This window comes from Odontesthes bonariensis, chromosome 15 (genome assembly GCF_027942865.1).
Source record: "Odontesthes bonariensis isolate fOdoBon6 chromosome 15, fOdoBon6.hap1, whole genome shotgun sequence".
NCBI lineage: Eukaryota > Metazoa > Chordata > Actinopteri > Atheriniformes > Atherinopsidae > Odontesthes > Odontesthes bonariensis.
Genome location: NC_134520.1, coordinates 955,713 through 1,099,891, shown reverse-complemented (window position 1 = coordinate 1,099,891; position 144,179 = coordinate 955,713). Strand labels below are relative to the sequence as shown.

General features: G+C 44.6%; 2 protein-coding genes and 1 pseudogene across 3 annotated transcripts; 1 reads left to right on the top strand and 2 right to left on the bottom strand.

Moving 5' to 3' along the window:
• Positions 1-33,816: 33,816 nt before the first annotated feature.
• On the bottom strand, positions 33,817-90,630 carry b4galt6 (UDP-Gal:betaGlcNAc beta 1,4- galactosyltransferase, polypeptide 6). 2 transcript variants are annotated; one of them, XM_075484580.1, is made up of 9 exons: positions 89,925-90,630; positions 76,814-76,930; positions 64,629-64,742; positions 64,367-64,491; positions 62,561-62,677; positions 49,958-50,145; positions 49,232-49,354; positions 41,170-41,271; positions 33,817-36,469 (listed from the first exon to the last, which is right to left on the bottom strand). In XM_075484580.1, the coding sequence occupies exons 1-9, from the start codon at positions 90,037-90,039 to the stop codon at positions 36,322-36,324; spliced, it is 1,149 nt and encodes a 382-aa protein (XP_075340695.1). In that variant the 5' UTR covers positions 90,040-90,630; the 3' UTR covers positions 33,817-36,321. The 2 variants fall into 2 exon arrangements, with proteins under 2 accessions (XP_075340695.1, XP_075340696.1); XM_075484581.1 differs by lacking the exon at positions 76,814-76,930.
• Positions 90,631-95,945: 5,315 nt separating this feature from the next.
• On the top strand, positions 95,946-97,516 carry LOC142400698 (uncharacterized; annotated as a pseudogene).
• Positions 97,517-117,409: 19,893 nt separating this feature from the next.
• LOC142400023 (desmoglein-2.1-like) lies at positions 117,410-142,235 on the bottom strand. Its single transcript, XM_075484582.1, has 14 exons — positions 142,026-142,235; positions 137,759-137,887; positions 136,904-137,059; positions 135,704-135,845; positions 135,257-135,414; positions 134,105-134,239; positions 133,682-133,867; positions 128,705-129,180; positions 128,463-128,605; positions 125,041-125,262; positions 124,523-124,765; positions 120,568-120,698; positions 119,786-120,058; positions 117,410-119,455 (listed from the first exon to the last, which is right to left on the bottom strand). The coding sequence occupies exons 1-14, from the start codon at positions 142,068-142,070 to the stop codon at positions 118,379-118,381; spliced, it is 3,516 nt and encodes a 1,171-aa protein (XP_075340697.1). The 5' UTR covers positions 142,071-142,235; the 3' UTR covers positions 117,410-118,378.
• Positions 142,236-144,179: the final 1,944 nt, after the last annotated feature.

The following is a 144,179-nucleotide window of genomic DNA, read 5'->3' as shown; positions in this document are numbered from 1 at the left end:
TGCCAATAAATCTGCACGCTCCCTAAACACGCGCTCCCTCCGTAGCGCACGGTTTTCCAGATCCTCAAGCAATGCAAGATGGGCCATGTTGCGTTCTGAATGGCATGTCCTACGTGTGCCTTTTATACCCATATCAATTAAACTAGGCTGATTATTGTCAGGTCTTCTGGTGAAACAATTATTGTTACACTCTGAATGAAATGCAATGAATGCCAGGTAGGTCTAATGCACCGTGCTTTGGAATTGCATAGGCTACACGGACCCAAATGCCGTCAGACATACTGTAATGCAACAATTGAATGAACATTGTAATATTCCCCTGTGCAGCGATCAACACCATTTGCAGTTTCGTAATTCTACCACTAGGCAATGTGCGTAAGCATGGTCAAAGCTGTGCGTAGATTTAGGCACATTTCTAAGTTCAAGTACATGTTCATAAATCCCACACTTTGCTCAGGAATGATCGCACGCACGCTTTACGCACAGATCTGTTCCTAAGAACGCTTGATAAATGAGGGCCCTGGACTTTCTCAAGGGATCGCTGCAGGCCCACTTTCTCCATGTGGTAGGACCCTCCAACCTCATTGCTCTAAAACATAAAAAGCAGGAGATTTTGATGAGCATAACATTGACTAGTATAAAATTGTCCTTACTACGAAAGAAGAGTGTGTTTTCTATACTAGGCAGGACTCACATAGAGGGATAATACATCTGAAATGTACCTGTACAAGTTGTACGTCGATAACTGCTGTTTTACGGAGCTCTATTGTTGAGTAGGTGCCGTACTTTGCGCAATGCCCTGGGGTGTCGGCACGCCCGTCACCACCACACACGATGGGTTCCCCTTCTGCCTGTAGCAGACACAGCATGCCAAACTGTTGCTCGCCCCAAAGTCGCTTCACAGCTTTGAAAAGCACCTGGGGCCTCATGTACAAAGACTTGGTGGATTTCCTACTGAAACATGGCGTACGCTCAAACCAAAATGCCCTCCAACGTCGGATGTACGAATCTGTGCGCACGCATGTATCCAAGCACATTTCGTTTGTACATCCCAATCAACGTGGAATTGAGCGCACGTCGGAGCACCCGACTCCTCCCTGTCCACGCCCCTACTTAAATACGCAAATCACATTTAAATGAGCTCTGAACCTGCGATTCCCCTCTGTGTACGATCAAAAAATAAAGAAAAAAGAATTAATAAGTCGGGAAAAAAGAACTTCACGGAAAGCGAGATGTCGGTGCTACTTTCTGAAGTGAAGGCCTGCTAAAATGTGTTCTTTGGCACGCTGTCCTCCGGCATAAGCAGCAAATGCAAGAGGAGTGGGTGGGAGAGCCTGAGGCTGTCAATGCTGGGGGGTCTGAGAAGCCTCACAAGCAGAGGGGAAGAAGAAGTGGTCCCACATTAAGGTGGAGGTGAAGCGGAGACTGGCTGCCCACCACTGCAGTGTGGCCAAAACAGGCGGGTGGGGGGGGTGACCGACTCTGTTTTGAGAGTCGGCGCAACAATGGGTGACACTGCTCTCTCATGGGGTGGTGGGAGCTCATGTGGGTGACTCTGATTATCCTGAAGTCTAAGAATAAAACCAATTTATAACACCCCCAAGCTAAATACCCATGTTTTTGTGTAACTCACAACAACGTGTTCATACAGTAACGTGCAGAAGTGCGCCGGGGAAAAGGTGAGGCTGATTGAGACATTTCACACTTAACTCACAGGGTTATTAATATATGCCCACAGAGACGATCAGGGGCTTGTTAGAAAGATCTTAAACTGAAGTTTAACCAGCAAAAAACAGCAAGAAACTAACTTTAACCACCGACTAATATATATAATATAATAATGATGCTGTGAAGACGGGATAGAAACTGGGGGTGCACATACTCAATGCGCGTCACGGGAATAATATTAGGACCATTACAAGAATAAAGTTACTCACCAAGAAGCCAACCATCGCGCACAGTGCCGCCTTGTAGTCTGTTCCCAACATGCTGTTACTCAGAATGTATGAATCGTGCGTTGAACCAGGCCACCTCGCCACAATGTTGGTTAATTGCATTTACGCATCACATATGAATGAAAATGTTTCCTGTTAACATACAAATTCATCATGTGATTGCGCTTTTATAGCAATGTGTGCGCAGTCGACAGCTCCGATTACAAAATCGGCTCTCGCTTCAAATTGAGCTTTAATGTTGGCCTGTTGGGGATTTGATATACGTGGCTGAGATGCGGATAATTCTGTCCCACACGGCTGGCATGGCTCGGCTGGCACAGTCCCAATCGGTTGGCGACCTGCCCCTGGAATGCTCCGGTTGGAACCCCAGTGTGCACATCACCTGTGGGCACAGGCAGCGCATGCCTCCTCGCTGTGTTGCGCTCCAACGCCGGCCGCAGCTTTGCGCACAGTTCCAGGAGGATTTCCCTCAAAACGGCTAATGAGTAATCAGTCGCCATCATATGCCAGCTAATACTCTCTGTTGTAGTGAACACACGCTCTCTTCGAATTGCACCATTTGCAAAGTCTTCTAATACTGCTAAAGCAGCCATTGTTTTTAATGGTATGCATTGCACTACTTTGCGCATGCTTTTATATCCACTCGTGTAAATGGAGACACATGGGTGTATTAATTGTTTATCAGTATTAATTGTTCATGTGTCTCAAATGTGCACATCACTGTCTGAGGACTAATTGTTTTCACATTTATTTATTATAACAGTTTCCCAACATCACCTTAGGTGTCGCCAAAGAATCAACAGCTGCAGAAACGTGCGTACGCCAGCCCTGAAGTTGGCGTGAGGCACCGCACATTTCCACGGTCTTTTCGTTCTTGATACTTCTGATCGTTGACGTGAAAAGGTGCGTACGCCACTATTTTGTGCGTACGCACGCTTTGTACATGAGGCCCCTGGTCTTGATGTCTGAAGTACGATCTTTCCGACATCACAGCAACGCCCAATCATGATAGGACACGCAGCACCTTGGTGACAGTGGCCCCACTGAAGAGAATGGCAGCGGACAACAACACATTCCCAGCTGCTGTTCTGCCAAAGAAAGGTTGACTGTTCCAAAGTCCTTGGTTCCCACATCTCCCGCACCGGATGGTGACCTGCAACAGTGTTCCGACTTCTTTACACTGCCAGGACAGTGACCTGCTCCCACAAAGTCCACAGCTGCACCATGTTGAGAACAGCTTCACCAGGCATTCCCAGAACACGAGAAAAACTCTACCTGCTGGCGGCTCAGGTGGCGGCACTGGTGGAGTATTGTGTTCAGTGACAGGACTCTCCTCATCTGAATCAGAGGACGGCAGCTTGTAGTCAGGATCATCTGTCGTCGACATGTTGTCATCTGAGTCCAACAACTCATCCTCTTGTGGCTCTGTGTTGTGAAAGCGAAAGCAGTCATCCTTAGTCTGAGTCCCAACAGTGACCATTGATGTTGTAGCCTGCACACCTGGGTAAAAAAACAATGTTTAGTATATAGGAATCAGTGTCATCTTGAAGGAAATCTTCATTCAATACACACAACTTTTTGTGAAGGTGAAGGTTGCTCGCACTAGTAAATGTGTAGATTGTCAAATAGTCTTTTCCTAAGAGAGATAGTTTTTCCAACATTCTTGTGTAGATGTGAAAATAGATGTTTGACGTAGAAAATGATTGTCATTAGTGATGTATGTACACAAGATGCATTGCTGAAAAGACCAGAGGTCCGTTTCACGTAGCAGGTTTAGTGAAAACTCTGAGTTGGTTAACCCTGAAATGAAGGAAACTCTGAGTTTTCCGTTTCACAAAGGGAGGTAACTCAACCCCGAGAAAGAGTTGTAACTCTAGCCTGTTTCACAGAGAGAGGTAACTTAACCTCACGGTCAGTTACCGTAGTAACAGACTCGCTGAACCTAACCTGGTCGGGACCAGGTTTTACTCAAAAAACCTGGAGTTTCTCTCTGTTTCCGCCCTCTTTCAGCCACACACGCCATTTGATTTCCTCATTCATTCAGTCAGCAGAGCGAGTTCTTCTACTACGGATTCAGCGGTAGATAATGGATGGATGGATGATATAGATGTGTGTGAAAACAGCATTATGTTGGGAATAAAATAACTGCACAGTCAAATAGCCACTTAATATTTACTTTACAGTGTAAAACATGATCAAAATGAGGTACCTCCATGCCGAGGTCTCACCTGTTTGAACAATGTTTTTATATTTCATCTTAAACTGCTAAGTGCGCTTCTCCCCCGCGAGATTGCACCTAAATGAAATAAATGAATGGGCTACCACTCAAGCAGTTTCCCTGTAATATTATTGGGATTGCAAAGGACTACATTTAAACTTACACTTTTGCTGCTGCAACGGTGTTGCACTTATTTCTAAAAACGTATTGAAACTCGCCGTATGAGCGCATTAAGATTTCCAATTCGAGGTTGGTGAAAAACGTAGCCTCTCCTCTTCCCCGTTGCCATGGTGACTCGTCGAATCGGGGCTCCATTGATGCTGGCTTTTTAAAGTTGTGGTGCACGCGCTAAACTCAAGGTGAACCTACTCAGAGTTGATTAACCTCACTCAAATCAGCGTTTCTGGAACCGAAAACTCAAAGTTTTCTATCTCAGAGTAGATCAACTCAGAGGTCAGGAATAGACTCAGAGTTGGTTGAACCTGCTTTGTGAAATGGACCCCAGTTTCCCCGGACATCTGTTTGGCTAAAATATGTACATAAATGATAAAATACCTTTAGTCCGTCCCCTTCCTTTGAACTGCATAGCCACCGTCCTTGTTGGTGGCCTCAGACACACTTGAACGGAAAAGTCACTGTGCTTCTATTGAATTCACCTGAATAAATAAGTAAGTAAATAAATAAATAAATAAATATGTGTGTATACATATGTGTGTGTGTGTAAAAGTTAAAGTTAAAAAAAAAGAAACAGTTTCCTTCCAACACAGGTAACCTATCTGAGTAAAAAGTAGACCAGTGTATTTGTCTTACAATCAGCTGATTCTGCACTGGTTGAATTGAGTTTGTGGTGGGTCCTTGTTAGGTTTTTAGTGTTTTTCAGTAATGACAGTCCATCTATCTCATTAGGTACAATGGAGTAAATGGTGTAACGGTTAAATCTTTGGTCAGTAACTTAGTTGACCTGCACGGTTTACCAAAACTCACATCAGTAGATGGGTCCCTGTCAGCAGGAAAGTCATCTCTTTCCTCTTCAGCAACATACTCAGACTGGCATTCCTGTAGTACCTGAAACATAAATAAATAAATCACAAGATTTAGCGTGAGTTGGAGGAAAAAAACGCTACCGCAAACCTAAAATAAACATGGCTGCGGTTTGTTCTTGCACACAGAAAAGAAGTTTCACATTAACATGACATTACATAACAGCTGCTATTGCATGTTCTGTTTGGGTGTCTGACAACAGTAAAGTACCAACTTGTAATTGCATGACAAACTTTGAATGCAGTAGGCTTCTGCTGCGTTTTAGTCACGAACGCAAATCAAATCAAACTTTATTTATATAGCAGCACAAAGTGCTTTACATAATGGACTATTTTGCCTTCTGCTGCATATTTCAAACAAATAGTATTGCGCTGTGCACACTGTACGGTGTGTACTGAACAGAAATGTAGAAAGGAGACTTGACTTTTTGCTAACACTTGCTAGCACTTAGCACTAGTAGCCAGCTGAGCTGAAGTGTTCAGAGCTAGCACCAACTTCAACGATGAACCACCACAAGCTGTTTACACAGTGACAAACACGCATTCCTTTGGATTTCCTTTCCCTTCCATTATTAAAATATAGTCCAAAATAAGATGGTACATACCTCCAATCTCTGCCTTTTCTCGAGAGCATGAGACTTGCTGCGCTTGACGTCGCCATTCGCCCCCTGGGCTAACCTCGAGCTTGTCCCTCGAGGAAATATGCTCGGAACCGAATTGGGCAGCAAAACCTTCTTCAGACGAACATTGACACCAAGCTGCTCCTTCAGAACGGGGATCGAGTCGTAGCACTCCTCTTCAAAATGCGCTGAGCAAAGTACTGACGACGAGCTTGGCTTCCATACTGTTCCTTTCGGACCAGCTCTTGTCCTACAAACTTGCTGCGTCCAGAGTTCGCACAAAGCCGGGTTTTTCGGAAACCGATGAAGTGTTAAACCTGTCTCCCTGGTGTTAGAACAATATGCTGCAACACATCGCTCGGGCATGTTCTCAACAAAAATATTTAAAATAATAGATAGATGCTACAACTGCGAGTCCGACATTCTGTGACTAGAAATGATCGATCAAGGGTGGCAGCAGGTGCAATCAGAAGGCGTTCCGGAGCATACTTCATTTTTATGTTGGAACATTGGCGGGACACTGGCCTGTGGATTTCAGTGGCGTGCGTTCAAATTTCGAAAATAACAGAGAACCGGGCATATTTATCCCAAAAATGTATTTCAACTCGAAAATAATAGTCATTTCGGACTAAATAAAAAAAAGTTGTCTCCAGGTGTCATGAGGTCTTTAATGGAACGGCTCCCATCTACTTGAATGCTCTTGCAAAGGCTTATGTCACAACTCGGTCACTCGTCACAGGATTGTCGTCTAGCAGTGCCTACACCACACTGAAGACAACCCAGACTCTTTTCATGTGTCCAGAACAGGGGCGTCCCTGAATATCTTCAAGAAACTCTTGAAGACCCAGCTCTTCAGAGAGCATCTCCTATCCTAGCACTTACCCAGTACTTCCCTACCCCCTCTACAGCACTTTATCTTTCTGTACTTCCCTCTATGTCTGCACTCTATCTCTACACTGTCACCATGTCACCTCTGACAGAGCCTGACTAATGGTTTCCTTCTATGTAGCCTATTGTTAGCTTTGATGTTAGCTGTAATATTATATATTTTTTCAATTGTAAGTCGCATTGGATAAAAGCGTCTGCTAAATGCATAAACAAGAGCCTAGCAAGCACAATTAATGAAGATAATTGGCTGTGACGATGAGTCTTCGGTCTGGCAAACAATATCAGGCTGTTTCTTAGCACCCACACCTTCAATGAATCGCAGACAAAGTCCCTCCTGTGGATCCTGATATTCCCATTCTACTGCTCCTGGGGGGAGATTTCTTGTGGGTGTACAAGTTCAGAGAAAATATCAATGGATCTCACAGTGCTCCCTTGACCCAACAACTAGACTTAGGATGGGTAATTGTAAGTGATGCCTGTGTGGGGCATTTTGAAAACACGTGCGAAAAAACGATGATGATCCTGCATTTTCAGTCGATGATCAAGCCTTTTTTGATATTATGGAAAAAAAGGTATATCAAGAGGAAGGGAACAGCTGGGTTGCACAATTAACAGTGGACCAGCTCTATACCCTACGCAGGATCCTGGAGGGTGCATGGGAGTTCGCCCAACCGGTCTACATGTGTTTTGTGGACTTGGAGAAGGCGTTCGACCGTGTCCCTCGGGGACTCTTGTGGGGGGTGCTCCGGGAGTATGGAGTGCCGGACTCCTTGATATGGGCTGTTCGGTCTCTGTATGACCGGTGTCAGAGTTTGGTCCGCATTGCCGGCAGTAAGTCGGACATGTTTCCTGTGAGGGTTGGACTCCGTCAGGGCTGCCCTTTGTCACCGATTTTGTTCATAATTTTTATGGACAGAATTTCTAGGCGAATTTCAGGGGTCCGTTTTTGGCGACCTCAGAATCGGGTCTCTACTCTTTGCGGATGATGTGGTTCTGTTAGTGTCGTCGGTCCGTGATCTTCAGCTCTCACTGGAGCGGTTCGCAGCTGAGTGTGAAGCGGCTGGGATGAGAATCAGCACCTCCAAATCTGAGACCATGGTCCTCGGCCGGAAAAGGGTGGAATGCTCTCTCCGGGTCGGGAATGAGATCCTTCCCCAAGTGGAGGAGTTGAAGTATCTGACCTGAATAATACTCTTCTTAGAGCTCTGTTGAATTTACAGCTGATGTGGAGCAAATCTTCTATTGTTTTATCATAAAGGAAGAATGGAACTATTTGGAAACAGACCTTCATCAGCTGTAGTTGTTTATTTCATGACACGTGCTACATCTGAAGGTGAAAGAGATTATGGCTTTTTAAGTCAAGCAGTTCAAACATTTCTACGTTGATGACATACTTGCATCTGCTCCCAACCACGAACAAGCTGTTGACATCTTGTAAAAAGATGTGTGCTGATCTAAAACTACACAAAATAGCATCCAACAACCACAAGGTCATGGAAGCCTCCCACTGATGAACTGACCAAAGACATAAAAGTTTTGGTTCTGAGAGTGGAGTCTTCCTCCTTCAATGCAGCTTGGGAGTCTTATGGCACCTGAAGGTTTACAGTTTTGCATTTCAAATGTCTCATGAGGACAGAAGCATTTTAGCCACTGTTAACAGTTTGTATGAGTCTTTGGGCTTTGCTAAACCTAAAACAATGCAGGGGTGAGAGTTATTCTTCATTAAATATTTAAACTGAGATGGAGATGGAGATCTTTAAAACTTCCTAAACATCTGCGGATACCATGGCGCTATGTACCATTTTCACTGTCCTCTGGGAAAGAGTAATGCATATTTTCAATTGCATCTACAATGGCAGTTTGAGCTGTAGCTTATTTAAAAGCCATCAGCAATAAAGGTTTTATCATGGGCAAATCAAAACTAACCCCAAAGCCAGCTCACACTTCCCACTCTGGGTACTGGTCTCAACCCTGGGTTGTCATGTTTTTGTATGACTAATGAATTCGTCCATATTTCTAGAAATGAGAGCTGCTCCTTCCAAAGTGGGATGGATGCCGTCTCTCCTTCATTTCTTAAGTCTTATTTAGATGTATGAGACATGCAATAATTCAATTTTTTCAAAAATTAACAGCAATAACTCCTTCGAAGTTGGTTTATGTCATCGTCTAAACCATTAGCCACAGCTAAACAAAAAGCAAATACGTAAACCATGAGGCATTATTTCTGAGATACTTAGTTACATTTCCTTCAAGCATTGTAAATTTCAAATTAAAAGTCACTTGTTAAATGAAGAACTTTCAAACAATGGGGCACTGATTAAAAATGCCATGGTTGTGTTTTGGGGAAGTTTTGCACTTGCTGGTGATGTAAGAAACCCTAACATATGCTCTCAAGCACATAAAAAAGGGATTTTTTTCACAGTATGTTACCTATAATATGAAATGCTGAGGAATTATATTAAAACTATGACTAGAGCCAAATACAACAGCATTTTAACATAGATACAGCAGGAACAGATAATGGCAACAAACTTCTAGTTGTACACTTTCAGTTGTTTTTAGCTGCCTGTGTCTTCTGAGGGTCCAGAAATGTACAACTTTATTCCTGTTGGAAATGATGGAAAAAAAATACAAATTTTCTTCTTACATGAAATATACTGAGGAACTGGATTTTTTTTTTCTTGAAGACAAAGTGGGGGAACAAAAAGATTACTTTGTACCTCACTGGGGATGCAGATTCTCCACTTGCACCACTGATCATACTCTTATCTTTATGAGGACAACACATTTTAGTCTTTTCAGAAGGGCTTGTCAGTACCTCCCTAAGACCACCCATGATACATAATTGTCTATCCTAAACTAAAGGAAAATGCCAAAATATCATTACAACAACAGAAGCTATTAAAACTGGATGCTTACAAGTACAGATCAATCTAAATGCACAGCCAACAGTCGCCAGGCAGCGTCTGACTGGAGCCAGCATGTCAGACAAAGGCCGCCTGGATATCAATCTCACTCTAATGTGGGAGATAAAGAGTGGTGTGTGTGTCCGTGTGTATAAGACCTAAAACATTTATGCGAAAAGATACTATAGATGGCATCAAACATCCATCAGTGAACCTGTAAGATACATTCCTCATCAGCAAGCATGCTACTCAGTAAATTGGACAGTTAACCAGCCAGTCAATCCACACAGCTTGTCTGAACAACAGCATAAGACCTGCTATGTGATCATGACAATGAAGAACAACAGAAAAACAACAAAGTATGGGTACAACATTTAATTGTATAAATAAGTCATAATATTACATTTCAGAATGGAATGTAATATATAATGCATATGTAATGTCATGTTCCATTTCTATTAATGCCACCTGAAAGAAGCACAGGTAGTAATTTTGCAATGTAAATCAGTCAAACTAAGCAACAGAGATTAAGAAACAAGCAACAGATTATGTTTGTAAGGAATTTACTTACATTTAGTCATGTTGCAGCAATGTCTGAGGTGATGAATGGATCACCTGGGGTCCGTTTTTAGTCCCTGTGGCCATCAGGCTGTACAACAACTCTCAGTGATGGCACTTCTGAATTTCTTTGCTACTCGTATGGTCACTTTCTATTTTTAAATTGTCTGTAGTTGTATAAACATTTTTATTGCTTTCCTGTTATGTTTTGCTACTGGATGCTTGAAATTCCTTCGGGATCAATAAAGTATCTGTGTGTCTGTCTATCGTCCTTATGTATTCCCAGTTGACAGTAAAAGAACAACCTCCTACTTGGACCGCCAGATGAGGAAGACGGATCTGGAAATTGAAGTACTGGAGCACAAGTTAAAGGTGGATGCATGGTCACATGTGAATAATGTTAATTATATTAACTATTGGAACATTAACTGAAATTGCTCTTGTATTTGTAGGAAATAAAGAAGACCAAATGAAATTTGTATTCTCTCTTTATTTTACTGCTGTGGTGGTGGTGATGGTGACTTAAACTCTAAAGTGATTATTGCATAATGTCTCTGACTGCTCTGCTGTCCTGGTTAGCTGGCAGGTGGATGGGGTCATCATCAGATCTTCCATCTGTATGGCAGGGTGTTGCTCTCCTCTAATAGTGGCGATACTATGAAGAACAACACATGCCACAGTTATATCACAGGCCCTCTCAGGGGTCACCCTCACGTGACGTAGGCACTGAAACGGGCTTTCAACAGGCCTATGGTCATCCCGGGCCCTTGTCCTGCAGTGAGCCTGGTTGTTCTGTTGGGGGCTGCTGACCCCTGACCCCTGGCCAGGGGTCAGCAGCCTAGGTTGGCATGGGTAACCCCTGTCACCCAGCAAAAGGCCATCAAACTCTCCTGTGATGCATAGTGGATACATTGGAGTGTATTAAAGGAGGGAGCCGAATTAATTGTATTGTGTAAATCTTCAGGCTGCTGACCACGTAGCAATCTGCTGCTCAGGTTCTTGAGTCATAAACAGAGCCAGGCCACCTGGCCTCCACATTTGAAATGATGTTTGCAGCATCACAAATGATCCGGACAGTGCAGAGAATGAGAGATGTTGGAACTCTGATGCAGTCTTTAACATCTTGAAACCGTAGTCAGTCTACATGTACCTGCACATTTATGCTGTGAATGGACTTCCTGTTCACATAATCAGCTTCATTATGTGAGGGAGACGTGATGGGGATGTGTGTGAAATGTCTGCATATTAACTAAGATAATTCACCACATATTGGTCCCTCACCAGCCGACCACTGTCGTCATCAGACAAGACTGCAGGGTTGTCCCAGTCCATAGCTGGGGGCCCTCTCCTTCCATGGCTGGTGGGCTGCATGGCCCTGTGATGGGCTGTGGCCCCTGTGATGGGCCCTGTGATGGGCTGTGGCCCCTGTGATGGCCCCTGTGATGGGCCCTGTGATGGGCTGTGGCCCCTGTGATTCAAATTCAAATTCAAAAATACTTTATTTATCCCAGAGGGAAATTAAATGTTGATGTAACTCAATTAAATCAAGGAGTTATTATAGATGCTGATGGCTGTGGGCAGAAAAGATTTCCTGTAGCGGTCCGTTTTGCATCCAAACTGAAGAAGCCTTTGACTGAAGAGACTCTGTTTTCCGATAACAGTCTCATGGAGAGGATGTTCAGGGTTGTCCATAATTCTCTTGATTTTATGCAAAATCCTTCTTTGCATTATTGTCTCCAGAGGTTCCACAGTCGTCCCCAGAACAGAACCAGCCTTCCTTATCAGGTTGTTGAGTCTTTTTAGGTCCCTGATTCTGATACTGCTGCCCCAACAGATGACGCAAGAGGAAATGACGCTCTCAACAACAGACTTGTAGAATATCTGCAACATCTTGTTGCAAACCTTGAAGGACCTTAGCTTCCTCAAGAAGTACAGTCTGCTCTGTCCTTTCTTGTAGATGGCTTCACTGTTGTGTCTCCAGTCCAGTCTGTTGTCCACATGAACACCAAGGTATTTCTATTCCTCAACCACCTCCACTTCTTCTCCCATGATGGAAACAGGGTTTGATCTGACCCTGTTTCTCCTGAAATCTACAATCATCTCCTTTGTTTTGTTAACATTCAAGATGAGATGATTGTTCCCACACCATGCCACAAAGCGGTCCACCAGCTCTCTGTACTCAGCTTCATGTCCATCTCTGATACACCCGACAACTGCAGAGTCATCTGAATATTTCTGTAGATGACAGGAGTCTGACTTGTACTGGAAGTCTGAAGTGTACAGAGTGAAAAGGAATGGTGAGAGTACAGTCCCCTGTGGTGCTCCTGTGCTGCTGATCACCTGGTTAGACACACAATTCTTCAGTCTGACAAACTGTGGTCTGTTTGTCAGGTAGTCATTAATCCAGGTGATTGTTGAGGCCTCCACCTGAGTCTTCTGGAGTTTCAGACGAAGCAGATCAGGCTGAATTGTGTTAAATGCACTGGAGAAATCAAAGAACATGATCCTCACAGTGCTGCCTGCTTTGTCCAGATGACAGTGGGTTTGTTGAAGCAGGTGTATGATAGCATCTTCAACTCCAACTCCATGGCGATAAGCAAACTGCAGGGGGTCCTGATATGTGCTGGTTTGCTTACACAGGTGGGTCAACAGGAGTCTCTCCAGGACCTTCATGATGTGGGATGTCAGGGCAACAGGTCTGTAGTCATTGATGACTGAAGGATGAGTTTTCTTTGGTACCGGAACCAGACAGGATGTCTTCCACAACAGTGGTACCTTCTCTTGGGTCAAGCTAAGGTTGAAAAGGTGTTGCAGAATCCCACAGAGCTGCTCTGCACAGGCCTTCAGGACTCAGGGGCTGACACCATTTGGACCTGCAGCCTTGTTCCGGTTCAGTCTCTCCAACTGCCTCTTCACCTGACTTCTAGAAACAGAAAAGTGGGAGGGGGAGGCAAAGGGGACAGCGGTATCTCCTGATTGGGTTGAAGACAAACTAGTGGAAGCAGAAGAATCCATGACTGAGGTGGAGGTGGAGATGTTACAGGAAAGCTGTGGGTCAGAGGAGGGTGGGATGTCTCTTTGGCTGGGAACAGGAGGGGAGGATGGTGAGCTTGTTCCTGAACTGAACCTGTTGAAGAATGTGTTCAGCTCATTTGCTCTGTCCAGACTTCCATCCATCCGATCCTCCCTCTGCTTGAGGCCTGTGATCTTCTTCATTCCTGACCACACATCTCTGATATTGTTCCTCTGCAGTTTACTCTCAAGCTTCTTTCTATACACCTCCTTGCTCTCTCTGATCTTGACTTTGAGCTGCTTCTGTATACGCCTCAGTAACTCCCTGTCTCGCTCCCTAAAGGCTCTTTTTTTCTTGTTCAATAGTTCCTTTAGCTCACTGGTGATCCAGGGTTTGTTATTAGGGAAGCATCTCACTGTTCTGGTGGGGATGGTGTTGTCCACACAGAAGTTTATATAGTCAATCACACACTCAGTCATGGCATTAATGTCCTCTCCATGTGGCTTAGAAAGAAAAATCCAATCGGTTGCATCAAAACAACCCTGTAAGGCTTCTTCAGCTTCCTGTGACCACTTTCTAACAGTCCTTTTTGTGACAGGTAGTCTCTGGACAAGGGGTTTATATGCTGAACAGAGAAAAACAAGGTTGTGATCTGATTTACCCAGGGGAGGTCTTGATTTGGAAATGTATGAATCCTTGACATTTGTGTAAAACAAATCCAATGTCTTGTTTTCTCTGGTAGAGCAGCTGACAAACTGCTGAAAAGTTGGCAGTGTAGCAGAGAGTGAGGCATGATTAAAATCACCAGATATTGCCACAAAAGAATTGGGGTGTTGTGTCTGTATCTTAGCAACAACGGAACTGATGACATCACATGCAGTGTCGGCAACAGCTGAGGGTGGAATGTAAACAGCCACCAAAACAACACTGGTGAACTCTCTTGGCAAATGATATGGACGAAAACTTACTGCCAATAGTTCAATGTCAGGACTGCAGAGACGACTCTTAACAGTAACATGTCCTGGGTGACACCATCTGTTGTTGACAAGCACTGCCAATCCACCCCCTTTCCTTTTCCTGCTACTCTTTAAATCTAAATGATGGGCTGTGTGGCCCCTGTGATGGGCCCTGTGATGGGCTGCGTGGCCCCTGTGATGGACTGTGGCCCCTGTGATGGGCTGCATGGCCCCTGTGATGGGCTGTGGCCCCTGTGATGGGCTGGGGTCCCTGTGATGGGCCCTGTGATGGGCTGCGTGGCCCCTGTGATGGGCCCTGTGATGGGCTGTGGCCCCTGTGATGGGCTGTGTGAACCCTGTGATGGGCCCTGTGATGGGCTGTGGCCCCTGTGATGGGCCCTGTGATGGGCTGTGTGAACCCTGTGTTGGGCCCTGTGATGTGCTGCGTGGCCCTGTGATGGGCTGTGGCCTCTGTGATGGGCTGCGTGGCCCTGTGATGGGCCCTGTGGTGGGCTGTGTGGCCCCTGTGATGGGCCCTGTGATGGGCTGCGTGGCCTTGTGATGGGCCCTGTGATGGGCTGTGGCCCTGTGATGGGCTGTGTGGCCCTGTGATGGGCTGTGTGGCCCCTGTGATGGCACCTGTGATGGGCTGCGTGGCCCCTGTGATGGGCTGCGTGGCCCTGTGATGGGCTGTGGCCCCTGTGATGGGCCGTGTGATGGGCTGTGGCCTCTGTGATGGGCTGTGTGGCCCCTGTGATGGGCCCTGTGATGGGCTGTGTGGCCCCTGTGATGGCACCTGTGTTGGGCTGCGTGGCCTTGTGATGGCAGCGTGGCCCCTGTGATGGGCCGTGTGATGGGCTGTGTGGCCCAGTGATGGGCTGTGTGGCCCCTGTGATGGACTGCGTGGCCCTGTGATGGCTGCGTGGCCCCTGTGATAGAATATGTGGCCCTGTGATGGGCTAAGTGGCCCTGTGATGGCTGCGTGGCCACTGTGATGGAATGTGGCCCCTGTGATGGGCCCTGTGATGGACTGTGTGGCCCCTGTGATGGGCTAAGTGGCCCCTGTGATGGGCTGTGGCTCCTGTGATGGGCCCTGTGATGGGCTCTGTGATGGACTGTGTGGCCCCTGTGATGGGCTAAGTGGCCCCTGTGATGGGCTGTGGCTCCTGTGATGGGCCCTGTGATGGGCTGCGTGGCCCCCGTGATGGGCCCTGTGATGGGCTGTGGCCCCAGTGCTGGGCCCTGTGATGGGCTGCGTGGCCCCTGTGATGAGCTATGTGGCCCTGTGATGGGCCCTGTGATGGGCTGTGGCCCCTGTGATGGGCCGTGTGGCCCTGTGATGGGCTGTGGCCCTGTGATGGGCTGTGTGGCCCCTGTGATGGCACCTGTGATGGGCTGCGTGGCCCCTGTGAGGGCTGCGTGGCCCTGTGATGGGCTGTGGCCCCTGTGATGGGCCGTGTGATGGGCTGTGGCCTCTGTGATGGGCTGTGTGGCCCCTGTGATGGGCCCTGTGATGGGCTGTGTGGCCCCTGTGATGGCACCTGTGTTGGGCTGCGTGGCCCTGTGATGGCAGCGTGGCCCCTGTGATGGGCCGTGTGATGGGCTGTGTGGCCCAGTGATGGGCTGTGTGGCCCCTGTGATGGCCCCTGTGATGGACTGCGTGGCCCTGTGATGGCTGCGTGGCCCCTGTGATGGAATGTGGCCCCTGTGATGGACTGTGTGGCCCCTGTGATGGGCTAAGTGGCCCCTGTGATGGGCTGTGGCTCCTGTGATGGGCCCTGTGATGGGCTGCGTGGCCCCCGTGATGGGCCCTGTGATGGGCTGTGGCCCCAGTGCTGGGCCCTGTGATGGGCTGCGTGGCCCCTGTGATGAGCTATGTGGCCCTGTGATGGGCCCTGTGATGGGCTGGGGTCCCTGTGATGGGCTGCATGGTCCCTGTGATGGGCTGCGTGGCCCTGTGATGGGCTGTGGCCCCAGTGATGGGCCCTGTGATGGGCTGTGGGCCCTGTGACGGCTGTGTGGCCCCTGTGATGGGCTGCGTGGCCCTGTGATGGGCTTTGTGATGGGCTGTGGCCCCTGTGATGGGCCCTGTGATGGGCTAGGGTCCCTGTGATGGGCTGCATGGCCCTGTGATGGGCTGCGTGGCCCTGTGATGGGCTGTGGCCCCTGTGATGGGCTGTGTGGCCCCTGTGATGGCCCCTGTGATGGGCTGCATGGCCCTGTGATGGCTAAGTGGCCCTGTGATGGCTGCGTGGCCCCTGTGATGGAATGTGGCCACTGTGATGGGCCCTGTGATGGGCTGCGTGGCCCTTTGATGGGCTGTGGCCCCTGTGATGGACTGTGTGGCCCCTGTGATGGGCTAAGTGGCCCCTGTGATGGGCTGCGTGGCCATTTGATGGGCTGTGGCCCCTGTGATGGGCTGTGGTCGCTGTGTGGCCCCTGTGATGGCCCCTGTGATGGGCTGCATGGCCCTGTGATGCCTGCATGGCCCCTGTGATGGGCTGCGTCGCCCTTTGATGGAATGTGGCCCCTGTGATGGGTTGCGTGACCCTGTGATGGCTGCGTGGCCCCTGTGATGGGCTTTGGCCCATTGTGATGGGCCCTTTGATGGGCCGTGTGGCCCTGTGATGGGCCCTTTGAAGGGCCCTGTGATGGGCCCTGTGATGGGCTCTGTGATGGGCTGTGTGTTCCCTGTGATGGGCTGTGGCCCCTTTGATGGGCCCTGTGATGGGCTGCGTGGCCCCTGTGATGGGCTGCGTGGCCCTGTGATGGCTGTGTTACCCCTGTGATGGGCCCTGTGATGGGCTGTGTGGCCCCTGTGATGGCACCTGTGATGGGCTGTGGCCCCTTTGATGGGCTGTGGCCCCTGTGATGGGCCCTGTGATGGATTGCGTGGCCCCTGTGATGGGCTGAGTGACCCTGTGATGGAGTGTGGCCCCTGTGATTGGCCCTGTGATGGGCCCTGTGATGGGCTTGGGTCCCTGTGATGGGCTGCGTGGCCCCTGTTATGGGCTGCGTGGCCCTGTGATGGTATGTGGCCCCTGTGATGGGCTCTGTGATGGGCTGCGTGGCCCCTGTGATGGGCTTTGGCCCCTGTGATGGGCTGTGGCCCCTGTGATGGGCTTTGTGATGGGCTGTGGCCCCTGTAATGGCTGCGTGGCCCCTGTGATGGGCTGTGGTCGCTGTGTGGCCCCTGTGATGGCCCCTGTGATGGGCTGCGTAGCCCTGTGATGGAATGTGGCCCCTGTGATGGGCTGTGTGGCCCTGTGATGGAATGTGGCCCCTGTAATGGGCTGCGTGGCCCTGTGATGGCTGCGTGGCCCCTGTGATGGGCCGTGTGATGGGCTGCGTGGCCCTGTGATGGGCCCTGTCATGGGCTGTGGCCCCTGTGATGGGCTGCGTGGCCCATGTGATGGGCCCTATGATGGGCTGAGTGGCGCTGTGATGGGCTGTGGCCCCTGTGATGGGGTGTGTGGCCCCTGTGATGGGCCCTGCGATGGGCTGTGTGGCCCCTGTGATGGCACCTGTGATGGGCTGTGGCCCCTGTGAAGGGCCCTGTGATGGGCTGTGTGAACCCTGTGATGGGCTGCGTGGCCCCTGTGATGGGCTGTGTGTCCCCTGTGATGGGCCCTGAGATGGGCTGCGTGACCCCTATGATGGGCCCTGTGATGGGCTGTGGCCCCTGTGATGGGCCCTGTGATGGGCTCTGTGATGGGCTGTGTGGCCCCTGTGATGGGCTGTGGCCCCTTTGATGGGCCCTGTGATGGGCTGCGTGGCCCCTGTGATGGGCTGCGTGGCCCCTGTGATGGGCTGCGTGGCCCTGTGATGGGCTGCGTGGCCCTGTGATGGCTGCGTTGCCCCTGTGATGGGCCCTGTGATGGGCTGTGTGGCCCCTGTGATGGCACCTGTGATGGGCTGTGGCCCCTTTGATGGGCTGTGGCCCCTGTGATGGGCCCTGTGATGGATTGCGTGGCCCCTGTGATGGGCTGAGTGACCCTGTGATGGAGTGTGGCCCCTGTGATTGGCCCTGTGATGGGCCCTGTGATGGGCTTGGGTCCCTGTGATGGGCTGCGTGGCCCCTGTGATGGGCTGCGTGGCCCTGTGATGGTATGTGGCCCCTGTGATGGGCTCTGTGATGGGCTTTGGCCCCTGTGATGGGCTTTGTGATGGGCTGTGGCCCCTGTAATGGCTGCGTGGCCCATGTGATCGGCTGTGGTCGCTGTGTGGCCCCTGTGATGGCCCCTGTGATGGGCTGCGTAGCCCTGTGATGGAATGTGGCCCCTGTGATGGGCTGTGTGGCCCTGTGATGGAATGTGGCCCCTGTAATGGGCTGCGTGGCCCTGTGATGGCTGCGTGGCCCCTGTGATGGGCCGTGTGATGGGCTGCGTGGCCCTGTGATGGGCCCTGTCATGGGCTGTGGCCCCTGTGATGGGCCTTGTGATGGGCTGCGTGGCCCTGTGATGGGCTGTGTCCCCTGTGATGGGCTGTGTGTCCCCTGTGATGGGCCCTGTGATGGGCTGCGTGACCCCTATGATGGGCCCTGTGATGGGCTGTGGCCCCTGTGATGGACTGCGTGGGTCCTGTGATGGGCTGTGGCCCCTGTAATGGGCTGCGTGGCCCCTGTGATGGGCTGTGGTCGCTGTGTGGCCCCTGTGATGGCCCCTGTGATGGGCTGCGTCGCCCTTTGATGGAATGTGGCCCCTGTGATGGGTTGCGTGACCCTGTGATGGCTGCGTGGCCCCTGAGATGGGCTTTGGCCCATTGTGATGTGCCCTTTGATGGGCCGTGTGGCCCTATGATGGGCCCTTTGAAGGGCCCTTTGATGGGCCCTGTGATGGGCCCTGTGATGGGCTCTGTGATGGGCTGTGTGGCCCCTGTGATTGGCTGTGGCCCCTGTGATGGGCTGCGGTAACTGTGTGGCCCCGGTGATGGCCCCTGTGATGGGCTATGTGGCCCCTGTGATGGGCCCTGTGATGGGCTGCGTGGCCCCTGTGATGGGCTCTGGCCCCTGTGATGGGCTGCGGCCCCTGTGATGGGCTTTGTGATGGGCTGCGTGGCCCCTGTGATGGGCTGTGTCCCCTGTGATGGGCCCTGTGATGGGCTGGGGTCCCTGTGATGGGCTACGTGGCCCCTGTGATGGGCTGTGTGGCCCTGTGATGGGCTGTGGACCCTGTGATTGGCTGCATGTCCCCTGTGAGGGCTGTGGCCCCTGTGATGGGCCGTGTGATGAGCTGCGTGGCCCTCTGATGGGCTGTGGCCCCTGTGATGGGCCCTGTTATGGGCTGCGTGGCCCCTGTGATGGGCTGCGTGGCCCCTGTGATGGGCTGCTTGGCCCTGTGATGGGCTATGGCCCCTGTGATGGGCTGCGTGGCCCCTGTGATGGGCTGTGGCCCCTGTGATGGGCCCTGTGATGGGCTGTGTGGCCCCTGTGATGGGCTGCGTGGCCCCTGTGATGGGCTGCGTGGCCCCTAATGGGCCCTGTGATGGGCTGCGTGGCCCCTGTGATTGGCTGTGGCCCCTGTGATGGGCTGCGGCCCCTGTGATTGGCTGTGGCCCCTGTGATAGGCTGCGTGGCCGCTGCGTGGCCCCTGTGATGGGCCGTGTGATGGGCTGCGTGGCCCTGTGATGGGCCCTGTGATGGGCTGGGGTCCCTGTGATGGGCTGCGTGGCCCCTGTGATTGGCTGTGGCCCCTGTGATGGGCTGCGTGGCCCCTGTGATGGGCTCTGGCCCCTGTGATGGGCTTTGTGATGGGCTGCGTGGCCCTGTGATGGGCCCTGTGATGGGCTGGGGTCCCTGTGATGGGCTACGTGGCCCCTGTGATGGGCTGTGTTGCCCTGTGATGGGCTGTGGCCCCTGTGATTGGCTGCATGTCCCCTGTGATGGGCTGTGGCCCCTGTGATGGGCTCTGGCCCCTGTGATGGGCTTTGTGATGGGCTGCATGGCCCTGTGATGGGCTGTGGCCCCTGTGATGGGCCCTGTTATGGGCTGCGTGGCCCCTGTGATGGGCTGCTTGGCCCTGTGATGGGCCGTGGCCCCTGTGATGGCCCCTGTGATGGGCTGGGGTCCCTGTGATGGGCTGCGTGGCCCCTGTGATGGGCTGTGGCCCCTGTGATGGGCCCTGTGATGGGCTGTGTGGCCCCTGTGATGGGCCCTGTGATGGGCTGCGTGGCCCCTGTGATGGGCTGCGTGGCCCCTAATGGGCCCTGTGATGGGCTGCGTGGCCCCTGTGATTGGCTGTGGCCCCTGTGATGGGCTGCGTGGCCCCTGTGATGGGCTGCGGCCCCTGTGATTGGCTGTGGCCCCTGTGATAGGCTGCGTGGCCGCTGCGTGGCCCCTGTGATGGGCCGTGTGATGGGCTGCGTGGCCCTGTGATGGGCCCTGTGATGGGCTGGGGTCCCTGTGATGGGCTGCGTGGCCCCTGTGATTGGCTGTGGCCCCTGTGATGGGCTGCGTGGCCCCTGTGATGGGCTCTGGCCCCTGTGATGGGCTTTGTGATGGGCTGCGTGGCCCTGTGATGGGCTGTGGCCCCTGTGATGGGCCCTGTGATGGGCTGGGGTCCCTGTGATGGGCTACGTGGCCCCTGTGATGGGCTGTGTTGCCCTGTGATGGGCTGTGTTGCCCTGTGATGGGCTGTGGCCCCTGTGATTGGCTGCATGTCCCCTGTGATGGGCTGTGGCCCCTGTGATGGGCTCTGGCCCCTGTGATGGGCTTTGTGATGGGCTGCATGGCCCTGTGATGGGCTGTGGCCCCTGTGATGGGCCCTGTGATGGCCTGGGGTCCCTGTGATGGGCTACGTGGCCCCTGTGATGGGCTGTGGCCCCTGTGATTGGCTGCATGTCCCCTGTGATGGGCTGCGTCGCCCCTGTGTTTGGCTGTGGCCCCTGTGATGGGCTGTGGCCCCTGTGATGGGCCCTGTGATGGGCTGCGTGGCCCCTGTGATTGGCTGTGGCCCCTGTGATGGGCTGTGTGGCCCCTGTGATGGGCCCTGTGATGGGCTGTGGCCCTTGTGATGGGCTGCGTGTCCCATGAGATGGGCTGTGGCCCCTGTGATGGGCCCTGTGATGGGCTGCGTGGGCCTTGTGATTGGCTGCGGTAACTGTGTGGCCCCGGTGATGGCCCCTGTGATGGGCTATGTGGCCCCTGTGATGGGCCCTGTGATGGGCTGCGTGGCCCTGTGATGGAATGTGGCCCCTGTGATGGGCTCTGTGGCCCTGTGATGGCTGCGTGGCCCCTGTGATGGGCCCTGGGATGGGCTGCGTGGCCCTGTGATGGGCTGTGGCCCCTGTGATGGGCCCTGTCATTGGCTGTGTGGCCCCTGTGATGGGCTTTGTGATGGGCTGTGGCCCTTGTGATGGGCTGCGTGGGCCCTGTGATGGGCTGTGTTCCCTGTGATGGGCTGCGTGGCCCTGTGATGGCTGCGTGGCCCCTGTGATGGGCCCTGTGATGGGCTGTGGCCCCTGTGATGGGCCCTGTGATGGGCTGCGTGGCCCCTGTGATGGGCTGTGGCCCCTGTGATGTGCCCTGTGATGGGCTGTGTGGCCCCTGTGATGGGCTTTGGTCGCTGTGTGGCCCCTGTGATGTCCCCTGTGATGGCCCCTGTGATGGGCTGCATGGCCCTGTGATGGCTGCGTGGCCCCTGTGATGGGCCCTGTGATGGGCTGCGTGGCCCCTGTGATGGAATGTGGCCCCTGTGATGGGTTGCGTGGCCCTGTGATGGCTGCGTGGCCCCTGTGATGGGCTTTGGACCCTGTGATGGGCCCTTTGATGGGCTGTGGCCCCTGTGATGGGCCGTGTGAGGGGCTGCGTGTTCTTGTGATGGGCCCTGTGATGGTACCTGTGATGGGCTGTGGCCCCTTTGATGGGACCTGTGATGGGCTGCGTGGCCCTGTGATGGGCTGTGGCCTCTGTGATGGGCCCTGTGATGGACTGCGTGGCCCCTGTGATGGGCTGTGGCCCCTGTGATGGGCTGCGTGGCCCCTGTGATGGGCTGAGGTCCCTGTGATGGGCTGCGTGGCCCCTGTGATGGGCTGCATGTCCCCTGTGATGGGCTGTGGCCCCTGTGATGGGCCCTGTGATGGGCTGCGTGGCCCCTATGATTGGCCCTGTTATGGGCTGCGTGGCCCCTGTGATGGGACAGGATGATTGATAACTCGTATATATATGTTATCAAATGTGTTATAGTATATTCTAAAATGAAGAAATAAATACAGTTATAAAATGTAATATATGGCATATTTCATTTAATTTTGGAATTGAGTGATTATTTTAACGTATGTGTACGTTTATTAGATAAGTTTATTATACATAGGAATAAAGTTTATTATATATAGGAAGTGCTCATATTTAAACTTGTATATGTAAAAATGGTAAATATGTGTATATTAGAAAAATCTTTTAATTTTCTTTGGGACCAAAAAAAGCTAATGATGAGTCCTCATTCTCTGGTTCCTTGTTCTGCTGGACTTTTTTCCAGCTTCAGGGGATACTTTCAAACGTACCGGAGTATTGGTTACGTGACCTTATTTTCCATAACCAAGAAATTGATATGTATAAATTGATATCTGATTAGAATTCAAATGATTTATTCTTTTTTGTTTGTCACAGGGGAGAGAGGAAGAGGAACCAGGTGGGAAGATGGGCATAACCATGGTTATAAACCCATAATTATAATGTGAAAAATATACAAATAATAATTAAAAACTTTCCAACCTTTTTCTGTGAATGTTATGGTGGTTTGAAGATCAAAATAGCACAGAATCCACAGTTTTCAACTCATGTTTCTGAGAAGGTTGCTGGTGTGGCCTGTGAAGGTTTCATAGCTCCATCCTGTCATGTGAGGTGGATGCAACACAGCCTGGCCCACTCCAGGACCTGGCCCACTCCAGGACCTGGCCCACTCCAGGACCTGGTCTCCCTGGATCCTCACAGCTGCAGAGGTCAGAGGTGAGCCACCCACACACCATCATGGTGGCATCAACAATGCATCACCAGTCGTTAAAAGGAAAGAAAACTCAGAGCGTGTTTGACATTTGAACTGCAGGTATTATTTTATTTGGCATCTGTGAATCACTCTGTCAGAGACATTTATACATGATACATTTGAGCAATCTACCAGAAGTAAGGGAAGCCATGTCGATAAAAGGGAATCAGGAACAAAATCAAGCCTGGATGAAGATACAAAGAACCTCATATCAACAGTCAGCTGACACATAAATGTTCAAGCATACACATTTCTTGACATGTCACCAATGTTGTACTGAGCAAAGCAGCAAAGCCAGAAAGGGCTCATCCCAGCATTGTGATGTCTGCATCCCCCCATGAGCCCGAGCGCTCACACACAGCAGGAATGGGCCTCACAGAATCCGGCTGCCTCTGCAAACTGCTGCTTTCTATGCCGAAAATACCTCCAACAATCAGTAAAACTGAGGGAAAAGTCTGGAAACACAAACTCGCTGCCCGACTAGGATGCTCAGCTCCCGACAAACTCCGCTAACCCCCACAGGACGTGTCGGGCCGCCGCCGCGCATGCAGAACCGCAGAGGCGTTCGCTCCGGAAAGGGCCCAACGCTGACTGAATGTTAGTGAGCAGCAGCCGGCAGAGCTCAAGGGGAGAACTCCTCCCAGATTCTCCAAACTGAGCGCTCCGACTGCTCCTCAGTACCTCAAACTGTTACACCTTAAAGGCGGTAGCATGGTTGCCGCGTCTGTCACGGCGGTGTCGCACCGTGACGTCAAAATGACGTTTCAGGCCTGGTGCTTCCCTTGAAAAGACGGCGCAGCGTGTTGTCGTGCACCAGTCGATTTCTGTAACTTGGCGGCGCTGAGAACAACGAACCGGATGGACCGTTGTGAGACCGGCTCAGTGAGGAGGTGCGTTTGTACAGGCAGCTGTACGAAACTGCAGGGAAACAGCACAGGGAGCACGTAAACTCCCCAAACTGGTGCACAGAGATGGGCAGAACTTTGGGGAAAGAGGGAGAGTTCTGTAAGAATGTGTGGAAGAAGCTACGGGACAGATACGTGAAGGCAAAGAAGAGGGCAGAGACTCTGTTGATGCCGGGGGCTTCAAACCTTCACCTCTTTTAACTGAATTAAAAAATTAAAATGATCCGAAAACTGCAGCAGTATCATTAATTACAGTGTTCCTGCTCTTGACAGCGGCATTGTTTTCTTCTCCACTTTCGTGGTTGTAGAGTAGCGGTAACCTTAACGTAGCAGCGCCACCTCTGTGACGGAGAAAATTGCAACTACTGGCGCATCGACTTGCGCCACTATACATGGCGGGTACGAAATCGTGACATCATCAACACCGCTCGCGCGAGCAGACGCAGCAACCATGCTAGAGCCTTTAGGCTCGTGTATACTCTCGCAGCAGTATGTCGCAGTGAGCTTGTCGCAGACACGACGCAGTTATTTTTGATTTATGCCTTGAAGCGCTGTCTGCGCTATGTTAATCCCACGCCACAACGCAAGAGGGACAATCACGAACAAGCTAGGATTGTGGGTGTTACGGTTACGGAGGTCATTCAACAACAATGGCGACTGGACGAATGCGCACTTTGATTGAGATGCAGCTGATCGATCTAGAAATAGAAGAAATATTGCTACTACTGGAGCTGGCAGAGGCATAAGAATCGTCACGGTTAAAACGGTCAGCAAACCGGAAATACGCATAGTGTAGAGCGGATGTAGAGTTGACCAATCAGAGGCCTCCTTTCTCTCCTGCCTGCGGCGATGTCTGCAGCACTGTCTGCGGTGAGTGAAGCCTGATTTATGCTTCAGGCGCAAAGCCTCTGACGCTCGGACGCAGAGCCTCTGCGAGCGTCAAAATCTTGACCACTCCCCCACGCAGAGGCTCTGCGCGCGTTGTCGTGCACCTCAGAAAAATCCTGACTACACGTCGGATGCACGCAGACAAAAGCGGCTGTGATTGGTCCTCGGTGTGCCTTTCCGGTTGTCTGTGTGGCTTCCTCCTTTGCATTTTCGCCAACTCCAATAAAAGAAGCTGTTCTTCTTCGATGTCGAGCAACTCCAGATCCACATCTTGCATACACTTTTTTTTTTTTTGAAAGATAAACACTTCCGCCGGCGCCGCCGAAGTTCTCGTCACCGCCCACCGAAATTCTCGCGAGGGGAAACTGCTGCGCGTCCCGAGAAATTCCAGACCGAGGTTGCAGAACCATAACATGAAAAGTGGTTCGCGACCAGAGCAAAGCAACACGTCAAGACGATAGACGCAGAACTATAATCCGCCCTTTAGAATTTTGAGGAGGTGCACCAGAGTGTCTGCGTAGTGTCTGCGTGGGGGGGCATGTCTGCGTTAACTGCGACACACACGCAGACGACCTGGTTTCCGACCATAAATCAGGCTTTAGGGTTCAAAGGTCACCATCAGTTTGTTCCACGTGCTTAATGACAGCATTTGATTTCATCTCAGACCCACTTCAGGTTCTGCTGCAGCTGCACAGATGTTGGAGAGATGCTCTTTTAACAACCCACAGGAAGTTATTAGTATTTTTTTTAAAAAGGCATCATGTAAAGGCTTATGAAAATATAGAAAACTGCCATATGATGCTGATTTACAATAAAAGATTTTGTTCTCAGGGTTTCTTTTATTATGTGTAAAAAAACAAAAAACTGAAGCATCTCTTCAGCCTGATAAAGAAACTCATCTCAGCTGAAAGACCCGGCCGCGCCTACAGGGGACACCTCCAAAGCTTTGGGTCGTACTGCTGAGCAACAGGGAAAAAATCTCCCTTTACAGGCACCATGTAACCATGTAACCATGTGGGAAGGAAAGAGCCGCAGGCTCCCCCAGCCGGTCTCCTGTGGAGCTGAGCCGCTCAGTGGGCAGAATGCAGCTGTGTGGACCCGCAGACCCCCAGGGCAGCCTGGATCTGCCAGCCTCGCAGCATTCTGCGGCAGACTGGGAATCCTTTGGCAGAACTTTTCGGCTTCGTGACTTTAAGGACCTTTTATGTACCAAAGCACAGATATATAACAGGAAAGGGAAAAGCCTTAGAATACTGAAATGGTCTTTTTATTAGCTTCACTTAGAGTGTAGTTAAAAGATAGAAAAAGAACTTGAGGCACAAATACTGCAAAAAGAATGAAAGTTGTCCAGCTGAACGCCCAGGAATCCTTTTAGAATTGTGAAAATCTTTCTCTTTAGACTCGGTGACCGCTTGGACAAACAGAATGAACAATCAAGAGTCAACTAAATAACTAGACATGCACCAATGCTATGCTAGTTTAGCGCTCGGTATGTGGCTGTGGCCGTGCAGACTGCTTCCTGATGGGCAGGATGGGGGGGGGGCACACACACTTCCACAGTACAGGAGTTTGATGCTGCGCTCCACATCAAGCAAAGTGAAGAAACTTAAAAAACATTCAGTCTTTTGGAATGTCGCAATCAATCTACAATTGATGCAAATGAAACCACCATTGGGGGGTCTTCTGCTGACACTTCAACAGTCAGCTATAAACAGGACAGTCTGCTGCTCATGTGCAATAAGCTGCTAAATAAGCTGTTGAAAGCTGGTTTGCAGCTCAAAGGGGTGAATGTTCCCGGTGACTCTGATCAGGTGGTGAGGCTTGTAGGCTGCTCACAGGGCAAACCTTCTGATAGCAGCGGGTCTAACCGGGCTGTATGTATTGGAAGAGGCTGGTGTTTGGGACCGCCCTTCCCTGAAGTCCATGCACATCTGTGGAGGGGTTCTATCATGGATCAATATTTAATGCATTCATGCATCAAGTACAGAAATATTTTTCTGGCCATATTTTTCCTGATCTTGGCAGCAATGACTGGTCATTCCATTCCTAAATGTCAGTATGTGTCAGACTTTGTCAATATCAAACTTAACAAACATGCTTTGGTGCACACTAACTCTTGATTAAAAGGTCTCACTTGGATGAACTAAAAATGGAATTATAATCACCACTAAACACACTTTCATGAACATTAAACGTGAGAATCTGGAGTACAACCCAACTCAGTGTGTGATGGCAAAGTGGGACACAGGATGGATCTAATGGAGTCTGAGTAACCATCACACAGTCAGACCCAGCACTGCATCACACACCAATCAGCCATAACAATAGAACCACCCACTTACTGCTGAATATCTTCAATGCATGCCACCAAACGGGCTCTGACCAGTCAGGAGGTGAACAACCATTGGGGGGGGGGGTGCCCTGGAGGGTCTGCTACCAGGACATGTGGGCCCTGTGGGTTGTGGGGTGGGCTCTTTGTGGGCTGGACTTGGTTCTCACAGATGTCATAAGATCCTGTAAAAGTATCTGGGGTGTTTGGAGGTCAGCTGAACACCTCGGACTCCTTGTGCTTTTCCTGGGGGGCTGCTGAAGGAGCCAGAATGGTGCTGCCCCAGAGGTGGGCAGCCTGCCGCCGGAGCTCATGCTGAGAAACACACCGTAGGACATGACTGTGGCCTCCTTTCTATCTTCTTGAGCTTTTTTTGGTGAAAACACAGAGTTCTGAAACATTTTGCTGAGATGCTTTGGATGCTGTGCTGCTGGGTGGACTTCTGCTGGTAATTCTGATCATTTTTCACATCTGTTATGATACATAACCATGGCAACAGGAAAGCTGTTAACCTGTTGAAGCAGCTAACTGAGCTCTCCAAAGCCCATGTAATGCCTAGAATAAGATCCAAAATCAAGATCATTGAAAAGACATCGAGGATACAGAGCAGGAAGAAAATGGAGAAAAAGGTGAAAGATCATCATGGGAAGTGTGAGATCTTTGGCAGATAAAAGAGACAAGCTTTGTGCACTGATGAGGACACAGCAGGAATATATATATATAAATAAATCTCTCTCTATATAAATAAATATATATAATACATTTTTCATCGCGACCTGGCTGCAGGAACAGCTGTAACAGCTCTCTGCTCAGCTCTAAGACTATCCGGGCAGACAGAGACTGCAGACAGAGCGCTAACAGGAAAGGAGGAGGATCACAGAGCTGGTTAACAACAGATGCTGTAACCCAGGACCTGGAGTCTCTGCACCCCAGATGTTGAACAGCTGGCTGGGAGCTTCTGTCCATGTTGTCTGCTGAGAGTTACCTGCTGACGCTGTGTGTGACATCATCATTGCCAAGCAACAGAAAAAGCCCACCCCAACCCACTGATGGCGACCTCTGGAGATTGTTACCACACACTCCTCTCTGCTACATTTCAACTTTTTTTTGTTACCCATCCATAACGATAGCAAATCATTAATAATAAATAATTCTGGGATTCATAAAGCATTATTGAATTGATCTGAAATGAATTGTCAAAGGGGTGTCTGATTGGTCTGCAAAGATGTTTAGGTAGTAGGAAGTGTCACATGTAAATGCCATGATGCCGGTTCTCCCAGCAGGACCTTGCATCATAACCAGAGCGGGTCACTTTGCCTGTCAGAGGTTTTAATGTTGTGGCTGATCAACGTATATAGAAAGTGATGCTTTTAAAATGACACATGACACAAAAGTCAATAATCACACACAAAAAAATACTTTCAAATTTGAGAGTATGGTTTAGAAAATGCTTATCATCATGCTTAAAATAACAATCATTAATGATACAGATTATATTGAGTAATCTTTGTTAATCTATAGTTGACAGTTTTGTCAACAAGTAAATGTGCAATCAAAAACATGAACCGTTTCCATTTCCTGTTTTTCCTGTTAAAAGATTATTTCTTAGTAATAATCTTTATAATCCCTTCATGGGATACTTTATACAGATGAGGACCCACCAATCCATCTTCTATACCCACTTACTCCAAGTTAGGGTCACGGGGGGGCTGGAGCCTATCCCAGGGGGGCTGGAGCCTATCCCAGGGGGGCCGGAGCCTATCCCAGGGGGGCCGGAGCCTATCCCAGGGGGGCCGGAGCATATCCCAGCGGTCATCAGGCCAGAGGCGGGGAACACCCTGGACGGGCCGCCAGTCCATCACAGGACACACAGAGACAAAGGAGATGAACAACCACACACTCACTCCTAAGGACATTTTAGAGTCACCAGTGAACCTAACAGGCATGTTTTTGGACAGTGGGAGGAAGCCGGAGGACCCGGAGAGAACCCACGCATACACGGGGAGAACATGCAAACTCCACACAGAAAGAACCAGCCGGTAGTTAAACCTGGGACCCTCTGCTGTGAGGACACGGTGCTGACCACCACACCACCGTGCAGCCCCAGATGAGGACCGTGTACTACAAAAAAGAAATGCATAATAAATACTTGTTATTTTATGTTGACTCCCACACTGATAGCATTATCTGATACTAATAATATAAAGCTACTAATGTTGAACACTAATGTTAATAACACTGTTTTTGTAAGGTTGGCCTGTGTGTTTCACATCTTGTACTGGTTAGCTAGTTTGTACTGTAACTGTGGCAATTAGCATCTTAGAGATGGTCTGGGTTAATTTCCCGTCTGTAATCGCTTTCCCCAGGAAAGGGAAAGTGGCTCTGGCATGAATGCTCATATACTGGCCTGTGCACTACACCTGTTACCACAGGATTCAACGACAGGACAATGAAGAGAACTGAAGCACCATGCATTTTTAAAAAAAAGTTGATTTGTATTGTGTAAAGCATGAAAATAATGACAAAGGAGTAGGTAACAACAAACTTGCCAAACAAAACTACTGTTTGGAACCTCTAGAATAAAAACTGCTTTTCCAGGACACATAACCAAAGTGTTGAAAATTAAGTGACTAAGAAGCTATTTTCAGATCAGGGTTACTCATCAGTCCCAGACCCAAGATTAGTTTGAGCTCTTTTGAATCTGTGATTCTCAGTTTTTCCCACGCAAAGTGGAAATCCCAGAAACCTCTTGTGTTTGTTGTTGTGTATCGTCCACCTGGCCCTTATTCTGAGTTTCTGTCTGAATTCTCAGAGTTTTTATCCCAGTTAGTGCTGAGTACAGATAAAGTCATTGTAGTGGGTGACTTTAATATTCATGTAGATGTTGAAAATGACAGCCTGAATATGAACTTTAATTCTATATTAGACTCTATTGGATTTTCCAATAGAAAAACTAGTCCATGCATTTGTTACTTCAAGATTGGACTACTGTAATTCTTTATTATTGGGCTGTCCCACATATTCTCTGAAAAGCCTTCAGTTGATCCAAAATGCTGCAGCCAGAGTTCTGATGAGAACTAACAGCAGAGATCATATTTCTCCAGTTTTAGCTTCTCTTCATTGGCTCCCTGTTAAATTCAGAATAGAATTTAAGATTGTTCTCCTCACATATAAAGCTCTTAATGACCGAGCTCCATCATATCTTAAAGATCTCATTGTAAGATATTTTCCTAACAGAGCATACCATACCATACCAACTTTATTTATAAAGCACTTAAAATACCCACAGGACCAAAGTGCTATACACAATCATAAAATAAAAGGGTCAAATTTAAAAGCAGTACTAAAGTAATTAAAATGTAAACACAATAAAACGAAGTCAAACATCTCAGATTGTGCCAAAAGCCAAATAAAAAAGATGGGTCTTAAGAAGGGATTTAAAAACAGCAAGTGAAGAGGCCTGTCTTATGTCCAAAGGAAGGTCATTCCATAGCTTGGGAGCTGCCACAGAAAAAGCACGGTCCCCTCTGAGCTTGTGCTTTGTCTTTGGGACCCTCAGAAACAACTGGTCAGCTGACCTGAGAGAACGGGAGGGTGTGTAGGAATGTAGCAGCTCAGACAGGTAAGGAGGGGAAAGGCCATTAAGAGCTTTAAAAGCAAATAAAAGGATTTTAAAATTAATCCTAAAATATACTGGCAACCAGTGTAAAGAAACTAAAACAGGGGATATATGGTCAAATTTTCGTGTACCTGTTAAAAGTCGTGCAGCAGCATTCTGAACCCTCTGAAGCTGGGAAATGCATGAATCACTGACGCCTATATATAGTGCATTACAGTAATCCAGCCGTGAGGTCACAAATGCATGGATTGCTGTTTCAAAGTGCTGTCTAGGAAGAATGGGTTTTACTTTGACTAGCTGCCTTAAGTGAAAAAAGCTGGATTTTACAACAGCTCTAATGTGAGCTTCCAGCTTAAGACCAGCATCCATCTTGACCCCTAAATTTGTAACAACCGGCTTGACATACTGAGCCAAGGAGCAAGCATCGGACAGAGAGTCTTCATTGGAACTGCCAAAAATCACTACCTCTGTCTTATCTTCATTAAGTTTCAAGAAATTTAGGGCCATCCAGGCCTTCAAATCTTCCAGACATAAGAACAGAGAACGAAGGGAGGTGGAGTCTGCTTTCTTCAATGGTACGTAAATCTGTGTGTCATCCGCATAACAATGAAAAGCAATCCCATATTTCTTAAAAACAGAACCAAGAGGAAGGAGGTACAACAAGAAGAGAAGAGGGCCTAGAACTGAGCCCTGTGGGACACCACACGACAGTGGAGCAGAGGAGGACCTATGGCCATCAAGACAGACACAAAAAGTACGCTTGGCCAAATAAGATTTAAACCAATCTAGGGCTATATGATCACTTCGTTCCCAAACTGCAGGTTTACTTGAGGTTCCCAGAGTTTCTAAAAGTAGAATGGGAGGCAGAGCCTTCAGTTATCAGGCCCCTCTATTGTGGAATAAGCTGCCAGTAAATGTCCGGGAAGCAGACACCCTTTCCACTTTTAAGACCAGACTTAAAACTTTCCTTTTTGATAAAGCTTATAGTTAGGGATGGCTCAGGTGATCCTGAAACATCCCATAGTTAAGCTGCTATAGGCCTAGACTGCTGGGGGGCCTCATCTGTCACACCTTTCCTCACTTTACTCTCTTTATGTATATGTGACATTATTGTGGTCATTAACTCGTGTTTCCCTGTTCCAACAGATATCCTTTGAATGGTGTTACAGTGTTTGTTGTCCCCTCTTTTCTGTCCTCTCAAACCCCAGCTGGTGGAGGCGGATGGCCACCCTTCCTGGTTCTGGTTCTGATGACCACCCTTCCTGGTTCTGGTTCTGCCAGACGGGAGATTGGACTGAAGACAAGTTTCAGTGCAATCTGTTGGTTTCCTTAGCTAGGAAATGGTTTTTGAATTGGCTCTATATGAACGAATTAAATACAATGAACTGAACTCCAATTGGCTTGAATTGGACTTTATTTTTGAAGTGACTTGAGATGATATTTGTAGTAATTTGGCACTATATAAATAAAGTGAATTGAATTGAATTAAGAATCAATTAACTGATAATTAACATTTAAAAAATTACACAAATTAACTTCCCCTAAAAATATGAATTGACTTCTAGGTCTTTAGACAATGTTAACGCTAACAATAAGATTGGGCATAAAAAGAGACAGCTGTGGTACCACAGTAGGTATTTAAGGCCCCTAAATGAAGGACATTGGACAGCCGGTCACATTTGACCCTTCACTGCATCATGCATACATGTGATGTTTTCAGAACATACACAACCGATACTACAGATGGGATACACTGGAGAAGCATCACAAGGATGTAAATATGTCATTAAAAGCAAGAATATTTTTGGCTCGGGGTGTTCAAATGAACCAATGCCTATAGGAAGTTTATTTTAACATTAGAATTTTAAGTATATTATTACATGGAAATAAGGGCTGCGTGCTTGGTGTGGCAGTCTGCACTGTCCCCTGACACCAAATGAGTTCCTGGTTCAAATCTGCAACCATCCAATAACATGCATGTTCCATTTGTTGGTGATTCTCAACAGACCACAGGAGTGAATGTGCTTGTTTGTGTCAGAGTTTGTCCTGTGATGGACTGGTGAGCTGTCCAGGTGGGAGCTGGGACAGGCTCCACCCCCCTGAAACATTAAAAAGGTAACAGGATAATTCATCTTATCAACACCAGGGCTCCGAACCGGTTCAAGGAACGGAAACGAAAACTAAATGGTCTTCAACTGTTCCGGAACAGAAACGTTATTCTGAAATCCACAAAACCGGTTAATAACGTTTTTTTTCGTTCTCTATATATTTTATAAAATTTCACAAAAGCGTAGCCTTTGTCAGTGGAAAAAAAAAAAGACTACTTCCGGTTGTGCGATCACTTCGCTGCCCGCTAGGCTCAATGCATGCAGCTGTCACGAATCACTTCCTTTATCCACTACTTAGTCTAGTTATCCACTAGTTAAAGTGATGGTTCGGAGTAGATTCACCCTGGGGTCATTTGAACCGTGACATCCAGCCAAGTAGCCCAGCCGAAGTTTTTTCGATCGTGGCTGAACATCAGCTGAGTTACTGAGTTATCCCGAATAGCTTAGTACAAGCGCTAATGGACCCTGGCAGTATCTCCAAAATTACCACACTAAAATCACATGCCATGACACCAAACTTCTACAGTAGTACAAATATGGTCTGTACACACCAAACGATGCATTTGGAAGTTTGAAAATAGTCCAGGAGTTTATTATTATCAACACAAGCCTGATAGCTTTTCTGCTGCTAAAGCTGCGTTGACGTCACTTGTGGGATCTGGGAGCTTCAAAGTAAGATGACGGTTGATCTACTACTGTAGACAACAAAGCAAGGCTGCTCAATTTCTCCATTGATAAAATAAATTCACAACTCTACAACATAAAAATTCATAAAAAATCATGTAGAATATAGCATATACTTTGTTGTCTACAGTAGTAGATCAACCCTCATCTTATTTTGAAGCTCCCAGCTCCCAGAAGTGACGTTGACGCAGCTTTAGCCCATCTGAATGTTTTTGGATGCTGCCGGTGATTTATTATTTTTGGGCATAGAGCTACGGTGTAAATCAAGGGCAAATACTAATGAGTATGTCTATTCTAAGGTAAAGTCCACACACGTAGACTTGATAGGCCCGCCAAACACTGCCGGAACGATAAGAACGAACGATATTTTACGTTCCGAACCGGTTCAGGAACGATATGTTGGTGGCGGAACGCAAGAACGAAAACGTTAAACATGCCTGAACCGTTCGGAACGGAACGATTGAAAAATAATTTCGTTTTCAAGCCCTGATCAACACACACACCCCTGGACTCATTTGGATTTACTGTTAACAGGCTGATCTTATGGAAGTTTTCCTGGACCTCACAAACTGAGTCAGTGAAATTTCCACATCAAAGTAAAAAGGTTGCCACACTGTTACTGCACCGGGGCACGTTGGCACTGGACCTCAACTCAAACAGCAAATCAAAGTTCTGGATGCTCTGCTCAGATCAGATCAGAGTATAACAGATTTTGCACACTACTGAACAAAAGGAAAGTATTTCTAACCTGAAGGCTGTGGTCAAGCATAGCTTTCATAGAAATGTTTTGTGTCTTACTGTAGTCCGGAGCAGAAGAATGAGCCAAACCGCTGGACTCACGCTGGTGCACTCACTTCATCTTATCCATTATTTGAAACACCTGGAACACTGGCTATTATAGCAGAAGACATCATGTGCCACAAATACTGCAGAGTGATTTAACATGGGACTGTATCCTTCCCCTCTTATCCATGGAAAAACAGATGTAAGCATTCTATGTTTGTCCAGTTTAAAAAGGGGCTTAAGGTATCGAGCCAATAAGGTCCAAGTTCTATTTTAACATCTCAGAAAGAAAAGAAAGTGTCTAAACACAGAATTCATGGTCAATTTCAAAACCTAGACACAGAGGAAAATCCTAACAGTGAACATCTGGACAGAAATTCTCTCGACATGTTTCTATCCGTCTTTCAAGTGCTCAAAGCTTTAGGAAATTAAAGTTTTCACAGCATAGCCATTCAAGAACTGCGGTAGTGTCCGTGGTAAGGACAGACACGCATGCTCTCTCATCCTGGCTCCTCTCACTGCCTATCAAGACTGAGAAAGAATCCACAGTCCAGACACAGCATCCAAAAGAAATCCCCATGCTTCAGTGCATGGAACAGAACGATGGTTCCGCACTAAAAAACATTGAAAGAAATCATAAAAACTGGCAAAAGAAGGAACCGGCTCTGAGACAAAGACATACACTGGCATGCGACCATGAACTGGCACTAAAGCATGTTTGTAAAGGTCAACTCTGTTCCTTCAACCAAATGGTGTCGCTCTGCTCACCTACTGAGGAGCAGCTCTTCTTTTTTCACACAGTGCACCTCAGAAAAACCCCAGAAAAGGCAACATTAAAATATACAAATCTCCAGCTGATGATATCATCCGTTTCTTAAAGGAACAAAATAAGGTCAACTTTATCAATTAAGGCATGCAAAAACTAAGAGCAAAACTTTCAATTTGGATGCTTTTTTTGAGTCAAACTTATTGTTAGAAGATCTTCCTACGAGGGAAGAAACTAGTCATTCTTATTAAGTTCTCAGATCAAATGTAGCTGCCAAAATAAAATTCAAACCCACGGGGGGGTCCCAGATCACTGAAAGGCCTATATTTACATATCTGTGATCTGGGTTTGAGCGTGAACAAGCTGATATTTACATACATGTTAATGTGGATTCAGCAAATAAACAGAAAACAATTAACAAGAGAGCTTTTTCAAATGTCCTGAACCAGAAACAAAATAAATACAATGTAAGAAAATTTCAAATGAAATGTACATCTCAAACAATGTCACCTTTTGTGCCCCTCCTTTTAAAGGAATACTGTGACCAAACAAAATGATATGTGTAAAACGATTTCTACTAGAAATGAAGAAGAACTGGTTTGTTGGCTTTTAAGGTGACGGTGATGGATCAGAAGTGAAGCAGTGCAGATCTGAGCAGAGCTGTGGTTCTGCCACATTAAGGCTTTGCAGGAAACATCAGTGTTGAGATGCTGCTGCTACCCCAACTCAAACCAAGACTCATGTCTACTTGTAGTAGTTACGCTAGAATGAGCGAAAAGACATGCAGCAACACATCCGGCTCGCACGCACGCACGGACAGATTTACTGACACACACACACACACACACACGCACACACACACACACACACACACACACACACACACACACACACACACACACACACACACAATCCACAGTTCACTTTTAAGGACTTATTGCCCCCCATATGGATTTTTTTTTTGCCACAGTAAGATTTCTTGGCAGCATTACATCGTGCACTTCCCTACCAATGTGCGTCTCCCTCCTCTCCTCCACAGCTTTGCCAGGAGGCGAGGCTGGAGGGGAGGTGGGGGAGCGAGGAGAGTCCAGGAAGGGTAGCCGTTCAGTAGTCTGTGATGGGAGCGAGCTCAGGACACAGGTCCACCGAGATGTTCTTGTAGAGGCTGCTGAGGGAGATGTGAGGGCTGTAGCGGAGGTTGTTGAGGCCATCCAAGTGTTGCCGCTCTTTGGAGTACCTCAGCAGTTTGTACCTGCAAATAAAATGATTGTGTCACTATTTATGCAGTCCCCCAGCCCCAGCCCTAATGTGCAACGATAGCTCCATCCATGGTGTGCATCTGTCTGTCAGATGGTAAAGAAATGATAAAAACTTTTTTTTTTTTTTAAGTGGACAAGTTCTTTAAACACATCTTCTCTGTGTAGTTATCTAACAAGGGTATTAATCTTGGAACTAGGGGTTTCTGACTCACTTTGGTGGCACACTGACATTCATTGTTCTCATCCCACTCAAAACTGCAGAAATTGCACCTGACATCTTAGGTTTCCAGCCTGAAAACATCTCATGAGAAATGCATGTTGCTGTACAGCAACAGATCATGCATCAACAACTGGATAACACGACGTTTCTGCCATGATGGGCACACACCATGGCAGATGATGTGATGAGATCCAAGAAAATGCTATATGAGGCAATGATGAAAGCAGGAACGCCACTGGCTTTTACTGGCTGAAGAGAAAAATCTGTCTGCAAGACGGATGCCAGCTTAGAGCCATTTTAGTCTTGCACAGAGGCACCCATCTTTGTTGCTCTCAGCTCACTCAGAGTAAGGAATTTGGGTGATTTCAACAGAGATGGACAGATGAGCTGTCCTCCAAAAACTTAATAACATTAAGGCTTCAGAAATGGCACTAGCAGACTTTGTTGCCAACAAAATTAACATTTCATTACCATTTAGTTAATATAGTCCTGGTGAAAATGAGCACAATTCAAACCAGGAAGCAGAAAACAGATTAAAAATATATGAAATCCAATCTCCTCTTCACTAGGGACCTGACAGCCCAAGTCTTTGATTAACTAAAATGAATGGGGTACCACAGAGCTCTGTCCTCAGCACCCTCATCTATTCTCTGCAAAGCTGTGACAGTAATGCTAATATCAAGTTTACAGACAATACAACAGCGTTGCGCAGAACATCTAACAGTGTCCTCCCTGTCCACAGGGAGGAAGTTAATCACCTGACAACTACCTGGAACTGAATACCAAGGAAATCAAAGACCTCATTGAAAGTACAGCAGCTTTAGAAGTATCTTTAGAACCTGATTTGTATTCAGACGGCTTCTGCCCAGTTGATCTCTCTGAGCTAACGACAGCAATAGTCTCTTCTAAACCATCAACTTGTATTTTAGACCCAATCCCAACCAGACTGTTCAAGGAGGTTTTCCCATTAATTGACACTTCCATATTGGATTTGATCAATCTGTCTTTGTTGACAGGATATGTACCTCAGACTTTTAAGGTTGCTGTAATTAAACCTTTACTTAAAAAACCTACTCTTGACTCAGAAGTGTTAGCTCATTATAGACCTATATCCAATCTCCCTTTTATGTCTAAAGTTCTTGAAAAAATAGTTGCAGCTCAGCTTTGTGATCATTTACACAGAAATAATCTGTTTGAAGAGTTTCAGTCAGGATTCAGAGTGCATCATAGCACAGAAACTGCACTGCTGAAAGTTACCAATGATCTCCTCTTAGCCTCTGATAGCGGACTTGTGTCTGTGCTTGTCCTGTTGGATCTCAGTGCTGCATTTGATACGGTCGATCACAGTATCTTATTACACAGACTTGAACATGTTATTGGGATTAAAGGAACTGCATTAGGCTGGTTTAAGTCATATTTATCTGATAGATTTCAGTTTGTTCTTGTAAATGAAGAATCTTGTAAGTGAGGAACCTTGGAGTTATTTTTGACCAGAACTTATCATTTGACTCGCATATAAAACAGGTTTCTAGGACTGCCTTCTTTCATCTTCGTAATATTGTTAAAATCAGGAACATCTTGTCTCAGAGTGATGCAGAAAAACTAATTCATGCATTTGTTACTTCAAGATTGGACTACTGTAATTCTTTATTATTGGGCTGTCCCACATATTCTCTGAAAAGCCTTCAGTTGATCCAAAATGCTGCAGCCAGAGTTTTGATGAGATCTAACAGCAGAGATCATATTTCTCCAGTTTTAGCTTCTCTTCATTGGCTCCCTGTCATCAATGGAGTAAAATTTGTCCCATAATGGTTACAGATGTGTACAACAATTTGTGAGCAACTTTAGGTGTTTGCAAATGTGTGTTCAAATTGACACACAAATATGAACCTATGTAAAATAATTGTACATATGCACACATTAAAAACTGCACAAACAGGACCTTACAAACATATACGATCATTTTCACGGTTGAGAAGCTTACTGTGATTACAGATTGTTAAATTGTCCTAATGCACAGGGACCAGATTACATTTGTGTACAAATCAGGTTGTGTGTGCATGTGGACTTTTGAGACTCACAACATCCACAAATACACGCGTTCCAAATTATTATGCAAATTATATTTTTCTCTGATTTTCCTAAATAGTTTATGCAAATCAACCGTTAGAGTATAATTCAAATGATATTGAACAAACCTCCAAATGATCACAGTGTTTGTTTAAAAAATCAACTTAAAATGTACTGTTCCAAATTATTACACACAACAGAGTTTCAAAACATTTTATAGGTTGTAAAGAATTGAAAATGGCTGAAAAAAGCTATTTCAATCAAAACCTACTGCTACATTTTAACATAGGAGCCCTTATTTGACAGCAGCTTCACAGTTCTTGCATCCATTGAACTTGTGAGTTTTTGGAGAGTTTCTGCTTGAATTTCTTTGCAGGATGTCAGAATATCCTCCCAGAGCTGCTGTTTGGATGTGAGCTGCCTCCCACCCTCACAGATCTTCTGCTTGAGGATGCTGCAAAGGTTCTCAATAGGGTTTAGGTCAGCGGAGGATGGGGCCACACCATGAGTTTCTCTCCTCTTATGCCCATAGCAGCCAATGATTCAGAGTTATTCCGTGCAGCATGACATGGTGCATTGTCGTGCATGAAGATGATTTTGTTACGGAAAGCACGGAAAAGGAAGGCACGTATAAAGTATATATACGGCTGCACGGCACTCATCAGTGACTCAGAAAATGAGTCTTCATGTATGTCTGGGCCCACTGCAGACGTCTCTGCTTGTGAGCATGGGTTTGGGTGGTTAGGGGTAGAAGGTTTCAGCCTAACTGCAAGCCTCTGGAGGATCCTACACCTTGATGTTTGCGGGACTCCACAGGCACCAGCAGCTTCAAATACCAGTTTGCTGCTTTGTAATGGCATTTTAGCAGCTGCTCTCTTAATCCGAAGTGTTTCTGGCAGAAACCTTCCTCATTGTGCCTTTATCAGCACGAACCCTGTGTTCAGCCACAAATTTCTTAACAGTACGATGATCAGGCTTAACTTTTCGTGAAATATCGAAGGTTTTCATACCTTGTCCAAGGCATTCAACTATTCCACGCTTTTCAGCAGCAGAGAGATCCTTTTTCTTTCCCATATTATTTGAAAATGATGATCTGCTTAATAATGTGGAACATCCTTCTTCAGTAGTTCTCCCTTTAATTGGCTCACCTGGCAAACTAACTATCACAGGTGTCTGAGATTGATTTCAGTGATCAAAGAGCCCTGAGACACAATACCGTCCATGAGTTTAATGAAAAACAAAAAATATAATCTTTATGACACTTAAATACAATTTGCATAATAATTTGGAATGCGGTATACATGCGGCATGCTCCCAAACCCAAATGAAAATGGGATAACCAGCCATTTTCCAGTTTCAGATTTTTGTGATCAAATCAAAACAGGAAAAAACTCATTTGGACTTCTCTGATTCTATTTTAGTTTGTTTTATCCAAGAAAAAAAACAAAACAAAAAAAAACAAGAAAAGTAATATATTGTATTACATATTGTTGTACTGAATTGAACTGTGTTGGATTTAAAGGGATAATCCGGAGTAAAATGCACTTTAGATCAATTTACGGGATGTTGGGAGTACATACGTTGAGTTGACATCAAAATCATGTCATTCGGATGTGTTTTGAGAATTTCGATTTGACCGTTTTTAGCCAAAAGTCGTTAGCCTGGAAGTGATGAAGGCATCAAGTATCGCCGCTACAAAACGCTATTTTTATACCTCTTCTACAGCTCCAAACAACATAACACTTACGTGGTAGTGAGTAGAGGGTCCCTAAAGCCAAACCGAAGTGTCCCAAGGTCTTCATGTGGTCGGATATAGAGTCCAGAATTAATTTAATCAAGCCAGTACCTTTCCGGAAATGTGTCTGCTGCAGCTGCCGCTACAGACCGTGGTGAAGTTGGTTTGATATTGGTTTGAAAAAAAGGACACCTTAATTCCTTATTGTGAATATCTGTCGAATATCCAATATCAAACCAACTTCACCACTGTCTTGGCTAAAAACGGTCAAATCGAAATTCTCAAAACACATCCGAATGACATGATTTTGATGTCAACTCAACGTATGTACTCCCAACATCCCGTAAATTGATCTAAAGTGCATTTTACTCCGAATTATCCCTTTAAATAATAATGATCATAAAAATAATAATTTCATTTTTATAAGCAACTTGAATTGAACTCGTTTACGTTCTCAGTAGTGCCTGTGATGACTTCTACTGTAAATTAGCAGTGCATCCAAATTTAAAAAAAATTGGATTGCAAACATTTATGGCTCAAATGAAGGAAAACACTTCATTCTTTGTCCTGTAATAATAAAAAAGTTCTTTAAAAAATAATAACAATCATCATCATCTGTCTTCAGAATAGAAACTACTTCATAGATGTGAGATAAAAATCAGCTTCACCTCCCAAGAAACTGCACCTCTCCTCTGTGGTGGTGAGGAATTGACTTGTACTTGCCAATCTCCCCCTCTGGTCGTGAGACATTCAGATCAGCATAGTGAACCCTGAGGAGAAATTAGGATGCATTACTGTTGAAGCAATAAAACAATAGGAACAAATGGCCATTTTCAACACATTTGTCTGATCAGTCTGGCAATAGATACCTCAGGAATAAAGAATAATCAGTTTCACTTAACATCGGTACAGTGTCCATAAAGCACTAAATCTATTCCACTTATCAAATCATCTTATACAGCCTCGTCCGCAGAAGCTTATATGTCAAAGTACAAATGTTAATGGATTACATTGGAAGCCACAGAATGCCTTTATGTTCCTGTCAGCTGTGGTGCTGCTCATAGAGCAGACTGCGGTGGACCAGTGGGGAGTGTTGCTGTGTTTTAAGGGGAAAAAGGTTGCTGGAGGGGTTTGAAAAAAACAAAGATTGCTAAACCTAGTTGGTGATGATTAGTAGATGTAACTGCCATCTGCTGTGAATACTGACAGAGGCGGGTCACTTAGGCACTGAGTGTTTGTTGAGATGATCCTGTGAATAACTTGACCATCTATCTGCTGCTGCTGATTCTGATGAGATCAGCTGGTGGTGTCATGTGCTTCTCTGGCTGATTGGCAGTGTTTTGGGTTTTGTGGCCACGACCCTCAGCTTCACGTTTGTTTTTTGCAGCTTTTAAAAAGATTGTTTCAAATTTGCTTGCTGAATGGAAACCCGACTGGTGATTGACAAGAGTTGGTGTGCGCTTGATATTTTCCATTCTCGTGAGGTCTGACAGCAGATTAGGAGGTATATCACAGAGGTTCTTATACAGTGATTATCGTCATAATAATTCCTATTAGCATGCTATGTTTACATAAAAACCCCAGAGGAGAGAAGCGGCTGAAAACATCCCTTTTCTAGAAGTTTAAACTTTAGGAAAATGAGATCCCCCTCCCCGCTGCATGTGAGATCAGCAGCTGTAACACAAGTAACCCCCGCCATGGGCACGGACACAACCCCATTCCATCACAAATTCTGGCTTTGCAACTTTGCACTGATAAAAATGTGGATGCTCCTTTTCCTCTTCAGACATCCATGATTTCCAAAACCAATTTGAAATGTGGCCTCATCCCTTTCCACTGTGCATCAGTCCACCCCAGTGTTAACTGACCAAGGTTTTCTGAAGTGTTCCCAAGCCCACATGGTAAAACCGTTGACAGAATGATCTCAGCTTTAATGCAGTGAGGGATCAAATGTCACGCCAATCAATGTTGCTTTTAGGCCTCCTGATGTGCAGAAATATCTTCTGAAGATAAATGACATCTGACTGTATATGATGACATCCCTAAATTCCAGGCGTTTGAATAGAAATGAAAAGAAAAGATGGTTTATTTATCCCAAAAGAAAATGATAAAGGTTTTTAATGTAATCATTCCAAGCTGTGATTATAAACACTTGTTGCTGCTCCTCCTGTATCTTTCTTTTTTGCATCTGAGCTAAAGAAGCCTCAAACTCATTCTACTCTATGGTTGGTTTCAATACTATTGTCATGTTTCACCTGTGCCATATCTGCACCCTCTCATCAGGCATGTGCTAAGTGAAATCCAGCATTCTATCTACCATCATCTCAGTTGCCGACCACGTTCACGTCCCCGGATCATTCTTCTCTTGCCTCTGGAATTCTGGATATCAACCCACGCTCTGTCTTTGGACCACCGACCCTCGCATAGCCCTCGTGTTAAGTACCTGACATCTGCCTACCTGTGTTTTGACCATTGCTGGCTTTTGACCCTGCCTCTGGATTCTGGACTCATTATCTTCTCTCCTCCCCTCGAGTTGTGGCTGCAACCCCAAAACTCTCTGCCCACCACTAATCATTTACCCTCTGTACAAAATAAACTGTTTTCTCCTGAACTACTCCTGGGTGTGGCTGAATTTCTGGGTCCTCACTGTCACCCCTTACAACTATGCTATGAAGACGATGGTCAGTGTTTATAACACCCAACTTGTGCAACATTGGTCTTTTAACAGTCAACTTCAGGGGCTCCAGAACAGTCCTCAGCACAGAACCAGCCTTTTTTTATCACTTTGTTCAGCTTCTTTCAGCCTCTGGCTCTGACTCTGCTGCCCCAACACATAGCTGCAAAGCACATTGCCCCCAATACCACAGACTTGCCTCCTTTTGGTGCAGACATTGAAGGACCATAGCTTCCTCAATAAGTACAGTAGTCTCTTATGTCCCCTTCTTGAAGACAGCCTGAATGTTGCTTTTCAAGTCCAGTCTGCTGTCCAGGTGAACCCCCAGGTGTCTGTAGTCCTGAACCACCTCCTCCTCTTCGCCTTAGACGGAGGCAGCATTTGGCTTACTCCTGGTCCTCCTAAAATCCACCATCATCTCTTTTGTTTTGTTTGCGTTCCAGACGAGGTGATTGTTCCCACACCGTGGCACAAAGTGATCGGCCAGTTCCCTGTATTCAGCCTCCATCACTGATACACCCACCAGCTGCAGAGTGATCAGAGTATTTCAGGAGACGGTAGGACTCCCGAGTTAAACTGGGACTCTGAGGTGTGCAGAGTGAAGAGAAACGGTGAGGTTACAGTCCCCTGTGGTGCTCCTGTGCTGCTGACTACCTTCTCAGACACACAACCCTTCAGTCTCACACACTGTGCTCTGTTTGTAAGGCAGTCAATAATCCAGGTGGTTGTAGAGGCATCCAACTGGATTTTCTGCAGCTTCTTCCATTACAGTGCAGGCTGTACTGTATTAAAAGCACTGGAGAAATCAAAGAACACGATCCTCACTGTGCTGCCTGCTTTGAGAAAGGAAATGTTGAAGCAAGTAGATGATAGCATCTACACCAAGCCAGAACAAGAAGTAAACTGTAGTGGTTTTCATTTGCTTATTAAGGTGAGCCAATAAGTCTCTCCAGGACATGCATGGCATGTGCTGTTAGGGCAAATGGTCTGTGGTCACAGAAGGCAGATGCATGAGATGTTTTAGGTTCTGGAACATGCAGAATGCCTTCCACAGCACAGGAACCTTCTCCTGACTCAGGCTGAGGTTGAGGAGGTGCTGTAACTGTTCTACACAGTCTTCAGCACCCTGTGGCAGACACCACCTGGACCTGCAGCCTTGTTCTGATTCAGTCATTCCAGCGGCTTCTTCACCTGACTGCTGGAGACAAAGAGGCAGGAGGGGGAGGCAGATGAGCTTTCACTGAGTCCTGATGTGGGGGGAGATGTTGGTGAGGCTGTGTTAAGATCCATGACTGAGGTGGAGTGTGACCTTATGGAGGTATGACAGGGAGGATGTGGGTACAGGTTATTTGATGCTGGAGGCAGAGGAGGAGCGGGCTGAGTGTGGATCTGAGCTGAACCTATTGAAATACATGTTCAGCTCACTGGCTCTGTCCAGGCTTCTATCAGTCTGATCCTCTTTCACTTTGAAGCCAGTCATCTTTTTCATCCCTGACCACGCACAGAACTTGCTTTATAGCTTTTTTCTGTACACCTTGCGGTCTGTTATCTTCTTTTTAAATTTTTTTTAACAGTTCTCAATAACCCATCTCCCTCCTTGAAGTTCAGCAGCCTTTTCAGGTCACTGGTGATCCAGGGGTTGTTACTGGAGGGAAGTCTGATGTAATCCCTCACACGACGGCATTGGATTCAAAGCATCCCCACAGTTCATCTTCAGCTCCTGAGAACATTCTTTAAAGCTTGTGCAGTGACAGGTTGCTGCTTAATAATGAGTGTATAGTTGGAGGTGAGGAGAACCAGATTGTGGTCTGATATTCCCAGTGCAGGCAGAGCAGAGGGAATATATGCATCTTTGACTTCAGTAAAGAATAAATCCAAAATAAATTTTTGCTTTCTCTGGTGGAGCAGTTGATTGGAAGACGTGTTGAGAGGAAGACAAAGTTCTTAAGAAATCACAATAGCCGCTTTCGGACAGACCGTTCTATGAAAGTAGTTATCAGAACTACCCTCCTCGAATTTCGTTCTGATAACTATCCTTCCCCAGCGGAACTGTTTCAGTCTGCATTCGCACATGAGTCGGGACCTGATAGGGACTGATGCAGCACGCAGCCGTCTGCTTCAGTGACGTGTTAGCCGTTAGCCGTTTAGCGCTACATTCAAACACAAAACAAAACGGTAAAAGTAAGGAGAGTAGAAAAAACACCACCAAGAAGCTAATATGGAGAGCAGGGAGGCCACCGTGTTTATGGTCTGCATGATGGTGATATTAATCATGGACAATCACATCAGGCGTCTAATATCGAGGCTGGAAAAGCTCACAGAGAGAGTCAGGAGATACTTTTTCATTTCATGAAGGAAGAAAGGAGAGCAGAGCGCCGCAGACAAAGGAGACCAGTGTAAGTTTAACTTATTAAACACGCCCCGGTTGTGTCTGTGTCGTATGAGGAAACATTTCAGCCGTGATAGCATGACATGGGGCGTAGCTACCGACCACCACACACCTCCGTTAGATTCGTTCTATAGAACCATGAAAAGACCCGACCTCGGAGAAGGAGCTAAATAGTTATAGGAACTAAGGGAGAAAGCCCCAAGTTCCTGTATGTCCGAACACGGGAGAAAACGGCCCCGCGGATTAAAAGGTTATTACAACTGCCAAAGGTTCCTACAGTCCGAAAGCGGCTAATGAATACGTTGGGATGTTGTGTTCGTAGCCTGGCAACGACTGAGCTGATGATGTCACAGTGTGTCGGCAGCGACTGCAGCTAACATATAGACCGCTACCAAAATGACACAGGTGAACTCTCTTGGTAGATAATATGGAGTTAGCAGTTCAATGTGCAGAGTACAGATCCTCTTCTTCACAGTGACACGTCCAGGATTACACCCTCTGTTGTAAACAAGCAGCGATACCCCCACCTTCGCTTTTGCTGCTTCTGGTAACGTCTGTCAGCTCACACGGTCTTAAAGCCAAAGGCATTGGGGGTCCAATATATGCTTATGTGGCCATGTCTTAGTCAAACACATAATACTGCATTCTTGATATTCTTTCTGTTTTCTTCTGAGCGCTCAAAGCGCGTCCATTTTGTTTGCGAGCAGGCCAGGGGCGTCGCACCCGTGGGGGATGGGGGTGTTTCGACACCCCCACTTTTACAGCAAGGTGATTTCATCCCCCCCACATTTTCCAAAGGTAAACCCGTTTGCCCACCCTCGTAATGCATCAATATACAAAACAAGGAGCGCACCTCAGCTCCCTTACGCTGCACGAAAAGGCATTGGTCAAACTAAACGGACATTCACCCAATCACAGACTGTTGTCCGCGACACGGACCGGGAAATTTGATATTACGTCAGAGACGAATAGTCGGAGGTAGTGATGGGAAGCTCGGCTCTTTTGACTCGGCTCCCAAAGAAGAGCCGGCTCCCGAACGGCCACCTCTGGAACCTGATTGGTCACTCCAGTTGATTGACAGGCAAGTCTCATTGAAAGATGAGTGAGAAACGCGGCGTCTTTGAAATGAGTGGCAGGCATAGAGAGTGAACCTACTTTGGTGGAATACATAATTTTGAGTTAAGTTTTAATGTGATTTCCAAATGAGTCATTGTTTTTAAAGACTGCACATTTAGGGAAGAGATTTTGTTGCCAATTGTTAGGCTAAACGAGTAGGCTAAAGTTATGAAAGGCTAATGTCACGTTAGCATGAAGCTATTATGTAGCACTTTAAAGTGGTACCTTGAGTACCATGTTGGGACAAGAGTGTCCCGACATACGAGTTTTTTTAAGAGCCGTTATTCCGTCTATTTTCATTTCATGTAACGGATTAATGGCATTTCCATTCATTTCAATGGTGAATATTGATTGGACTACGAGCTATTTGACTTATGAGCTCTGTCACGGAACCAATTAAACTTGTAACTCAACATACCACTGTGTTGGGATAATGTGTGTGTGTGTGTGTGTGGGGGGGGGGGGGGGGGGTGCATATCATTGTTGGTTCTCAGTAAGTGTATAATCAACACAGTTCATAAGGATTTCATAACTGTAACGTTAGATGAAACTGATGAAAAGCTTTTTGTTATTATAAAGGTCTAAAAGTATAACTTTAGCCAAGGTACTTAAACTGACTGACCTACATGATCTAGTTTAATTTTATAGCAGCTAGGCTTGGAGTTGGTTTTAAAGCAAGTTAAAGCACAAGAATGGAGAAAAATAGTTTAAGATTAACACAATATTGAGGTTTAACCAGGCTGTCTTATTTTGTGTAGGGACAGATAACAATGAAAAGACTTCTTTGTAAAGAAGCACAAGTCAGACCCAGATCAGGCCCAGACAGACCCCAGCCATGAAACCAGCAACCCTGGCAGCTCCCAACCTGAAGCAAGTCAGTGTGGGCAGACACAAGGAGCCAGTCTACCACCACCAGGTCAGAGTATTCAAAGGCAGATAAATGCATCTCCAGTTTATAGAAGTGTAGCCTCACTTTGCCCAGATTGTTAATGTAAAGAGGGGGATGCGTATGTCCTGCTGGTGAATATTGTGATCACAATAGTGTGAGAGGTCTGTGAGATGTGTGATGCATGCATTATTTTTGTTGTTTTTCTGTAGACATCAGTAGTGACTGGCCAGACCTGTGGACTGTCAAACAAAAAGAAGAATTTAAATCCAAGTTTTGTTGAATGATTTAAAATAACATTCATCCAAAAAAATTATATTCAATATTTGCAGTGATATTTATATACTGTATATATATTTTATCTGATTGGTTTTGATGTTTGGAAGGGAATGATTTTTGGTGAAATATGAACAAGGATGCATTGTCACTGAACCTGTTCAAGTCATAATAATTTCGGACTTTAGTAGGCATTTGGAAAGGCCAATGAGCTGCTCCTGCACTTTTGCTTTTGCCACCGCTCCTAATGTCTCTGTCGGTTTATATTGTCTTAAAGCCAGGTAGAGGCGCATTTGAGACTGGAATATACTCATGCAGCCATGTTTCAGTGAAACACATAACACTGCATTCTAAATATTCTGTCCTCCTGAGTGCTCCAAGTTCATCCATTTTGTCTGCAAGCGTTCTCATACTTTCCATCAGACCTAGTTAATATGTCTTCTTCCACCTGTATTTCCATCTTGCTCCGGCCCAACATCCAAAGTGTTTCCTCTTCAAACTGTTTGGGAGTTAGTCTCTAATTTCTCTGCATTTGGAAAGCTCAATTAGCTGCTCCTGTTGGTTAACGACTCTTTGAGTTGGCATGGAAAATCATCATAAAAGATGTTGAAAAGTGTGAAAAATTTAAGGACAATCCACTTAAGTGTCTCAGCTTCCAAACCAGCGCAGAAAAATATCTCAAAAAACACTGATTTGCAGAAAAAATAGCTCAGTATAAATCACAATAATAATAAATTTCTAATAATATTCACTGCAACTTGCGGCCAGCTTGGTGCGGAATATTCAAGAATTGTATGTTGAGAAGCGTTGTTCTTAAACGATCTAACTATTTGCTCACGCAGTGCTGAACCTTGCCCTATCCTTGCTTGTGAACGACTTTCGGGGCTGCTTCTTTTAAACCCAATCATTACATTCACCTGTTCACCTGTTTCCAATTGGCCTGTTCACTTGTGGAATGTTCCAAACAGGTGCTTTTGGAGCAGTCCTCAACTTTCCCAGTCTTTCGTTACCCCTGTTCCAGCTTTTTTGGAATGTACTGCCAGCATCAAATTCAAAATGAGAAAAAATTTGCAGAAAATAAGAAAGTTGATCAATTGGAACATTAAATATTGTGTCTTTGTAGCGTATTCAATTGAATACAGTTTGATAAAGATTTGCATTTCCAGACCTTTTCCTGCTGCATTGAATAACACCCGAAATTTATTTTAATTGATCAATTCTTTAAAAAAGAGAACATTTACATGAAACAAATAGGAAATACATAAGATATAAAGTTTCATTGACTGTCCTGTTGTATGATGGTATTAGGTTATGTCTGTTACACATCTTCATGTCACAACAATCAGTCCCTTCCTCAGCTACTATTCAAACCAAAAAAAGAAGACTCACCTGTTCCATAAATCATCATCCTCTCCTCCCCAACCCCAGAATGCATTGGGAAAGCCATTAATCTTATGGAACTGCTCCACAGTAAGTCCACTCACACCACCAAAGAACTCGGTGTATGGAAGACTGAAAGATAAAACCAAAATGAAATAAAAACTGTAAGAATGGGATCGTTCACAGTGTGTCAAAATAAAAAGTGCATCCTTGAAACATTTCTTAAAGCTGCCGTCGGCAGGTTTTCAAAATTCCGAGTCTAAAGTCGGAAAATTCCAACTGATACAACTTTCAGGTTCCTCCCCCTCTGTGGACGAGGTTGTGCACGTGAGTTCACACCAGTGTGAGCGCACACAAGCTGGGGCAGACTCACGCTCAGCAGCGTGTGCACAAGCTGTGATTGACAGGTAGGATTCCTCCACCCTAACTTGATTGGTTAAAAACAGCCGGGAGCGCTCGGTTTTTGCAAGCATGATTACAGGCTTCAGAGGGAGCTACAGATTTCGTTATTTTTCCTAAACAGCCTATTTAACATTCTACTTCCAGAATCCCATGACAGTTCAAGCTAATATGACTAAAAAAAAGTTGCCGACCGCAGCTTTAAAGGCATTTTGTAATTGCATTAGGATAAGAGATCTGTGGCAATGAAATCAAGATCCCATTTTAAGACTGTAAGTCCAGCAAATGTTTCTTAAGGCATTTCCAACCTACATGAGAAATTTTAAACACACTCACATGTACATGTATTTGTCCAGTTTGGCAGCAAAGTGGCGTGGCATCTGACCACAGCCGTAGTAGTTTCGGTCATTCTCAGGAATATGGTCAACATCGTGGAAAATCAAGCAGTCCCAGTCCAAGTCCTTCATGGCCTCCAGGAATCCCACATTAAACAGCATTGCCCTGTTGAAGGGCTCGCTCCCAATCTAAAAATATACCCCTCAGTGAGGATGGTGCTGCTGTAAACAGGGTTTGTATACATTTTTCTGAATATATTTCCATAACATTAACCCAGTTCTCAGACTCACACATTGTGTGGTTTCCATTCATGAAAAATAAATAAAATCAAGTACACTCACTGGCCACTTTATCAGGTACACCTGTTCATTTGCTTGTTAATACAAACAGCTAATCAGCCAATCACATGGCCGCCACTCAAGTGCATTTAGGCGTGTAGAGGCGGTCAAGACAAGTTGCTGAAGTTCAAAGCGAGCATCAGAATGGGGAAGAAAAGGGATTTAAGTGACTTTGAACGTGGCATGGTTGTTGGTGCCAGACGGGCTGGTCTGAGTATGTCAGAAACTGCTGATCTGCTGGGATTTTCACCCACAACCATCACTAAGGTTTACAGAGAAGGGTCAGAAAAAGAGAAAATATCCAGTGAGCGGCAGTTGTGTGGATGAAAATGCCTTGTTGATGTGAGGTCAGAGGAGAATGGGCAGACTGGTTCCAGATGATAGGAAGGTAACAGTAGCTCCAATAAGCCCTCATTCCAACCAAGGAATGCAGCATACCATCTCTGAACACACAACACGTGGAACCTTGAAGAAGATGGGCTGCAGCAGCAGGAGACCACACCAGGTGCCGCTCCTGTCAGCTAACAACAGGAAACTTAGACTACAATTCACTCAGGCTCACCAGAACTGGACAATAGAACACTGGACAAACGTTAGCTGGACTGAAGAGCCTCAATTTCAGCACGACATTCAGATGGTCAGGTCAGAATTTGGCGTAAACAACATGAAAGCATGGATCCATCCTGTCTTGCATCAACGGTTCAGGCTGGTGGTGGTGGTGTAATGGTGTGGGGGATATGTTCTTGGCACACTTTGGGCCCCTTAGTACCAACTGAGCATTGTTTAAATGCTTTAAATGCCTGAGTGTTGTTGCTGACCATGTCCATCCCTTTATGAACACAGTGTACCATCTTCTGATGGCTGCTTCCAGCAGGATAATGCACCATGCCACAAAGCTCATATCATCTCAAACTGGTTTCTGGAACATGACAATGAGTTCCCTGTACTCCAATGGCCTCCAGTCACCAGATCTCAGTCCAACAGAGCACCTTTGGGATGTGGTGGAACTGGAGATCGGCATCATAGATGTGCAGCCAACACATCTGCAGCAACTGCCTGATGCTGTCATGTCAACATGGAGCAAAACCTCAGAGGAATGTTTGCAGCATCTTGTTGAAAGTATGCCACCAAGAATTAATGCAGTTCTGAAGGCAAAAGGGGGTCCAATCTTTTACTAGCAAGGTGTACCTGATAAAGTGGCCAGTGAGTGTGTATACAAGTATTACAAAGTATTATAGTGGTAATGCACTGTAATAATATGATGTGGTTCAAAATATAGCTATTCAAAGTATTAAAAACTAAAGTGCAAATAAAACAAGAATTCAAAAAGCTTGGTCACATGGAAATCCATTGAACACTTATTGCATGGTATATCAAAGATCATTTGATAAGAATTAGCATGCTGTGTTATCAAAATTGAGGTATTTGAAAACTATTGCTAATAATGTGATATTGTTCAACTGTATAAACCACTACATGTACAAATACTGCAAACAAGAGATAAAAGGGCAGGCGGAATGGAAGATTTCTCCTAATTCACTCGCGATGAATAACTTGCAAACTAACTGATGGGGACACTCTGCCTGGACAATTCTGTCTTTCCCTAACTGTGACATGTGAGGAAAAAGTTTGTCAAAAACAAGTCCCATGAGCGAGAGTTTGAGTTCCTCCTTCATGAAAATACTGAATTATGAATATACCTCTTTTTTCAGCTTTGGGTGACAGCTGGAGTGTTTTTGAATGACCGAAGGAATAGCTTCATGATGTTTGCACTTAATGCTTTAAATTACACAGCTGATGCAATGGGCCACTGTGCTTAGACCAACAGGTATTTTGACTAAGGCCTTTCTCATACATCTCAATAAGGTCTCACTATATTAGCCGCATTCGGACAGAGCAGTTCTAAGAACGGCGATGGTCCCGAGTTCCTGTATGTGCGAATGCGGGAAAAAACGGCCCCGTTCCTGAAAAGGTTATATGAACTGCCAAAGGTTCCTACAGTGGGAATGCTCCTATGGAGTCAAATTGTTCAAAAAGGGCAGAATATGTCATTGCATGTTTTTTTTTTCTCTTTTCTTTATTTGTAGGGGCCCTCTGGGGTGGGGCGGGTGGGTGCCTTCTGGGTGCACAGTAGCTCCCTGAATACGCTGCGGGCCCCGGACCTGGTGAACATCGGGCCCTCCTGCCCTGTGGTGGGTCCCAGGAAACAGGGGTGCCTATTGCAGCCATCATGTGGCTGCCCTCTCCGGGGGAGCCTCTCTTCCCCGGTCTTCTAGATCCCCATACCCCTCTCCCTTCTGGCTCTTGTAAACAGCACACACTCACACACCTAGGGTTTTGAGGGTGGGTGTGCTCTGCGGGTTGTAGCGGATGGGTCCACGTAGGTGGTCCCCTTTGCTGCACTCTGCAGCCCCCCGCCCTTGTTTTAATTACACCTTGGACATCACTACTCATCAGACACACACATACACACACATTAGGAAAGGAGAACCCTCATGCCCCGACGGGACATTCTTCGCTGGATACTCAATGGACTCCTGGGGGAAGTGGAGAATCGTGTGTTTGGCGATGCTGTCTGTCGAGGACGTCGAGGACGTCGAAGACGTGTACACATTCGGATTTATGATACTCGGGTTCCTGCTGTTTGGAGTTGGAGGATACCTGGTATTTTGTGAAATTAAGAGAACGTGGACAGCGTTCAATGGGGTCACAAGAGCAATCAACGCTCAGACTGAGATGCTACGTGAGCAGAATCGGAAGCTGGATGTGATCCTTACACAGGTTCGCAGGCTGGCTGAGATTCCTGGACTCAGAAGAGAAACGGATTAAACCTGGGAGAATGGCTGATTGATCACATGGACCGGGCGGAAAGGGTCCACATCCCACAAATTCGGCTGAATTCGGGACTTTCGCCATGAGACAACCAGCAAGGACACGAAGACAGGCAGTACAATCAGCTGCCTGTCTGACCTAAATAAATTGTTATTCCAATCTGGCGCCCCACGCTGGCCTTATAGCCAGCTGCAAAATCGTTCTCCACGTTTGTTATGAAAACATGTGCTCTTCCCCATGTGTGCCCCCCCCCGCCCCTTCCTGAGAACTCCTGTGAGAACTGTTGAACTGGCTGACATATTCCAACTGTTAAGGACAATCGCCTGATAAGATAGATAGATAGATAGATAAATACTTTATTAATCCCAATTTGGGAAATTGTTTTGTTGCAGCAGCATACAGTAAAGATATAGAATAGAATAAAATAAAATACAATAAATAAATAAAAATAGTGAATCAACATTCGCTATGTACAAATCTACAGTATTTTTTGTTTTTTGTTATTGTTTTTTTTAGGAGAGAGTTCAAGCCTATTGAGGTTGAAGTTCTCTTCCAGCCAGAGGGGAGGTGTTGTATATGGTGATGGCTGCTGGTAGGAAGGATTTCCTGAATCGGTCCTTGTGACAGCGGAGCTGGATGAGCCTGTTGGAAAAGGAGCTCCGCTGTCCAACCAGCAGCTGGTGGAGAGGATGGGTGGGGTTATCCATGATGGATAACAGTTTGTTCAGTGTCCTCCTCTCCACCACCGATTCAAATGAGTCCAGTTTGCAGCCGATGACAGAACCAGCCTTCTTAATAAGTTTATTAAGCTTGCTGGCGTCACCGGCTCTGATGCTGTTCCCCCAGCAGACCACAGCGAAGAAGAGTGCACTGGCAACAACAGACTGATAGAACATCTCCAACATCTTGCTGCACACGTTGAAGGATCTCAGCTTCCTCAGAAAATAGAGTCGGCTCATCCCCTTCTTGTAGACAGCATCGGTGTTGGTCCTCCAGTTCAGTCCGTTGTCCAGGTGCACTCCCAGGTACTTGTAGTCCTCCACCACTGCAACATCCTCTCCCAAAACGCACAGGCTTTGGAGCCGTCCTCTTCCTTCTGAAGTCAATGACCATCTCTCTGGTCTTTGCCACATTCAGAAGCAGGTGATTTCTGCCAGACCAATCCACAAAATCCTCTACCAGCGCTCTGTACTCCCCCTCCTGTCCATCCCTTATACACCCAACAACTGCAGAGTCATCTGAATACTTCTGCAAGTGGCATGACTCTGAGTTGTATTTAAAGTCTGTGGCGTACAAGGTAAACAGGAAAGGAGACAGCACAGTCCCCTGAGGAGCTCCTGTACTGCCAACCACCACATCAGACAGAACACTGCCCAGCCGGACATACTGTGGTCTGTCTGTCAGGTAGTTGGCAATCCAGGAGATGATGGACGTGTCGACCCCCATGACCTGCAGTTTGTCACTCAGTAGACCCGGCCGGATCGTGCTGAATGCACTCGAAAAATCAAAGAATGTGATTCTCAGAGTGCAACCCGATCCATCCAGGTACGAGTGAGCACGCTGCAGCAGGTAAACAACAGCATCATCCACCCCCAGGTGAGGCTGGGAGGCAAACTGTAGAGGGTCAAGGGAAGAAGCCACCTGCGGTCTGAGTTGCGTCAAGACCAGTCTCTCCAGCACCTTCATCACATGAGATGTGAGAGCTACAGGTCGGTAATCATTGAGCCCAGAAGGAGTCTTCTTCTTCGGGACAGGAACCACGCAGGACGTCTTCCACAGTGCTGGGATCCTCTCTAGGTACAGGCTCAGGTTAAACAGGTGCTGGGATCCTCTCTAGGTACAGGCTCAGGTTAAACGGGTGCTGGGATCCTCTCTAGGTACAGGCTCAGGTTAAACAGGTGCTGGGATCCTCTCTAGGTACAGGCTCAGGTTAAACAGGTGCTGGGATCCTCTCTAGGTACAGGCTCAGGTTAAACATTGTAGCGTGCTCTCAGGAAAGACAGAGAACGGAGATGTTTACATTAAACCTTCCCCCCTTTTTCAAATGTCTTGACATCGAAAACATTCCGCTGTTTATGACCCCTTTCAACGGATTACCCAAAGGAGATAAGGACCCAGATGTGAATTCTAACCTACTGGAGTTCCTTTGTGAGATTCTCTCCTCCAACGCCAGCCACGCATAATAAATTATGCAAACTGACACCCTCTGACAGAGAAACAAACCAGGCTTGTTTTTCTGTCCTGGTCTGCTACAAGGAATGTTCAAATCTCCACTTTTCTTTAGAAGAATAGAATCAACCCTAATCGTCACTTTTCTTGACATAAACTGTTGAAATCGAAACTGCATAAATCTACAGATCATTTTGAAACATTCGCCATTCTTTTACATGAAGTATTTACCGAGTTATGGGATATTGGATTTAATAGAATCCCTTTCGTGGAGCCACAGCGCCCCCCAAAGGACATGGATAACGGACACTTTTCACTATGTCCTTTGATGGACATGGACAATTTCACCTATGGATGTTTAATGTTCTCATTATGTGCAATGCATAACCTAATAGTGTTTAATTCCACAGGCATTGAGTCCAAACAGCTGCAGATCATTATAATTAACAGTAACCAAAAGTTGTCATACTATTTCTATCATGATAATATGAAGTATTGTATGCTGATAACTGTTCCATGCTCATATGTGTGTTTATGCCTGCTCGTATGCAACATTATTGTCTGTTAGAAACATTATATTATCTAAAATCAATGTCATATGAGTTAAATACGGTATAAGAAAGAAGCAGGAATTCTCCCCTTTTTGTCTCATGAGTTCAGCTTGGTCAACCCCCCTTTTTTTTCCTTTGGGTCAAAAGCAAGCTGAACTCTGATTGGACGAAAGCCGACATGTGATCTCCAGCTTAAAAAGAGAGGCGCGCATGAAATCGCCCTCTCTCCGCCCTCTCAGCCTCTCATCAAACTCTCTCATCATTTTTCTCTGTTATCCCTCACGCAACTCTTTTGTCCTCCCTCTCTGTAACTATTAATTACCATTTTTTTAGACTTCCCCTTTCTTTTGTATAAAAGTCTGGTCCAATACACGCGAGTGTGTGCCAACTCAGCCCAGCCAAGTCGCCACTCTTCATCCAAGGACCTAGAATAAAGCAGAAGTCGATTCTACGTCATCCCGCTGGTTACCACGGGAACACCGCTTCGACACCAACTCATCAGAAGGAAAGAACCACGGGACCCCTTACGCTACTACGACAAAGTAAGGTGCTGGTTTGAGATCTTTCAAAGCCGTGGATAAAATGAAAACTTTCTCTGAAAGCGACGAATGAGCAGACCTCCGCGGGCAGAAGACCGTTGGCACAATATCCGTGTTACGAACCAGATTTAGTCACATTTTTGATAGGTAACCCTGTTAGTGGCCTGCTTCTTTCTTCCCTTATATGCCCTTTTTGAGTGTCACCCATAATTTTAATTTCTGTCTCTTTATCAATTGTTTATACACCTATATACCTGTGCAATGTTGAATAAATGTTTGTATTACTCCATTTAAGAGCGTCACGGACAGTTACTAAAGCCGACTATCACTTCAAACAGAACTACGAATCAGAATGAGACTGATTATTAATGAATTAATGGGATTGAGTATTAATTAATTAATGAGATCGAGTATTAATTAATTAATGAGATCGAGTATTAATTAATTAATAATTTAATATACCAGGATCCTCTCTAGGTACAGGCTCAGGTTAAACATGTGCTGGGATCCTCTCTAGGTACAGGCTCAGGTTAAACAGGTGCTGGAATACCACAGACAGCTGGCTGGCACAGGTCCTCAGAACTCTGGGGCTGATGCCATCAGGTCCTGCAGCCTTGCCTAGGTGGAGTCTCTCCAGCTGTCTCTTCACCTGGCCAGTACTCACAGTCAGGCGGGGGAGGGGGGCTGATGCCTCAGTGGGGTAAAAGCAGTCCGGAGGTGAGGTGTTAAAGTCCAATGCACTCAGCAGGGGGGGTTGAGGAGTGGAGGACAAAGGCATTGAGAGCAGTCGGGGATTGATGCCCACAGGATGTGTGGGGGGCGAGGTGTGAAGTGGAGGAGACAGCTGAGGGTGGGGGTGGGGAGCTGAACCTATTGAAGAAGGTGTTCAGCTCGTTGGCCCTCTCCAGGGTGCCCACAGTCTGTCTGCCTTTCACCTTGAAGCCGGTTATGTCTTTCATCCCCGACCACACATCTCTGGTGTTGTTCTGCTGGAGCTTGGCCTCCAGCTTCCTCCTGTAGGAGTCCTTGCACTGCCGCAGTTTGTCCCTCAGGTCGTGCTGGATGCTCCTCATCTGGGCCTTGTCTCCTGTCACCATTTATACTCACAAACGCATTTGGATGTTGCGTTTGGAGTTTGGAAACAGAGGAGAGGATGACGTCACTAGCAGCCTCGGCATCAGCTGATGGAGGGATGTAAACAGTGACAATAATGGCGTAGGAGAACTCACGGGGCAAATAGAACGGACGTAATCCCACAGCTAACAGTTCAATGTCCGGGATGCAGAGACGTTCCTTCGCGGTAACGTGTCCGGGGTTACACCACATCTCATTCACGTACAGTGCAATCCCTCCTCCCTTCTTCTTACCGCTCAGTAAAACGTCCCTGTCCGCCCGTACGGCCGTGAAGCCGGGGAGAGCTGCGCTGTGGTCCGGGACGTGCGCGTGCAGCCATGTCTCCGTAAAGCACATAATGCTGCACTCCCGGTATTCCTGCTGGGTCTTTATCAGCGCGCCGAGCTCGTCCATTTTATTCCCCAGTGACCTTACGTTGCCAATTATTGTTGCTGGGACTGCAGGCTTAAATCTCCTCTTCCTGGTTCTCCGCCAGACTCCAGCTCTGCAGCCCCGGCGTCTCCTCTGCAGCTCCTTCGGGATGTCCTGCCTCGCTCCGGGCAGTAGCGCAGGTTTACACAGGGCTATCAGCTGGTCGCGGGTGTAAACAATGCCGTGGCTCCTCTGTGCGTAGCTCACCGTGACAAAAAGTGATGAAAAGAGGAGAAAACAAACCAAAAAACTCCCGAAACAAAAAGTGGCCATTGTAGGGGATGTTTATAATAAATACTAAAAAGAAAGAAACACACAACTAAGAAAAAGTGATAGAAAGGACGAAAAAGGGGAAAAAAAAATAAATAAATCACCGGGAGCTGCTGCAACAGGCTGCTACCTAGGGTGCGCCCTTCAGTGTGAAAGTGTACACTTTTGTACAAATACACTGCGCAGACTTATTGAACACACACACATGCACACACACACATGCTCATTGATAACACACGCAATTCCTCACCTCTTCACTGGTCCCATTGCTTAATGATGTTGTGTGTGTATGTGTTGCTTTTTGTGCTGAGGTTTTTTGCGATCTCAAACTACACCTAATGTGGGTCCTTTCTTTCTCTTATTAAAGGAGCGGCTGCGCTCTTCAATGAGCTGCGTGCCCCCTTTCTCCTGGCAGCGCACCGCAAGGAGCGCATGGCCATGGTCACCTGTCTCCCCTGTCTGTTTTCCATGTTTGTCTGTCCGGATGGGTGTACTGGAACTGTAATTTCGTTATGCTGTAAGGTGTAATGACAATAAATGCTATTCATTCATTAGGTCTTGGGGGCTGATAGCACTGAGTGGTATCTGGTGGGCAGGGCTCTTTGGGTATGTAGGCTGCCCGGAGGGCCACGCTCCCAGTTCCACAAGGTTGCCTGCCCCTCAATTTTAAATGCTCACTATTAGAAAATATGGAAGAGCCAGAGGGGAGAGGGAAGGGGTCTTCCCGCACCCGTTGCCTGGTTGCTGTGGGGGGGGGGCAGGAGGAGGAGTTGTCCTGCTGGTTCGGGGACTGTGGTGGCTGGGAGCTGCTGGCCCCCAGATGTGCCCGCTGCGCCACACATGGATGCATGTGCTTTGCGAGTGTGTGCTTATTTATTTATTTATTTATTATTTATATTATTAAATTTTTTTTCCTTATCTGATTTATGGGGTGACTGGGTCTGGGTCTTGCTGTCCTCTGGCCTAGGGGGGGGACATTGCCTCTTCCCGCTGCTCGCGGCTTCACCCACCTGTTGGCACGTCTTGACTCCCGGGGCGCTTGCCCAGGAACACTGAGGCAGGCGCTGGCCCACTGCCCTTGGCTGTCTGAGGCGCCTGGCCCTCTCGGGTGTTGGGCGAGGCCTCTGCCGGGGGGTTTTGGGGAGCTCGGGCTCGTGGGGCCCAGGTCCAGCGCGCAGCCCATGTCTGGGTGGCGGGGGCCTGGCGGGGCTGATGGGCTGCCACCTCTGGTCACCAGCGGGCCTCTGCCCTATGCTTGTGGGGGCTTTGTTGTTCCTCTGCAGTCTTCTGGGTGGATGCATGGTTGTTCCTACGGTGGGCTTCCCGGGTTCTGTGCACCTTGGGGGCTGTTGGTGGCCTGGGTCTGGGGGCCCTCTCTGCCTGCTTCTGATTGCTGGGGGGGGGGGGGGGGGTGTACCGTGGCCCTATCATATGGAACCTGTGCCATGTGTATCGCCTGTTCATGCACACGCACACACATTCATTAGCCCCGTAGCATGCTCGCTAAGCAGTTGTTGTGTTGTCCTGTGGTTTAAGGTCATCTGTATCCACAGTTGTATTATATGAGATTGCTGCTGCTTGTGCTTTTTTGTTTGTTTGTGTGTTTGTTCTCTTCTTGTCTGCTTACAGGTGCTCCTGGTGGCTCTAAGGCTGGATTCCCCACAGAGGCCGTGGATTGTCTTCAGTTTTGATTTTACAGGTGTAGCAGCTGGTTGTCTGATTTTTCATTGTTTTCTATGATTGTCTCTTCCTATTTCTGTTCCTTTTTCCTTCTTCCCTCTCCCTCTCTGTCCCCCGGTCCGTTCGGCACTATCACATGTAAAGTATTGTAACAAAAATAAATAAATAAATAAGGAGTTGATGGGCATCAAGGGGAGCTTTACATTCATAAAGCTTCCCTTGGCAAGTGTGTTTGGCATAAACGGTATTCAGATTACAATTCTGCTGCCACAATGCTGGACAGGACAAGGGGTAAGAAAAAAAAAGTAAAAATGTCACAATTTTAAGGTCTGGCTGTATTGCAATAACAGGTCTTAAAGCAACACTAAAGACGTTTGTTAACCTTAAAACCTAAAAATGTGCTTCTGAGTCATTTTGAAGTGAAGCACACTGACATTTGTTATGCACATGAACCTACCCTGGACAGCCCAGACGGTGAGATACTGCAGTTCACATTTCGTTTCCAGACCCACACCACACTGTTTTGCTTTACATTCGCTTGAGCTTTTCATGGCCTCTTTGTTGCCTCTTCAACATGACGACAAATTCATGTACATGGTTGTACATTTGCAGGGTTCACCAGGAGATTAATATGTAAACATACTATTGGATTGTGCATAGATTTTAACATTATATTAAATGGCCTAAGTAATTTTAGTGAAAAGCATAAAGATAGATAATATAATGCTATAATTTTTTTATAACATTGCTGTAACACAACACCTTTGGAGATTTCAGATTCCCAACATCTGCACTGGATGGAGAGGGCATCCCAGGACAGAGCTGGTCTTCCTAATCAGTTTATCGAGCCCCAGTAGGTAGATTTTGCTCAGCTGTCTATCTTCTGTGTCAGCAGTTATCATCAGATTGTTTCTTCTACTTCAGCATCACAGCAGCTGACAGGGAGAGGGTGGACAATGTGATCAAAAAAGCCAGCTCTGTCTTGGGATGCCCTCCTGAACCTGTGAGGGTGGTGGGGGAGAGAAAGATGCCAGCCAAGCTCTTATCAGTCATGGACACCATCCCCTGCCCATTAGGCCACACTAACTATAAACTATCTTGAATTAAATCAAAAGACTACTCATTTATTTGCTTATTTTCCAGGTCCCTGTGATGGAGTACAGTGACGAATTGATCAAAATTGTGTCTCTGTCAAAATATCTACAAATAAATGTTTCTATTTAGCTATTAGGGATGTCGAAATTTAAAAAAATTCTTGACCGACCACTGAGCCTCATTAGTCGATTAAAGTTGGTCACCGAAAATTCTATAAGTGCCATTTATGATATCTGTGTCCTGTCGCGCGTCTTTCTCTGCCTCGTGGAACCAGTTATGCCCCCATTTTAGAATGGTTAGGCTCCCATCACACAATCAATGTTAGTTCGTGCCCTTGGTATTATACATTTTCCCCAATCATTGACCACTAGTTCTAGGCGTACTTGTGGAGGAATAAGGGTTTTGGGTAGAAAAATAATTGCTGTGCCTGCGCAGACACGCACAGCCACACATTACGCGCAACGGCGCCCTTCCAGTCACGGTACTTTTTAAACACGAATCAAACGCGGCACCGAACTCGGGCTGTTAAAAGCCCACGTTACAAAGTCACAAACAGAGAACGGTGCATTTGGCGGTGTTACAGGAAAGTAGGTTAACCAATGACTTTGTTAAAAAAAAAACTTACCGAATGCCAACAGCCTCTGTGGCGTAGCCTATGCTGCACAAAATCCTTTGCAATAAGTTCCTGTCGTCTTGCCATTTAAGTACAGATGAATATATCACAACAAGTAGGATAAGTTAGTCTTGTGTCTTTTGCCATTACAGTGTTACAATTATCATTATGTCGTAGTCCACACGCAGCCACTAACAAGCTGGCAGTGAAGGTTGTCACAATATTGCCGTCAGGATACATTTGCATTAGCCTACACGCAACACTTAACTTCTCACGTCAAAATGACTGTGAGAATGGGATAATGGGTAACGTGCTTCACATTGGCTTTATTTAGGTTAATAGTGGCGATTTTTTTTTAACTGCGCAGACAGGACCCGTCATGTACGATGTACAAGTTGTCATAGCAACCGGTGTAAGAGAGGACCTCTGAGGAGGACGCTACGTGAGCTCTGCTGCGGTTGTCCTTCCATCGTGGGTTGGCTCATGCTCACATAACATTTCTAAAGATATAGTGAGGGTTTTTTTTTTTATTTGTTTTTTTTTAAACCGACGGCAGAAAAATTCTAACCGGACGACGTTGATTCAGTCAACCATCTGTCATACAGTCATGGGTTAACATCCCTACTAGCTATGTTTCATTTGTTTAATAATTAACCAGCTAACATTTAATATGGATTGAGTTTAACCTCCCTTCAAATGGGACACAGAAATCTTACAAAAACGCAGCAAAAAAATGGGAAAGAAAAACAAACACGCACAGATTACTTTCCAGATTAAGCAGTTTTTCCAGACCTTTTAAAAGTTTTTGATGACTGTACACACTGTACGCACTTAATAAATTACAAAGTCAGACAAAATATCTCAAGCCACACAGCACATGTTCATAAGAGTTTCATTCAGCTTCGGGTCAAATTTGTGGATTCACACAAAGAGTTCTCTGCAGTTAAAACCCTGATGTCACTGGACTGTACCTGTTCAATGACGTAGAAGGCAAACTGCAGTCGCTGTCTCTGTAGCATGGGGATGAGGTGTTGAAAGAGGATGGGGAGATGTTCATGGCGGTTCCTGAAGGGAATCAGGATAGCCACCTGCACACATCAGAATCAGAAGCAGCACATCATTTTACACTTTGGATTCTGGCTTCACAAACCGGCTCAGAGTGAGCTTGTTGTTGCTTAACGCGCTGAAGAATATCTGAGCTGCCATGGGGGAGGAGAGGGTACGGTACATAGTCCATCACAGAATGTCTTGTGTCCACTGTTAATATTTTGGATTTATCTCTGACATTTGAAAGTTTTCACCTCTATTTGTTGCAACTTGTAGCAGCTGGGATGTGGTCACCAGAGTTAAGTTAACAATAATGATAATAATGATGTGTCTTACTTACTAAGCACTTTACATTTGTAAAACAAATCTAAAAGTGCTGCAGAGTAGAAACAATCACGGTGATTCTAGTCCCCGCTCATGTTTCCACCAGACCCAGGTCTATTTTTGAATGAAGCCAGGCCAACTGTGAGATGAGCCAGATAGGGAGTCAAGCTCCACAGGGATTCCAGTCAATTTTCTAAACAAAGCGTGTAGACATTCATTCAATATAATCTGCAGAATAAATCCAGACATAATCCGGTCAGAGGACTGAAATTATGGACAACAAGAGGTTCAGCCAATGTGAAATACAAGATGTAATATGAGCCCACAGAAAATGTTCTTGTTTTTGAAAAAGACAACAGCAAAGACGACAAAGGGGAACTGATCTATCATGGGGTTAGGGGTTTTGGGAGTAGGTGAGTGACCAGGTAAATATTTAGAATTGAAATTGAAACGGCCATTTTGACCCACTGATTGTGACTTGCACAGTCAGGCAGACAATGTGCTCAGCTTTTGAAACGCTGAGAAAATACTAAAAATGCTGAAGCTGGAATACAGTGCACATCACATCCAGTGGAAACAAAAGGTAATGGTGCTAAGCTGTCATGGGGCAAAAGGCAATACAGCCTCCAAACAATCACAGGGCTAACAGAGACAGACCACCAGGCATGCTTACACTTGTAGCTTTGGTCAATTTGGAATCACCAATTGTCCTAACATGCATGACTTTGGACCATGGGAGGAAACTGAAGCACCTGGAGAAAGAACACACAGGTAGAAGGTGAGCATGTAAATGTCAAATGAATGACAGGGAAAGTCAATTTGGCAACCCATTCACACATCTATTTATTAGGATTTTATTACCCAAAATACTGAAATCTTGTTTGACTGTATAGCTATGTGTAGTGCAGTTTCAGCCTCTCACACAAAAACATTCCCATTAACAAGACTGTCACGCTGCCCCTCCATGACAGTGGAACACAGAAAGAAGCTCTTATTAAAGCACTGCTGCAGCGATCAGAATGTGGGCATCAAGGGGAGCTCGTCTGAAAACAGTAGATGTGAAGGCTGACTTTACCGCAGTGGCAGGGAGAACAAAGAAGAGTAAGAGGGGGAAAAAATATGACATATGCCCCCCCTTTGGTACAAGTGAAAAATGATGGCCACTCTGGGCAGAAAGGAATGGAATGATATATATATATTTTTACCTTTATTTAACCAGGCAAGCAATTAAGAACAAAAATTCTTATTTTCAATTGCATATTTCATAAACTTCTTGAAACAATGCCATGGTGGGTGCATGCTGTAAGCAAAGCTAAAGGTTGTCCAACACAATATTAGAGTGTGTGATTTTATTTTGGCCTTGCACTATACAAATGTATACAAATACTAAACTTGAATAAACCCACCTTCCAACGGGGTTTGCAGTCCTTTGGTTTCCAATGGCCTCCAAACTCAATGTCAAAAAGCCTAGAGAACTTCAGTTCTATCTCTTCCATAGGGATCTCTGTCATGTTCACTTCCATAAGACCCTCTGTGGAGAGTGGTTTTATTTATTTAGTTATTTCATTTCATTGAGACAACACACAAAAAAAAATCAAAAACAACAAACACAACAACAACGTAAAGACATAATCCCCATCTCATTAAGTTAAATACGAGTTTACTAACTCATAGAAGGTAATCGTTCTGGACAGGGCATGTTCTGGGTGTAGGTAAAGTTCTCAGGGAGGTACGTAGTTGGTTGGGCCAGGTATTCACTGGAGTTACTGCCATCTGGATAGTCTGCAGCAAAGAGAGAAATCAGGTGGTTCTGAATAATCAAAACTTCCAGTCATCTAACAGAAACAAATGGATCTGTCATTTCTGAAAAACACCCTGAAATTGTGACAACAATTGAAGTAGATGGGACCAAGTAACACATTCAACACCTCACCGTGTGAACTGCTGCACTCACATGACTGCACAGACACACGGCAGCAGTGGGTTCATTGGTCTTCTGATCAAACCAGTCAGATTAATCCAACTATTACAGGGCTGTTCAAACTTTCCTCCTCCATGGTTTTATTAAAGATAATAGCAGTCAAACCAAGTAGGATTTTTTCTCATAACATGTAAGCGAAATGAACAAGTGTGTCCTTGGCATGCTGATTCGAACAATTATGGCGATACAACATGTATTTGTGAGACAACTGTAACTCAGTGCAGATTTTAGTGCAATAATTTCTCTTTATCCATTTTAAAAGAACCTTTGACATAAAACAGCACTGCTATAAAAGCAGGGGGAAAAAAATCATTAAAAAAACTGAACCATCAAAGATTTGTTAAGTGCTGGGAGCTAGGGTTTGTTGGCATGGAGTGGGTATAATAAAAGAAGAGAAGTTTGTCAATAGGACAGTCCTGGGAAGTGCTGCAGGATGGTGAATAATGAAACGCTGCTGCAAGGCCAGTCCCCGCCAGTGTGGGGATAAAAGAAAATGATAAGGCCTGCTGTTTTGATGAACAGAATTTTGCACTGGTGTGTTCTGGCCTTCGGGGCCTTTATCACGTTTGTGATTTAAATTGATCTGATTTTTTCCTCTTTGAACCAGGGCAAAGCAAACTTTTTCTCCTTTTTTCCTCCTGGAGGACCAAAAACAGTCTAGTTTTAATTAATTAAAAGGTCACCTATCCGGAAACTGAACTAAAACATCAAACTATAGTGCGACATCATGACAAGCTATGATGCTGCTTTAAAATGGGTTCAAATTATGCCCATGTGTGCTCTACAACTGATCTCACAAGTCACAACAACATTTGAAAGATGTTTTCATTTTTAAGAGTTGTTGATAAAAATGAGGGCAAAATCAGTCATTTAGAATAAAAGCTGAAGCTGAACCTCTGGAATGGTATGTTGCATGTTTCTAGTTTCTTTAGGCAAGGCAAGGCATCTTTATTTATACAGTGAACCCTCGTTTTTCGCGGGGGTTACGTTCCAAAAAGAACCCGTTTTAGGCGAAAACCGTGAAGTAGAAACCTTTTTTTTTTTACAATTATTATACAATGAAATACTGCATAATGCATTGAAACCAAAGAACAAAGCCGTTTTAAAGGTCCAAGCATTTGTTTAACAAATAAAAGTACTGTATAAACGTTGTTTTTTTTTTTGTTTTTTTTACAAATAACTACTGTAGCCTACTGTAAAATAATCATTTTAATCATCAATACAAACTGAAGGCTTCAAATTGCGGAGATCAGCACCGCCCCACCGCGACCCGAGTCATTGGATTAGAACGGGAGAAAATGAAAAATGATTTTGAAAAAAAATACAAAGTACTGTAGGACAAATAGTGACTCACATGTATTTCACTGCTCTTCTGACTGAGCCGCTGCATCCTGACTCCGCTCTGTAGCGCTTTTTTCTTCTAAAGCCCGCGGTGCAGGTGTGTTTTTTCAAGATAAGAGCTTAGTTATCGGTAGTTGTTGTCGCTCTTTTTTCTTCTGGGCAAAAAGATTTATATATACCGACATGCCACCATCGATTATGTTTGAGAAATGTAATGAACGTGTACGTGTACATATTAAACCGCAACGTTATTGACACACAGGTAGAGAAGAAGCGGAGAGACTGTTTAGCCAATCAGAATGCAGAACACAATGCACGATGCAAATCCGTGAAGCAGCGAGACCGTGAAAGGTGAACCGCGTTATAGCGAGGGTTCACTGTATAGCGCAGTTCATACCACAGGCAACTCAATGTGCTTTACACAAAGACAAGGCATTTAAAAGAACAGCATAAAGCAGCATAAAAACAAGCAATTTAAAGGCCTACAGAAAGCTGACACTACACCCAATACATAATGATAATACATACACAGAGGAACAATAATGATCATTGGACTCTACACCAAAACATTTCATAAACGCATGAAATTTGCGATTTTGAATTTGCCGCTAGGAAACCTTCCTGGAATTCCAGACTGGGGGCGGGGCTTCCGTGCGACGTCACAAGTGCAATGGTTTTTCCTGGCTGCCTCAGTGTTGCCAATTTAGCGACTTTTGGCCATCTCTGGCGACAAAAAAAAATAATCTAGCGACTTAGCGACTTTCGGGCTCAATCAAAGAAATCAAAAGCAAGCAAAGAAATCAAAGAAGCACTGCAGGACGGCGGCAACCCGGCATACCGTCATTTCCTGTCAAAACGGCAGTTTCAAGCTAGCTACAACGAGGGTAGGTTCACTTCCTGTTTTCCCTATGATAAAAGGCAACGGGTATTTTATTTTGTCAAAATAACCGGAAGTGCGTTACTCACTGCGGCTAGCTTTAGCAGCGCCGAATTCGTCGGAACAAAATGGTAAACAGCCGGTATTTTGTCAGGTTTTCAACACGTTGGGGATCTAAACGACTACTTTCTCACCTGAAAAGTTTCAAATGTTGCGGGGACAGAGGAAGCAGAGAGACCTGCGGTCGGAACTTGTGTCTGTGTCTCCCTGTCCGCCTGCCTCCTCTCTGGTGAAATCAGCCGGAGCCATCCCGCCCTGTTCAGCTCCCTGCGGTGCGGACACTCAGGGGGAATCCACCTTTGCGGAGAGCGGACACACCGCGGGATGGTTGTCCTGAAATCAGCCGGCAGAGCGATCATCAAGAGCCCCGACGTGGACATGATCGCTCTGCCGGCTGATTTCCACTCTCCACCTGGCGGAGAGTGTGTCCGCTCTCCACCAGGTGGATTCCTGTCCGACCGCAGGTCTCTCTGCTTCCTCTGTCCCCGGTGGTGTGAGCTGCTGCTGCTGAGGGCAACACACGCACTTCGTATATCTACTCACAATAAAAACTGCACTGATCCCAACGTTTGCTATTTCCAAGCGACGTCCTGCGGCACACATCGAAATTTACTGTGAAGAAGCTGTCCAGGTCTGGCAAACTGCTGGCTTCGCTACTGGAACTACTGGGGGTTGTTCCAGCAGCTGGCACTCGTGACGTCACGCACCTGTCGTTCCAGTTTGCCAAATTCGAGTCAAATGTGGTGATAGTTTATTGGGCCTAATCAGGACTATCCAGGGGCCTAAAATTATTTTAAAATCATAAAAAAAATCCATGGTATATAAGGAATCGATCTGCTATTTCAGTTTTGTGCAAAAAAATCACCTTTCTGTAGGCCTTTAAAGAGAATAAAAAAAATAGAATAAAAATTAAAACACAGTTAAAAGATAAATATAAATATATAAACTCAACCATAAGCACACTGAAAGAGAAATGTTTTTAACCTGGATTTAAAAGTGCTTACAGTTGGGGCTGATTCCAGTTCTGCTGGTAGTTTGTTCCAGTTGTGTGCAGCATAACGGCTAAAAGCTGCTGGTAGTTTGTTCCAGTTGTGTGCAGCACAACGGCTAAAAGCTGCTGGTAGTTTGTTCCAGTTGTGTGCAACACAACGGCTAAAAGCTGCTGGTAGTTTGTTCCAGTTGTGTGCAGCACAACGGCTAAAAGCTGCTGGTAGTTTGTTCCAGTTGTGTGCAGCACAACGGCTCAAAGCTGCTGGTAGTTTGTTCCAGTTGTGTGCAGCACAACGGCTAAAAGCTGCTGGTAGTTTGTTCCAGTTGTGTGCAGCACAACGGCTAAAAGCTGCTGGTAGTTTGTTCCAGTTGTGTGCAGCACAACGGCTAAAAGCTGCTGGTAGTTTGTTCCAGTTGTGTGCAGCACAACGGCTAAAAGCTGCTGGTAGTTTGTTCCAATTGTGTGCAGCACAACGGCTAAAAGCTGCTGGTAGTTTGTTCCAGTTGTGAGCAGCACAACGGCTAAAAGCTGCTGGTAGTTTGTTCCAGTTGTGTGCAGCACAACGGCTAAAAGCTGCTGGTAGTTTGTTCCAGTTGTGTGCAGCACAACGGCTAAAAGCTGCTGGTAGTTTGTTCCAGCTGTGTGCAGCACAACGGCTAAAAGCTGCCGGTAGTTTGTTCCAGTTGTGAGCAGCATAACAGCTAAAAGCTGCTTCACCGGGTCCAGTCTGAACTCTGGGCTCCACTATCTGACCTGAGTCAGTAGATCTCAGAGCTCTGCTGGGTTTATACTCTGCTAGCATGTCATTCATGTGTTCTGGACCTAAACCATTCCGTGATTTGTTGGCGAGTAGCAGAACTTTAAAATCTATTCTGTATCTGACCAGGAGCCGATGTAAAGACTTGAGAACTGGGGTGATGTGATGTGATCTCTTTGTTCTGGTTAAAACTCGGGCTGCAGCGTTCTGAATGAGCTGCAGCTGTTTGAGACTCTTTTGGGGGAGTCCAGTCAGAAGACCGTTACAGTAGTCAAGTCTGCTGGAGATGAAAGCATGAATCAGCTTCTCCTGATCTGTTTGGGACATGAAACCCTTCATTCTGGATATGTTCTTAAGTTGATAAAAGGCTGATTTGGTGGCTGATTTGATATGATTGTTGAAGGTCAGGTCTGAGTCTATCAGCACGCCGAGGTTCGGACTTGGTCTTTAGTTTCTAGAGACAGTGACTCAAGATGTTTACTGACAGCAAACCTCTTCTCTTTGTTGCCAAACACAATGACCTCAGTTTTTAGACACTACGAAACACATTTTATTGGACAATTTGAAGTTTTCCAGAAAATGACCAGATTGTGGAAAACTAGTTGAGGTGATTTAACTGACTTTTTCCCATTTTTGGTCAATTTTGAAATCCTGTGTTATCTTTATTCCAAAACTTTAAAGTCTACAAAGCTCTCTCTTTTTTTTTTACTACATACTGCCATTTACTTGTCAGTAAATATCTTATCAGATAACGTTTTATGACAGAATACACTAAAACATTTTTTTATTTAAGATACCTGAATTCATTATCATCAGCTGCACTCACTCACCAATCACCCTCCACAGTATTTAGAACTGTTCAACTTTTTTAATTTTTTTACAATATTGTAATTTTCTGAGATACTGCATTTTAGGTTTGACAGCTGTAAGCCATAATCATCAAAATTAAAAGAAATAAATGCTTGAAATATATCACTCTGTGTGTAATGCACCAATATAATAAACAAATTTCACTTGAGAATTACTGAAATAAATGAACTTTTAGATGGTATTATTTTTTGAGAGCCTGTATTTTCCTCCTTTTGTCTGTATTTCATAAATTTGTTAGTCATGATGGGAATATTGTAACAGTTCATTCAATAGTTTTGAGTACATTTTAGTCAGATTCTTCAGATGTTGTTGCTAATGTGAATAAAACACTGTTATGATTATGCTAATTAGTCATGGTTTTGTTTACTTCCAGGTTGTGCTGTTTGCAGCTCCACAAAGTCAACTGGCGTCCTCATAGAGCAAAGACTGTCTGTATCTGAAGAGTGGGCATTCTTTAAGATCCAGTCCTCAAACCCAAACAGATCAACATCTACAACTTCTTTGAGGAACAAGATTCAGCGACATGAGATGTCCAGGGCACACAAAATATCCCAGGAGCTCACTGAAGAGGGTAGGCAGGATTCAGAACAGCATACTATCTTGCAAAAATTGTCGAATCACATAGCAAAAGAGATTAAATATATTAGGCCCTCCAGAGAAAATTAACGAGAGACAAAATGAAAGAAGCTAATCGATCTCACCTACCGACGCACATTACTGCCAAAGACCGGGCAAACCAGTACCCCGATGTCTTGCACGAAAGCGGGGTGAAACTATTCTGCACCCCCTGCAACTGTGTGTTGGAGCATAAAAGAAAATCGTCGGTGACGTGCCACTTCACCAGCGCGAAACATTTGAAAATGCTTTCTGCAGCTGCGGAAAGGAAAGCTAAAGCCAGACAGCTGACGTTCACCGAGGCATCAACCTCCAAAACCCTTGTGGGGGCTACCAGAAACGAGGTGAGTAGCGTACAAGCTTGAAATAGGCCAAATAAAGAATAAATGAAACAGAATGAGACCGAGAAGTGTGTGTGTGTGTGTGCGCGCGCACGTGTGTATGTATTGTGAAACTGCTCAAGTTGTTAAAATAAAAAAACCTTCTAAGAAGTAACTTGGTTCCAGTATGCTTGTTTATCATAGGAGGTCTTTAAAATGACTCCTTTTCATTCAGTAGCAGCATATTTTGCAACTTTGCATAATTCACAACTTTTTGCACAATTCGCAAGTTTCCGCAACTTTTCGCAACTTTTCGCAATTTCACGGCATAAAATCATTAAAAAACCCGCATATTCAATCACAAAATCCAGGATTTTAGCCCGCAAGATCAAGGATTTTAGCCCGCGTAATCAAGGATTTATGCCCGCGTTTTTCTGGAGGGTCTAATATATTATGAAATATATATGGTAAACACAAGAAACTTGTGCTAAAGAAATCCCTATAATATAGACCAGTGATCGGTGCTGACCAACATGTCATTGGAGTCATCAGGTGGGAACCTCCTTTCATCAGTGTTTCGTCTAGTTGGGCCCACGACACCTCCAGGAGGCTAGACAATGACCACTGGCGTCCCAGAGTCACCCCCCTAATGCCAGCCAACACTGCCCCTAACACCACAACAACCATAATCTACCTCAGCCTCTCACCAACTGCACACCAGTCACAGTGGGGTGGGGATGCAAACCCTGGTTCGGGTAGGGGTAGAAATAAAAGAGGTAAAGATAAGTAGGAATGGGATTCAAACCCTGGTTCTGGTAGGGGGTAATGAAAGTATAGAGGGTGCCAGAGGTGGAGGCAGAACAAGACACACTTGCAGATTCAGCAGACAAACTCACCTAAACAGTCCTATAATCACTAAAAATTCCAGCAAAAACAAAGCCATACAACTCACTCAAAGCCAACTCACCTAAGATGGCCGCCTGGTTTCAAAAGGCTCACATGGGCCTTCACCCTCCACTTGAATAGCTTGAACTTCTTCTTTGCTTTTTCCAAAAGTCTGTTTACCCTAAGTGCCCCCCCTGCTGGGCCCCCAGCTGCTATTGCTTCTTCTAATCCAAATCCACTGACTGGACTTTACTGCCTCATCTGACACTTCCTTCACTATTTTCCTCACACTCTGTCCACTTACACCCAGCTCCCTCAACAATGAGACAACAGACTTTGCAACAAATCCTCTACATCCTACTTCCACTGGACAGATTCTAACCTTCCATCCTCGCTGCTCTGCTTCTGCCCCCAACTCTACATACCTAAGCTTTTTCCTTTCATATGCTTCTGCTACTAATTCCTCCCAAGGAACAGTCAGCTCTATGAAATAAACTCTCATTCTACTGCCTTAGATTTGTAGAGGCTATTTCTTGGGGAACAACAAGCTTATCTCCTAAATCTACCTGCATCTCCCAATCACAAGCATCCTCCAAGCTGCCGTGCCTCCTTATCGTCTTATTAACTTTCTCCCCCTCTTTAACAAACTGAATTGCCACTCTCTTCACCTTAGACCCTCCTAAGTTTACCTGCCTTCGTTTATCTGCAATACCTGCAGCTAAGCTTCTTTGTACTTGGTTATGTTGCCACTTATACCTGCCTTGTTTATGTTTATTGTTTATGTTTATGCATTTGGCAAATGCTTTTATCCAAAGCGACTTACAAGTAGGCAGGTAGGGTAAGGTGGTCTTGCCTAAAGACCCCTACTGGAGTTAGTACCTTTCATGCAGGGCATTTGAACCCAGGTCACCTACACGAAAGGTGGCAATCTTACCACTATCCAGCACTTCAATTCAGGTTTTCTCAGTACATGAATAAAAAACCTTTGAATTTGAAACGCATTCACTAATGCCCAGCCTACAGTATACATCTTGAGAGCATTCTTAAAGACTGGTTATGTTAGCAACATGTTAGGAGGCAGCATCAGACACAAGGTGGTGATGGTGCTTATGAGGTGTTGGTGGGTGAGTATGAGTATAGACAGTTTACCCACGACAAAAAAATAAACTACACCACCGATACAGAGTGAAGAGAAATGGTGAGATTACAGTTCCCTGTAGTGCTCCTTTGCTCCTGTGTCAAACTGTGGTCTGTTTGTGAGGTAGTAAATATTGTAAATTACGGACTATAGAGCGCACCTGAATATAAGCCTCACCCTCTAATTTTAAAAAGAAAATCCATTTTGTACTTGTATAGGCCGCAGGTGTCCACATTGTAATATGAGATATTTACACAGAGAGATGTTACACATGAGGATTTTTTAACTTTTAATTAAATGTGTATGGTAACATAAACAAACTTTTTTTTTCGAACAGTGCCTGTAACACGGCTGATAAAAAAAGACAGTAGCCTAGCAGGAAAAGTCATTGATCGCCTTCTTGAATCATGCATGTCTTCGTTTGTTTTCCATGTTGAGGGTGAGTACAAATGACCAATTTACAATAATTTGGTAGTGCAAGTGTGTTTGATTTATTGTACAATTTCATTGGACCTCTGTGAACTGTTCGTAAATTTTATTGGTCTAATGTTACGAGGGTAAATGTTTCATACAACATATTAGCCACACTGTATTATAAGCCACGGTGCTCAAAGCCTGGGAAAAAAGTAGCGGCTTATAGTCCGGAATTTACGGTAATTAATAAAGCTGTGGTGGCATCCGCCTGTATTTTCCTCTGCTTCTTACATAACAGTACAGGCTGATTTGTATTCAAAGCACTGCAGAAATCAAAGAACATTGTCGGGATGAGAGTGGGCTCCAACTCCAAATTAATCATCAAACCTAAGAGGCTCCCTTAAGGCTTTTCAGGTTCACATGCTTATCTAGGTAAGCCAATAACGGTCTCTCTAGAACTGTGTGGGTTCTTGTGCTACCAATAATCTTTCAGAGGGCACAACATTAGTGAGAGGTCCACCTTAGTCCCCAGAGTGTGCAACAAGAGGCACCACCAAGGATGATTAAGAAGAAGCTCACCAAACAGGTCAGCAACAAAGATTTATAAATCAGAGTTGGGTTATAAAAAATATCTGAAACTTTGAAAATCCCACTGAGCTCCGTTAAATCTCTCTTCATCAAATGGAAAAAATATGATGCCACAACTAACCTGCCAAGAGAAAGGACCATCCACTAAAACTGACAGACCAAATCAAGGAGGGCATTAATTGAAGAGGCAAGAAAGAGACCAAAGGTAACTATGAGGGAGCTGAAAAGCTCCACAGAGGAGATTCGTGTATCTGTCCATAGGACCACTATAAGTTGTACACTCAACAGAGCTGGACTTTACAGAAGAGTGGCCAAAAAAAACCCCACTGCTTACAGAAAAAAAGAAGAAAGCATGTTTCGAGTTTGCCAAAAGGTATTTGGCATATACCTTTACACATAAACATATATATGCGTATGTGTATATATCTATATACACTATTTTGCCAAAAGCATTCACTCATCTGCCTTTAGACGCATATGAGCTTCAGTAACGTCCCATTCTTAATCCATAGAGTTTAATATGACGTCGGCCCACCCTTTGCAGCTATAACAGCTTCAGCTCTTCTGGGGGAGCTTTCCACAAGATTTAGGAGTGTTTCAGGGAATCTTTGACCATTCTTCCAGAAGCACATCAGTGAGGTCAGACACTGATGTTGGACAGAAGGCCTGGCTCACAGTCTCCGCTCTGATTCATCCCAAAGGTGTTCTATCGGGTTGAGGTCAGGACTCTGTGCAGGCCAGTCAGGTTCTTGGTGGGAGCATGAAATTGTCCAAAATCTCTTGGTATGAAGCATTCAGAGTTCCTTTCACTGGAACCAAGGGGCCAAGCCCAGCTCCTGAAGAACAACCCTACACCATAATCCCCCCTCCACCAAACTTTACACTTGGCACAATGCAGTCAGACAAGTACCGTTCCCCTGGCAACCGCCAAACCCAGACTCCTCCATCAGATCGCCAGATGGAGAAGCGTGATTGGTCACTCCAGAGAAGGCGTCTCCACTGCTCTAGAGTCCGACGCTGCATCCGACGCTTTGCATTGCACTTGGTGATGTATGGCTTGGATGCAGTTGCCATGGAAACCCATTCCATGAAGCTCTCTACACAGTGTTGAGCTAATCTGAAGGCCACATGAAGGTTGGAGGTCTGTAGCGACTGACTCTGCAGAAAGTTGGTGACCTCTGAGCACTGTGAGCCTCAGCATCATCTGACCCCGCTCTGTCATTTTACGTGGCCGACCACTTCCTGGCTGAGCTGCTGTCGTTCCCACTCGCTTCCACTTTGTTATAACACCACTGACAGCTGACTGTGGAATATTTAGTAGCGAGGAAATTTCATGAATGGACTTGTTGCACAGGTGGCATCCTATCATGCTGGAATTAACCGAGCTCCTGAGAGCGATACATTCTTTCACAGATGTTTGTAGAAGCAGTCTGCATGCCCAGGTGCTTAAATATATACACCTGTGGAAGTGATTGGAACACCTGAATTTAATTATTTGGAAGGGTGAGTGAATACTTTTGGCAATATAGTGTATGCAGTTATATATATATATACATATATACACACACTATTCATAAAAAGTTAGGGATTTTTGGCTTTCAGGTGAAATTTATGGAAAATGTAAAAAGTTCACTTTACAGTAGGGCTGCACAATTAATCGAATTTTAATCAAAATCGCGATTTTGGCCGCGACGATTATGAAAAATGGAAATCGTGATTTTTTTTTTACATTTATTTTCTTAATGCGGGTTCAGTTGCATTATACTCTAGCATGCAAGCATTTAACCAGTAGTCCGCCAACAACCAGGGGGCGAACATGGACCTATTTGTTACGCCGCCTAACTGATCCACAAGCAAGTTAAGCGCGCAGCTCCTCACTAGTGCAGCCAGCAGTGGTGTCAAGTTCAAGTGGTGAGAGCAGAGTAGTAGTTATATAAGGGAAGACAAAACTGGTGGTGAGGATGATTGAAATGACCAAGAGCCAAGCTGAAGCTGCGGCAGAAGGTAAGCCCACAGCCGGTCTCTCTGGTGAGAAGGACGAGCTCGTCCCTCGAAGGGGCTCAATTTCGGCTGTGTGGAGCTACTTCGGATTCAGGGCTAGCGATGTCCAACAAAAGCAGGTGTTGTGCAAAGACTGTGCAATAATAATTGCATTTCAGTTTTATTTTGTTTATTCCTTACATAGTACATTCTTAGCTTGATTTCATTTCGTGATTTTAAATTACATTCTGCACTGAAAATTGTTTTTTTTTTTGGAAAGAAGTGCAATAAAATTCAGTTGTTTATTGTTGTTCCATAATCGTGATTAATAATCGTGATTTCAATTATGATCCAAATAATCGTGATTATGATTTTTTCCATAATCGTGCAGCCCTACTTTACAGTGATATTATATCATGAAAGTAGGGCATTTAGGTAGAAGCATGCACTGCTGATTTTCTCAACTCAAACAATTTATTGAAACAAAAGCCAACAACAGCGGTGGGTATACCACAACAAAAAAAAAGACAATGTCTCAATAAATTGTCATGTACCCTTGAGCATCAATTACAGCTTGACAACGACATATCATGCTGTTCACAAGTCGAGTTGAGTCTCCTGAGGCTTGGCATGAAGGGCGGTCCTCAGGTCATTGATGTTCTGGGGTACAGATTTACAAGCCTCTACACGGCGACTCAGCTGTATATATATGTTGCTTTTTAGCTACATATCCAATACTTTTTTTTCACTACACCACCACCTATGTAACAATAAAACAATAATAAAACACATAATACCCAATGCATCTTTAAAATTAATATAAAGTCAATTGCTCATGTAAATATTTAAATGTTCTAAATAGTACGCAATTGTATAAGTCTAAAGCATGTTGAATTCTGTAAATACATTTGAAATAAAGTGGAGTAGAGTTCCACTAAACACTTTATAATGTAATGTATGTTTGGTAGAACTTTGTATTGAGCTACAAACAGCAGCAAGACAATAACCCACCCAGTAACATGTATGTGTAACTTACCTGTCCCATTGAGTGTACCGTTCTTGTTGGTGTACAATCTGATCATCTGGCCAATGGTCCGAACATTGTCCCTTAAAATGATGCCTTGAGCCTGTACCATGAAGAAGTAAGTGTTGGCTGATGGGAAGACCAGAAATAGACATTTTAGTCTGCTTGACAAATTAAATTACACATTCAATTCCAATTGTTTCTTTCTGTTTTGTTGCAACTTCTTCATGCCATCACTGTTGAACATAAGCATATTTTAATCCCAAAGGGATGGAACACTACTGCGTTTGTCTCAGTTTATCATTTGTTATCTTATACATCATCTCAAGCAAAAAAATGAAAAATAAAACATGGCCCACTATTTGAAAGGTAAGAAAGAACTGCTTCCCAAGAAATATGAGACTAACTATCATTGCAGTGGTTCTGCAATTACAGACAAAATATAAAGGGTCCAGTTGACACTAGACACAAATACCATATTAGATTTTTGCAAACTGTCTTCATGTGAAAAACTGTATCAGCATCAAATCAATGTGGAACAGAGCAACATAATTCTACGATGTAATAAAAAAAAAGTTTCATACACGCACTGCGGCTTCACAAAGGAACCTCCGTATGTTGTAGCCATTTGTTGCCACTTGGGGACAGTATCAGAAAAAAATTGGACCAATCTGAGCTATGACCTGCCTTTGGTTGTGGTAATTGAAATGGTGTGCAAATATCTCATCAAATATATGATCTCAATCAATCTAAAAAAGAAAAAGAAAAAAAAAGGAGACCATGACACTGAAGTTGAAGTCCAACAGACCTAAAATTCCCACCTCAACAATAGTGATGATGTGAAACTGACTAGAAATAATGAGCATAGGTATGTCAGGATTAACCTAAAAGGTAATGTTACATAGTGGTGAAGATGCCCCATCTCTCAATCTTTTCGATATGTCTTGCTTGCACGAAATCTAAAATAGTACCATTTCAAGCCGAGTATACAATTACTCTGTTTCAACATTCTATATATTGTCTTTGTACATTTATTCAAGTAAAGACAATCTTTGGCATTGCCCTCATATCCTCTCAGCAGAAGTGTTTGGTAGTCTTTTTCTCAAATGTGGCTCAGCCCCACATCAATGAGAGCTTCAGCTGAGTGATGACAGCGTCACTGGTTAGAGCTGCCATTTCCGCAGTGCCAGCTTGCTCTTACATACATAGACCTTTCTGCTTTGCCTCTGTTCGCACATTCAATTCAATTCAAAATTCAATTCAATTCAAATTCAATTCAAAATTACTTTATTTATCCCAGAGGGAAATTAAATGTTGATGTAGCTCAATTAAATCAAAGAGTTATTATAGATGCTGATAGCTGTGGGCAGGAAAGATTTCCTGTAGCGGTCCGTTTTGCATCCAAACTGAAGAAGCCTTTGACTGAAGAGACTCTGTTTTCTGATAACAGTCTCATGGAGAGGATGTTCAGGGTTGTCCATAATTCTCTTGATTTTATGCAAAATCCTTCTTTGCATTATTGTCTCCAGAGGTTCCACAGTCGTCCCCAGAACAGAACCAGCCTTCTTTATCAGGTTGTTGAGTCTTTTTGTTGTTGAGTGATGAAAGTTAAGGACTTTATGCACCTTACTTTTGCCGTAGAGTAGCGTGGTTCTTTACAAGGTGAGCGTCAGTCCTTGGAGACCACGTTTCCTTGGTTACCAGCGGCTGGGCGTCGTTGTTGGAGACCACGTTTCCTTGGTGACCGGCTGGGTGACGTTGAGTCGACTGTTCTTCTTCTTGGGCCGGGCGGTGTGATTTAGCAAACACTCGCGTGTATCGGACCAGACTTTTATAAAAAAAGGGAAGTCTAAAAAAAATGGGAATTAATAGTTACGGAGTAAAATACAATTCAATTCAATTCAAATTCAATTCAAAAATACTTTATTTATCGCAGAGGGAAATTAAATGTTGATGTAGCTCAATTAAATCAAGGAGTTATTATAGATGCTGATGGCTGTGGGCAGGAAAGATTTCCTGTAGCGGTCCGTTTTGCATCCAAACTGAAGAAGCCTTTGACTGAAGAGACTCTGTTTTCTGATAACAGTCTCATGGAGAGGATGTTCAGGGTTGTCCATAATTCTCTTGATTTTATGCAAAATCCTTCTTTGCATTATTGTCTCCAGAGGTTCCACAGTCGTCCCCAGAACAGAACCAGCCTTCTTTATCAGGTTGTTGAGTCTTTTTAGGTCCCTGGTTCTCATGCTGCTGCCCCAACAGATGACGCTCTCAACAACAGACTTGTAGAAGATCTGCAACATCTTGTTGCAAACCTTGAAGGACCTTAGCTTCCTCAAGAAGTACAGTCTGCTCTGTCCTATCTTGTAGATTGCTTCACTGTTGTGTCTCCAGTCCAGTCTGTTGTCCACATGAACACCAAGGTATTTATATTCCTCAACCACCTCCACTTCTTCTCCCATGATGGAAACAGGGTTTGATCTGACCCTGTTTCTCCTGAAATCTACAATCATCTCCTTTGTTTTGTTAACATTCAAGATGAGATGATTGTTCCCACACCATGCCACAAAGCGGTCCACCAGCTCTCTGTACTCAGCTTCTTGTCCATCTCTGATACACCCGACAACTGCAGAGTCATCTGAATATTTCTGTAGATGACAGGAGTCTGACTTGTACTGGAAGTCTGAAGTGTACAGAGTGAAAAGGAATGGTGAGAGTGCAGTCCCCTGTGGTGCTCCTGTGCTGCTGATCACCTGGTTAGACACACAATTCTTCAGTCTGACAAACTGTGGTCTGTTTGTCAGGTAGTCATTAATCCAGGTGATTGTTGAGGCCTCCACCTGAGTCTTCTGGAGTTTCAGACGAAGCAGATCAGGCTGAATTGTGTTAAATGCACTGGAGAAATCAAAGAACATGATCCTCACAGTGCTGCCTGCTTTGTCCAGATGACAGTGGGTTTGTTGAAGCAGGTGTATGATAGCGTCTTCAACTCCAACTCCATGGCGATAAGCAAACTGCAGGGGGTCCTGATATGTGCTGGTTTGCTTACACAGGTGGGTCAACAGGAGTCTCTCCAGGACCTTCATGATGTGGGATGTCAGGACAACAGGTCTGTAGTCATTGATGTCTGAAGGATGAGTTTTCTTTGGTACCGGAACCAGACAGGATGTCTTCCACAACAGTGGTACCTTCTCTTGGGTCAAGATAAGTTTGAAAAGGTGTTGCAGAATCCCACAGAGCTGCTCTGCACAGGCCTTCAGGACTCGGGGGCTGACACCATTTGGACCTGCAGCCTTGTTCCGGTTCAGTCTCTCCAACTGCCTCTTCACCTGACTTCTAGAAACAGAAAAGTGGGAGGGGGAGGCAAAGGGGACAGCAGCATCTCCTGATTGGGTTGATGACAAACTAGTGGAAGCAGAAGAATCCATGACTGAGGTGGAGGTGGAGATGTTACAGGAAAGCTGTGGGTCAGAGGAGGGTGGGATGTCTCTTTGGCTGGGAACAGGAGGGGAGGATGGTGAGCTTGTTCCTGAACTGAACCTGTTGAAGAATGTGTTCAGCTCATTTGCTCTGTCCAGACTTCCATCCATCCGATCCTCCCTCTGCTTGAGGCCTGTGATCTTCTTCATTCCTGACCACACATCTCTGATATTGTTCCTCTGCAGTTTACTCTCAAGCTTCTTTCTATACACCTCCTTGCTCTCTCTGATCTTGACTTTGAGCTGCTTCTGTATACTCCTCAGTAACTCCCTGTCTCGCTCCCTAAAGGCTCTTTTTTTCCTGTTCAATAGTTCCTTTAGCTCACTGGTGATCCAGGGTTTGTTATTAGGGAAGCATCTCACTGTTCTGGTGGGGATGGTGTTGTCCACACAGAAGTTTATATAGTCAGTCACACACTCAGTCATGGCATTAATGTAATCTCCATGTGGCTTACAAAGAGAAATCCAATCGGTTGCATCAAAACAACCCTGTAAGGCTTCTTCAGCTTCCTGTGACCACTTTCTAACAGTCCTTTTTGTGACAGGTAGTCTCTGGACAAGGGGTTTATATGCTGAACAGAGAAAAACAAGGTTGTGATCTGATTTTCCCAGGGGAGGTCTTGATTTGGAAATGTATGAATCCTTGACATTTGTGTAAAACAAATCCAATGTCTTGTTTTCTCTGGTAGAGCAGCTGACAAACTGTTGAAAAGTTGGCAGTGTAGCAGAGAGTGAGGCATGATTAAAATCACCAGATATTGCCACAAAAGAATTGGGGTGTTGAGTCTGTATCTTAGCAACAACGGAACTGATGACATCACATGCAGTGTCGGCAACAGCTGAGGGTGGAATGTAAACAGCCACCAAAACAACACTGGTGAACTCTCTTGGCAAATAATATGGACAAAAACTTACTGCCAATAGTTCAATGTCAGGACTGCAGATACGACTCTTGACAGTAACATGTCCTGGGTGACACCATCTGTTGTTGACAAGCACTGCCAATCCACCCCCTTTCCTTTTAACATTCCTTGCCGGCTCAGAGATATATCCTGTACTGTCACTGTACTTTCAGACATGACACTGATAGGCAACAAAGGCGCATCGGTCCTGGCTTAAGCCTGGTTTATAGTCGGTAACGCAAGACGCAACGCAAGACGCAACGCAAGCCCTTGCGCGGTTGCAAGTCCCCCCTTGCGTGCTTGCGTGTGTCACCTCAATTTTCTAAACTTTACGCAAGACGCAAGCACAAGCCACTGGCTGTGTTCGAAACCGCCTACTACTTGAAAACGGCACTCATCGATCTGAGAGTATGCAGAGCGTTTACACACAGTGCACTTCACTCCTGTCCGAGCCCAAATCAGCCAGCCTGAAAAGCTGATTTCCCTTAAGCTATGAACTCTGTAAATATATAACTATAGCAAAGTAGTCGTTTAGACCCCCAAGGTGTTGAAAATCTGACAAAATACCGGCTATTTACAAGAAGAAGAAGCATGAATCCACTCGAAGAGGTCCTGGCGGTGAATTTGCTTTCATCATAGTAGGCTTGTCATTGAAAAAACCCGCTACTCCACCTACTGTCCTGGCGGTGAATCGCCACGCAGCACATGCAAGCGCCGGCAAAGCAAAATGAAGTATAAACGTCTCGAGCCATTAACATACGCGCAAGACGCAAGCGCAAGGGCAGTTAAAAGAAGTATAACTCAGCCTTTATTAGGCATATGTGAAAAGAAAAGGTTTAACATCTGACAAATCACTGATTCGAACAGGGCGCTGCCACAGGTAAAGAAAACTGCAACTAAGGGCGTATTCACACCTACCTCGTTGGGTCCGGACCAAACGACCAAACGGACCAGATTTTCGTTGGTTCGGACCTTTTGGGATGGTCTGAATACAAACCACCGAACTCTGGTCCGGACCAAACAAGCGGACCGAGACCGAGCTGAAAGGTCGGACTCGGTCCGGATCAAACGAACCCTGGTGCGGATCTTTTGGAGGTGTGAAAGCAGACCGGACCTAATCCCAGACTTTTTGCTTTTTTGTACTTCGGGAGCATCCGTCGTTTGTCTGCTGCTAGGTAACAGAACAGAGCGTCGTTCTTCTAATTACTAGACCGGCTGTGGTAAAGCTAACGAAAGACCGAAAATAATATTTCTAGACCGAAAATGAGTGGGGGACAAACGTGGACCGAAGAGGAGACCCGTGCTCTTGTGGACGTTTGGGCAGATATACGTCTTGCTTGAAGAGCCCGAATTGTCTCAGCTTGAGCACACATCAGCGTTATCCTCCGTTTGATTATATTAAAAGCAATAACGGCACGGAAAGCGTCCATGACTACATTCACTTTTGAACTTAGCACTTTGTGTTGCGCGTGTCGATTCTGACCAATAGCCGAACGACTTCAGGGCGCGTGGCTTTGTTGACATATTTTGGTCCGTTTACTGAAATGTACAGTCTGAAAGCGAACCGCACCAAAATGAAGAAAAAAAAAGGTTCGGACCAAATCAAGTGAACTATCGGACTTTCCTGGTCTGATTACGCCCTAAAAGACATTTTCAAGTTGCATTCTCAAGAGCTTGAGAATCTGTTGTCAAAGTACAAAAGTGGCCATATCATACACTTAAGTTCCAATTCCTGACTTGGCTGAAGCCCAGTCTGCATATGAAAAGGCTGAATTTGTGCATCTGTAAGACAAAAAGTGCATCCTTTACTGACTACAATACAGAGAGTGTCTGTCTGATACTTTTTCCTTCTTTCTAATTTTAGTTTGAATTTTTCTAAGGACAAAGTCTTCGTGAAAATTGGAAATTGTTTTTTTACCTATTATATGACATATATTTTAGATTTAGTGGTTCTGTGAAATAGTCAACTGATAAAAGATGATTTCAAAGGTGTTTTCCATTTTTCAGAATTAGAAACACCTGTCCTGTTCTTCAACTAAAAATCTCACTTCAGCCTTTGAGCAGAATAAATACATTACGTGTATTTACATGTATGCATATGTGATTCAAATATGAACAGATTATTGTCCAATTAAATAGGGAGCCATTAATAAACATCTGAAAAAAATGTACTCCCTATGTTACTATAAATATAGATATTTTACAACAATTATTTAAAACGAGGTATGAAATCATACAATATCATTTATACCAGGGATGTCCACATCCGGTCCTGGAGGGCCGCTCTCCTGCAGGTTTTAGTTGTTTCCCTGCTTCAGCACACCTGAATGTGGACATCCCTGATTTCTACAGATGTAATGCTGCCCATGTATATCTTTTTGGCATGCCTCTGCCCGCTCTGTTTGTCAGCAACAAACTTTGTTTATCACTCTTACATGTAGAAACATCTTGGACAAAGCGTGATTAAATCTCTTGGAAGTATGTTGCCAGAACAGCCCTGCAAGCATTCAATCCTTTCTCCTCCTTCACTTCTCTCTACCCAACAAAGGTGTAGCTCTCTTCACTAGCACTGCCCCAGACTGAAGCTTTTCTGGTCGACCAATCGCTGCAATTTAAAGCAAGTAGTAAATACCCAAGTATGTTCGGCACAGCATTCACATATTTTTACTTTTCACAAGCTGAAATGGAGACATCTGCAGTTACAGAGCTCTGTGAAGCGCTTCCATTCAGCCTTCCACACATGGCCTCTCACATCCGTTACAGCAGCCCTTCTTCTGCTAACATGTTAAAAGCAACACGCGCACACATCCGTTACAGCAGCCCTTCTTCTGCTAACATGTTAAAAGCAACACGCACCAGTGTTTCCCACAGAATTTTTGGAAACTATGGGGGGGGGGTGTAAATTCACGCGGCGTAAATTTGTGCGACTGCAGATTTTATTTTATTTGATTGATTTGCACACAAATACACAATAAAACACAACAAATTTTAAAAAAGGAATGTGTGCTGGAGATGTCAGAAACCCTTGTGGGCTTATAAGGAAACCTCATCTTGTCATTAAAACCCAATGATAACAATTGTAATAGAAAATATTTACAGGTTAAAAATAAACTTCATGAAAAATATGAATGGATCATATACAGTACAGTGAGTACTTATGCCTTTTTGAGAAACTTGAAAAGGTTTTCCTTGATAACAAAGGGTGTGGAAAGTACACAATGAGTTCAGGAACACATCAGAAGTGGTTTGGTGTTGATATCTTTAAAAACAAGAGAGCTATTACAAAATAAAAGTCTAAAATGGAATTAACTATGCACACTGAGTAAATGTTCTACCTAAAATTATTTTTCTGGAAACTAAAAGGCTGTGAAAGCTTTATAGTGAGTTCACAAACCCATCAGAAGTGGTTTGGTGTGCATTGGTTGAATATCCAGTGAGAACAAAAAAAGGCGTTGCACTTTTGCGACGGTCCCTAAGCGCTCCGGCTGCCGTAGTTCACTTAGAAGTATATTCGGCGCGGTTACTCTGATCTTTCAGGCTTACTTTGGTGAGTTGATAAAGCCTGTGGTATGTTAGTCTTAGTTTTCTGTAAATATTAATACCATCCTGAGGCTAATTGGTGCGGTTTTCGTGACGCTATTACAATTACAAAGCCGGAAAATAGGCGAATGTCAAATATAAAACCAACTTCACCCCGCTCCGCCTAGTCGGGATGGTTGAACCACACATGCGGGACGGATGAAACACCTTATTTTAAACAGAAACTATTGAACTTACTATTTTTTTAAGCAACATACCGGACAACATACTAGTGTACTCGTCATTGCTCAAATTTCACATTATTTCTCAGAATATAAATAGGTAAAAAAAATATGTTTGTTAACGAAATCACGATGATTACAGCTGACCTTTATGCACGCGCACCCACTGATCTATAACGTGTGTGTCAATCGCCCCGACAGCGACTAATAACACATAAACCTTTTTTGCCACTAAACTTCAAAACTCTGACATTGCACACTTTAGGACATGTTTAATTACTAATTCACCTGTTGTATAGTCATATTGGTTGGTTTTCGAGGAAATCGCTGTGTTTCCAAAAAAAAAAAAAAAAAAAACAAAAAAAACAAAAACAAAAAAAAACAAAAAAAAACAAAAAAAAACAAAAAAAAAAAAAAAAAAAACAAATCGCTGTTTTTCAAACGATTGGGATTCGGAAACTATGGCGGCCAAAAGGAAACTATGGCGGGCCGCCATAGTTTCCTCAATGTATGGGAAACACTGCGCACACACATCCGTTACAGCAGCCCTTCTTCTGCTAACATGTTAAAAGCAACACGCGCACACATCCGTTACAGCAGCCCTTCTTCTGCTAACATGTTAAAAGCAACACGCACACACATCCGTTACAGCAGCCCTTCTTCTGCTAACATGTTAAAAGCAACACGCACACATCCGTTACAGCAGCCCTTCTTCTGCTAACATGTTAAAAGCAACACGCACACACAATCTAAATACGATCACGGGAGGAATCCCCTTTGTGTTACATGATTACCAAGTAAATCTGGCAACTTGTTGAGTTGCTTATGTTATTTGGTCCAATTAAACATTCCAATGATATGAACACATGTTGTTTCTGAGTAAGATATTCCCTGGAACCCAGTTTTAAGAAATAATAGAATCAAAAGAAGGTTGAAGGCTGTGTATTTGCGTTGATCATTGCAGTATCCTCTGCAGAGTGATTCTTGTCTTTGAAATGCTTCACAGACCACTTTCTGTTTGTTAGTGGTCCAGCTTTAGCAACATCATGCTGTTGTGCTTCATGCTCATAAACAAAGTTTCATGATTTAAGTTTGAGTCACCAACTAGCCATCTCTGCCAATGTTTGCCCATGGTAATAGATGTATATGAACTACACAGTATTCCATTTTTGCAATACTTTTACCTTCTAAACTGTTTGGCCAAGGGAGTAGATATGTGCTGACTAAACCCCATCTTCACCATTGACTTGAGACTGTAGAGTCACAGGTCTGGATTCTTATTTCTTTTGAGAAATACATTTCTTTGCAGGAGCGACAGGGTGCTGTTTCCTGAATGGACAAAGGCAGATGACTGCTGCACGTTCTAATCATCGCCACCACATACAAACACAGATTCTCACCCTCTCCTGGTGTTCAATAGGGTTTGGCAAAAAGAAAAAGTCAGAAAGGCTTTAGTGTCATTATGGTTGATGCTTTTCTGGCAACCAATGGACAGAAACGGTCACTCCAGTAAGCAGGAAGATAGAAGATAGACTGCAGTGTCTGTCTGTCCTGAGCTGCAGCCTGTGGCATGTCAGACAAATGATCAGAACAAAGAAAGGGAAGCTGGAAGGGATCAGCTGGACACTACATGTTGCTGCTCATAATAACAATGTAACTGTGACGAAGCTGAAATAGTCGGTTAAAAGGAAAATGACTCGCTGTCTGTCCTGTAGAACACAGCAGAGCTCGCACACATGCTCTGCAAGGCTAATATTCTCTGGGAATATTGTGCTCTTGCACCACCAACCTTCTGAGAGGCGCTCCACTTCAAACTTTCTTCTTTAACCAAAACAATATTAGAATGGAGGCGAGGATGTACGCTTTGGGGAAGAAAATGAGTCACATCGACATTCTAATTACAAGACATGCCAGCTGGAAGCACCCGAGAGCCCCCGGCATGTGTCCATGAGTTTTAGAGGACCACAGTCCACAACCCTAAACTGATTACAGAGTACACAGGAAATGATTTTCAGCGTCTTCACTGACCAACGTCCTTGTATTTCAAATTTAACGTCTGAAACACATTATGAAAAGTTGGGAAAGACCAACAAAGAAAAGTTCATAGAATATATATAGGACTTTCCAGCCCTAGTGACGGGTCGACTTATTGGTCGATTTGTTCTGGGTCGACCAAAATTCTGATTGGTCGACTTTTTGCCGTGTTAATTTCATCAGGAGGAAAGTACCAAGTGCTAATGGGGGTGTTTTCAGAGCACCCCAGTTTCCCAGATAACAGCCTGTCTTCAGAGAACACCCCCCTTGTTTGCACTATTTTGGATTAGCCCAACCCACTGGAGACAGGTCGATTGAAGAACGTCTCCGTTCACTTTGAATTGCCTTGGAAACTTGCCTTGCCTGTTCAACGTCCGGTGGTTGGCTGAATATCTATTCTATTTGGAGCGTTTCATCTACAGCGAGTCCTCCTCTGCCATCCATGTCAAAGACATCAGCAGTGTGGCAGAATTTTACAGTTTGCATATTACAGCTCGACTACAAACATGGCGTCTCATCTAAGAACGGGAATAGTTCAATATTATTGGCTATTGATATCATATTAAACATATTTCAATATTTTAGTCTAATAATCGTTTATTGGCTTTATAACTGCAGACGCACCCGGCCCCAACAGCAGCAGCATCCCTCAGCTCCACCCAGAACACCCATGTTTCAGTCATGCACAACTTTATTTCCTTTGCACTCTTCTTGATCTGGGATGTTTAATAAAGATAATCTTCCCTGAATTGTCTTTTGTGTTGAATTGCCTTCCTGTGCTGATATCAGTATATTTTGGGTAATCATGGGCTGTTATATTGCGCAGATGCACGTGATACAAAACGCTGTCAGAGCCGTCAGAGTTTCACACATCCACTATAGTCCTGAAATGTTATGAATGTGTCACAGAGGGGTAAGACGTGAGAAGAAAAATATCCAAAGCATTTGAAATAATGTGTGAATGAGGCAGTCAATCTTGCAGATTGTGTGTGTGTGTATGCTGGAAAGAGTTGCTGCTTGATTTCCGTTTCTATTGACTTGGCATTGATTCAACTGGACCATTTGACTAGGCTAACCTCCTTGTATGTGTTCATATGTACTGGAGCAGAATCAAGTTATTAACAGAATTATGTCTGATGCTGCAACGCTGTGTGGACTGTGTAAAAACCTTTCCAGACATTCTGCTGCTTCTAACCTCCTCTGTGGGAGATCCCAGTACATGTAAGTGCAGCTGAATTCACTGCACAGACGCCATCTTTGAGCTGCTTTAACGGTATAAAAAAAATGTAAAAAAATAAATAAATCAGGATTTTATTAGAACTGAGCAACGAAATCTTTAAAGTAGCCTTAATGGGCAAATTTTCTGTCACAATTGTCGAGTGCTAAATTTAAAGGAAAACACTTGTGCTTTATTATTTCTACAAAATTATGCAAAAATATGGAACTTCGGAGCATGTGTGGAGTGCCTGGGCCCATTTGGGTCTAGGTGAGCTTACGTATCAGGGCTAAATCAAGCTACTAAGAGGTTTACATGCATTTCAAAATTTTGGTTTTGATCAGACAAAAGTAATTTCCAAGTGCCATGTGAACCCAACACACATCAATTTCCCCAGCTTACTCTCCTCCTGGCCTGCTGTATGAAGATGGAAACGTGTAGTCAAACTGGAAGATTGCATCTTACTGCACATGTGGAATGGAATCTGGTCAGCTTATTCACATTACGTGAGAGTCAAAATATCACCTGTGTACTTGTTCTTAGTCAATATAGAGACAATTTAACCAGATTCAGAATAACATAACTGTCCTCACATGTTCACTTTCAGCAATAAGCTTCAACTCTGGTGTCAAGCTGAAACTTCGGGGATCTCAGCAGACTATTTTTCATGAAAGGCAGGCCTTCCCTAAGCCACATCACAAACTGACTGAATAGAATAGCAGAAATTCACCTCAACATAGAATCCCTGCGATGATTAATTCACTGAACACCTGTGCTTTACCAACTAAAATGCATATCATCCTTGCACCCAGGCCCCGGGGACAATAAGACCTGAGCAGCTAAAAGGAGATGCACCAGGTTCCTTAACACCAACTGTTCAGGGACTGCAGTTACTTTGGCCAGGGCTAAAACCTGAGCCCAGGGCTAAAACCTGAGCCCAGGGCTAAAACCTGAGCCCAGGGCTAAAACCTGAGCCCAGGGCTAAAACCTGAGCCCAGGGCTAGCTAGCCTGTGAGCATGGGCGTCGCACCCGTGGGGGATGGGGGTGTTTCGACACCCCCACTTTTACAGCAATATGACCCCCCCACACACACATTTTCCATAGGTAAACCCGTTTGCCCCATGGATGTATTATTTTAACGATTTGCCCACCCTCGTGGTGCACCAACATACAATGTGTTTTAAAGACTCTGTACCCTCTTTAGAATAATTCCATCCAGATTTGAGCAGTCTAAGTATTGTAGTTTCCATACAGGATCTAGTTTAGGGTGATGAGAATACAAAAAAAAATGCTGTAAAATGGCCCTGTTCTGCATTTTTACAAATCACAAAAAGGTTTCACAATTCCCAAACAAGGTTTTAATGAATCTAAAGCCTCTTTAGTATAATTCGTTCTAGATTTGAGCAGTGTAACTATTGTAGTTTCCATACAGGACCTAGTTTAGGGCGATCAAAATGCAAAAATGCAGTGAAATGGCCCTTTATACCCATCCATTTAATTCGTGAATCGGATGCCAACTTCAGCATCGTGTCTATGGGCTTGATGTGGCGCTCATGTGCCCCCCCGGAACACCCCCACATTTAAAATCACTGCTCCACCCCTGCCTGTGAGCACCTATCTCCATGTTGGCTCCAACAGTGACAGTAGCTTGTTAATGTGAAGAGCTCAACCCAGATTTATTCAATTAACTGTCACCATGTAAAACGTTTCGTGTTGAATGAGTGTGTACTGACCTATTCCAGGGGCAACATATATGAAGTAGAGACAGGTGGTAGACATAGAGAAGAAGAATATGAAGGCCAGAAATGATCGGTTGGAGATTCGAAGCAGTCGCCTCCAATTCATCATTTTGGCTTAGCCCTGCTTCTCTTCCGCTGATATCAATTCCATAGAATACCTTTAATAGTTAAAAGGTCCTCGAATTGATAGCCATAAATGTCAGCGGTGTGGTCTTGGAAAAAGCTCGGAAAAGGCTAAAAAGGCTAGTGATGCTAGCTGGCCTGCTTTCCTGTGCAAAGAAATGTCCAGATGGGAAAAGCAGGCTCACGTCGTTCTTATCAGGCAACCGAGAGCTTCGAGAAGCACCCCCGGTCTGGCATACTGGAACTGGAAGAATGATCAGGGATATTCATAAGTGCCTTCCATGGCCAGTGTCGGCAGCGATGGTTTGCTCGCTAACACTGAAGGCTATCATTGCAGGGGGCAGGACCGCTCAGCCCCTCTCCCAGCTGCCTCCTCTAGGCCGGAGCGACGCTTCAAAGCCGGTCCATCCTCACACTGCGCACTCCGGTCATGCTGTCACACAGCTCTCCTCTGAGTCCCAACGAACACGGCAAAGGGCAGCTTAGCTCAGAAAAGAAGAAATGAATTGAAATGGAAATCACATCTGCCTCCCTCACTATCTGCTGGCACTGCAGTAACCGTATCCGGTCAGTGTAACCCCGCCCCTCCCTGAGTCTCCATGGAAACCGGCCTTCTAACTTCTAATTCAGGGGACGCAGTCGGCATCACATGGTCTAGTCCAGGGGTCGCCAACCTTCAACACCCAAAGAACCATTTGGACCTGGTTCCAAAAGGTAAAGTTTTTACCATTACACTAAGTAGTATAAAAAACTGTTGTGTTGCATTTATGAAATCAATTAACTACTACAGAGAAAACAACACTTTATCTCCACATGCACCAATAACATTTTAAACTCCGAAAAGAAAGACGCTGGGTTGAAGGTTACTTCAAGAAATAATGTCTGTTTGAGTCCTGCTTGTTTTTATCAAATTAAAAGCCGGACTTCAATTACAGAGGAACAAGTTACCCCTACCCAGGGGCGATTTTAGGATCTGGTCTTTAGGGGGCCCCAGCCCCCCCAGTACTCACAGAGGCACATTATTTCTCACTAATTGAGGCGAACTAGTACATTTATTAATTTTGGAGCCGTATTAGTTTTGCTTTGAGTAGTGTTTTACCCTACAACATTCAATTTTGACCTCTTCATTTCAAAAGACTGTGGCTTTACAGGAATAACAGAGAGCCTGAGACAAATAGCTCTGGAGAGATGTAGTTGATAAGTGGACTGGTCACAAGCCTCGTTTTGAAGCAGGGTTGCCAGACACACAAGGTTGCCAGATTGGCCAGTCGCACCAAAGTATTGCGCAGGGGCAGAGCAAGTTTTTTGCATAATATAATATTTTAAAAATGTGCTGAGCCAGGGGGTGCTGAGCTATCTCACGGTGGTGCCTTGGCACCACTAAAAATACCCTAGCCTCGCCCCTGCCCCTACCCGAGGTAGAACAAAACACTACCAGGTTTTTCATATCTTTAATATGACTAGTTTTTGAAATGGATGGTTGTATATAAATATTTTTACTGTAAAATTAGTTTTTCTGGTTAATGTTTAGATGCTCCAAAAGCGAAAATAGTGAAATTTAGGCTTCTCGAAAAGGGACAGTGTTTGCCTTATCACATGTACGTATCTCTGGAAATAGTGATCAGAAAGTTGCCAAATTTGGACTGAATGTTCACAGACAGTTATTGAATCAGATAAAGCAAATATTTTATCAATAGCTTTGCCCATCTTTGAGATTTATACACTTAAACACACATGAATTATAGGCAGAAATTGAATCTGGAATTGAACCAAACAGCTAAGAGCATAACAAGTGCGGTAAGTTAGGCACCGAGACAAATGGGAAGACAATTTAGAAAACAAAGATAATTTAGGAAACAAATAAGTGCGTAAGGAGCTAGGATGAAACAGGTGATGTCCTAAGAGGGCGGATCAGGGTAGTGTTTCCTGAAGAGGTGGGTTTGCAGCCTGCGGCCAAAGATGGGCAGCGACTCAGCTGTCCTGATATCAGTCGTGAGATCGTTCCACCATCGGGGGGCCAGAACAGAGAAAAGCCGTGACCGTGTGGATGGTGCGCAGAGACCGCTGAGTGATGGGCCAGCCGCCTGGAGGCCGCAGAGCGAAGTGGTCGGGCGGGGGTGTAGGGCTTGACCATAGCCTGGAGGTATGAAGGAGCTGTTCCTTCCACTGCCCTGTAGGCTAGCACCAGTCTTAAACTGGATGCGAGCATCTACAGGGAGCCAGTGTAGAGAGCGGAGAAGGGGAGTGGTGTGGGAGAACTTGGGGAGGTTGAACACCAGACGAGCAGCAGCTTTCTGAACCAGCTCTAGAGGTCTGATGGCAGAAGCCGGGGCGCCAGCAAGGAGGGAGTTGCAGTAGTCCAGGCGGCAGATGACCAGAGCCTGGATGAGCACCTGTGCTGCCTTGGTGAGGAAGGGGTGAATCCTCCGGATGTTGTAGAGGAGGAATGGGTCGGGTACAGGTCACTGATGCGATGTTTGGCCAGAACGACAGTTGGTCGTCCAGGGTCACACCCACATTCCTCGCGGTTGACGTCACCACTTAGTCATCCATGGTGATGGCCAGGTCTCTGAATGGGCAGCCCTTCCCCGGGAGAAACACCAGCTCAGTCTTGTCCAGGTTGAGCTTAAGGTGGTGCATCGACATCCACCCCGAGATGTCTGCCAGGCACGCAGCAATGCGTGCTTCCACTTGGGTGTCAGAAGGGAAAAGACAGAATCAGCTGGGTGTCGTCTGCATAGCAGTGGTAGGAAAAGTTATGGGAGTGGATGACAGAACCAAGAGATGATGTGTAGAGGGAGAAAAGAAGAGGACCCAAGACCGAACCTTGCGGAACCCCAGTGGTGAGCTTCCGGCTGGGCTCCCTCTGGAGTAGGAACAGGATTTTTTTTTTACAAATATGTGTATTTGTAGATATATAATTTTCCATTTGTAAAACAAAAAGCCATTTGTGAAACTGACATTTGTGGATCACCAATCACACGTTTGTATTTTTTTCCCCACTTTATTGGTTTTCACAATTGAAAACGGTACATCAGATATACCTGATGTCGAGTCAAAGAAGAACATAAATGGATAATAATTTAAAAAAAAAAATTTATTCAGCCATCCTCGATCTCCCGAACAGTAGTTGCCATCTCGGTCTGTGTGTTCATCGACTGGTAGATTCTTGCTGGCATCATCAGGGGCCGGTACACCAGCACCGTAAGTGTTTGCAGCATCATTAGCCTCTTCTTCTGGATCTTGAGATTGAGCATCCTTTTGTGTTTCTAATCTGATGGACCGACGGCAATGGGGCCTGCGTTTCCATCACAAATATGCAGATGCAACACAAGGAAGGCTGTCCAGAGTGCGATCCATGGTGAAAGAGCTAGGGAACCGCTGTATAGATGCATTATATGCCTTCTATTTCAAAGCCCCACCCCTTCGGACGCTTTGGTCACTCGCTCTTGAGCGTTTTTAAAGCCTCAGTATCCGTAAAAGGCTTGTTGTGCCTGGTACCCAGTACCCAGGCACAGAGGTACGAGGTACCCAGGCACAGAGGTACCCAGGCAGCCTGCACAGACGCACCTGTTGGTGTCTCTTGTTCCATTAATAATTCCATTGTTTTTTTTCCGACGGGCTTCTGACTGCTGAGGATACGATTCCTTGAAGCTTGCATGCTTTGTGTTGTGGTGACGCCTCAGATTGTATTGTTTAGCGACAGCATCAGTTCTGTTGGAAATGAGGCGCACAGGTCCAGCGGTATTCTGCATCAACTCTCTGCTTAAGGCTTAGTGAGAGTGCCATGTTTCATGCTTCCAATATATTCAGAAGGCCATCCTGTTGACAGTTCAACGACACTGCATGTGACAGTGATGGACATTTTGACCGCCTCACAAATATTAACCGTAAAACTATACAGTCGCCCCCTAGTGGCATGCTGCAGTACAGATAATATGAATCCGTTAACACTGACAAAGGCTAAAAAATAACATACTTTGGTAAGGAAAAATATCAAATAATGATATTTTACTTAGGATTTGATTTTTATTCTTTTTGACTTTACGACAGCATCTGGCCCTCACAGTGTCTACCAAGAAATGTTCTGGGCCCTGGAGAAATGAGCCCTGCTCTATTGGATCCACAGTAACCGTCTCCCTCTTCCCTGAGTTCCCTGATTGCCCGGGTCCCCCCTTCGGCTTACAACACCACTGACCTGTGAATAAACTCTGTTTAACTCTGAACTCCCTGTGTCTGCGTCTGCAAGGCACCGAGCTGTGACAATGTGATTCAGACCTCAGGACTTATATTCATAAAGATCCTGTCAAAGAGGAAAAAACACATTTTCTTAATCTGTATGAAGGAGAAACTGAGGGATAGAAAGTGTTTTTGGCAAAGGTCTTTTTAAAGGAGGATGCTTTTTAAGTTCTACATCAGAGGTCACCAACTGGCGGACCGCGGTCCAGGTCTGGACCGCAAAGCCGTCCCATACGGACCCGGACCTAACCGGCCAAAAACAGAACGTTATGATAAAACCTGACAGAGCGCTTCCATTTTAACCGACGTAGCTTTTGTAGTCTTTACGGTAGCAGTTTAGCTGGTGTGGAAACGCACAGACCAATCCCACGTGATACTACTCAGCCAATCAAGTAAACATTGCAAACCTACAGTGCAGACAGAAAAGAGTTTGGGTCAAGTTACACATGAAAAGACGATAGATAGCATACAGTTAGAGAAAACAAAGGGAGATATACAGACGACTGACTTGAAGAAAGTTGAGAAACAGGAGTGAGACGGAGAAAAGGAGAGAAACAGGAGTGAGACGGAGAAAGGGAGAGAAAATTAAGTAACAAATGGCACTCTCCAAAAAAAGAAAAGTGGACAGCGAAAATAGAGCATTTAATCCGGAATGGACAGACTCGTTTCTGTTCATACTTCCCACTGGGAGCATTAAAGCAGTGTGTCTCATATGTTCAGAGACTGTGGCACTTATAAAAAGTGCCAATGTGAAACGCCATTATGAGACAAAACATAAAGGTTTTGAACAAACATACCCACTCAAATCTGAAGTGAGATCACAGAAAATAAGTGGTCTCAGAGCCCAATATGACCAGTCCAGAAAGCGTTCTGTGAAGACCTGTTAGGTGTCACTCCCCTTCAGACCAGTACAAGAGGAGAAGACATCTACCTGGCCATAAAGGAGATGTTAACAAGGAGAGGAATAGAACCAAAACAAGTGGTTTCAATAACCAGAGATGGAGCCCCTGCTATGATCGAGAACATTATACTTATCTGCAGTCATACATACATGTTCAGTTCTATGTTACGTGACAATAAATATTGTCAAAAAGTTTTTGAATTGTACTGAATTCATTTGATTTAACCGTAAGGTATTGATTACATGCAGATGTTGATACAACTACTTGGCTACTTAAATATATTTCACACTAAACTTAAATATATATCACACTAAATAGTTAGACATGATCTTCCGGACCTTTGCTTCAAGAAAGTTTCTCTAACTGGACCTCTTTAAATTTTAGTTGAATACCCCTGTTCTACATGATCAGTGTGTATATATTACTTGCTGTTGATTCAGCATCCGTTGTGTGAAACAAAACAAGCACCCAATCATAGCCATTTTACTCGCATGCAGAAAAAATGCAAGTTGTACAAATATTCCTAAATCCAAAGTGATGTTTCCATTTACTCAACTCAGAAGAAGAGTCCTCCTTAACAATGTAGTTGAACAATAAGCATACACAACTTGACATGCCTTACAACAGAAAGCCTCCTATTCACCCTATTCTCCATGGTTACAAGGGCGGAGCCATCTTGTTTATTTTGTGTTAGAACTTCCGGTGGCGCAGCTGAGTCATTAAAATCAACGGTAAAAAGAAGTCAGGTAAAATGACTAGTATCATTTGTGCAGTCCGTGGTTGCCATAATAATTGGAATAAGAGAAGATTGTCTCTTCAGCAAGAGTGTTTTACTCACGGGAAGAGGCGAATTGAATGCTGTGGGCCAAGTTTTAATCTACATCCGCCTCCTAGCGTTGAGGAAGACCGGCGTCTTTGGCTGAGGGCACTTAATTTAAAAAACCCTCCAAAAAAGCCCTATGTCTGTTCATTTCATTTTGTGGATAGTAGACGTACTACCCAACACCCGTATCCTGAAAAATGGCTTGGCTATGAAGCTCCGGTGCGACGTCCGCGACGACAGCTTGTTAGGCAATCAGGTAAGTTCTCAGAACATACTTTGCCCTAACGCGAGTTAGCAGCTAGCTACATTTGTGGTAACATTCTGTTATCGACTGCTTGTCAACACAGTTTTAAACGATTGTAGTTTAGGAGTAAATGTTTTAAAAATAGTGTTAACCTTAGTTAAGCCATGACAACACGGATAAATCTTAGTTTTAACTGAGTCATTATTTTCATAGAGGCATCAACCAGCAATGCTGCTGAGGCTGAGCCTGAGCTCAAGCCCGAGGGTGATGGACATCGTGACATCGGAACACAGTGGGAGGATCAATGCATGACCGAGCACGACTATGCTGCAAGACCTTTTCTTCTCCAACCTCTGCTGTGTGACCAGGCCACCCAGTGCTCAGCGAGCACTGCAAAATATAAAGAGCTTGTGCGAAATGACAACCTGAGCCTACTCTACACTGGGTTGCATCTGGATGCTTTCACCTCCTTGGCTGACGACCTAACCCGTGATTTCACTATATTCATCCATGGGATCAGGTCTTAATGACTCTCATGAAGCTTTGTCTGAACCTACTTCAACACGACATCGCAGAGAGGTTTCAGGTATCACAGCCCTTCGTCAGCAAGGTCATTTCTTACTGGTTAGAGGTCATGGAGGAGAGGATGCGGCTTTACATCCCTTGGCTACCCAGGGAGACTATTAGGGCAACAATGCCACAGTGTTTCAAAGAGCATTATCCATTAACCACCTGTGTCATCGACTGCTTTGAAACGCCCCTTCAGAAGCCCCACAACCTTGATTCCAGAGGGGAGTCTTACAGCCACTACTATGGACAAAATACCATCAAGTTCCTGGTAGCAATTGCACCTTGTGGCCTTATCATGTTCGTATCACCTGCATATGGAGGAAGGTGCAGTGACAAGTTCATCACTGCAAATTCTGGTTTTCTGGAATACCTGCGTCCAGTTGATGAGGTCATGGCTGATAGGGGCTTTGTCATTCAAGATCTCCTCACTGAAAGAAGGGTCAAGCTAGTCCTGCCAGCTTTTACAAGAAAAGGCATGCCGCTTTCAGAGGAGGACACAACCAACACAAGACGCATTGCCAATGTGCATGTCCATGTTGAAAGGGTCATTCGCAGATTGAAGAACTTTAGAGTTCTCTCTCAAACAGTCCCAATTAGCCTTGCATCTAAATTTGAAGAGATTCCGAGAGTTTGTGCTGCCCTGTGTAACCTTCGTGGTGACATCATTCATGACAATGACGAATAAGTTTTAACCCATTTTAAATCAGTTCAGTTAGCCTAGTTCATTTGTTTATTGTTCATTTGTACTCATGTTATTGTGGTCATTAACTCCTGTTTCCCTGTTCCAACAGATATCCTTTGAATGGTGTTACAGTGCCGCCACGGCCCCCTCCCCCCTCCCCCCCTTTCTGTCCTCTCAAACCCCAGCTGGTGGAGGCGGATGGCCACCCTTCCTGGTTCTGGTTCTGCCAGAGGTTTCTTCCTGTTAAAAGGGAGTCGTTTCTCTCCACAGTCGCCTCAGGCACGCTCAGGACGGGAGATTGGACCGAAAAAGTTTTCAGTGCAATCTGTTGGTTTCCTTAGCTAGGAAATTGTTGTATTTGGCGCTATATAAATAAAAATGAATTGAATTGAATTGAATGTTCAGTGTTCATTAAAATTGTTATGACCTGGTGCATAAAGACACAGCTGACGCAGCTTTTTAAGCATTCAAATGTAATAAATATTACTTATTTATTAAGTAATTAAACCAATATTTGTTAACATTTGTTGTGGTCATCTTGATGATGTAAAGAAATGAGAAACACCACATTTTCACCTCAAACCATGTTGACAGTAAATAACACTAAATGAATCATTAGTCTACATTACATCAAGACAAAAAACAAGGCTACATACACTACTACCCAAGTAACAAAAGGTGATTTTTTTTTTAAATGGAAGCTAAGATAAGATAAACTTTAATGTCCCAAAGAGGGAAAATTGTCTTGGGCAAGTAAAGTCGCATGTTGCATAACATAACAGAAAAGGAACACTGAACTGCACACAAGACATCAGACAAACAAGAAGCAAGCAACACAGTAAGTTATAGGCATGTACAAAATACAACAGCATATCAGAAAAATAAATAAGGTAAGTTAAGTATATTACAATTTGTTTCTGAATGTTTAAAACATGAAAGGTGATTATTTTTGCAAGAGAGTGAACGGTTCAGTGTTTTTGCAAATAGTTTTGGAATCGAACTTTTCAAATACTTACTTGCATAACTGTGTGTACCTATCACAAAGCAACAGGCGACCCTCCTGGTACTCGTCTGTTGCAAAGGGAAGCATATGCTTGAAATAGAAGGACCGTAGTCTGGCCACAGTGTTGACACAAAATGTCTGATCATATGGGACATGGAGCAACATCTGCTTGGAGGCAGACCAAATCAAGAGCTTACAGGCCCTCAGGCCTGTGCAGAACATGCCAAGCTGCACTTGGGTGTAGAAACCCTGAGGACCATTTGGCTGCAACTGAGGCACACCGTCCAACATCTTCACATCAAACCTCTTGTTGAAGAGATCTTCCAGGTCTTCGCAATCCTTCAGAAAAGGGCACTTCACCTCAAGCAACTCCCCTGTGTTTAAGATGCCATCAGGGCTTGCTGACAACCAGGGCTCTGAAGGACACAAAACAGTGCCACTCTGGGCAACAGTGAAGCCACACCCCTCTAACCACCTAACAGCCAATGCCTCTCCTGCTACCCCATGCCTAGTTGCCTCATTACCATGAAACCTGGGGTAGATATGGTGCTGCAGAAAATTAAGCGGGTTACTTCTTACCGGGACCTTCTTTGCCGAGCTGGCCGTTATTCTTAGTTTTCGAGAGTCGTGCCAGAGGTGAGACGCACTCTGCTCCTGAGTCAACTGCTCCAAGGTCTTCATTTTCTCGGAGGAAAGGGCAACAAACATCTCATAGAAAGAGCTACATCTCCGGCAAGAGTTGATGCCGTCATGAATGGCATGAGCTTCAACAGAGGCTTGGGGTGTCTCGAGAGCAACGGTGGCGTTGACACATTTGAAGAGTAGGCTTGACTGTGGCAGCTTCAGATGTTTAAAGCCATCTCTCAGCTCGTCCTGTGAATAAAAAATTGGGGTGGGGGGTAGGGGTAGAAGGTTGGGCCTTACATCGGGTGCCTGGTAGGCATCTGTTGGTTTGTGGTGTGAGAATGAAATATCCCCCAGCAGCTTTGGGACAAGGTTGCGCTGTGTCCCGATGTTCCACAGGCGCTGCTCATCGGTGCTGGCCAGTCCCGTGAGCCCATTGGACACTGCATTCTCCACCTAACATCAAATATGGTTTCAATCAATGACTACTTAAACAAAAAACTGACATGCATAAATTCAAGGATATTTTAGTTCATGGACAGATACCAATGGCAAACAGCTTATCCTTAAAAAAATGTTGTAAAACATTGTTAACAACTGATCACCAAACATAACCTTATCTCTCTCCCTGGCAAAAGTAATTAGACTGAAGGTGTGCTAGGGTTGCCAGAACAACCTGTGTCAGCTGTTCCCTCCATTGGGAGTGGACAGCTTACTTACAGGTTTTTTTGTAGGAAGCTTACCTATTCACAGAATAGATTTTAAAAGCCTGCTGATGGTTTACAAATCCCAGAACAGTTTAGGCCCAAAATACATCTGTGATCTGTTCAGAGAATATAAAGCCAGCAGAGCTCTTAGATCCAAGGACTCAGGTCAGCTGGTCCAGTCCAGAGTCCAGACTAAACATGGAGAAGCAGCATTTAGCTGTTATGCTGCAAACAAGTGGAACAAACTGCCAGTGGAGATTAAACTTTCACCAAATGTAGACATTTTTAAATCCAGGTTACACACATTTCTGTTCTCATGTGTCTATGCATGAAATCTGCACGCTATCTTTGAATTTATCTGGACTGTTGCTTGTTTTTAAATTCATTTAAATTATTTTATTTGTTTCTCTTTATATTCTTTTGTGTATTTTTAATGCTTCTTCCACTCCCTGCTGCAATGCTTTTATTTTATGTGAAGCACTTTGAATTGTTTGTACATGAAATGCGCTATATAAATAAATTTGATTTGATTTGATATTCTTGAAGGAAGAGACACTGACATCTTCCATCGGTTAATTGTCTTGTCATTGTCTTGCTTTTGATAAAAGGCAGACTTACCTGGGCGCCATTCACTTACCTTATTCCTTGAAACAGTCCGGATATTTGACAAACTACGTACAAATGGTCATCAATAATCTTGAGCTTTATATACCCAAAAACAAAATATGTTAATAACCATTGTCAAGGCAGTGAATACATTTTCAGATAATACAGATAATATAACGTAATGTTCTCTGTCTGTGATACAAAGGACTACTAACAGTAGCCTAGGTACACCACAGGCTGCTACAGTAAGAAAGTAACGTCAGAGAGCACACTAGGCCTACGTGAACATGAGCAGTAACGTTAGAAGAAAGGGGCAGACGGCCTAACGTTAAGCTATAAATGTTTACGTGTCCTAACGTTACATAACAATATGGTAAAGTTACACAAGGCCGACCTCTCATTGTGTTCTAGATATGAATGTGTTTGGTAATGTTTGTCACTGACACTGGAGAACAAAAATAAGAACGGCTAGAAATTGTCTTCCCAGGCCGGCAATACAAGAGCATCCTGTTGTCTCCACAACTCCCTCCGTTGTTACCAAAACCCAAGCGTTGTGACCTAGAGAGCTGGCCTGGCTTGGGCTTACGGTGGCTTTTAAAAATAAATTTTGATCATCCAGTTTATGCAGCAGGACGCGACCGACCTTTCCGCTGTGTAGGTACTGGTATGCTTCGGTGCTTTTAAAGTTTTTCATCGAAGCCCCGTCTACGCCTACAGATAAAACCATATAATTGAAAATATCGCCATACATCACAGGGGGCCATCTCCTCATATCGTTCATCCACTCTGTTATTAGCCTAGGGTGTAGTAACATTCAGAAGCGGTCTTTGCATAGAGGCATAGCTAGGCAACCGCCTTGGGCCCCTCCACTGTAGGGGCCCCCTGACTAGCTGCAAACTTCCCATAGGCCTACAGCTGGTAATTGGGGCCCTTTGGACAGTAATTCACAGATAGTGCGTTCATAAATGGTGATTTTTGTATGTTTAAATTGGAAACAATAACAACACAATAAATTACAAAGAAATACAGATTACGTGCACACCCCCTCTTATTCGCGTTAAAATGGAATATTCCATCCATGCCATGTGCGCTAGACCAGAGTGGTGTAAAAAGAGAGTGGCGACACTCCCATAGACTTCTATAGAAAGAAAGGAATGCGGAAGTCACGTGGGTCACGGAGACGCCACAGTTCCAAACAAGAGACGCAGCTCCGTTAACCTCAATTACTCGTCAGGAACAATTACTGGTAAGTTAATAAAATAACAGCATTTTAAACGTTTTTTACATTTTTAAACATTATCTATCAGAAGTATACTCTTAGATATCGTTATTTTTACATTTGGTTAGCATGAAATGTCGATGTTGATGTTAAAAATGGAATGGATTTAGGGACCTAACTGAAAGCTTGGTAACGGAGGCTAACGTGAGGTAATTAACGTGATCATTTCACTAAAGTCCGTTAACTTTTTATTGTCAGGTGACATTATGTAAAGTTGTTATGATTGTTATGTTTTAAAACATTACCAAAATACTATATAGGCCTATAGTAATAATACATTTAATACATTTTTGGTATTTCTGATGTATTTTCTCCCGTAAATTGATTAAATTACAACATTTTTGGCATAGTGAGGCATTAGCTGACTGGTCTTTAATTAAGTAAGTTTTTTTCAGCATGACTTTGCAGCTGTGATAATGAATTTATTCATTTCTCTGTTGTTGTTGTCAGGGAGGTCAGCAGATGTGGTGGTCGCTGCTGTCATGCTGCCATGGATCAACCCTTTCTACAATGTCCAAACCCTTGAATTTGATCAAATACAGTTCATTGTTGCAGATTAATCTACCCAACAGTATTAATAGCAGTAAAAGAACTTCTTTAATAAGGCTTGTTCTATTTCATCCCTACTGACCGCCAGAGGGCGGTGCTGAAAGCACTGAATGTCCCTTCGCGCATGCGCCGTTCGAGTAGTAATACCAACAGAGTCACACCTGTGACATGTCGGATGATCAATCAGAGGCTATATAGCCTGACGTCATCCGTCACTCTGCTCCTTTTTCTTCTCGCGTGCGGTTCGCTTGCATAGCATCAACCTTTCTTGGTCATTTCACCGTCGTTTGACGCCCCATTTGCCTGTTGGCTGGAGCAGCGATATTTCGCCCTCCTTAGGGGCTGCGACTGGTTACTCTTTGATCGATCTTCTGGGTGTTGGTGATGGTCGCATTTGCCCCCCCCCCCTCCCGACTCACGGCTTCTGGTTGGTGTTGTGTTACGCACTTCAGCTTGGCTACTTGTTAGCCTCTCCGGTTGTTGTTGCGCTTTAAATTGTGAGCGGTAGCGCCTTAACCTACCGTTTTTTCAGTTCTGAACTGAGCTAAACAGTTGATTGTTTGGCTCTGAACTGAGCTATTGCTTTAATCGTTTACGGTGGCGTCTCGCCCCCTCTCTCCCGATATTGAACAGCTGATTGTTTAGCTCTGAACGGAGCTACCCGCGGTAGCATCTGAGCTTTGTTTGCTTTAATCGGTTGCGGTGGCGTCTCGCCCCCTCTCTCCCGATATTACACAGCTGATTGTTTAGCTCTGAACTGAGCTATTGCTCTAATCGGTTACGGTGGCGTCTCGCCCCCTCTCTCCCGATATTAAACAGCTGATTGTTTAGCTCTGAACGGGGCTACCTGCGGTAGCATCCGAGCTTTGTTTGCTTTAATCGGTCACGGTGGCGTCTCGCCCCCTCTCTCCCGATATTGAACAGCTGATTGTTTAGCTCTGAACGGAGCTACCTGCGGTAGCATCTGAGCTATGTTTGCTTTAATCGGTTATGGTGGCGTCTCGCCCTCTCTCTCCCGATATTACACAGCTGATTGTTTAGTTCCCTAAACTGAGCTACCTGCTGTAGCATCTAAGTTTGATTTCTTTATTTGGTGACGGTGGCGTCTCGCCCCCTCTCCCAATTTTGGCCTAACGGTGCGTTCACACCAAACGCGGTGCGAATATTCGCACCGCCTTACTCGCGCGATCGTTGCCGCAGGTGTAAATTAAATTCAATCGCCTCAATCGCACGACTAAAAAACGAGTAGCTCAAGGGGCTATCCATGGCTGATATAAGTACCATCGCGTCCTTTTACCTGCTGTGGCAGTCCGAGATTCGTCTGAAACGCACACGCCGTCAGTGACATCATCCGGTGGTGCATTCAGCTCGGATAATTTCACCGCCTTCTCCATGAGTTCCGTCTGGATGACGGCCGCCTCCAGCGGCACCCCAGGCCCACCAGGACCCAGCCCGACGACCCGCTTGGGAGTACCAACGACCCGCTCGGGAGGACCGGCGCCGCGATCTCTCGGCAGGACACCATGCCACAGGCGCCCCGCAGCTGAAACGGAGCCGCGGCCCAGCTGCGGAGCGCCTGCAGCCGGCGTCCCGCCGAGAGATCACGGCACCGATACTCCCGTGGCGGCCGCTTCCAGCGGTGTTTCGGGCTCGCCGGGACCCAGTTTGGTGGCCTGCTCGGGAGGATCGGTGCCGTGATCTCTCGGCGGGACGGCGGCTGCAGGCGCTCCGCAGCTGGGCCGCGGCTCCGTTTCAGCTGCGGGGCGCCTGTGGTTGGTGTCCTGCCGAGAGATCGCGGCGCCGGTCCTCCCGAGCGGGTCGTCGGGCTGGGTCCTGGTGGGCCTGGGGTGCCGCTGGAGGTGGCCGTCATCCAGACGGAGCTCATGGAGAAGGCAGTGATTTAATTTTTTTATTTTATTTAGGACCATGTGCAAAGTACATTAATTACAAAGTAAAGAGATGACCTGCACCAGATTGTAGCTTAGAAGCTAATTTCCATCTGCAGTCCCATCTGCATGTCACAGACACGACTCCATTTCAGCTGCGGCGCGCCTGTCCATCTGTCTCCACGTCACTGTCGTCCAGAATCTCAACGCTGATAGGCTGTCTGGCGCGAATATTTCGCCAAAGTTGGATTTTTTTAACTTGCGCGAATCGCATATTTTCACTTGCGCGGCGGCAATCGCCTCACCGCACCGCCTCACCGCTCCTCATCGCGCCGCCGGCTCGAATCCGCGTCTAATCGCGTCTTTGCATTGACTTTGTATGTAATCGCATCGCCCGACCGCGTCTGGTGTGAACGCACCGTAAGGCTTATTCAGTTTTAGACTGGGCTATATGTGGTAGCATCTGAGTCTGATTTCTTTATTTGGTGAAGGCAGCGTTTCGCCCCCTCTCCCAATTTTAGCCAACGGCTTATTCAGTTTTAGACTGGGCTGCCTGTGGTAGCATCTCAGTTTTGCTTGCTTTAATCGGTGACGGTGGTGTCTCGCCCCCTTTCCCGATATTGGCCATGGCTTATTCAGTTTTAGACTGGGCTACCTGTGGTAGTATCTCCGTTTGATTTCTTTATTTGGTGATGGTAGCGTCTCGCCCCCTCTCCCAATTTTAGCCAGCTGATTATTCAGTTTTGAATAGCTACCTGTGGTAGCATCTGAGTTTGATTGCTTTAATTGGTGACGGTGGCGTCTCGCCCCCTCTCCCAATTTTAGCCAGCTGATTATTCAGTTTTGAATGGCTACCTGTTGTAGCATCTGAGTTTGATTGCTTTAATTGGTGACGGTGGCGTCTCGCCCCCTCTCCCAATTTTAGCCAGCTGATTATTCAGTTTTGAATGGCTACCTATCGTAGCATCTAAGTTTGATCTCTTTAATCGGTGACGGTGGCGTCTCGCCCCCTCTCCCGATATTGGCCGACGGCTTATTCAGTCTGAGATTGAGCTACCTGTGGTAGCATCTGAGTTTGATCGCTTTAATTGGTGACGGTGGCGTCTTGCACCCTCTCCCGATTTTAGCCAACCGCTTATCCAGTGTTGGAGTGAGCTACCTATGGTAGCATCTGAGTTTTCTTGCCTTAATCGGTGACGGCAGCGTTTTCGCCCCCTCTCCCGATTTTAGCTAATATCTCACTCTATTTTGTGCTGAGCTTTAATTGGTGACGGCAGCATTTTCGCCCCCTCTTCCGGTTTCAGCTGACATCTCACTCTATTTTTGCGCTGAGCTCTAATTGGTGAAGGTAGCATCTCGCCCCCTCTCCCAATTTTAGCCAGCTGCTTATTCAGTTTTGAATCGAGCTACCTGTGGTAGCATATGAGTTTAGATTGCTTCAATTGGTGACGGTGGCGCCTCGCCCCTCTCCCGATTTTAGCCAACCGCTTACCCGGTTTTGGAGTGAGCTACCTATGGTAGCATCTGAGTTTTCTTGCCTTAATCGGTGACGGCAGCGTTTTCGCCCCCTCTCCCGATTTTAGCTGATATCTCACTCTATTTTGCGCTGAGCTTTAATTGGTGACGGCTGCGTTTTCGCCCCCTCTCCCGATTTTAGCTAATGTCTCATTGTTTTGTGCTGAGCTTTAATTGGTGAAGGCAGCGTCTCGCCCCCTCTCCCAATTTTCGCCGGCCGCTTATTCAGTTTTAGATTGAGCTACCTGTGGTAGCATCTATGTTTGATTGCTTTAATTGGTGAAGGCAGCGTTTTCGCCCCCTCTCCCGATTTTAGCTAATATCTCACTCTATTTTGTGCTGAGCTTTAATTGGTGACGGAAGCGTTTTCGCCCCCTCTCCCGATTTTGGCTAACCGCTTATTTGGTTTTGGAGTGAGCTACCTGTGGTAGCATCTCAGTTTGATTGCTTTAATTGGTGACGGCTGCGTTTTCGCCCCCTCTCCCAATTTTAGCTAATATCTCGCTATTTTGCACTGAGCTTTAATTGGTGACGGCAGCGTTTTCGCCCCCTCTCCCGGTTTCTGGTTTGTCGTCCTGTATTCTGGACGTAGCTGACAGTGTCAGCTCCTCTGTTCTTTCTGCCTGCGGTTGGACTCGGGTCAGTTTCGAACATGGATGGCTCCCACTGTTGTGTGGATTGTGGGACCGTGCTTCAGGCAGATGATGGCCATGACCTGTGCCCTGCCTGCCTTTGACATGATCACCTGGTGGGGACCCTATCAGAGAATTCCTGCATGAACTGTGGTTACATGCCCCGTGCTGTGTGGGTGACTCGGCTGGCCCGATTGCGCCCCGAGGTTGGCAATGACCTTCCACCTTCTGGGAAGGTGACCCTCCCTAGGCGCTCGAAGCGCCGGTATGAGGCCACAGCCTCTGTGGCTCCTCCTAAGAAGAGTCGAGCCAAGTCTGATCAGGGCCTTTCCACGAGAGTTGAGCGTTTGTCTGCAGAATTGGCAGAAGTGAAATCCCTTCTTCAGGCACGCCAGCTGGATCCTTCGCTGGTTGGATTCTCTTCTCCACCCATGCCTGAGTTGGCTTCGAAGGTAGACGTGTTGTCTTTGGCTGCCTCTGCCCCTCACTTTAAGAGTGGGGAAGGGGCGCAGTCGTGTGAGACTGACTCGCTCTCTTCATCTCAGAGTGCAGCTGGTGGGTTGAGTGGCAGCTCTATGCGGGACGTCATGCATATGGCATTGAGGCAGCTGCAGTTGGACGTCCCGCAGGTGGAGGAGTCCGCTCCTGGAAGTGCCTTTTTCAGGCGCAGACGGGCCCCTTCTGTCTCTGAGTTACGCGCTTGTTGGCGGAACTAGAGCCTTTCACGCCTCTCCACAGATGGTCGCGTGTTGGCGGCCTTACATGAGTCGGTTAAGGCAGGCTTGGATCTTATGCCTGCGGTTGAACCTGAGGTGGCCTCACTATGGTGTCACCAGATGAGGCTCTGCATCGTGATGTGCCACAAACTCTGGCTGCCGCCCCATCAAGGGCCATGGGGACGGACGACGAGGCCACCAGGCCAATCGTCGAATATTTTTCCAATCAGCAGCTCAGTTATTGGGCTGCTCGTGCTGGGGATCCATGGGTGGTTACCACCCTTACCTCTGGTTACCGGCTACAATTCCAACGACAGCCTCGCATGTCACACCGGGTCAGGGTGACCATAATCACCGACCCAGTGTAAGCTTAAGCACTGGACCAGGAGCTTTCTGCCCTCCTGGCCAAGGGTGCAATAGAGACAATTGATCCTCTGCAGCAACCCAGAGGCTACTATTTTGGGTCCCAGGGGGACTGAATCGATATCTAAAGGTGCTGCCTTTTCACAGGCTCACGACGGCAGAGGTTCTTCAGACTGTTACGAGGGACAAATGGTTTCCCTCAACAGACCTGACGGATGGGTACTTGCATGTACCTCTTACGGCAGAGCGTCGCCGTTTTTCTCCGGTGCTCCCGTTTGGCCTCTCTCTCTCCCCGAGGGTGTTCACTCGGAGTGTAAAGGCAGACCTTTCTCCTCTGCGGCATGAAGGCTCTTCCATACCTCAACGATTGGCTTCTGCTCCCCATCCCGGGCGCATGCTTCTCGTGATACGAGTCGTCTGCTTGATCATGTGTCCCAGTTGGGCCTCCAGGCCACCTTGGAGACGAGCTGCCTGACCCCATCTCAGACAACCACTTTTCTTGGGGTGTCTCCGGACTCACCTTCCATGAGGGCTTACCCATCTGCTCAAGGGTGAACGATATACTCCGGTGGGTCAGTCGATTCAGGCTGGGCCGGCAGTTTCCGTACGTCGCCTCCCTGCAGCTACTGGGCAAACTGACGCCGGTCACTCGGGTTGTGCCCTTAGGTCTGCTGTCACTGCGCCCTAACACATAAATGTACTGGAGCTGTGTGCTGTGCATCTGGCTCTCGGACACCTTTTGCCCACCTGAAGGGGAATTATGTTCTGATTCGGTCAGGCAACGCCTCTGCGGTCTACCACCTCAACCATCAAGGTGGCACCAGGTCAGCGCGGCTTCTGGAAGTGTCCAGAGATCTCCTGGAATGGGCCTCTCCTCGCCTGTCCACCCTGCAGGCAGTGTACTTACCAGGGCGGCACAACCACGTCACAGACTCTCTTTCCCGCCAGGCTCCGGGAAGAGTGGTCCATTCACAGCGACTTAGTGCTCAGGATCTGGGACCTCTTTGGTCGGGCAGAGGTAGATCTTTTCGCCACAGAGGAATCGACTCGATGTCCTCAATGGTATTCCCTTAAGGGGGCATCAGGTGCACTGGGCCAGGACGCATTGGCTCATCCCTGGCCAAGGGTCCTCCGATATGCTTTTCCACCCCTGTCTCTGATTTGGCCTACTCTTCGGCGGGTTGCCGAGGAGGGCCACGAGAAGTTGCTAGGGGCTCCGTGTTGGCCAGCATGGCCATGGTTCCCGCTCCGGCAGGGTCTGTCACGGCATCCCGTGGTGTCTTCCGACCAGAAGGGATTTTGCTGTCCCAGTTGGGACTGCTATGGCACCCCAGTCCTCAACGCCTCCGACTGTGGGTGTAGCCGCTGGACGGCTTGAGCAGCTGCTGACAGGATATTTGGGTTCCGGTAGACGCACCCTTTTGAGTGCCTGGGCACCCTCGACTCGCCAGTGATGTGAAGACAGGTGGCGGCTGTTTTCCCAGTGGTGTTCTGCCCGCAATGGTGATCCACTCAACTGTGCAGTGTCCACTATCCTGGAGTTTCTCCAGTCTCTTCTTGGTAGGGCCGCTCTCCTTCAACACTTAAGGTGTAGGTAGCGGCGACATCATCTACTCATGCTGGCTTTGAGGGCTGTACCATGGGGAGCCCTATTCCAGTTTATCTTTTCTTGCGTGGTGCGCGTAGGTTGCACCCGCCGATGGTTCCGCGGGCACCAGTTTTGGATCTGCCCTTGGTTCTTAAAGCTCTGTGCCACTCTCCATTCGAGCCTTTGGCACAGGCAGACCTCAGGTGGCTCTCATGTCAGACTGCCTTTTTGTTGGCTGCTGTCTTCTCTAAGAGAGTCAGCGAGCTACATGCTCTTTCTGTCAGCCCCTCCTGTTTCAGATGGGGTATTGATGGCTCTGGTGTTACCTTGTGCTCAAACACTGCACTCCTGCCTAAAGTGTTATCTCGTTCTCATTGCAACCGGCCATTGAGATTGGCACGATTTCAGCCTGGGTCAGAGGGAACGACCGAGGGGTCTGTCGTTGTGCCCAGTGAGGGCACTGGAGGCATACATTGCAGCCACTGCTGCTATACGACGCTCAGATCAACTGTTCTTGTGTTATGGAGGCCCTGGGTTGAGTTGTCCTCCTTCCAAGCAACGCCTCTCCCATTGGATCGTGGGCGTCATCTGCCACGCCTACGCTGCGGGACGCTGCTCCCCACTCGTTGGTGTGAAGGCGCACTCTACCAGGAGCGTCTCCGCTTCCTGGGCAGCCGTGAGAGGGGTCTGATGGAAGCAATATGTGCTGTGGCATCATGGGCTTCCCCAAGCACGTTCACCCGATTTTACGGGGTTAATGTGGCCTCCCCTCATCCTCTGGCTCAGGAAAAAAGTTAAATTCATATTTTAATCCATCCATTATACCCGCTGAATCCGTCGATCGGGTCGCGGGGGGGGCTCATTGTCCATCTGACACCAGAGAGAACAGACAGACTGAATGACATCTTCTACAGATGGAGTGTTTGGGACAACAGGAGTAGATCCTGGGAACAGACAGTAACATCAGGCTCTGTTGGAGGATGTAGATCTGAAGGTAAGCTGGACCACTGGCATGATTCAGTATAAAGGAGGACAAGGTACCTGCCCCCTGCTAGCATGCAGGGGTACCCTCTACGATTTAAAATGGTGATAAATGTGTCTCTGCGCTCCAAAAAAGAAAAACGTTGATAAAATACATCGTCAGTGAAGTGATCAATGCACATTATTGGTCAATATTTACCGAAAATTGCGTCGTAAATGTTAAAGTTATCGTTTTTGTGCTCCGTCCCGCTAAGACTCGTTCAAACTGACTGACAGCGCTGTGATGTTTGGAACTCCGGAGGCTCACATGAACCACGTGACAGCCCTAGTGGCGACTTCAAAGCGTGTCGCAACTCTGTATTACTCTATAGATCTGCGCTAGACGACAGTTCCATATACAGTAAACTTATTTCTCGCATATTATTGTTGATGGGCCCCCTAGCTAAATTCGCCTTGAGCCCCCAAATTGCTAAGTCCGCCACTGGTAACATTTCACCTCCACTACTACAAAAAGCATCGCTTGTCTCTGCCCAGGTAACATCCATCTTACGCTACCTTACACTAGCTAACCGGAACTAGCTGACCGGAAGTTCCAACACAAAGCGGAAGAAAAAAGGCTGTTAAAAATGGACGGGGCGTAATAGGGTGAATAAGACGGTCCGTAAACTACTGCCTCCCATTAGACTGTTCCTCTTATTTTTCTACCACAGTTTCATATCAAAAAACAAAACTAAATACCCTCTGCATCATCTACATGTTCTACACACCGTTTACAGATGCAGTTTAGTTTATATGCCAAATAAGGCGAAGCTACAGGTTCGCTGACGGGGCGCTCCCATTGCATCACCTGTGGTCGTCTGGCAGACAGACCGAAGGGGTCAAACAGCAGGCATATACTGTATAATAATCCACATTGGTAAAAGTATTTTGTTCAACCAATTAAAAAAAAAAATAGGGTAATGGTTCACATCTATACTTTATAGCATGAGCCAATGAGTAATAAATAACTTGCCTCAAACAATATTTCTTATGTCCAATCGAAACTATTATATATTATATTTTTCTTGATGGAAGCCAAAATTAATTTAAATTCTAACAGTTGTTTCTTGTTCAAGACATACAATTCACTTAAAATTATTTGTTTTATCCAATCAAAAATGTTGTTAAACTATATCTTTCTTATTTAAGGAACATAAATTGAACGTTTTATCAAATTAAAAAAAAATAGATTACATCAATAATTTTCATCACCTCTTCTAATCCTAAGACTCACAAAACATCCCAAGTTTTATCTCTACATTTCACTGCAACTCGTCTTTACTCTCCTATCGACCCAGTGAGCCCCTCAGAGGTCCCACACCCCCTCCAGGGTGTACTCCACCCATCAACTAATCACGGCTGGGATAGCCCGACAGAAAGAAAGTTTTTAACCTGTCACTGTGTCCACAGTCTTTCACTGATGTAACACGTTCAGCACCAATGTGCAAAGAAAAACTGAAAGAGCTTCAGAAAGCTGGAGAACTATTACTGAAGAAAACTTTAAGAGATTACAAGAAAGTCTGGCTGCTTGGAAACCAAATATAAAGACACAAGACCTGGATTCCTCTGATAGGTCAGTGAACACCTACAGTACTGTCCGGAGTTATCAAGGAGTTTTCATTTTATCAGAGTCACTCATTAGAATCAGCCTGAATGTAAAATGCTCCCTTCTAATAATTTTATCTAAGTTCATTCCTTCAGAGCAACAGCTATTGCCATCTTTTTATTTCAGCATGACTTTGCAGCTGTGATAATGAATTGTTTCTCTCTTCTTGTTGTCAGGGTGGTCAGCAGATGTGGTGGTCTCTGCTGTCATGCTGCCATGGATCAACCCTCTTTAGGACTTCAGCACATTTCTACTATGTCCAAACCCATCAATTTGATCAAATACAGTTCATTGTTGCAGATTAATCTACCCAGCAGTATAAATAGCCGTAAAAGAACTTCTTTATTGAGGCTTGTTTTCCATTTGACATATTTTATAATAAAATGTTTGGTTGAAATCTGTTTGTTTTTGCACAGCTGACACACTCATGTTTTTATTTAATATGGTTTTAACCAGAAAAAGTTTGATTTACATTAATATTTGACTAATTGGATTGGATTCATTGATTAAAAATATTAAATATTAATTAAAAATAAACAATTTACTGTTTTCTGTCTTGAAGCACAATAAACAGGGTTACAGATGCATGTTTTCAGTTCAAATGAAAAGCAAAAAGTGAAGAAAAGAAGAATTCATCCCAGGTCATCAGTCAGAGCATCTACAGCCACATATTTCCCTCCAAGTCTTTTAAAGCTTCTTTAAAATAATTTATTCAGATCATTTTTCATCAAACACCAGAGAGAACAGACAGACTGAATGACATCTTCTACAGATGGAGTGTTTGGGACAACAGGAGTAGATCCTGGGAACAGACAGTAACATCAGGCTCTGTTGGAGGATGTAGATCTGAAGGTAAGCTGGACCTCTGGCATGATGAAGTATAAAGGAGGACGAGGTACAGCTGTCCCCTGCTAGCATGCAGAGAACAGAAAGAGATTAAAATGTTGCTCATAGCTCCTGAGCTTGTTTTTCTTTATGTGTATAATCTGATTATAATCCACTGCAGACATGCCACTCCCAAATGCTGCTTTGATAAGATACAGTGAGTAGGAATCAATGCACATTATTGGTCAAAATCTAAATTAAAATGGTCCTTTTTGTGCTACGTCTCGCCAGGACCCGTTCAAACTGACTGACAGCGCTGAGAGGTTTGGAACTTTTCAGGGCTACAGGAACCACATGACCGAGTGTCCAAATGATCATTCTTACCTGTGTGTATTTAATCCATTACTTTACTTCAGCCGTCTGCAGCTCCAAATGTGGATTTCATTTTTAAAATGTCATCTTCTGGACCTTAGGACTGCCTGTGGGTCCCGTCCACATGTTTAAACCAGCCAGTTTCAGTGTACTGACAATGTACACTGAAAATCAGAGCAAGTGGGACATGGGGACATAGAAAATATGCTATTTACACACTAATAAATGCAAATACATTTGTTTGGTTTGTGAGGACATTGGCAACGTCCACATATTACCTCAAGTGTTTGGAATGTTGGTGTGTAGTCAGGTCAAATGTCTGTCTATCATATATACCAACACACACACACACACACACACACGTTCCCACAGATGCGTCATGGTTTTAGAGAGATGCAGAGACTCTCAGGAGGCAGAATAAAGTTTATTATTACCAAAGATGAGTGCAAGTGTCCTTTGTCCTGGGGAATGGTGAAGAGAGACTGGATCACTGAAACGGAAGTGGAGTTGGTGAGTAACTGGGTAACTTGGGTTGGGAAGGTTTTGTGAAAGGACGACTTACTGCTGATGGTGAAGGGAGTGTGTCCTCCAGGGAGAGGTGAGAGGAGTTTGATTGTCCAGACGAGTATGGAGGAGCAGTTAGAGCTTCCAGGAGTCCAGAGAGCCGGCCCATGGTGAAGGTTGGAGGGCGGACAGGGTTCGCAGGTTTGATGAGAGGAGGTGCGGTTGCCAGTCGTGGATTGAGAACCATGAATCAGACAGCGGGTGCAGAGATCTCAGGAGACGGCGAGGAACCTGGATGAACTGTTTTCTGGAGAACACAGAGGAGTTACCTGGTAGCAGACTCGATAAGGTTAGTGCAAGACAACCAAACTGAACAGAAGACTCGGGGAGCATAGGGAGGGCGGCTTGAGTACCATATGAGTTAACACTCAGGCGTCGAATGACTGGCAATCCCCTCCTCTTATCCTGTAGCTTGATGAGTCTTAATGCAACTCAGGTCCAATCACCAGCTGGTCCGTCCTGCGGATGAGGCTCCATGGCTCCCTCTGGTGGAGAAAAAAGAGAAGCCAAACCCCTGCTTCCTGACAATATGCAGTCAGAAGAAGGATTAAAAAGAGAAGTCCAGACTGCACATCAGTGCTCTTATTTGATGGCGTTGCTTCCTGTTCTCGTCTAATACTGAGTCCTTGAATGCTGACCCCCCACTTGTCAGGTCCTCCCACAGACTCGAGTCCTTATGAACCAGGTCTCCTTATTAAATTGTTATTGCTGTTGAGTTGAACCTGCTCTTCTTTCTTGCTCAGATTACTTTTTGGTTTAGATCTCTATTTTACTTTTCAATGGTGCTGCTGGGATTTAGGTTTTTTATTTTAGTCAAGTAAAAGTCAAGTTTATTAGTATAGCACATTTCATGTCCAAAACAATTCAAAGTGTTTTACATAAAATAAAAGCATTGCAGCAGGGAGTGGAAGAAGCATTAAAAATACATAAAAGAATATAAAGAGAAACAAATAAAATCATTTAAATGAATTAAAAAACAAGCAACAGTCCAGATAAGTTCAAAGATATCGTGCAGATTTCATGCATAGACACATGAGAACAGAAATGTCTTTAACCTGGATTTAAAAATGTCTCCATTTGGTGAAAGTTTAATCTCCACTGGCAGTTTGTTCCACTTGTTTGCAGCATAACAGCTAAATGCTGCTTCTCCATGTTTAGTCTGGACTCTGGACTGGACCAGCTGACCTGAGTCCTTGGATCTAACAGCTCTGCTGGCTTTATATTCTCTGAACAGATCACAGATTGTAAACCATCAGCAGGCTTTTAAAATCTATTCTGTGACTGACTGGAAGCCAGAGTAAAGATATTAAAACTGCTGTGATGTGTTCAGATCTCTTAGTCCGGGTTAAAACTCCAGCAGCAGCGTTCTGGATGAGCTGCAGATGTTTAATGCTCTTTTTGGGAAGTCCAGTTAAAAGAGTGAAGGTGAAGAGTTTTGGCCCAGCCTGTTCAGACACATTCCATCCGTCCTAAAAAGACGGATGGAATGCTGGCCCACAAAAAATACTACAAGCAGCTGAAAGCCACGAACTGAGTGCCATCAGTCTGCTGAAACTTTGGACTGCTCCTCTGACTGGTGGAGGTGAACCACTGATAAACTGCTCAGCCTTTACAGAGATAACCGTTTTAAAAGGATCAGCAAAGTCCCTTTCAATATTTTTTCGGATGAGTATTTTACAGTGGCATTGCTCCTCACATGAAGTATAATACATATTGATACTGGATATGCAGCCACAATGTCCAGCATCTGGTGTGATGACTCTGAGACCATGTTCATGAGACAGCAGACCACTTTGTGCTCTTGTTGCTTCTATCCTTTACAGTTAAATCACCCACAATTCAAGTTTTCAGCCCAGTATGCAGCTTTCCCTGGAGCCCTTCCTGTCTGATTCCACTCACATCTCACTCTCAGATTTGATGTTGAATGGCTGCTCAGGTCATCAGACAGTGATTCAGGGTCAAGAAATCATGAAAATGTTGGTTTATCCACAAAAGCAGATTAGTTCCAGTGATTTACAAGTATCCAGAGGTCATTACTAACAGCCCCATCAAAGAAAAAGGCACAATGGAAAAATCAACAGAGTTAAAAAACTATTTTATGACCAAAAACTCACAATAAGGATAGAATTAAATAGAGTAGAAGAGAATAGAATTAACATTATTATTTTGAGTGGACTACTGTTGGGCCAGTATGGATAAACTGTATAGATGATGGCATATATCATTTGTCACGGCTAAAGCCTCGCTAACTCACAGGACCCAAGAGCAGATCCAGAGGAAGGGATGACTGAGAGGAGAGGGGGGTGCTTAGTGAGGATCAGAGTCATTTATCCAGGTAAAGGCATGGGTCTATTCTTTCTGTGTCCAGGTAGAGTTCCAGAGTGGAGGGGAGGATACTGGCTGTGCTTCAGAAGGAACTGAGTCAACGGTGGGGCGAGCAGGCAGGTGTCTCAGCATCCACAGGAGAATGCTAAATCCTTTAGCTTGGAACACTGAGAACACAGGAGGGCAGGGCAGATACATGTGGGATTTTCTTAGGAAGAAGCACATAATTCAGCCGGATTACCACTAGAGCACTGAGACAATCTGGTGAAGACTGGTCGCTCCTGCAGATCCTTAAGAAGGTGTCTTGATGAGTCCAGGAGCTGAACCAGACTGCACCAGGGCTTCCTGGAAAACCTGCTCAACCCCGCCTAGAAACCAAACAAACACCACAACCAAGCACGATCATGACAATTTGAATGTCGACTGGCAACCTCAGCTTCGGCAAGGAGAAGCAAATGAGCCATATTTAACTGTAAATCTATAGTAAAAGGGAGCTTGTTATTACGACAGAAGCCATATTCTGCTGTGCATTATCAGAATTTGCTCTAACTTAATTGTTTAATGAAAATGTTGATATGTTTTCTTTCTTTTTTTTGTTACCCATTGGCAACCAGCAGCGTATGCCTCTTTTCCAGATTCGGTGTGTTCGGTCTATAATTCCACCCATCGATTTTCTATACCCGCTTATTCCAAAGTGTTCAACATATGGAAATGCATTTCCATTTGGATTGATGGAAATTCAATGCAGTAAGGTGAGGGTGGTTTTGGCATATTTTTCTTCATTTATATGAAAAATGCACTTAAAATGAATATGTAATTATTTAACCAATTATTAACCAATATAAGACTAGATTAACAAGGATAGAACGTTAGGATGCTGGTCTGCCTGCTTTGTTGTCAGTTTTGTTATAGACATGAAAATACATACATGGACTAATATTCATGCGCTCTGTACATTACACAGTCAATGCCAATGTTGGCTATAAAACTATGAAGTTTTCTTTTTTTTCAACACATCTCCTTGATCTCTAAATATTCCCAATTGTGTGCCACTTTGTGTTGGTCTTTCACATAAAATTCAAGGTTCAAGGGGTGTGAATGCTTTTGCAAGCCACTGTATCTGCTAATTCTAATGTAACAATAATGGGTGCGTACCTGTATCATATAAACAGTGAAATAAAAGGCTACTCAGCCATATTTAGTTGATACAAAATTTGGCCTGCAGTTCACAAATTCAGACGTTTGGAGTTGAAAATCAGTATGAGAATAAAACTGGCCACAGAAGGGACACAGATTAAAAGTGGTTATACTCTGTATACCTGTATAAACACTGCACTTTCCTTCGTCATTTTGTCCAGTTCCATTCTGACAGAAGAAAGATTTCTGCATATTCAGGCTAATGGGTTTTTCCAATTGATAAAATATCAGAAACTGGATCAAGGGCAGAACTAAGACAGGATAATCAGTTGGTTCTGTGAATTGTTGCCTTCATGTATATATATATTTTTTTTTATAAAATGTTTTATACAAGTCAGGGTTACAGATAACCAACCTGGAACGGGGAAAAGCTCAGCCAGATTGAGAGCTAAAGGGTCCTTATCAAGCTGACCAGGAGTTGAACTTAGAATGTTCTAATCTGTATTCAAGACATGTTATCCAATAAGCAGAACTTCAAATGAGGTATTCTATAGAAAGAAAATTACAGACACTGATAACTCGAGTTTTCATTGGTATGATTTATGTAAGAATGTTTATTACATCCCAAAGGCATGATCATTTGACCATCGCCAACAGATTCCAAAAATGCTGTTGACAGAACACCATGCAGTGCGTTTATATGAAGAAAAAAAAGCCAAAGTAAAGAGTAAAACCAACAGTTTAGAAAAACACAAGTGTGCATTACAAAAAAACAATCATCACTCTTTGAATGAGAAAAAGTTCATTCATACAAATGTTAAAAAAAATCTTCATCACAAGCTTTGACAAAAAAAACAACTGCTTTAAAAGATTAAGTCGCCTCTTAAACCAAAACCAATGGAGACCGTTTAAATGACCCAAAATCATTTTTAAGACCAACAGAATAAAATCTTGTCAGTTCCAGGATTAGGTCAATGTGACACAACCAGGATACACCAGAAAAATATCAGCCACTGGTTGTCGCTGTCCTTTTTACCAATAAGGTGATTGCAGTTTATGTATCTGTTTATCTTTAGTACTTAATTCTGCACCTTTTGCCACTTATTACAGCTTAATACTTTCTGTAGCTAACCTAAGCTCGGTCAGTTCTTATTTTGGTGATTTTTTCTCAATCTGTGACATTATCTGGCCATCTTCCATGAGCTACTCTTTTGAGGTTTATCTACATATTCTTATGATGTTTAGGTTGGGAAACATTTTAGTGCCATGGGGGAATATCCAGTTAGTTTTAAATTTGCATTACTTTGCTCTTTTTTTTCATGCAATAATAAAATTACACAAATCATGCTTAAAACAGAAGAGAATGATTCATCTTCAATTTGATGCGTTATGTGGATCACATTATAATTTACAAGTTTAAATATTCACTGCAACCAACCCGTCACCAATAGCTGTGTCTCATAAGCTTCCCATCACCCTCAAGAGGAATCAGGAAAATTCTTTGTGGTATCTGGAATAGGTTTACCACTGTAAAGGGGGATCTCTTAGTTAGCGAAATCCCTTTGTCTCCTGCACCACAACTTTGCGGACGGTGGGGACTTTGCCCACTGTAGTGGAGGAGGTACTGTTCTGAGAGTGAGTGGATAGGCCGCCGTTACTACTGACAACTCTTTGCAAGCTGGAGACATCACTCTTCTGGAGGAGACCTCTTGTCTCTTGGACCTGCTGCCCTCTTCTGCTTGCTGACTCTCCGACCCACAGAACTTTCTGAGATCCTGATAGCTCTCTGGACTGCAGAGTACCCCCCTGAATGAGGCCAGTTTCCATCCCCGTTAACATCTTCGTTGAGCCTGCAGGGACCTTACCATCAACAACCATAATAGTTTGGGAGCCAGACATGTTTCCTGCTTGGATCAGATTGGTACAGCGTCCCTGGATCCCACTGCCCCCCACCAGTACCGTGCCTGGACCTTGGGATTGTCCACTGGACATCATTGTCTGCCCCTGAACAATAAATCCTTGAGAAGGTCCGGTCTCAATGCCCTTCACCATTACCATGTCTTGAAGGTTGGTGGCTGGTGCCTCAGCCAATACCATTGTGTTTTGAAGCTGTGGCTGGACAACATAGTGCACTGGCTGCAGCATGGGGGTGGTAGTGTAATAAACAGGCTGCTGCTGCTGCTGTAGTAGGAAGATCTGGCTTTGATTTCCCATTTCTGTTTTTGCTGAGGTACTCCCTTCCCTCACTGTGGCCATGCGTTCCTTCGTCATTTGAGAATGCTCAGCTATTTCATGGATGATGGTCTGCTCTTCTTTGGGGATGGTTGGCTGCATCATGGGAGGTTGGACCAGCTGATGGGCAGTAACCAATTTTGATTCAGATGTCTGAGCACTGGATACAGAGGCGCTAGGCAGAGGAGTAACCATGTCATTTGAGATTTTTTTGCCTCCACATATCTCAGCAAGAGTCCTGAACTTCAGTCCAAGGTCATCAAGAAATTCCAGGTCATCGTCAGATTCCAGAAGGCTGCAGCAGCCGACAGAGCCAGCATAGGATCCCTCTCCCTCATAGTCATACCCCAACAGTCCATCCTTCACTCCAGCGTTGTCAATTCCACCAGCCGCCTAGTGTTGAAAGTTGTGTTTTAATTTATATTGATACAATTAACATAGTAGTATCAACAAATCAAAAAAAATAATCTTGAATTCAAATTCACATGTGAGGCATACAATTTCAAGTTGGACATCTGTCCTCATATTAAAATACAAAGCTAATGTCTGTCATGCTAATGTAAAACAGCTGTGGACCCTAAGAGCCACATTCCATTCATTCACATCAAGTTATTTAGCTCAGAGTTGGCAAACAAGTCCTTTGTAATTCATGCAAATCTCAAGCTTTTCAAAAACTAATTAATTATCTGTTGAGCCTTTCCCACCATTCAACTGATTTCTCACCTGACTGTAGTACTGTCTCAGGAAGTGGTCTGACAGAGCTAAGCCATCATAAATTCCTCCACCTCCTCTTACTTCTCTGCCCTCGGACACAGAGTAGATGCCACTGCCGTCCCAATTGTTCACCCCCCACATTCCATCCGTGTGGCTGGTTACCCCATTATACCCATTTATGGAAGTGACAGATTGTTGCATTTCCAAATTTGTCACAGGCGCCCTCTGTACGGTGTTCTGAACTGTATTAGTGCACACTTGAGCAGTCGTCGTTGGCACCTCCTAGAGCAGAGCACGGATTCAAAAGTCAGTAGTAGTTTTTTTATGTGGTTGCAAACCAGAAAATGCAGCTTTCCAATAAGCAAACACTAAAGCCCCATACACACACGTCGCTGCTATTTACTCGCTCAGCGAGTGAAGTCAATAGAATGTCTATGTGTTCACGCGAGGCGAGGAGGCGAGTAGGCGAGGAGAGTACAAGCGATGCGATGTGGGCGGATTCCGAGATGAACATATTTCAACTTCGAGCTACGCGAGTAAGCGAGTAAAAGCGAGTAGCCAATTAAAATGCAGAATACAGATTATTGACAGGTGACGTTCCCCCAGTTTTCTCCAAACAGTGGCCACCCAACTTCTACACACCAAGTCAGCAAAAGCACCCAAGCGAGTGGCGAGTAGGCGAGTGAGCGAGTAGCGAGTAAATAGCAGCGACGTGTGTGTATGGGGCTTAAGTGTACCAACACAGCTGCACTTTAAAGTCGAGGTGCAGTGGTTGAATACGTGTGTCTTACCGTATTGTCTCCCTGGCCCTCAGTGTGGTAGCTGATGAGGTGAGACTTTGTGTCAAAAGGCATCTCAGAAAAGATGTCTGGAAATTTTTCCTTATTTCCACATAGACAAAAGAGCCCTAACAGGGGGATGACTGTAAAGGAAAAAAGATTTAGTGCATCTTGAAAGAGAGGAAAGTTTATGCAAAGCCAGCAGTAATCCATCAAAGTTTGAGTTATCTGGCAGGGTTAGTCATCAGTCCAGGTACTTTTGTAGCCCCATGTGTAGTGGCTTCTAAACTTATTGTGATTCAACAAAGCTCTTTTTGATTCTCCTTCACCCTTTTACACAACCACTCATACAGTGCTTCTCAATAGCTACACACACACACACACACACACACACACACACACACACACACACACACACACTCACTCTATCTATGCAGCATATACAGAATGTGTAGTTTCTACACAAATGAGCATAGGGTGAAAACCCATTCATCACCAATTCATCAATGACTTTCCCAAGGACAAAGATCCGATTTATTGGTCATGCATACACATTAAATTTGTCCTCCGCTGTTAACCCATCCAGGTTGGCACCTGTTGACACACACATGCACATGCACAGGGTCACACACTCAGAGACAGATGCCAACCTGGAGCAGTGGGCAGCCATGAAGCGCCCGGGGAGCATGGGGGTACGGTGCCTTGCTCAAGGGCACCTCAGCCGTGACAAGGAGGTGGACTGACACCCCTCCAGCTATCAGTTCCACCAATCTTTTTTTGAGTGGCGAGAGTGGGAATCAAACCGCCAACCTTCCCGTTATTGGACGACCGACTCTAACCAGTAAGCCACGGCCGACTATCTAAAATAGCCCCCTCTTCATTTACAATAGAGCTGCTTGCAGTGCATCTACTCAGCGCCTCGTTCTGTCTTTGGTGAGTAGCCCACATGATGCTTATGTCATTACGTGCAATGTACATATGAATATAATTGTAAATACATATATACATAGCAAAAAAGTATGCTGTTACACATACATACTGACAACTAATCAAATTCTATATCATGCTAAAGATTGAGACCAATCAATGAGGAAATTACTATCAGGATAATATTTTGTGACATATTGGCCAAACCTACTTTTAATGTTGCTCAGAATTTTTTTGAGCTAGTTTTTGTTAAATGAAAAAAAAGATAATCTCTGGACGTTTGACAGGGTTCTTCTCACACTGGTAAAACTGTTTCAGAAAGCATGACAGCATTTGTAAATAGTCTATAATATACTGCGTGATGTGTAGACCGAGCAGACCGAAGCGCAGACCGAAGAGCAGAGCGAGCAGCCCCCTGCTTCCGAGCAGCAAACACCGTAACAGGTGCGGCTGTCGGCAGGCGGCAGCAGGCAGTGATACGAAGGGAGAGAAAATAGGGCCAAGAGATTGTGACCTCTGAGCTCTGACACAAAATCGTTCCTGGAGAACGATTTTGTGATGCAAATGTATTACTCTTTTGAACGCATATTGTTCTGAGAAGCAAAACGCTTTATTTTTTAAACCCCAGCCAACTAGCCGGACTACCTTCATCAACACCAAAACGAGGCTGGAACTCTGCTCACAGGATGCAGCAGGGGGGAAGTCCTGTGCTTGTCCTGTTGGATCTCAGTGCTGCATTTGATATGGTCGATCACAGTATCTTATTACACAGACTTGAACATGTTATTGGGATTAAAGGAACTGCATTAGGCTGGTTTAAGTCATATTTATCTGATAGATTTCAGTTTGTTCTTGTAAATGAAGAATCTTCCTCACACACCAGAGTAAGTCATGGAGTTCCCCAGGGTTCTGTGCTTGGACCGATTCTTTTCACTTTATACATGCTTCCATTAGGTAACATTATTAGACAGCATGGCATAAATGTCCATTGCTATGCTGATGATACTCAGCTGTACTTATCTATAAAACCAGATGAACCCAATAGGTTGGTCAGACTACAAGCATGTCTTAAAGACATAAAGACCTGGATGACTCAGAACTGTCTGCTGCTAAATTCAGACAAAACTGAAGTCGTTATCTTTGGACCTGAGCGTTTCAGGGAGAAATTGTCTAGCTATATAGTTACTCTAGATGGTATTTCCTTGGCTTCTAGTTCTACAGTGAGGAACCTTGGAGTTATTTTTGACCAGAACTTATCATTTGACTCGCATATAAAACAGGTTTCTAGGACTGCCTTCTTTCACCTTCGTAATATTGTTAAAATCAGGAACATCTTGTCTCAGAGTGATGCAGAAAAACTAATTCATGCATTTGTTACTTCAAGATTGGACTACTGTAATTCTTTATTATTGGGCTGTCCCACATATTCTCTGAAAAGCCTTCAGTTGATCCAAAATGCTGCAGCCAGAGTTTTGATGAGAACTAACAGCAGAGATCATATTTCTCCAGTTTTAGCTTCTCTTCATTGGCTCCCTGTTAAATTCAGAATAGAATTTAAGATTCTTCTCCTTACATATAAAGCTCTTAATGACCGAGCTCCATCATATCTTAAAGATCTCATTGTAAGATATTTTCCTAACAGAGCACTTCGTTCCCAAACTGCAGGTTTACTTGAGGTTCCCAGAGTTTCTAAAAGTAGAATGGGAGGCAGAGCCTTCAGTTATCAGGCCCCTCTCTGTGGAATAAGCTGCCAGTAAATGTCCGGGAAGCAGATACCCTTTCCACTTTTAAGACCAGGCTTAAAACTTTCCTTTCTGATAAAGCTTATAGTTAGGGATGGCTCAGGTGATCCTGAAACATCCCATAGTTAAGCTGCTATAGGCCTAGACTGCTGGGGGGCCTCATCTGACACACCTTTCCTCACTTTACTCTCTTTATGTATATGTGATATTATTATGGTCATTAACTCGTGTTTCCCTGTTCCAACAGATATCCTGAATGGTGTTACAGTGCCGCCGCCGCCGCGGCCCTCCCCCCTCCCCCCCTTTCTGTCTTCTCAAAGCCCAGCTGGTGGAGGCGGATGGCCACCCTTCCTGGTTCTGGTTCTGCCAGAGGTTTCTTCCTGTTCAAAGGGAGTCGTTTCTCTCCACAGTCGCCTCAGGCACGCTCAGGCCGGGAGATTGGACCGAAAAACAAAAAGTTTTCAGTGCAATCTGTTGGTTTTCTTAGCTAGGAAATTGTTTTTGAATTGGCTCTATATGAACGAATTGGATTATTTTATGAATTATGATTATTATTAATTAATTGAATTCCAATTGGCTTGAATTGGACTTACTATCTAAGTGCCTTGAGATGACATTTGTTGTATTTGGCGCTATATAAATAAAAATGAATTGAATTGAATTGAAGAAGATGTTCATAAATGATGTTGCTGATATGGGATGTCATACAGATTCATGTCAAAAGAGGCGAACTGTCCCTTTAAAGAGTTGGTGCAATGATAGCACCTATTTTTCAGGGCTGAAGTCAGGTTAAACCAAACAAAGCTGGTTTTAGGTTGGACAGAGTGCATCCTAGTCTGTGGTCTCAAAGCAACCCTGTGTTGCCTCAACTTCCTGCAACCACCACCTCACAGCTTTTTGGTGTCACAGTTTAGTACTGTACTGTATGGGTATGTAGGTGGAAGACGTTTCAGATGGCAGCCTGCTTTTCCAAATGGAGGATGGTCAGAGGAATGCATTTCTACCATTTAAACATAATAAACCCTATGTTTATTTGTCTCTGGTGGAACAGTTAACAAACTGTTGGAAAGTTGGAGAAGTGTACCTCTTTGAAACATTTCTGAACTGTGTCAGATTTGGTACAACAGATATGAAGTGCCAGAACCACAGCAGTATAAAGCAGTGCAAGTGTGTCATGATCAGTAACCAGTTCAAGGTTTCATTTGTGCATTTGAACAAAAATGTTCTCTGGGGCTTTGTACAAGGACCACCAATGTGGAAGGTGTTACAATGTTAAATCAGCAGCAGGTCACACTTACGTAGTAACAGCAACAGGCCCAGTAGTAGGAGTCCAATGCCGGCAGGTCCTAACTCTGCTCCTTTATGAAGCTGACCAGTAGCACCTATTTTTCCACACACAACTCCATCCTCACAGGAACAAACACGGACCCTCACTTTCTGTGGCTCAGTACAGGCCTTTCCCTGCTGGTCTTTTACCAACAATTCCATCTCATAGAAACCACGCCAAATGGATTCCTGAGCTCTCAAAATCACGGCAGTATCTGTCAAATACACAACATTCATTGTCCATTAATCAAGGTCCACATTCTTGTTCAAGTTAAGTTTAATCAAGACTAAGTGCATGACAGGTCAAACACATTTAGTGGTAGTTATCATTTGCCTAAAGCAACTTTTTGCCTAAAAACGATTCAAACTTTGAAACTTTAATAAAACTTTAAAAACATAACAGATCTGTGGCAGACAAAGTCATTTGAAACTTAACGTGTAGCTGTATAGTTTTATCTTGCGACCATATGTTTCAAAATATTCTCCTCACCGTTGAGATGCTCCACTCGCCATTTTCCTTCAGTGCCTTCAGGGACAATGGTGAACTCAAAAGGTGGTCCATTAGGGGATGCATCTTCATCTTTTGCATTAATAGTAACAGAATTCTGTGTGGTACATATGGTCTTGACGTTACTGGTCAGGACGGGGCAGTGGTCATTAAAATCTTCCACCTGGATGGCAATGGTGCCGGTGGCTGTTTTAGCTGGTGTGTCTATGATACAAAAACAGAAACAAAACCATGACTTTCAGCCTTTTCATTTGCATATCATTTATTTCCACTCAACCAATGTCAAGAAAAGAAAGGTTTGCCATGTGTAATATTGTACATTGGTTGAAAGTAAAACCATTTTCTTGTTTCTTAATTTGCATGAATTTGACTGCTGGTTCCTGTTTTATTTATGTACAGCCAGTCAGGCTGAGTAAATCATAATTTACACATCCTGACTTTTTTTTTCTTAAACTGGACTTCCCAAATCCTACTATACATTATATATACTTTAGAAACACGTGTGGCAAGTTGTTATATAATGGGGACATAATGTGGATGGCATAAACTAAAGGTGACAATATGGATCAAACAAATAAACGCAGTTTGGTCATGGAGCTGAGCTGTAAAGTCACAGTCTGACCGAGTGATAATGCTTTTGGTGATTTGCAGTTGAAAGGAAGCAATGCTATCTTTTATGGTACTTGTAATAAGCTTTAGTGAATAGTTAAAAGATGATCCTGAAATTCCATATATTTATTTATTTTTAGGGCTGGGACTTTAGCGCGTTAATTTCGATTAATTAACTACACACATATTAGCGCGATAAAAAAATAACGCATTTTAATCGCACACTATAATTTATTTTTTATTTATTTTTTTTTTAAATACAGACGGATGGAAGCGTCGACAAGAGCGTGGTTGTGTGGAGATTATGCAACAAGGAATTCGCGTATCACCACAGCGTATCAAGCCCAGAGGCGGCGCTAAGGGGTTGCTTGCGGTTGCTATAGCAACCCCAAGAATGTGCTCAGCACCCCATAGCTACCCCAACTTTGGGGCTAGTGGCAGGTTTACTGCTCACAAAGAACAGAAGTGCAGTGCAACAACGACAACAATATTAAGAAGTAAAGAATCACGTATGTTGCTGCGTGGTAGCCTATCCCTGATAAATATACATATGGAAAGGTATAAAACACCAGCTTTACTGGTGAAACTGCTATCCACATTGTTCCTAGATCTACAGTAGCTGTGGTGATGTCATTCTACAGTCAGCCAATCACGTCTGTTCTAAATTACCCGGGGAAATCGGAGGTCTAAAATAATATTTCCATAAAGCAGATTTAGGAGATAAATAGAAACCCTATTTAATTGTATCCTCAGTTTAATTCGTTTTTGAATAGTCATATGTTACAGTTTTCCTCTCATTTTAGCACCCATTCACTCATAACATAGCTAAACTGCAATTCTAAATGGATATTTGGCGATTCTAACTGGAATATGGCGATTTTGAGGATGTCCTTCTTCAAGTAACACAAATAAGGTAGGAAATCCCAGTTGTTTTTCATATGCTCGCCGAAACACTATTATCAAATAGTCTTCTTGTGACTTGGTTTGTTAGTCGACTCTAGGTGCTTGCAGTCTATCTAGAGCTACTTGCTAAGTAGCCTAGTGTCAGTGCAGTTAGCACCATCTTTTGAAAATAACGGACACACTTTTTACTTTATGTTAGGTTGCCAGCGTGCTTCCTCTGCCATAATGTGATGCGAGTAGATTGGCTTGAGTCGGCTATGTGTCCGCTGTGGCAGCGGACAGACTGGTGTGAGCAACAAGTTTGAACGTAATGTTGTGCCTGTGTGATTTAGCACTGTACAGGCTACTGTTGGAAGCCCGCCGGGTAGAACTATCTCTTGAAAGTTGTCGCCTACAACTGCTGTGCGTCAGATGAGATGAAATAGAAAGTCCGCACTGTAGCTCATTCACTCCCAGCTCTTTTTTTCCAAGATGCAGTTGATCAGAACTTATTTGAGGAACACAGTGGGCAAAGTAGCCTTTGTAGGCTATTTTATCCTTAGTGAACGGGCTATGAATGAATGAGATGGACAGGTATGCCTGTGTGTGCGTGTGTGTGCGTGTGTGTGTGCGTGTGTGTGCGTGTGTGGTTGCGTACACGGGCTGGGGCTGTCTTGCCCCTGGACCTTCTATGCAGCTGTTCCACCACAACGCACAGTGCGACATCTGTCTGCTTGTGAGCAGTAAGCTCCGCTGATAACTTAAAGTTTACAGTATGCAAGGCTACATTACACTATGCAAGGCTGCATGCAGACGGTGGAGTAAAGGCTGATTCATACTCGGCGCAACCTCGCTCATACTAGCTGGTCGCAAATGGCGCAAACGGTCACGTGTCCCAAAATTCCGCCACGCCCCCCTTCGCAAGCTAGAAAATCCTCGCGCGGCGCAAGGTCGCGCACACAACTTTTTTTCTGACTTCGCGCGCGCTCAAACGGAAACAGCTGACCAAGAAAAAGAAAAAATGAACACTGCAGAGACCGCGGTGACCGAGAGGGTGCGCCTCTACAAACATCTGTACGACACGTCTATGAAGTTACACTGGGACAACGTTTGACAAAGTTCGTCTTGTTGCAAAGGACGAACATTCCACCATCTCTTCTGTTTTTGCCGCAGCCGCTTAGCTCTGAGATACATATACAGTTCTACACCCAGAGTAAATTCATTCCGCATCAGATGTGCCAGCCTCTGCTGACGTGACACCACAGGTGGCATTGTGTATGCTTTCTTCCTATGCTTTTCAGCTTGTTTCCTCAACAGTGACGCCCACTGGTCTGGAGAGAACTGCAAATGTGACGCATACTCGGCGCAAACTGCGCTTATGAGCTGAAGGAACTGTGAAGGGGCTGGCGCTTTCGATGACGTCATTAATGGTTCTCGAGCCAGAACAGTTGCGCGTTTGCGCCGAGTATGAATCAGCCTTAATGGGTCAGTAACGTTGTTGCGTTGATGATTGGCGGGGGTGGGGGGTGGGGGGGGGTTGACTAGCAACCCCTCACATTCATGCAGCAACTGCATAGCAACCCCAAAGAAAAATTGCTGGCGCCGCCGCTGATCAAGCCTCAAATATCATCTCAACGCTAAACATGTAGCAGCTAGCGTGGAAGCTAACAGGGCCCAACGCAGCTTAACATCCAAGATTCTATATACTGTGTGTTTCATGCTACATTCAGATTTCAAATAGGGATATGTTCTGTGTTTGTTGAAATATTGTTGAAAATGTTAATTTTCTAAAGGATAAAGTATATGCGATTAAAGTGCGATTAATTTTGATTAATTCATTTCAAAGCCTGAAGTTAACGCGATTACAAATTTTAATCGAGTCACAGCCTAATTTATTTTATTTTTTTACATACCTTCTGAAATGCAGAGTATTTGGGCATAATATGTCCCATTGACTAGTAATGGAGATTCCCTGTCAGGCAACTTGTTCAGTGAGATCTCAGCAGTCTCTGGATCAATGGTTAGCCAGTTGTCAGGGTCGAACCCTTTGACATACCTGCAGAAATTAAAGTAAATTTACACACATCAGGAAGAAATGAAAACTGACACTTCTGTTGATCTGTAAAAGCCTTTATATCTATGTGCATGTACAGACCTGACATTCTCAGCAGGCTTCCCAGTGTCCACATCTGTTGCAGTGTAACGGGCAATAGTTTCTTTCATGTTGAAGGTGTTGCCTCCTTCTGAGATGGGAATAGCTTTGATTTTGGGATCAAACTGTGGTCCCTCCTTCTGGTTGTTCACAGTGATTTTAACGGGATAAGTTTTAAAAGCTGATCCCCCTGATGATCCCGATCCCCCCGATCCCCCCGATCCCCCCGATGCCCCTGATGATCCCGATCCCCACGATCCCCCCGATGCCCCTGATGATCCCGATCCCCCCGATCCCCCCGATGCCCCTGATGATCCCGATGCCCCTGATGCCCCCGATGATCCCGATCCTCCAGAAGCACCGTTTCCGCCACCTCCAAAACTTACACCAGCTCCACCAGCAGATCCATCAACCAGTGGAGCCTTGTTCCTCACAGCCAGCCCTAAATCAAGATTCTTAAGATCCTCATAATCCACAGGCTGGAAAATGGAAGAACAACCAAAAAACAAACACAAGTTTAAGCACATCTAAAATGAAATGAAATGAAATAAATAAATGATGTACATGAAATATTGCTTGGATTTTTTTCAGTATCCATACTTCAGCCAATTACCATGGGTACACCTTATACTTTAGGGAAAGTGGATATGCTTTACCCTTTTTATGACAATTTAAAATGATTTAACTTTAAGTGCTTTTGCTTTTTATGTATGTTTTTAACTAACATGAACGATTTGAGGTTTCTTGTCATTGTGTGAAAAGTTGTAGCTCCAAGTGGTTGGAAGAGGCATCAAATGACTTATGAGTCATAAAACAATTTTAAAATCTTTCACTCTATACAAAACCAACCTCCTTTCTACTTTCAATACTCTCAAAGACTGAAACAGGCTTTTCTCGAGAAGTTGCCTGGAATTACCACTATGCGTCTTTTCCCTGTCTTGACTGATCGCTGAGTCTTTCCAATGAAACAGCATGATGTTGCCATCACCATGCTTCACTGGATGGTGTTGTATGGATTATGTTTTCCTCGATGGCCATCTGATGAGAATACCTCCTTCTACATGTTTGAGGTATCCTCCAAGGCCTTTTGGTAAACTCCAAATGTGCATTTTGTTGATATATTTTGAGCAATGACTACTTTTCTATATGAACCATCTATGTGGAGTGTACAATTGCCATAGTAATAATTCTAATGGTGCTTTGAGGCACCGGCTCTGCACAAAAGTGACGAGTACAGACCAAGTACCTTTAACATTAATTTGTAATACTTTCAGTCACATTTATTAAAGACTGAAGTGATTTATTTTGTGTGTTGGTTATATGTAATCAATCAAATTAGCTAAATAACTGAGCTAAATATTTGCTTAAATTGTTTTTTTTTTTTTTCAAAATATTTGATATGGTGCAAAGTGAGACAGGTTTGAGGTTGGAGTAACTGCTGGAAGGGAGCAATAACTCATATTTCACTGCCATTTTGAAAGCTACAGCTGTTTGTTTGTTTGCAGGTCCACAAAGGACAAAACAAAAAAAAGATTGTCTTAGCATTCAATATAGGCTATATTATGCCTATGTTAATTAGTTAGTTTTTAATTTAGCTTTAAACTTGTTATTTGACTAAAATGTTGATTAGTTTCAATGACATATACCTACTTATTCTACTTTAGTATTTATCTAGTTCAACAATCTATCTGTTTTTGGGGAAGATTACAACTTTGGTGTCCTGTTTCTTAGATTTTTGTTCGATTATCTTTATGAAAAGAAATATGACTAATTATAAGTGTCCCAGATCAACTTAACCTTAAGCCATATTTTTGTCACTGTTTTTAATAGATTTTGATTATTTAAATTGACAAAAAGACACATTCTGAGATTTGATTAGAGGCTTTAATTTTACTTCGGCCTCATTTAGATGAAAAAGTCCCGGTGCTGTGGAAAACTTCTTGTCTCATAGCGGTGCCCAAATTAGGGCAACCGGTGGAGCTGAATGACTACAGACCGGTGGCTCTGACATCTCATATCATGAAGACCTTGGAGAGACTTCTTGTTCGTTGCATGAGATTGCAGGTTGCTGAGGCTCTTGACCCCCTCCAGTTTGCCTACCAGAAACACAAAGGAGTGGAAGACGCGATTCTGTACATGTTGCATCGGGCATATGCTTATCTGGATGTGCCTGGTTCATATGTGAGAGTCATGTTCTTTGACTTCTCCAGTGCCTTCAACACCATACGGCCTCCCATACTGAAAGACAAGCTGCTCGGTATGGGTGTGGCCCCCTCCCTGACATCATGGATTATAGACTATTTGTCTGCCAGACCACAGTATAGCCGCTTTCGGACCGACCGTTCTAAGAAAGTAGTTATCAGAACTACCCTCCTCGAATTTCGTTCTGATAACTATCCTTCCCCAGCGGAACTGTTTCAGTCTGCATTCGCACATGAGTCGGGACCTGATAGGGACTGATGCGCCGCGCGCAGCCGTCTGCTTCAGTGACGTGTTAGCCGTTAGCCGTTTAGCGCTACATTCAAACACAAAACAAAACGGTAAAAGTAAGGAGAGTAGAAAAAACACCACCAAGAAGCTAACATGGAGAGCAGGGAGGCCACCGTGTTTATGGTCTGCATGATGGTGATATTAATCATGGACGATCACATCAGGCGTCTAATATCGAGGCTGGAAAAGCTCACAGAGAGAGTCAGGAGATACTTTTTCATTTCATGAAGGAAGAAAGGAGAGCAGAGCGCTGCAGACAAAGGAGACAAGTGTAAGTTTAACTTATTAAACACGCGCCGGTTGTGTCTGTGTCTATGTGGAAACATTTCAGCCGTGATAGCATGACATGGGGCGGAGCTACCGACCACCACACACCTCCCTCAGATCGTTCTATAGAACCATGAAAAGACCCGACCTCGGAGAAGGAGCTAAATAGTTATAGGAACTAAGGGAGAAAGCCCCGAGTTCCTGTATGTCCGAACACGGGAGAAAACGGCCCCGCGGATTAAAAGGTTATTACAACTGCCAAAGGTTCCTACAGTCCCAAAGCGGCTTATGTCAGGATGGGGAAATGTGTTTCTGGAACACTGGAATGCAGTACTGGGGCTCCGCAGGGTACTGTTTTGGCTACTTTTCTTTTCACCCTGTACACATCAGACTTCAGGTACAACTCAGAGTCCTGATGCTGCGTGTACACCAAGAGCGACCTATGCTACCTGAGCGCCGGAAATCATTATTTCTCTGTGGAGGGTGAGCTACCTGGGCTACCAGAGCGAATTATCCAGTGGCGAAGAGAACTGAGCTACCAGAGCGGATTCCAGCGATTAAACTCCAGTTAGATTCTGTTTTAGAGAACAATAAACATCCTCTCCACAGCATCCTGCAGGACAGAGGAGCAGCTGCAGTGAGAGGCTGCAGGACTGAGAGCTTCAGGAGGTCCTTTGTCCCCACAGCCAGAAGGCTTTTTAACAGGGACTGCTGAGTTCTTCTCACGTTCATTTATTGTGAGAAACTGTAAAGCATTTATCTCCCTTTATTTTTGTTCTTTATTCTTAGTTCTTCCGTACATTTTTTGAAGTTTATTTACTCTTGCATACTTTCGCCAATTTCAATTTTGTTCTCAAAATGTTCAGCTCGTTCAGGAGATTTATGCAATATATTTTAATATTTCTGACTTTTACAATTTTTTAAAATATTTAACTTTTATTTTTGCTCCTTCTTGGTTTTTAATGAATCAAACGCCAGCAGAGTGAGCACTGATAACTTTCAGCTTTTTCAATGTTTCAAACAAATTCCTCTAACTGTCATACAGTTTAACTATTTAGAAATATTATAGAAATATATATAGAAATATTTATTTTGACTAGTACTCACTTGACCTTTGACCTTCTTGATAGAATACTGTGCATCTTTATGTTAGATCTCCATTTCACTTGTACATAAATGTGATTCTACCTTTTCACACTGATGGACACTGCTTTAATGTCACATTGAGAGATACAGTGTCACCTTAGCTGTTCTGAATCAAAGCATTTCTTTCTTTTTTCTCTTTGTTTCTCTGTTTTCCATTTAACATCAGTGTTCTGGTGATCCATTTAACCTTTGACCTTTTTCATGAGAACTGTTCATCTCTGTGGTGAAATACTGTTCAGCTGTTACTTCTGCATTTTTAAAATTCAATTTAAGGTTCCAATTAAGCTGGCATATCTATTTTAGTTCACCCATTTAGAATGATTTAGCAAAATTTCAAGACTTTTCACTCATATTCATTCTGCTTGAAATCCTTTTGTTGTTTTTAACCCTTCAGCTTTTCTTTGCTGACATTTGTTCAGTCATTTAAAGAGTGCCTTTTTTCAATCAACTTCAAATTGTTTCATTAATTTCTTTTTCAACTTGAAATTCATTCAACCAAGACCTCAGCAACAGTTTTTACTGCCAAATTTTCCCTATTTTCAGCTTTTCGCAGGAACAGCTTTTTCTAGTTATTTTTTTCTAATATAAAATCATTGTAAATATTGTAATTGAGCTACATGACACTTTGAAATTCCCCCACGGGGCATGAATCAAGGATTTTTCTATTCTATTTTCTCTTATCTTGAGAACCAGACAAGTTTAAAATGGCTTATCCCATTCTAGCCGAGTGATTCAACAGATTCATTAAAGTACAAATGTACAGGCGTCGATCCTGATTTCACATTTATGTGGATGATTTCAAATATCAAGTAAAATTTCAGAACTAACTGAAAACATGGATTTCACATGTCTGACCAGATGATCCTGGCCAGTACAACATGCTGGTGGTGGCACAGCTTGGTAATGCAGACATGTAGGACTTAGTGTTAAACACAACATTTCTGGATCCCTATTGATAAGAACACTGTTGTCAATCCTCTACACCTTCTTTCATTGCTTGCCTGTGAAGCATCCAACAACTTGTTAAATTCAACTAAGAAGTGACTAGGGTAGCAGCACATCTAAAAATGTCAGTACCTTGACCAGCTTTAGAACGCCCTCATTGGTCTTGGGGTCTGTTGTTATACTGAAGTATCCAGCCTCATTGCCTTCAGCAATCTCAAACACAGTTTCCCAGTTCTCTGTGCCCTTCAGGTCCAGGTCCTCGGCTTTAAATCTCATCACCTCTACATCATATGTGTTCTCCTCAATGCTTCCTGCAAACTGCAAATAAAAATACGTTACAAGATTAAACTAACTTGATTGAGTACAAGACTATGTATCTGTATGACAAATCTATTAATTATGATTTCTGACAAATGTTTGATCAAAATATTCCATGTATTCTAAAAATTGAAATCATCTCAAAACCTCCCCGGAAAAAGTTTCCATATGCACCAATATACACTATAACATATGTACATGTTGATGTTTCTGTGTTCATTATAATAAGATAATTACCTCTTCTTTTTCCAGAGTGGGGGGATTGTCATTTACGTCACTGAGCTTTATAGTAACAGTGCCCCTTCCAATGTTCCCCTCTGATTGGCCTCTTAAGTCTTGACCTTGCACTGTTAGAATGTATTGATCATTTGTCTGAAATGAAACAATAATTTACATTGGGATATTTTCTGGGCAATCTAAAATTAGTTCAGACAAAAACTCAAGACTTTGTTGTATGTTTCAGTCAAATTCATCAAATGATCAAAAGGACATTATATCATCAGAACAACTGAAGTTCCCAAAGCAGACAGCCTCCTCTCCCAGGCTATGCCTTGAGACTCTGTCCATGGATACCACAAACATAATGACAGCCTGGTGGATCCCACCATGCAATGTACACAAGCTGGACTTTGTGCTAAGGATGTGGACACAACTCTTGCTTTGGTTATAAAGGGACCTGATAACTTGTATCAGACTCTGGTACTGCAGTAGCAGGATTCCCTGAGGGATACAATCGTAAGCCTGCTCCAAATCCATAAAACACACATGTACGTTCAAACTTCAATGACCTCGGACTTCCGAAACTTTGCAAGGGTACAGATCTGGTCCACTGTTCCATGAGCCGGATGAAAACCATACTGCTCTTTCTGAAGCTAAGGTTTGTCTATCAGATTAGAACGAGCAGAAATAAGATTAACATTAATAAATATTGGAGAGAGCAATAATAAAAGACCTGGCAATGAGAGTTGAAAAAAAAACTCTGATTCTGGGAGGGACGCCACTCTGCTATTACCAACTCAGGACTTACATTCTGAATATTGCAGTAACTTGGCAGTAGTTCTACATTAGCAGAACATGCTTATGTCTGTGTTTACTGAACCGTGTATATTTTTTTGTAGTTTGTCACTGATCATCTGTTCTCTTTTCACTCTCCTCTCACCCAAAGAACTGTTTTTGGAAACTCTGGTATTGATTTGGTCTTGTTAAAAGGTAGGTTTTCTGACAGTAATCATCTGATTAAGACTTCTTCACTGTGAAGAATGAACTGAATTAACTGCCAAGTTCTTCTCATCGTTCAACACAAACACACACAAAGACATTTAAATTGTATGTGGGTGTGTAAAAATGACAGAAACATAAAAAGACAACTGATGTCCGTATCGTTCATACTTCTCTGTCCAACGACTTCTTGACAAAGACTGTACCATCGAGGTTCATCCTGAACATGTCACCAGGTGGATTCTGATCTATGAGAGTGTATGCAATGACAGAATTGACATTCCCGGGTTCGTCTGCATCTGTTGCAAAGACTTTTGTCACTGATGTCCCTGTGAAAAGAGCATTAAATGAAAAGGTTGTAACACTTGAAATTATTCATATCAAATCAAATAATACAAGAAAAAAATGTTTAAACATTGCTGTTTAGCTATTTCCTATGTTCTTAAAACATTTTCTAAAGTGTCCACATTTGTCTACTAAGGTAAGTTAGAGCATGAAAAAAATCATTACTTTGAATATAAAAAGATTAAAAACAAAGGCGTATTTAATTTATAATGAAACTGTGTAGTGTTAATTTTCTTTACACAAAATATTGTTATGAAAACTTTCAAAACTAACCTGGAGGACTATTCTCAGGTATTTCCACCGGTTCAAATGCTCCAAACACTGGATTATTGTCATTCTGATCTTGCACTTTGATTCGTAGGTCAATTTTTTTCTCCGCCTTGGTGCCATTAAGGAACCTAGCAACACCAGCCAGCTAAAGGAGCAGAACATACAGAGTGAGAAGTTGCTGACTTTGCCATTTGTCTTGACATGAATTAATAGAGGTGCCAATAGCTGTCAAATATTTCTTTATCAAATATAAGAAGCAGCCATTACTGGCACCTATGAGGATAATAAATTGTTTAAAAAATGACACTCATTAAAACACTTAAGAAGGTAAATAAATGTTGAAAAGACGAAATGGAAATACAGCAAATTCAAGCAAGTTACTAATATGAATATCTGAATCACTCATTAAAGCAATACTATGTAACTTCTCAAAAAGCCCACTATGGCGCTCCCCCTACAGGCTTGGAGGTAATGTACGGTTACGACACTTGCCAACGAGTAAAAGCTGTTCCGAGAGCAACTCTAGTCCGGTCTCTTGCTTTGTCGGCCTCTCTCTTTCTCTTCCTTGCTTCATCAGTCAACGTCTTCTTCTGTTTCTTCGGTGCCTCTGCCATGATGATCGTACTGACAATGTTGCGCTAGCTTAGCCTTATACCTGGGAGCGTGAGAGGGGTCTATTTGTTTTTGCCACCTCAGCTCTCGGGCCGGTACAGCAAAGTTATATAGCGCAGTTATTCCAACTCAGACCCCCAAAGGGCATAGGAGACAGGCAACAGCACTGGCAGTGCTACTTTGTTGTTGGTCTGTTTTTGTTTCAAATGTACCATCTTTGATGGTAATGGTGAGTATTAGAGCACACATGTGGGTAAGTAGCCTATCTTTGAGGCCACCATTAATGCTGAACAGGTTCCCGAGCTACCACTCTGGTACATTATGAAATAAAAACACAAAAAAGGAGGCCCAAACTGTTGAGAACATTTCCTTTCCCAACAACAGCAACTGGTTTCCAGTTTTGAAACACTGATGAGTTGATAAAGCAACAACAATGCAACATAATGGTAAACTTGTTGCTCAACAAATCTAAAATTAGCAATATTATACTTTTTTTCTTTTTGAACATTTAGTATGAAATTAATGCTGTTATCTTAAAAGGATCTGAAAATCATTGTGCCCCATCTTCTTTTCAGCTGTGGAATAACTCACATTGTATGTATCGATCTCCTCCCTGTCAAGGATCTTGGTCACACGAACATTTCCATTGTCGGGGTCGACGACAAACACATTGAAGGGATACTGATTTGCTCCAACGCCTTCCAGGGAGTAGACAACATTTGTTCCACTTTGAATATCCGATCGAATCTGAAACAGTAGAACATTTGATAATTTTATTGCACCAAGGAAAAACTAGTTAAGAAAAGACTAAAAATACATTCCACCATAAAAGTAGACCCATGACAGAACAGGTCTTTGACATTAAACCTAACCTGAGTTGGTAGCTGCATCTATCACCACATTCTTTTCTCATGTTATTGGTATAGTAGCTTTGTTTTACTTTGTTCAAATTTGGAAGTACATATTAAGTATATTTAGGGATGGGCGATAAAACGAAAACGAGGGAAGACACAGCCCGAAGCGTAAGGGATGACATTGTTGCTAAGAAGGGCCCGAAAAGTTTGGTGGTGTGGAGGTATTTTGGTTTTTGAAGTCCGACACGAAACAGAGTAGTGTGCACTGCAAATTATGTGGAGCATTAAAATTCACAAAATAGTGATTTGTTTAATATCGTGATATATATTGATATAGACTGATATGAAAATATTAAAAAATATATTGTGATGTGACTTTTTCCCATATCGCCCAGCCCCAAGTATATTATAAGACAAATTTTTTTGGAACTTGCCTCTGTCACCCATATGCAAGTGGGCACTGAGTACAGTTTAACTTTCAGTATCTTCAGTGCCAAAAATGGTTTTAGAAAATCGAAATATCATAGTAATGGCAATACTGTCTGTCAGGTTAGTAAGTGGAGTTAAAGTGAAATGGCCATCACTGACTCACCCTGGCTATAGACACATCCTTGGTGTAGTCCACATTTTCCATCAGAGGTTTTGGAGGGAGAATCCATTCTCTTCTTTTTCTCACCAGATTGTCTCCAGAATTTGCGCTCACCACAGAAACAACCTGGAGCTGTAACACAACACAAGTAACTCCACATTAAACCCACATTTGACAGGAAGTCAGCTGCATATCTTTACAGACTGGTGTATCAATTATGCCAGCATGGGAGAATCCCAAGCGCTTCAATAGAACAAGTTTTCCTCAAATTTAGGTCACAACTAGATAGACACACAGTTAAGGATGGCATCTTCTTTTCTTAAACGTAAATGAGATTTTCGGTGCAGAATGTGTGCAATACTGTCTTCAAACGAGTGTTCCTTATCAGAGGTGAAATGTCTTCAAGAACCAAAAAGAAGCCAAGCTGCCTTCTCTTTGAATATTTGGGATTACCAAGGCTTGGACAACTGAGAATCCACACAAACAACATGGTAAAGACTTCCAAAAAAATAAATGGAGTTTAACTAAATAATCATTTCTTATACCCAATGGGAAATTATACTGTTGCAATTTGAACCAAAATAAATTAAAAGGAAAAGAAGAAATAAAAATATTTTGCTTGGCGTAGTTGAAAATAACTTTTTGGGGTGCACATTCCCCTACTTAAGGCATGTGGTCATAATAAATCTGACAACTGCTAAGGACCTAAGCCCAGCCTTAAAACCCACATGCCCTTGAGCAAGGCACCGTACCCCCATGCTCCCCGGGCGCTGTGAATAGCTGCCCACCCTGTGCATGAGTGTGTCAACAGGTGTCAACCTGGATGGGTTAAAAGCTGAGGACCAATTTTGTGTGTTGCATGACAATAAATCTGATCTTAATCTTAATGAGCAATGTGCACATTCTTTATTTCAATTCAATTCAATTTATTTATATAGTGAGAAATCACAACAAATGTCATCTCAATGACACAGTCCAATTCATTGTAATCATAATCCAATCAAATCCAATTCATTCATATAGAGCCAATTCAAAAACAATTTCCTAGCTAAGAAAACCAACAGATTGCACTGAAAACTTTTTGTTTTTCGGTCCAATCTCCCGGCCTGAGCGTGCCTGAGGCGACTGTGGAGAGAAACGACTCCCTTTTAACAGGAAGAAACCTCTGGCAGAACCAGACTCAGGAAGGGTGGCCATCCGCCTCCACCAGGGACCAGTGTACTTACATCTGTTTTTACAACATTTGAGAAAACTTCCTTCATTTTCCTGGAATTGGGGGTTTATAAATGGGATGTCAGTCCTCATTAAAGCCAAATATCTCTCGGAGGAGCACCATCTTGATATTTAAAGTGCAGTGAGAGTGTTTAACTGTACACCTGTAAGGTATGGTGTGGCTGCCTTTATTAAGGAGAGATTGAACACACCCCACCTCTTCGTGGAAATTCAACCGTTGAGACAAGTTATTGTTTAGTACAAACTTCTCGTGAAAGGAGTGGCCTCACATATCTGAAGCTGAAATTTGACCACAAGTAACCTTTGCTTATATCCTCAGGGATTTTTTTCAAATAATGAAGTAACTGCTTTAGACCCTGGTTGTTTTTTTCCACTGTGGTGTAAAGAAATGCCCCCTTTAGGTTTATTAGTCTGCTGACTGACTGCTGGATGTCTGCCCGAAGAGCAGCTCTGAGTTACAGTAAAAGCAATTTACTCTATGCCTTATGGATGAAGCCCTACAGACTGTTATTGAAGTCAAGTTTTAACATAATGTTTATCTACCCATTAGTACTCTGACTGGAGCTACAATGCTATTTTCTCATTTTTAAGGCTCTGAAAGTATAGACATCCAATAACTATTGCTTTCAGTCACCTTTGTTTGAAGCACAAGCATGATATACCGAAGTTTAGCAGGACTTTGGGAGACTAACTGCAGAGCAACACAACAGCATAGATAGCATATGACAAAGAATCCCAGAGCCAGCTGTTCACAGATGAGGCCCTAAAGGTGCTGATGATTTTATTTCAAACACGCCATTGTAACCATGATTTGGCCCACAGGCTGCATCCATGAAAGGCTGAGTCTCTGAGGAGCAGAGGGGCGAGGCTCTCCGATTTGTCAACAAATGTGCTGTTTAAAAAAGAATGAAAAAAAGACTTGCATATTTCTCCCTCTAAAGTGCAGAATATCACAAAATCATTCAAAGAATTTGGAGGAAAATTCCAAACTTGATACCGATACCAAGAAAAGCATTAGATAGATCTTTTGATAACATCCATCCATCCATCATCTTCCGCTGGTCCGGGGGTCGGGTCGCGGGGGCAGCAGCTTGAGCAGAGAAACCCAGACGTCCCTGTCCCCGGCCACTTCCTCCAGCTCTTCTGGGGGGACCCCGAGGCGTTCCCAGGCCAGCCGAGAAACATAGTCTCTCCAACGTGTCCTGGATCTTCCCCGGGGCCTCCTCCCAGTGGGACGGGCCCGGAACATCTCACCGGGGAGGCGTCCAGGAGGCATTCTCACTAGATGCCCGAGCCACCTCATCTGACTCCTCTGGATGCGGAGGAGCAGCGGTTCTACTCCGAGCCCCTCCCGGATGACCGAGCTTCTCACCCTATCTCTAAGGGAGAGCCCAGACACCCTGCGGAGGAAACTCATTTCGGCCGCTTGTATTCGCGATCTCGTTCTTTCGGTCCCTACCCACAGCTCGTGACCATAGGTGAGGGTAGGAACATAGATTGACCGGTAAATCGAGAGCTTGGCCTTCTGGCTCAGCTCCTTCTTCACCACGACGGGCCGGTGCAGAGCCCGCATCACTGCAGACGCCGCACCGATCCGCCTGTCAACCTCCTGCTCCATTCGTCCCTCACTCGTGAACAAGACCCCGAGATACTTGAACTCCTCCACTTGGGGAAGGATCTACTTACAGGATTGGATTTATTTTGAAATAAATTATGATTACAATGAATTGAACTCCAATTGGGTTGCGTGTAAAAAAAATAAAAATTCTTCAAAATAATTCCCTCGTTAATAATTGGTCACACGAAACTTTATTGTATTAACCCTTAAGAGCCCAGACCCATTTCTACTTAAATAAAAATTAAGGGGGTTATAACACAGACTAAATAGACCACATAGAACCCATTTCAGAATGTTTTTCCAAAATACCACCCCCCCACTGTCAGAGATCTGTAATGTGACATATATGTCACATTGGGACTTAAGAACCTGGATAATTTCTCCATCAAGGAAAATGATGGGGGACGTAAGGATGTGTGACACCTGTGTCACGGTGGGTAACACAGGTGCGGCTTATCTGCAGATTTTCACATCTTCATTGTAAACAAATGAATAACATTAATTACACTGGTCGGACTGCTCAGCTGTTTCAGACTGATACCTCCGGTCCAGGCTGCTCCTCATCCTCAACACGCTCTTCTCTTTTTCAATCGCAGAAAATATTTTTCAATACTCATCTGGATTGAAGCAGCAAACATTCAGTGTAAGAGTTTAAAAAACTACTTTATTTGATTCACAGCTGCTAGTGTTTAGACCTCGACAACCCAACTACATTTTTTTTTTTTTTACGGCAAACTTGCGACTAGTTAACTTTATAAAGAAGGCGTAATCCCTTGTTTGCCATGGGTCGGGTCGGGTCGGGACGGGACAACATTGTATGCAAAATATAAAATATTTTTATAGGACTTTTTAATGTGTGATTTTATAAAGGTGCACGTGATACCAACCTTTGAATTCTTTCGGTTGAGCTAATCTAACGCGACGCTGAAGCTAGCAAGCTTCCAGGCTTCCAGGGAAGCACGGAGGGGAGGGGCTGTGTGTGTGAGTAGGCTATGCGAGAGAGACGCGAGGGAGAGCAGCAAGGAAATGCAGCTGAACGAATACGAGTATTTTTTAAATAGCGTTAAAAAAAATATTAATAACGAAACGCAATATGTCGCGGCCGGTGTTTAATCTGTGGCGCACCGCCACGAATTAGTCTATGTGTGGGAAACGCTGCCAGGGTTGGCCCGGTAGATTTACCGTGTAGGAAACAGCACTCCATAGCCTCTGACACTGAAGGCTAATTATAATATATACTATATATATACTTTATACCTTATTATACACTAATATATGGCGTGTTGTGTAAAACGCTCTGAGTGATCAGCTGGACGAGAGGCTTTAGTCCATTTACCATTTTTACATTCAAGTTTTAAACTCCTTCTTCTGAACCCTGGAAAAACAATCATTCTCAAATAGAAGAAACTGAGGACTTACCGCAAATAGAAGCAATAATAACAATAAGGAAGGAACACCAAGCATGACTGTAAAAGTCCCGTATCCGGATCCCGTAAGGAGAAAAGGCCCCGAAGGCGACACTTCCTGACTGAACAGGTGAAAGCTGAGAGGCGGCTGGATATTCACCCCATCCGTCCAGCCCCCGCAGGAGAGCTGCGTGAGACCGAGGCGGGTCCATCCAGAACCTGTTTGTACCTGCGCGCATGCACGGACACGCAGAGCACACAGAAAGGTGTGGTCACATGACAAAGCATTTCAGTGCAGTCACTACATGTTCTTCACTTTCTTTCTACCTCAGCCTCACAGCACAGCGCTCAGACACAGACTACATTAAGTATAGGAAACTCTTATCAGCTCACCAAATGAAAGCACTGGTCCCACCACACTGAATTCTTTTACATTTTAAATGGCGCCATCTACGTATTGTTATATGACTTTAAAATACATTTGACTTTACCTTCAAGTTAAAACTACATTATCTGAGTGTGTCAGAGAGGTTTAGAGCCAGTTTCAGCATTTGAATGCTACTGTTAAGCTTGGGACGGTGTGAGTCATTACAGTTTCAGTCAGAGGAGTGTCACACCCTGAGAAGACATGAAGTCTGACTGGTGTAACAGAACTTCTGTACTACAACAACAATAACAACCAAAACAATTATCTTTAAGCTGTAACTCAATTCCCATTAACTCAATTTTATTGAGACAAGAAATAGAACATAAACATGTCAGGTCAGCTATCTGACCATCTGTTGTGTTTCTGTCCCTCACATTGATCTTAGTCCACTTTCATCCAACTTTGTACCCATGTGAACCTATTCAACCCCTCTGTGCCTGAGCAGCTGTAACGCCATAAATACAGTCTTTCTTCTTGGTCTTTCCCATGTCAGGTGTCCTTGGCATGGTGCGTCTTGTGTCTCTGACCTGTTCTCTCATTCCTCAACCAGTCGGGGCAGGTGCCCTTCTTAAATCTGGTTTGGCAGGAAGCCTCCATGTATAACACTGTGTTGTGTCCCGTTGTCAGTGCTTCCAAATTAAAGGGGAAGTTCGTTTTTTTAAACCTGGACCTTATTTCTGGTTTAAAATACCTTCATCTACTCACCGATAACAGCTTATCGGTGAAAGTCGGCGTCCTTCAGAAGATATTTAGATCCCTGGAGATCTGCGTATATCCATATAACAGAGAGAACAGGGCAGAGACAGTACAGCCTCTGAATAAGGCATTATCTGTCTTTATTTCACCAATACTTTAAGACCAATGAATGAATGAACGCATACCTAAAACATGTTAGGTTATTGCACTGTTAGCTCAGAGCTGCCGTGTTGTTGTTATTGGGGGCTATCGGGGGGCTTTGTACACCTGCTTCTAGTGGGATTACATCATCGATGTGCCCAGCTGCAGCACAACTTTTAAAGTATCATTTGACCTCAAAAGTTAACTAGTGTGGCTTGAAATGTTACCCAGTATGACCCAAAACATTTACTGGTTAGTGACCCTTTCACTTAACTTGGTAGCTCTCCGTGCATCTGATATGTTTCTGTCCCTGAGTGTCTCAATCTTAGAAAAAGAAGTCAGTGAAACCAAAATGCTCACTAATTAATTAGATGCATGGAACACTTATGATCAGGTGAGGTGGGAAAGGTGTGTACTGAGGCTTCCTGTTGACTCTCCAGCTCAAAGTTATTCATAGCCACAAATGTGTGTTGTCAATATTTCACCCGATATTGTTGCATGTTGCACAATAGTGAAGATGTGGGCCTGCAATATTGCAAATGGATAACTTGTGTCTACATTTCGCAGTACATGTTAACTTGTCCAAACTAAAATTCCATAAAGGTAACCATCTGGGACAGCACCGTCGCCTCACAGCAGAAGGTTCCAGGTTTAACTCCCAGCTGGTTCTTTCTGTGTGGAGTCTGCATGTTCTCCCCGTGTATGCGTGGGTTCTCTCCGGGTACTCTTCTCTTCGCTTCTTCCCACTGTCCAAAAACATGCCTGTTAGGTTCATTGGTGTCTCTAAAATTGTCCTTAGGAGTGAGTGTGAGGGTGTGTATGGTTGTGTGTCTGGTTTGTCTCTGTGTGGCCCTGTGATGGACTGGCGGCCTGTCCGGGGTGGACCCCGCCTCTCACCCAATG

Coding starts and splice junctions, on each gene's coding strand:
- b4galt6 (XM_075484580.1), bottom strand. CDS start 90,039: ATGATGAATTGGAGGCGACTGCTTCGAATCTCCAACCGATCATTTCTG. Junction 76,931..89,924: donor ATATGTTGCCCCTGGAATAG/GTCAGTACACAC, acceptor TCTTCCCATCAG/CCAACACTTACTTCTTCATG. Junction 36,470..41,169: donor GAGGTGCAGTTTCTTGGGAG/GTGAAGCTGATT, acceptor TTTTATTTGCAG/GTACAAACTGCTGAGGTACT.
- LOC142400023 (XM_075484582.1), bottom strand. CDS start 142,070: ATGCTTGGTGTTCCTTCCTTATTGTTATTATTGCTTCTATTTGCG. Junction 137,888..142,025: donor TATTATTGCTTCTATTTGCG/GTAAGTCCTCAG, acceptor GTTGTGTTACAG/CTCCAGGTTGTTTCTGTGGT. Junction 135,415..135,703: donor ACCTGAGAATAGTCCTCCAG/GTTAGTTTTGAA, acceptor CTCTTTTCACAG/GGACATCAGTGACAAAAGTC.